Here is a 122,489-nt window from a genome sequence, read left to right on the forward strand (position 1 = left end):
GATATATACAGAGTATATATCTTCTCAATATTTATTCCACTCTGTATGCATCCGAAGAAGTGGGCTGTAGACCACGAAAATCCACATCCCAGATTGCCGTAGCTATGCTGACCTAAGCCCCAGTGTAGATGTAGCTAGGTCGATGGAAGAATGCGTCCATAGTTACCATTGCTGAACGAGGTGATGTTCCTACAGCAATGGAAAACCCCTTCCATCACTGTAGGCTGCATCTACACTATGGGGCTAATTGGCTATGCCGCAATGGTGTAGACATCGCCTCACATACGGCCTCTCCTATCCATCCACATAGCTAAAACTCTGTCAAGACTCTCATCATCTCATGTCTCAATTACTGCAGCGTCCTTCTCTCTGGCCTGGAGAATCTTGCCCTGCTCAGATCCAGGCAGAATGCAGCTGCAAAGATAATTTTCTAGCCTGTCGCTTTGACCATGTCACCTCTCTCTTTGCATTTCTTCACTGGCTCCCATTCTCTGTCACATAGAGTCATAGAATATTAGGGTTGGAAGAGACCTCAGGAGGTCATCTGGTCCAATCCCCTGCTCAAAACAGGACCAACACCAACTAAATTATCCCAGCCGGGGCTTTGTCAAGCCGAGCCTTAAAAACCTCTAAGGATGGAGATTCCACCACCTCCACCTCCCTAGGTAGCCCATTCCAGTGCTTCACCACCCTCCTAGTGAAATAGTGTTTCCTAATATCCAACCTAGACCTCCCGCACTGCAACTTGAGACCATTGCTCCTTGTTCTGTCATCTGCCACCACTGAGAACAGCCAAGTTCCATCCTCTTTGGAACCTCAAACATAAGCTACTTATCTTCACTTCCAAGGCCCTTCACAGCCTATCCCTGTCCATCTCTCATTCAGTAAAGAAAAATCCACTCCCCTCATTGATGGGCACATGATTCTAGCCTCCAGCGCCCACTTGTTACATTTTCAAACAAGCCCCTACGTGCTTTCTCCCATGCTGCCCCTCGTGCCTGAGAGCATCTTCCCATAAATGTCCACCAAAGTATCCTGTTCTCCTCCAAATCCCTCCTTAAAACCCTTCTTTGCCACAATGTCTAAAAGAAACTTGACAATGGGCAGACTGCTGATGTGCTGAGACTGCTACCAGTTACGCTGACACGTACTGTCTCCTTGTTGTCCCCCGTCTGCCTGTACCCGCCACCTAGGATTCTCTTGTCTGTTACACAGACTATACACTCATAGGGTAGAGACAATGTTTGTGTTCTGTGTTTGTGCAGAGCCTGGCACAGTGGTGTCCTGTCTGTGACTGGAGTTCCTATGAGCTATAATAATAATAATAATTAATAATAAATAATGATCTCAGCACAACAAATCTGCACAAACTACAGAATAATAAAACACCTTTTAAAATAAGAGCATCCACCTCTTATTTAGAACAGGAAAGCCATGAATTCTGAGACCCATCTCTTTTGTGCCCTACCTCTTCCCTTCCAGCAATGCCGCCCCACTCCTAGATCTCTGCCCCTCCCTCCCCGCAGGTTGCGAGCCACACTTTATGTGCTCCCCAGCTTTATGCCATGAAGTCCGCTCTTCCAGCTGTGCTGTTGGTCTGAGCTGCATGTGTCTAGAGCAGCTTCCTGCTGGAGTATCGTAACTCCTCACTCCCAGCAGGAAGGGGAGACTGTTATTCCCATTACACAGATGGGGAAACTGAGGCACAGAGCAGGGACGTGTCTTGCCCAAGGTGGCACAGCAAGTTGCTTGCAGAGCTGGGAATAGAAGAGCCAGTAAGAAAGAAGAAGTGGGACCGCTGAAGACTATAACTGAAGTGGAGATTAAGGATAATCTAGGCATGGCACAATATCTAAACGACTATTTTGCATCGGTCTTCAATGAGGCCAATGAAGGGCTTAGGAATATTGGCAGCGTGACAGAGGGGGATACAGGATGGGGGATTACCGTATCCGAGGTAGAAACCAAACTTGAACACCTTAACGGGACTAAGTTGGGCGGACCAGATGATCTTCATCCAAGAATACTGAAGGAACTGGCGCGAGAAATAGCAGGCCCCTTAGCGATAATTTTTAATGAATCTTTAAACTCGGGGGTGGTACTGTTGGACTGGAGAATAGCTAATGTGGTTCCTATTTTCAAGAAAGGGAAAAAAAGTGACCCAAGTAACTACAGGCCTGTCAGTTTAACATCTGTAGTGTGCAAGGTCCTGGAGAAAATTCTGAAGGAGAAAGTAGTTAAGGACCTTGAGGTCAATGGCAATTGTGACAAATTACAACATGGTTTTACCAAAGGCAGATCGTGCCAAACCAATCTGATCTCCGTCTTTGAGAAAGTAACAGACTTATTAGATAAGGGAAATGCGGTGGACCTAATATACCTCAATTTCAGTAAAGCGTTTGATACGGTACTGCACGAGCATTTATTGGTTAAATTGGAAAAGATGGGGATCAATATGAAAATCCAGAGGTGGATAAGGAACTGGTTAATGGGGAGACTGCAGCGGGTCGTACTGAAAGGTGAACTGTCAGGTTGGAGGGAGGTCACCAGTGGAGTTCCTCAAGGTTCGGTTTTGGGTCCGATTTTATTTAATCTATTTATTACTGACCTCGGAACCAATTGTAGGAGTGGGCTGATAAAGTTTGCGGATGACACAAAGCTGGGAGGTATTGCCAATTCAGAGGAGGATCGGGATATTCTTCAGGGAGACTTGAATGACCTTGTAAATTGGAGTAACAGAAATAGGATGAAATTTAATAGTGAAAAGTGTAAGGTGATGCATTTAGGGATGACTAACAAGAATTTTAGTTACAAGCTGGGGACGCATCGGTTGGAAGTAACGGAGGAGGAGAAAGACTTCGGAGTCCTGGTAGACCGCAGGATGACTATGAGTCGACAATGTGACGTGGCGGTGAAAAAAGCCAATGCGGTCTTGGGATGCATTAGGCGAGGTATATCTAGTAGGGATAAGGAGGTGCTGCTTCCGTTGTACAAAGCACTGGTGAGACCTCATTTGGAGTACTGTGTGCAGTTCTGGTCTCCCATGTTTAAAAAAGATGAACTCAAACTGGAACGGGTACAGAGAAGGGCCACTAGGATGATCAGAGGAATGGAAAACCTGTCGTATGACTCGAGGAGCTCGGGTTGTTTAGCCTAACCAAAAGAAGGCTGAGGGGGGATATGATTGCTCTCTTTAACTATATCAGAGGAATAAATACCAGGGAGGGAGAGGAATTATTCCAGCTCAGTACAAATGTGGACACGAGAACGAATGGGTATAAACTGGCCGTGGGGAAGTTTAGGCTTGAAATTAGACGAAGGTTTCTAACCATCAGAGGGGTGAAATATTGGAACAGCCTTCCGAGGGAAACGGTGGGGGCGAAGGACCTGTCTGGTTTTAAGATTAAGCTAGATAAGTTTATGGAGGGAATGGTTTAATGGGATAACATGATTTTAGTCAAATGAACAGCGTGCCATCACTGGTAAACAGTATAATGGCCAATGAGGGTCTGGCTGGAGAATCTTGCCTATGTGCTCGGGGTTCTACTGATCGCCATATTTGGGGTCGGGAAGGAATTTTCCTCCAGGGTAGATTGGCAGAGGCCCTGGAGGTTTTTCGCCTTCCTCCGCAGCATGGGGCGGGGGTCGCTAGCTGGAGGATTCTCTGCTACTTGAAGTCTCTAAACCACAGGATTTGGGGACTTCAACAGCAGAGTCAAGGGAAAGGGGTTGGGACGGCTTTGTGGCCTGCATCATGCGGGAGGTCAGACTAGATGATCATAATGGTCCCTTCTGACCTTAAAGTCTATGAGTCTATGAGTCCAGGAGTCCTGCTTCCCAGTCCTGCCCACAGAGGGAACATTTCCCTTCCAGAAACATGATACAGTAAAGTAGCCCTGCAAAGAGCTACTGTAAACTGTAAAATGTGGAAAGAAAAGGAAGAGGGACCAGACCCTATGATTTATATCTGAGAGCTGAAGATACCAGATCCTGTGGCCTGGTTAGATAGCACAGCTGTTTTTTGTGGGTAGTAAACTGCTGGGTGGAGTTAACAAACAATCTTCTGTTGGCAGGAGAGCTCAGAAGGAGTGAGGGGGTGGGGTGTGTGAAGAGGGCAGGGGACTCTCAGGAAGCACTTTGTCAATGGAAAGTCATGCAGCTCTGACACTTCTAGTCAACAGCAGACGTTTGTGTGTCAGTTGGTACCACTGTGTGTGTGTGTGTGTGAGGGAGAGAGAAAGGAAGGGGGTGGGGCAGACTCTCTACAGCCCCAGTCTCACCGCACAGACCTGTGCAAACTTTTATTCTTTTAAGGATATAGCTCTGGTTTTGCACAAGCAAGAGTCCTTTGGGATGTTACTGATTAAGCCCGTTAACAGTCACAGGGAAGCATCAGGGTCAGGGATGCAAAGGGGGCTCCAGCCTAGGGTGCGGGCTCCAGCCTGGGGGGGGGGTCTGTGTACGAAAGTAGTTTGGTTTCCAATACACATGCGCACACACACAAACATGTACAGACACACACACGTGTGCACACACATAGACCCTGTGTGTGTGTATCTTCAGGGCACAGTTAACTCGAGCACCCTACGCTCCGATGACTCCTCTTAAGTCAGCCCAACTCACATGAGAGCAGCCCCGCTGTGCAGTAACCCTCCAGCTGCTGTGTCCACACTGGCGCTACCCTGGCTCATGTGAGGCGCTGTGGCTCCTGGGGGCAAGTCCCCTGGTTCTTAGCACTGCCATGAGCTGAATGGCTCTGCGGATTCTTTCCCAGTGAACTAGGGGAGAACTTGTCTGTCCTTTCTGGGCCCATGGGGGAATTGTAGGAAGGCGCTGGAGGACTAGTAGCACTCGAGTGGAGCTAGCCTGCGTCCACACTAGAGTGGTTGTGTTAGCTGCTGATGAGTTGTGTCCATGCGAGCTGTCTTCTGTACCCCCGATAGCCCAGCCAGATCGAATTAAAAGCAGCATACTCAAGTGAGGGGTTTGTGTGTGTGGACAAGACTCAGGTTAGGGGGAACACCCACAGGAGAACTCGAGTTAACTCTTCAGTAAAGACAAGTGATTTCAGAGGGACTGCTCACTCACACACACCCAAAGTTAAGCTGAACATGTTTGTAGGATCAGAGCCTAGTCACACACACTTGCTCTGGGTCACAGACCTTTCCTGATCGGCTTGAGAAAAGGAGTGAGTTTTTACCCCACCAGCAGGCAGGATGGCATGAAGTTAGCACTATGCTGCTCCTGGGGGTAAAGGGCCTTTTTCTTCTGTGTTTTTTCCTTGGGAATATGTTTTTAATTTCTCAGTAACGAGTCCCACACAGCTCTGAAACCGACCTCCTGTATCCTCTGCTGAACCTGCCCTCTGAGAAGGGGAGGCAAATGCACAAATTCTTCCAATTTTTACTTTGCACGGAGCTTTGTGCAGTTGCAGGAGATGTGAGGCCAGTGCTGCCCACCTCATGTCAGGTCCATGTTTGCATTTGAGCTAACAGCGGGGAGCATCACAATTACCCTAACCCAGCTTCCTCAAGATCTTTTGAAAATGGCCAGTCAACAGCACACGCACCCCGTGATGTTCCCCTTTGGTGTTATCCGGACTGGTGATCTGCTAGGTCACTCCAATCCTTGACTCTGGGAGCCAGCCTTACCCTGCTCTGCTGTGAGAACCCCCACTTCTGGGCTGTTCACGCACAGCCTCTGGCATGTAACCTGCATCTTGGATTGTGCAACCGAATGACACTAGCCAATATCTCTGGTCCCAGACACAGCCCTAGGAACCTCCGTCTTGCAGTGCCCAGTTATGCCCTCTGGATGCTGCAAACTTATATGAGTTCATCAATTTAACAAAGAAATTGATATGTAGCAGGCTTGTTATCCCAAGAGGAGTCTCTGACACGCTTCAGACCAAATGCAGTGCTCCCGGTAGAGTAAACAAACAAACAAAATTTATTAACTACAAAGATAAATTTTAAGTGATTATAAGTCAAAGAATAACAAGTCAGATTTGGTCAAATGAAATGAATGCAAAACGCATTCTAAGCTGATCTTAACACTTTCAATGCCCTTACAAACTTAGATGCTTCTCACCATAGGCTGACTGGTTGCCCTTCAGCCAGGCTCTCCCCTATGATCAGCGCTTCGATCGCTTGGTGGTGGTGGTGTCTGTAGACGGAGGTGGAAGAGAGAGCATGGCAAACATCTCTCCCTTTTGTCATGTTCTTTCTTCCCTCTTGGCTCTGCCCCCTTCAGAGTCAGGTGAGCATTACCTCATCGCAGTCCCAAACTGACCAAAGGAAGGTGGGGTGACTCATTTGAGAGGCCAACAGATCCTTTTGTTCCTGCCTAGGCCAGCATCCTTTGTTCCTGTGAGGCTGGGCTGGGTTTGGCCCATACATGCCCTGATGAGGTGTGAATTGCCCGTCTGCTCTTGGAGAGTTTTTTCCTGGGCTTATTTTAAGCCATGAGGATACATTTTCAGGCTCATAACTACATACATGAAATTATAACCTATAACATTACTGTAGCAATTAGTAGAACATCACTATAACAATGCTGCTCAGTGCATCATGAGCCGTTCGAAGATACCCAATATGACAAACTTTGCATTGGATACCACACAGTCATTTTATAAGAATGAACATCGGGGTGCAGGGTGTTCCCATGAGGTACAGAGCGTCACATACACTAATGCAACCTCCTCAAAGAAATGGCCAGTCAACAGCACACGCACCCCGGCCCCCCAAATGGTGCTGCTTCACTGTGGGAAGGGGGAAGGGGGAACTCCTGAGCCAATGCTAGCTTCTCACTGGACAAAAGGGGGTGGGAGAAGATAGGACTTGTGGTCCTACATGGGCTTCTAATTGGCCCATGTTTATGGGCTGGGGATGTGACACCTATCAAAAATGGCATGGTGATGAAAGTTACTGCGGTTTCTCAAGTGAAAGATGGTTCATAGGGAGACGGGGGTTGCCAGACTGGCTCAGAGCATTGGTCCATTGAGTTCAGAGGCTTTTCTTGTGGCCACAGTCCCCTGGGCAGTGATGGGGAGTGGGGCAGGGGTGAGGGGCAGAAGCAGTGGCTCCTCCCCTGGGGCTGCCAGGAGGGGTTGGTCCCTGCCCTCCTCTGGAGCTGCAAATGCCAGAGGACCAGACAGCTGGTGTGAATTCCCCACCTTCCCAGGGGTGGTGGGGCTTGGGCTTCTGGCTTCAGTCCTGGGGTAGCAGGCACCAGGCTCTGGCCGCAGGGTTTCAGGCTCCATCCCCCAGCTGGACTCACCCCCTTCCCATCGCCCCTGGCCCCCACTGCCTCCCTACCCACCTCTCCACCCATGGCTTAATTTGTCTCTGGGCTTGCCGGGGCTGTGTAAGTCTGCTATGAAAAGCGATATTTGTATGGTTTTTAATATCACTGTTCACTGCCTCCCTGCTAACTAGCAAGTATTGTTATGAAAAGTGACCTATACAAATATCACTTTTCATAGCAGCAGCCTGACTAGCTAGCAAGTCTAAAAAGAAAAAAGCAGCCAAAAAAGCAAAAGAAACAACAGCAAAAAAGACAAAGCGCAAAGCACCTTATTTTATTTCTATTCTGTTTAGGTCCAGTAAAAATAGAGACAACGGCACGTTATTTGTATCATTGAGTCTGCAAAACAACCCGACATAGATAAATGACAATGATTTGGATGTGGATATGGGTATATTTATTTGTTTTTCCTAAAGTTAATTAAGTATTTTAGGAAAAATTGTCAGAGCGGCCACCAGCAAAAGTTGGTGGCCGTACTCTGAGGCCACCAAAACATTTCTTGTGAGAACCCCTGGTTTAGGATCCGGTCCGTAGACAGCATCAGCTGCTTGAGAGGGAAGTGCAGGAACCCCACAGCAGGCAGTTATTGAGTGAACCACCCAGAGGGCGGATTATCCCAAGTCCAATAGTCCAAGGTTGGCTGAGGGCTGTATCCCAGCAGTGACTATTACTGTTACAACACTGGCTGTCTTGCTACCTAGACAAGTCCACATACAAAAGCTTTGGTTCAGGGGTTCAGGTTGGGTAAGTGTGCTCCCTAAGGGGAGGGATAGCGCAGTGGTTTAAGCATTGGCCTGCTAAACCCAGGGTTGTGAGCTCAATCCTTGAGGGGCCATTTGGGGATTTAGTTGGGGATTGATCCTGCTTTGAGCAGTGGGTTAGACTAGATGATCTCCTGAGGTCCCAAATAATCTATGATTCTTACCCCTCAACATACACCCTAAGGACAAGTGATGGGTCACCTCTTAGCCAAGCCCTAGTGCCCACACAGCACATTTTGATTGACTGCAATGGAAGCCTTCCTTCTGTCTCCTGTAGATAAGGGAACACCCTCCAACCCACAACCAGCTCCCTTGCAATTAGAGCTGGCTGACAGTTTTCAGACAAATAGTTCATTTGCCAAAAAATGCATTCTCAGGGTGACTGAAACTTTGCAGATTTGGGCAAATCATTTTGGGGGGAAATAATAAGTTAATGTAAAAAACGAATTCCCGCCTCAAAAGTCCAAAATTTAGCTTGATTAATTTTTAGAAAAGTGTAAAAATGCACCTGAAAACTAAATGACCCCCTCCCAAAAGTTATTAATTGAACAAAATGTTTTATTCAGCCTGAAACAATTTATTTTTTATATTTTTATTTTTCGTTTTTTTATTTCAGTAAGCAAAACCAAAAGAAACAATGTATTTTATTTTATTTTTCATATCAGCCACCAAACTGAAAAAATCAACTCTTTGCTCAGCGATCCCCGCAGTACAAAACAAAGCAGGAACAACAATCTCAGCAACATGTGCAGATGTTCAGTGTTACTGTCTGTGCAGTGAGTTGGGCGTATGAGGTTGTAATTAAGTCTTTTGGGGAAAAAGCAGCTATTCTGAGTAAGGGAAAATTGTGACTATAATAAGAAAGATGGGGTTGGGGGGAATCATCAATAACTTTGCTTAATTACAACCTAATCTCTCCAATGTACGTTCATGGCTAGTTTGCCATGAGTTATAACTACACCTCTACCCCGATATAACACGAATTCTGATATAACGCAGTAAAGCAGCACTCCGGGAGTGGGGCAGGGCTGCGCACTCGGGCGGATCAAAGCAAGTTCGATATAACGCGGTTTCACCTATAGTGTGGTCAGATGTTTTGGCTCCTGAGGACAGCGTTATATAGGGGTAGAGGTGTACATGAAAGTGTGAAGGACACAGAGCAGCCTTTGGCTAATAAAAGGGGTACAAAAAGGGTGAGCTTCTGCAGACATTTTTTTCTTGAAGATCACGTTTTTCATAAAATTTAGCTCATAAATTGAGTAAGAGATTTTGTTAAAGAGTCCCAGGAAATTCAGTCTTTACCCACAGACTAAGTGCTGTAAGCTTGGGAAAGATACGCTGCCTTCTTCATATGAAGCGAAAAGGATGAATCTCAGCTGTAAGTGAAAAACTGAGGCTGCTGCTGCATTTAAGCTGATGAAGCTAGTCCTTTAGCCATAGAGGCTCATACTGTTAGATCCAGAGGCCGTAAGTTCAGTCCTGGAAGACGACTCATTCAAGGGAGTTGTTATGAAAACATCCAATCCTTTCTTGAATTCTCTGCTAATCTCTTGCCCTCCGTGATAACTTGTGGCAGAGCGTTCCAATGGTTAACTGTGCATTGTGTAGTATTTCCCTTTGTTGGTTTAAAATCTGATATCCCTGAACATCCCCTTGTACTCTGAGACAGGTGCAGCCAAGGTACCTAGATATGAACAGTGCATCCTAGGACCTGAGCTCAGGCCTGACCCCAGGAGGAGAGGGCTACTGGTATCCACTTCCTGCAGCCCCAGCCTTCTGAGATCTGGAGCCGAGAAGGCGCCCATTCCTGTAGCAGGCTAAGGGTTTGAAATGAACCTGTTTATGCTAATTAACCTTTTTACACTAAGCAAGTCTGGCAGGAAGGGCAAGGCCCCAGCGCTGGTTAAACCGCTCTGCAGTACCAATAGTGCCAGCCAGCATCCCCATCAGAGAGCCCCAGTGAGCCAGGAAAAGCAAGGTGAAGGTGAAGCAGAAATCGCCTAGAAAGGTGTCTGCATTTCTCATCCATCCCAGCCAAGTGCTGCTCTGCCCTGCCCTGCCTCACCCTGCTTAAATGGGCCACATGTGACTCCTAGGTTCTGTTCCCAGTACTGGGAGGGGAGGGGGTCTAATGGGGGGGACTTGTAGTCAAGATGCTGCTACTACCTCTGGACAGTGTGGTCTAGCAGGTTAGAGCAGCGGGGACTCCTGGGTTCTAGACTCTGCTTTGCCACTGCCTGGCTTACATGAAGTACTAGAATTATTGCCACTGGCTGTGTTGGTCCTTCTAGCAGGGCGTGCTGCTCCCACTCCCCCGGTCAGTTTGAAAGTGAATTTACAAGGAGTTGCTAATCTGAGCTGTGGCCAAGCAGTTCAGATCTTTATCCATCATGAAGAAGCAAAAAAGGCAGGTCACCTTTAATCCTTTCCTTGCATGGCTTTGTGGCTGTCATGGGCTAGCCGGAGCCAGCTCTGGGCCTGTATCCTGGGGGAAAGAGCTGGGCATGGTGGCACAAAGTGTCACATGTGAAATGCAAAGGGAAGGGGCCACACAGCCTGGCTCTGCAAACCCATTGCCAGCCTCAGGAACTGCTAGTGTGTCAGTGAAAGCAGCTGCCGGGCGCCTTGTGCTGCTGGAGACGGATGCTGTGAGATACTCTCATGGGCAGCCCATGTGCCAAGGGGACTAGTGCCTAGCTCCTCCTGAGAGCAGGGCAGATCCTCCAGACAGGACGAGGGGGAAAGCAGAACCACCTGGGCCCTTCGCTCCTCTGAGCCAGCACCAACCTCTGCTTTGGATTAGCACCTCCCTCTCACCCAAAACCAGTCATGGCCTCCCTTTCTCTCAGGGCCTTTCATTTAGTGATTGGAGCACAGGGCTGAGAGCCAGGACCCCTGGGTTCTATTCCTGGCCATTGTGTGACTTTGGGCAGACCACATACCTCAGTTTCCCCCAGTCCATACTGACCCATGGCCCTTCCGCATGATCTCTAACCAGAGGTTTCCAATCGTTCTGCTAACCCTAGTAAAGCCCCACAGCACCCCATGAGGAAACTGAGGCACATAGGGAGGATGTGACTTACCCAAGCAGATCAATGGCAGTGACAGGAAGAGAACCCCAGAGTTTTGATGCCCAGTCCTCTGCTCTAACCACTAGCCCCCACTCCCTTTCTATGGGGTGCACATGGCGACTGGGACTCATACCTACTGCAGAGAGTGTGGGTGATTGGAAACCTACAGTCCCTGGAACAGAGAAATTCACCCCTCATGAGCCCAACCTTGCTCCTCTGGGCTGGGCACCCAGGGTGTTACCAGATTTGCCTGTTACTTTGGGGTACGCTCCTTTATTAGGGTTATTGCCGGTGGGGGGGGGTGTCTATAATTCTATCCATGTACTGTTTGTGTCACTTGTGTTTTCATACGGAGCTCTACTCCTCCCTTCTACGCCTTCCTCTGCAGCGTGGGGCACGGGTCACTTGCTGGAGGATTCTCTGCACCTTGAAGTCTTTAAACCACAAGTTGAGGACTTCAATAGCTCAGACATACGGCAGGGGTTTGTTACAGGAGTGGGTGGGTGAGATTCTGTGGCCTGCGTTGTGCAGGAGGTCAGACTACAAGATCATAATGGCCCCTTCTGACCTTAAAGTCTATGAGTAAGTCCCCTCCCAATGGAGCTATCCTGCAGGACCTAGGTTCCCCAAGGCTGGGTTCCTCCAGCCCCAGAACCAGATGATCGAACACACACACACACACACACACACACACACACACACACACACACACACTAACAGAGCAAGCCTGAGCAGACCGGTATATCAGCTGACCCCCTATATGTCCCTGGATTCAGTGGACCGGGTCAAGCAGCACTTTCAAGCTGCCCTCCCCCCACCCTTATATGCCTCTGGGCTCAATAGGCTGGGCCAAGCAGCACTTTCAAGCTGCCACCCTTATATGCCCCAGGTTCAGTACATCCCTCTCCCCACTTTCACGTTACAATTGTACTGGTCGTAACCCACTTGATGAGCAAACCCCACAGGATTTTGGGGCGCTACAGGGATCTTTAGCTGAGGTAAGAGAAGCGTTGCTGCAGAGTAAATGGGGAAGATAAAAACACAAAAGATAAAAGTTCAGAGAGAGAGAAGCAACCAGCTTAACCATAAAAGTTATTTATTGAATAATAGTGATCACTACACAAGGAGCCTAAACCAACGTAACAGTTACATTATTAAAGGTTAAAACCTGAGGTAGAAAAGAAAACAGAGAGAGAGAGAGAGGGAAGGAGAGATCTCACCGCTCCATGAGGCTTGAACTGGTCGGGGTTCCCAGGTGATGGTGGTTGTTGCGGATTGTGGGGGAGTTAGGGCCCTGCACCCCTCTTCCCGAGATTCACTGCGACTCTCAGCCAGCCAGTAAAGCAGAAGGTTTATTTAAGGACAGGAACACAGTCTCAAGCAGAGCGTGTAGGTACGACTGGACCCCCTCAATTAGGTCCCTCTGGGAGGTTCAGGGAACTTAGACCCCAGCTTGGGGTTCCCTGCGTTGCACCACCCAGCCCCAACCGAAACTAAACTCCCAGCCCCTCCCGCTGCTCCTCTCCTTTGTTCAGTCTCCCGGGCAGAAGGTGTTAATTCTCCCCACCCCCGTTCCTGGCTCAGGTTACAGCTCAGGTAGCTTCCTTCAAGGGAAGTCCCACATCCCCACTGCAACCCCCCTGCAACATTCCCAGGTCAAATCTGCCCTGCTCCCTGCTCCGTCACATCTCTCCCCCCTTCGAGACTGAACTGAGCGGGGTCACTCTGACCAGTGACCTGGGGAAGTTCAGGGCTCCCTCTCCGGGACAACGCGTCCGCTATCAGGTTGTCACGTCCCTTCACATGGACCACGTCCATGTCATAATCCTGCAGGAGCAGGCTCCATCTCAGGAGCTTGGCGTTGGCTCCTTTCATCTGGTGCAGCCAGGTCAGGGGAGAGTGGTCGGTGTGCACGGTGAAGTGACGCCCAAAGAGATATGGCTCTAGTTTCTTGAGGGCCCACACCATGGCCAGGCATTCCTTCTCGATGGCCGCGTAGTTCTGCTCCCGGGGTAGCAACTTCTTGCTCAGGTACACGATGGGGTGTCTCTCCCCCTTTTCATCCTCCTGCATTAACACCGCCCCCAGTCCTGTGTCTGAGGCGTCGGTGAACACCATAAAGGGCTTGTCAAAGTCTGGGTTTGCCAGAACTGGGCCACTGACCAGAGCCTCCTTCAGCGCCCGGAGAGCCTCCTGGCACTCCTCGGTCCAGACCACTTTGTCTGGCTTCCCCTTCTTGCACAGCTCAGTGATGGGGGCGGCTATGGCGCTAAAGTGGGGCACGAACCTCCGATAGTACCCTGCCATCCCAATAAAGGCTTGGACCTGCTTTTTGGTTTGAGGAGCGGGCCAGTCTCTGATCACCTCCACTTTGGCTGGTTCCGGCTTTAGGCAGCCGCTTCCCACCCGGTGGCCTAGGTAGGATACCTCAGCCATCCCCACCTTGCACTTCTCCGGTTTTACGGTCAGCCCAGCCTTCTGGAGTCGGTCCAGCACTTGTCTAACCTGGGATATGTGGTCCTCACAGGTCTGGCTAAAGACACAGATGTCATCGATATACGCCACGGCAAAACTCTCCATCCCCCTCAGTAGCTGATCCACCAGGCGCTGGAAGGTGGCCGGCACTCCCTTGAGGCCGAAGGGCAGGGTCAGGAACTCATAGAGCCCCAGAGGGGTGACAAAGGCCGATTTCAGCCTGGCATCTGCATCCAGCGGCACTTGCCAATAGCCCTTTGTAAGATCCATGGTGGTAAGGTACCGAGCACCTCCCAGCTTGTCTAGGAGCTCGTCCGGCCTGGGCATGGGGTAGGCATCGGCCACAGTGATGGCATTGAGCTTCCGATAGTCCACACAGAACCGGATCGACCCGTCCTTTTTGGGGACCAGCACCACCGGCGAGGCCCAAGGGCTGGAAGACGGCTGGATCACCCCCAAAGCCAGCATGTCATTGACCTCTCTTTCCAGGTCCTGAGCAGTTTTCCCTGTGGCTCGGAAGGGGGAGCATTTTATAGGCGGGTGCGATCCTGTCTGCACCCGGTGGACAGTCAGATTAGTGCGTTCAGGCTGGTTGGAAAACAGCTGCTGGTACAGATGCAGCACCCCTCCGATCTCAGCTCGCTGGGCAGGGGTTAGCCGATCAGAGAGAGGAATTGCTTCCAGGGGGAAGCCAACTCTTGTCCCAGGGAATAGATCTACTAAAGGGTCATCTCCCTGCCCCTCCCACTGTCCACACACGGCCAACACCATATTCCCCCTGTCATAATATGGCTTCATCATATTCACATGGTACACCCGGTGGTGGTGTGCCCGGTTCGACAGCTCCACCACATAGTTTACCTCGTTTAGTTGCTTGACAACCTTGAAGGGCCCTTCCCAGGCGGCCTGGAGTTTGTTTTTCCTCACGGGGATGAGGACCATCACCTGATCCCCAGTGGCGAAGGCGCGGGCCCGTGCTGTGCGGTCATACCAGACCTTCTGCTTCCTCTGGGCCCTGGCCAGATTCTCCCTGGCCAGGCCCATGAGCTCGGCAAGTCGTTCCCGGAAGGTCAGGACATACTCCACCACCGACTCTCCGTCAGGAGTGGCCTTCCCCTCCCATTCGTCTCTCATCAGGTCCAGGGGCCCCCTTACCCGCCTTCCATATAGCAGTTCGAAAGGCGAAAACCCGGTAGACTCCTGGGGTACCTCCCTGTACGCAAACAGCAGGTGAGGTAAGTACTTGTCCCAGTCCTGCGGGTGCTGATTCATAAATGTTTTCAGCATCATTTTTAGCGTCCCATTGAACCTCTCCACCAGCCCGTTGGATTGGGGGTGATATGCTGAGGCCCAGGTGTGCCGGACCCCACATCTCTCCCACAAGCACCGGAGTAGGGTCGACATGAAGTTGGACCCTTGGTCCGTCAAGACTTCCTTGGGGAACCCCACTCGGCTGAAAATGGTCAGCAGCGCATCCGCCACAGTGTCTGCTTCAATGGACGATAAGGGCACTGCCTCGGGGTAGCGGGTGGCGAAATCGACCACCACCAGGATGTATTTCTTCCCAGACCGGGTCGCCTTGCTGAGAGGTCCCACTATGTCCATGGCCACCTTCTGGAAAGGCTCCTCTATGATGGGCAAAGGTCTCAATGCTGCTTTCCCCTTGTCCCGGGCCTTCCCCACCCTCTGGCAGGGGTCACAGGATCGGCAGTACTGCCGGACGTTGGTGAAGACCCCGGGCCAGTAAAAGTTCTGTAGCAGCCTCTGCCTGGTGCGCCGGATCCCCTGGTGCCCTGCGAGAGGGATGTCATGGGCCAGGTACAGTAGCTTGTGGCGAAACTTCTGGGGAACCACCAGCTGCCTCCTGATCCCCCACGACTCCACTTCCCCCGGGGGAGCCCACTCTCGGTACAGGAACCCCTTCTCCCACAGGAACCTCTCCTTGCATCCTCTCCTCATGGTCTGTACCACACTGAGGTCAGCCAGGCCCCTTAGCTTCCGCAGGGAGGGGTCCTTCTGCAACTCGGCCTGGAACTCGGCGGCTGGGGAAGGGATGGGGACCTGCTCCCTCTCGTCGGCTGGGTCGGAAGCCCCAGCCACCCCGCGGCCTGTCCTTGGGGTTTCCCTTCCCACCCGGGAAGGGTTCGGTGCCTCCGGTGGGACATCCTTCCCAAGGTCAGGGCGTAGTGCCCCTCGCCGGCTCTGGCTACGGGTCACGACTAAGGCGGTCTGGGGGCTGCTTGGCCAGTCCTCTAGGTCCCCCCCCATCAACACCTCAGTGGGCAAATGGTGGTGCACTCCCACGTCCTTGGGGCCCTCCTTGGCCCCCCATTTCAGGTGTACCCTCGCTACGGGAACCTTGAATGGGGTCCCGCCCACCCCGGTCAGGGTCAGGAAGGTGTTGGGCACCACCCGATCTGGGGCCACCACCTCGGGCCGGGCCAGTGTCACCTCTGCGCCCGTGTCCCAGTATCCATAAACTTTCTTCCCATCCACCTCCAGGGGAACAAGGCACTCGCTCCGCAGGGACAGCCCCGCACCAACCCTGTAAACGGAGAACTTTGAATCCGGAGCATCTGGCCCCCCAGAGAAGCTGGCCGGGGGCCCTTCTCTCTCTTGAGCAGTTGATAAGCTGCCAGCCCCTCTTGCGTGGGAAGCCTGCCCCTCGTCCGTCTGGGCCTCTACCAAGTTAACCCGGTGCGGGTTCGGTCTGCTCAGTCTGTCCTTGAGCTTGGGGCACTGGGCCCGAACGTGGCCTCTTCGGCCGCAGTAATAGCAGCTCAGGTCCCGTGGGTCCCCTCGAGCCAGTCGGTTGTCCCTGATGCTGGGCCTTCCCCGTGGGAGGGGATTCCCCATATTCCCCCTTTGGGAGGTCCCAGGGTGACTCTCTCTCTGCATCGCGGCGGGCCTGTTCCTTTGGGCCTCCTCCCTGCCACCCCCTGACCGGCTCTTTACAAACTCATCAGCCAGCTGCCCGGCGTGTCGCGGGTTCTCTGGCTTTCTGTCCACCAACCACAGCCTCAGGTCGGATGGGCACCGCTCATACAGTTGCTCCAGTACCAGCAGTTTAATCAGGTCCTCCTTCGTCTGGGCCCCACCAGCCCACTTGCTGGCATATCTTTCCATGCGGACGGCTAGTTGCAGATATGAGATCTCAGGGGTTTTATCTTGACTCCGGAACCTTTCCCGGTACATCTCAGGAGTCAGCCCAAACTCTCGTAGCAGGGCCCTTTTGAATAGTTCGTAGTCCCCTTTCTCTGCCTCTCCCAGTTGGCGGTACAATGCCACGGATTTGGGGTCCAGTAAGGGGGTAAGGACCCGGAGTCTGTCCGCGGGATCAACCCGGTGCAGCTCGCAGGCCGTCTCAAAGGCCTCCAGGAAGTCATCCATGTCCTCCCCCTCCTTGTATGGGGCCATGATGCACTTATCAAAGCTCCGTGCAGTCCTGGGTCCCCCCTCACTCACCGCAGCCGGGGGTTCGCTGCCCCTCAGTCTCGCCAGTTCCAGTTCACGCTGATGCTGTCTCTCATTCTCCTGTCTCTGTCTCTCTTTCTCCTCCCGTTCATGCTGTCTCTGTCTCTCTTCACGCTGATGCTGTCTCTCTTTCTCCTCCCGTTCATGCTGACGCTGTCTCTCTTCATGCTGTCTCTGTTGTTCACGATCCTCCAGCTCCCTCAGTTTTAGCTCTTTCTCCCATTCCAGCCAATTCCGCTCCCCGGATGCCGAACGTCGCCGGGAGGATCCTCTGCTGGCCGGCGGGCTTCGCCGGGGGGATCCCCTGCTGGCCGGGGGGGTCACGGCGCCCTCGGTATTTGCTGGGCTTCTCCCCACCCTTCCCCTAGGCATAGGAAGGAGGGGTCTCGGGAAGCCCTCAGCAGCCGGCTGACCACTCCCAGCTGGGACAGACACTGGTGCCTGCGCTGCATCTGCCAGGCTGCTTCCCTGAGACACAGGGATCAGTTCATTCGCGCGATCTTCCGCCTCCAGCTGGGCAATGAGCTGTTCTTTGGTGAGCCTCCCAATGCACAGCCGCCTCTGCTTGCACAGCTCCACCAGGTCGCTCTTAAGCCGCTTGGCATACATCTTCCTGCTGGCCACTCACCGGCCTGTGTGCTCACAGCTCCCCACAGTTCCCAGGGGGACCCCTAGTGTGCCAGCCCTTCTCGAGGTCACCACCTCTCTGCCAGGGTCGAGCTGCAGACTCCTCCGCCCCTGGGACCACTCGCTGCGATCCCCCCGGGGGACCCTGTTACTGCAAAAGTCCTTCTCGCTGGTCACACACTCCCAGGGGTAATAACCGTCTCTCTCTCACTCTTCAGCACGCCTGGTCCCCGTCAATCCCCCTTCGTTTTACTGCTCCCCAGTCACTTACTGCAGGAAGCGCCGTCCACGGGGTGCAGTAGATCCCACCGCTGCCACCAGGTGTTGCGGATTGTGGGGGAGTTAGGGCCCTGCACCCCTCTTCCCGAGATTCACTGCGACTCTCAGCCAGCCAGTAAAGCAGAAGGTTTATTTAAGGACAGGAACACAGTCTCAAGCAGAGCGTGTAGGTACGACCGGACCCCCTCAATTAGGTCCCTCTGGGAGGTTCAGGGAGCTTAGACCCCAGCTTGGGGTTCCCTGCGTTGCACCACCCAGCCCCAACCGAAACTAAACTCCCAGCCCCTCCCGCTGCTCCTCTCCTTTGTTCAGTCTCCCGGGCAGAAGGTGTTAATTCTCCCCACCCCCGTTCCTGGCTCAGGTTACAGCTCAGGTAGCTTCCTTCAAGGGAAGTCCCACATCCCCACTGCAACCCCCCTGCAACATTCCCAGGTCAAATCTGCCCTGCTCCCTGCTCCGTCACAGTGGTAGCTCAGGGTCCTGAGTGCTGGAGACAGGCAGAGCCCCCAGCACGATCAGTCAGGAGAAGAGGAAGTCCCAATGGAACTGATGCAGAGTTTGGATCCATGCATCAGAACACTTACTTGAGTGTGGGTAGGGGATTTTGTAGGGAAACAACAATGGTTCAAGGGAGAACACTAGATTTGCTTATGGGTAAACTGATGACTCAAGGGTTTTCTTTAGACAATAGGAGCTGATTACTCTTGGCTATGGGTGGTGTTCCTTCCAGGGAGCTCACAATGCAATTAGGCAGCTTCAGTATTTTGGATATCAATCAAGGATTCATTACTAGAATTGGTCTGATAACTACTGAGCTGGGTGTGGGCAGGCGGGTTCATTAACATCTGGAGCAGAGATCCCCCATGATGTAGTGCTCTCCTGCTTTTCTGGTCCCAGAGTTCAGTGCGGTTCTTGCCTTGGAATCTCTGTTCTCCATTCTGTATGCTAATGGAGATGCCTCCCAGTCCCATCTTTGATGAAGATGAGGCGAGGGAAGTTGCCTTAATTTTGTCACCCTTGTCAGGAGGGGACTAGGTGTGTCTCCCAATCCCGTTCACTGCTCTCTGCAAGTCTTTTCTCTGATCGGTTTTGGTTCAAGCAGAGGCTGGGGAGGGTGTCCTTCGTGAGTCAGAGAGTCTGGCTACTGCGCCCTGGTTCCCCAAGAACACAGAGCTGACTGGTATCAAGGGAGATTCTCTGTGCAGGGAGAGTATGAGCCCTGCCCCTTGGCCAGGCTCCAGGGGCTGGGCACAGAGCACAGTGGGAGTAGCTCCAGGGGGCAGGAGGCTTGGAAAGGGATTCTTCTGCAAGCCCCTCCCTGACACAACCCGCCTCCCCCATTCTGGGCTCAGAGGAGGTCACCCAGCTTAGAGGAACCCAAGCCCACTAGTCACTGGGCTGGAAGCAGGAGTCCCAGGGTGAGGCTCTCTGTCTGGTGCTAGGCCTGAGCTCAGCCAGGATGAACCGAGGAGCCCCTTCTGGCCTTGCACTTGGGGGCCCCCGATTCGCTGCTGCCCTGCCCGCTGTGCCGTTCTGGGTACCACACCAGGGCCCAGTGCGGCAAAGTGCTGCCAGATCAGGATGGCAGCCGTGCTTTGCTGGTGCAAATGACTGCACAAGGCGTGGGAAATTGAGACACCATGAACCCAAGGCACTGGGATCCAGTGTGCCTATTCACACGTGTGCTCCAGTGCTTGGCTGGGTGCCACGGGTAATGGTGGGGCTGGGCATCCCCCCCTCAGGGACTAGGCAGATGTGACCTGGGGACCCACAGCAGGAGTGGATGGGGTGAGAGGGTACTGAGGGGCCGCAGTGGCTCTTGAAGTCTGTCCAGTTCCCCCGCAAACCCCACCGTGGGACCAGCGGGGGCAGGGTGGGCCAACTGACCCCTGCTTGGCATCCTACCCCTCAAACCTGCAAAGAAAAAGCTGCAACTGAGCTTCACCTAATGCTGCTCTCCCCTCCTGTGCATGGGGAGCTCATGGGAGCAGGTCTGAGGTGGGGGAAGAGTCCCTGTGGGTGAAGGGGTCCTTGCCCTGCCCTTCCCATGAGCAATGCAACCCCTGTGCCCCTGTTGAAAATGGAAACTCTGGGAGCATCAGCTGGGGCAGTGTCCTGAGTTCCCTGCACAGGGGGCTGCCCGGCCCCAAGGGAGTAGTTGGAGGCAGCTGTGCAGGGAGTCAGCACTGACAGATTCTCCCCCATCCATCTGCCCTGCCACATCCACAGCTGCCTCTCCCAGCCAGCTGGTCAGGCTCCCCCCTGGGATTGGGAGGAGAAGGCTGGGGTGGGCTCCTTCATGCCCTTGACCGAGCTCTGCTTGGCTGTGCCAGCCTTCCCCTGCCATAATCCAGCCACAAGTGTTGTGTCCCCCAGAGCCTGGCGGAGATCTGAGCTCAGCAGCTTCTGGCTCCAACTTGTCACTGAGTTTGTAACCGATTAACAGTGTGGGTGGCTCAGGAAAGGATCTGTGTCCATATGCCACTCAGGGAGTAGCCAGGGCAACTAACCACATGTGGCCCTTGCTGGTGGTTTGGGTGGCATGTCACCAGTTAGGCACAATGATCATTTGCAGAGTAGCTGGGACCTCGCCACTGGTTCCATGGAACCAGCTTGGACATGCCTCCTCCTCCAGCAACCCATGCAGTGGGGCATCCCCTACTGCACTGCTTGGGTGCCACTCTGTGTGCATGTCCTCTGGCCACCCCTCACCCTGCTAAGGCACTATGGGATAGCTGCCCAGATTTTCCCAGAATGCCCTGGGCTGGCAGCGTGTTTGGGATGGACACACAAACCTAGGTGCCATCCTGTTGTGTTGTGACAAACCTAGATGTGGGGGAGGGAGAGCTCAGTGGTTTGAGCATTGGCCTGCTAAACCCGGGTTGTGAGTTCAGTCCTTGAGGGGGCCACTTAGGGATCTGGGGCAAAATCAGTACTTGGTCCTGCTGGTGAAGGCAGGGGGCTGGACTCTATGACCTTTCAGGGGCCCTTCCAGCTCTATGAGATAGGTATATCTTCATATAGGTGCCAACCTGTTGTGTTGTGACAAACGCTGCGGTAAGGACACAACTTGATGGTGTTATGCGGGTGTTATCCAGACAGGGCTGCACTCTCAGGGTGGGTTAATGATTCTCAGCACAACACACTGGGCACAGGGTCAGTGAGCCGGCCAGGGAAGGGGCAGAGTCCCAGTGGCACATGGGGACAGATCTAGAGGTGCACACAGGTTGGACACTGCACAGGAAAGCCATGGCACATCTGTCTAGTCCCTGAGTGGGGGAGGGCTCAGGGGTCCAAGTCCAGCCCAAGCTGGTAGCAACCCAAAGTTGTGCCACTGGGTGGGTCATTTGGGTGGCAGCGTGAGCTGGGGTATTCGTTGGATTCTAGGGAACAACTGTCCATGTCACAAAACTCCAGTGGTGCTAATGGCCGGTTCCAGGGCCCACGTGAGTCGAAGGCAAAATTCCCAGCATGGTGTCAGACCCTTCCAGGGCAAAGAGGCCAAGGACTGAATTCCCTGCTCATCCCTCCATGGGGTCCCACTTGGGCAGGGCTGAGGCCGTGTGGCATGCTTTTGACTAAGCCAGCCGGGCTCCTCTTGCCTATGGCTGATCTGTGGCAAAGGCCACTCGACCCACGGCGGGGAATGCGGGATAACAAGCCCAGCCTGTTTGTTTGTCTGTTTGTTCCTAGAAATGTCAGTTTTTATTAAGGGTTTAATGGTGTCTTTGTTGCTCGGGGGAATGTACAGAACGTAGAAAATACACCACGCTTCACTGGACACACACAGCTGCAGTTTAGTGGTTTAGAACAGCTCCTCATGGACGGATGTTATCTGCACAGCGCGTGCCCACAGCCTGCCATAGATACTGCTGTATCCACATACACACAGAGCGACCCGCTGGCCTGGTCCCTAGGGCACAGCCAGCCCTGGCTCGTCCTTGGGAGAAGGGCAGCCCAGTTTTGGGGCAGAGAGGAGGCCATGGGAGATGGGGGTCCCAGCAGCAGCCTGGGCAGGGGGTCCTCAATGTAGCACCTCCTGGCCTTGAGGCAGTCTCCCCTCCTCCAGGAGCCTTTGGTGGCTGGCGAGGGGCCCCAGGGGCACAGGGGGGGGTTACCAAGTGCGTCATCACGACAGGGTTAATCTGAAAATGGGCAGGGCAGGAGCGGAGAGACCTGGAGGGAGCGAGGGTGGCGGGGGCACCGTGTGACATCATTTGTGCTCAGTCACAGGAAGAGACGAGAAAATGGCAAGAAGGGACGAAAGAGCAAAAGGGATGAATCCAAGGTAAAAACCCTCCCGGAGGATGAAAACCCCTCCATCACCAAAGGTTTGGAGCCGGGGGGCTGGGGGTGTCCCAGGATGGTGTAACTCCCACATGGTCTGTGGGGCAGGGAGCAGGGGCCACGGGGCAGACATCACAGTGCTGGGGAGTGGGAGGGCAGGTGCTGGCAGGCACCAGGGTGGGACTAGCTGGTGCCCTTAGCTGCCCCTGCTCGAGGGAAGCCTGTGTGGAGTTGGGGGTTAAACCATCCTGCTGAATCCCAGAATCACTGATTGTGTCTTCAAATAAAAAATTACACCTGTGCCCGGGGCGCCGGGCGGGGGAGGTTTTTTTTACAGACGTTCACGCAGTGGAAGGTACCGTACGCAGGGGCTTCATGTCAGGGACGAGGGGCCTTGGCCATCCCATCCTCGTGGCTTCCATGTCTCTCAGGCCAGGGCATTGGGCGGCCATTTCTGTGAGGACCCTGTCCAAGGACCACACCCAAATCCTTGTAGGGTCCCCCAGCCTGAGGGCAGGGGCAGGCCCCGGAGGAGTCAGGACCAGGAGGAGAGATGCCTCGCTGGCAGCACCCTTCTCTCCTGGGGCCGTCGCCTCCGCTCTGTCCCAGGCCTTCGTGTCACCTGGCCGGCTTGGGGCCATATGTGGTGCACGCAGACCCACCAGGGCAACTCCCTCCCTCATCCATACACAGCCCCAGGGCAGGTGCAACCTGGCACCTCTCGCCAACCAGGCGCCTGCTGATGGGGCTGGCATTGCCCTCACACCAGCTATCTTAGAAGGGATGCATGATTCTGCCTAGCAGTGTCTCGCCTGCGGTGCCGGGAGGGGCTAACGCCCCCATCCCAACTTGCCTCTGGTCTCCCCAAAGCTCCTACATGCGGCTGCTCTGCACTGAGGTTCATGGAACCTCTGCAGCTAAGCCTAGAGAGAGGGAGCCCGCGCTGGTGGGCCATGGCCTAGCCCTGCCCCTCAGCCCGATGGACCAGAGAGCAGGCTCTCCACGGAGTCGTGCGGAGAGGTGAAGCCAGGAGGAGGGGACGATGGGGCAGGCATCCTGGCCCCCTCCCTCAGGAAGCCTAGGGGGAGGGGCAGGACACCCCTTTCCTCGGTTTGGGGGCGTTCATCATTTTTCTGAGTCCATCTTGATGATGTTCATCAGGGCGTTTTTGAGGCTGTTCTTGCTGGGGGACTTGACAGCGGGTTTGAGGCCGGTGGCCTCAGCCTCATCCCCCCTCAGTTCCATCTCGATGGTCATGACGACCTTTGAACTGCGGGGGGACTCGGCGCCCGCCTTGGGGGTACCTTCCCTGCCTGCTAACCGCTATTTCTTGTCCTTGCGGGACTCGCCCAAGCCGCCCTTGGATTTCTTCTCACTGGCCGACTTGGTGCTCCGGCTATGGTCCAGCATGGCGTACAGGACAGGGGGCTGTGGGGGGAAGGAGAGCGGTGAGGCTGGCAGCTGCAGTGGGGCAGGGAGGCTGTGGCTGACAGGTAAACTCCACCCCCAAGTGTGTGGGGAGATGCCGGCAGCAAAGGCTGTCAGGGCTGGCTCAGGGCAGCGGGGGGGGGGGGGGGGGGAGGGAGGGAGCTTAGCATGCTGGGCCGTTTCCCAGGTCTGTAACCCTCCTTCCATCCCCGCCGGCACTTGGGCCGTGAGCCCGTGGGGTGCTGTGAGACCTCAACTGCTGCTGGATTCAGGGGAGCTAAGGGCAACCCACAGGATCAGGCCCTAACTCTGGATCTTTCTGTGGGTCCCATTGGAGGTAGCGGGAGATTTACCAATGACTTGAGGGAGAGCAGGTTACTTCCCTTTCTCCTTCCCAGGGGCGTGCTCCCACTGGCAGCCAAGGGCTCAGTTGTTTTCCTTGTGAGGCTGGAGTGTGATGCTGGGAGCTGAGATAGGTGGGTTCTAGTCCCGCCTCCTGCTGCCTCACTGCTCCTCCCTGGGCCTGTGTTTCCCTGTCTGCAAAGGGGAACCCGGGTGCTTTATCCCCTTTGAGATCTGGGGCTGGCAGTAGCTCTGTTAGTGCTGGCTTATGAGTCTTCCCCCTCCCCCGCCCCGGTCATGTTCTCTCCTGCTCACCTGGCGGCCTCGTTTTGATGAATCCTTGGCTGACCGGTGCAGTTTGCCTTTCTCCATAGCACTAAATGAGAACAGAAATAGGTCAGCACTGCCAGTAAGACGCCTGATTCATAGATTCCACGGCCAGAGAGGACCATTGTGACCATCTAATCTGACCTCCTGGATAACACAGATCACAGGATTTGCCTGAATTAATTCCTGTTTGAAGTAGAGCAGAGCTTTTAGGAAAACATCCCATCTCAATTTAAAAATGGCCAGTGATGGAGAATCCCCCATCACCTTTGGTAAGTTCTTCCAATGGTTAATTACCCTCACTGCTAAAAAATTGCACATTGTGTCTAGTCTGAATTTGTCTAGCTTCAACTTCCAGCCATTGGATTGTGTTAGATCTTTGCTAGACTGACGAGCCAGTTATTAAATATTTGCTCCCCATGTAGGTACATAAACATAAGAACATAAGAATGGCCATACTGGGTCAGACCAAAGGTCCATCTAGCCCAGTATCCTGTCTACCGACAGTGGCCAATGCCAGGTGCCTGTGATCAAGTCACCTCTGAACTTTCTCTTTGTTAAGCTAAATACGTTGAGCTCCTTGAATCTATCATTAGGAGGCAGGTTTTCTAAACCATTCATTGTTCTCATGGCTCTTCTCTTCTGACCCCTCTCCAGTTTGTCAACATCTTTCTTGAATTGTGGACACCTGAACTGGATGCAAGGCTCCAGCAGTGGTCACACCTGTGCCAGATACAGAGGTAAAATAACCTCCCTACTCCAACTTGATATTCCCCTGTTGATGTATCCAAGGATTGCAGTGGCCCTTTTGGCCACAGCCTCGCACTGGGAGCCCTGACCCCCAAATCTTTTGCAGAGTCTCCTACCCTGTAAGCATGGCCTGCATTCTTTGCTCCTACGTGTAGACACTGACGTATGGCCATACTCAAATGCAGATTGTTTGCTTGTGTCCAGCTTGCCAAGCGATGCAGAGCAGGGGCAACTGGACTCTGAACTGGCCGGGGGCTTCTGAACGGAGCCACTGGCTTCACACCAGCCTCACTGTAGCTTCCCCGCAGATCGCAGGAGGAGCTAGTGCAGGAGGCAGGATGAGCATGGTCCTGACCCATCCCCTGAGTGAATTAGTCACCTGAGCCTTCCCCCTGCAGATACCCCCTAGGGGATGCCAGCCCAACATGCAGCCCCCTACACAGCACTTCCCCCACCCCAGCCCCAACCCCCCTCCCAGCACAGTGATCTCCCCACCCCACCCCCTGCACTGCGCTCCACCCCGTGCTCCATCTCCCAGCACCCCAGCCCAGCCCACGCCGTGCCCCTCCAGCACATCCCTACCTGAGTTGCCTCTGCAGCGTTGCCTGCCTCCTTAGCCAGCAATACCTGATGAGATAGCCTATCACCACCACGAGGATGACCAACCCCAGCACTCCTCCGATGACGGCCCCCAAGACCACACCGTACCTGATGGGTACTGAGGAGGAGAGGGACCTGTTACCAAGGCACATGCCCTAGGACTCTGCCCCTAGCCCCACTTTGGCTCAACCGCCAGATAGAGGCTGGAGGCCGGAAGCCCTGGGGGAGGGTCTCCGGCCTGGGTTCTGCAGCAGCTCTGACTAGGGTGGGCCCTCTGACCTTAACATCTGTGTAACCCATGGGGGTTCGGCATGGCCCTGAACATGGTTCCTTAGCAGTATTTATTATCTATAGTACTATCGCACTGAATGACCCAACTGAGAACAGACCCTCGTTGTGCCAGGTGCTGCACAGACACACAATGTCTCCAGGGAGCTCACAGTCTGAATATACAATGGGTGGGAGGGGAAACTGAGGCATAGCAAAGGGATGGGGCTTGCCCAAGGTCGGTGGCACAGCTGGGATTAGTGCACACACAGGCACACCTAGAACGCTGCTCATGCTCAGAGCTGGGGAGGTGGGACAGCCCAAGATACATGGCTCCAGTTCAGCCCCCCATGGTACTGCCTGGGGGTGGGTCCCCTGTCATGGCTGTGTCAGATGAGTTATTTGGGGTCTCGGTGCTGCCCCTAATGGCTGGCAGCAGACTAGCACATAGCGGCATCCTCCAGTGACTGCAGGACTCCTTGCCAAGGTGTGTTGAGGCAGCGGGGCCTGTGGTGGAGCGGGGAACGGGGCTGGGGGTGCTGCCAGTCTTGCCACTGGCTTAACAAGAGGATTTGCTCTTCAGAAGTTCCATTCTCCAACCACAACCCACCATTTCCATCTCCCCACATTGGTAGGGGCCTCGGGATCTGCCCCCAAGACTCCAGGAGTTAGAGCTGCAAAAGTCCTGTTAGGTTTCTACAGTCCCTCACCTGGGTGTCAGGGCAGGATTATTCCCTATGGGCTACTCCCCAAGGCCTTGTCCAGTGTTGTGGGCAGCACCTAGCACAAAGGGCCTACACTCCTGGCTGGGACCCTTAGGTGCTGCTGGAACATCAACAGTGATCACTGGAAACACTGTCAGCCCTGCGCTGGATGTTATCTGCTCCAGGGCAGAGTTAAGGATGGAAAGGGCCATGGAAGGGATCTGTGTGCTAAATTTAGAGGGGGCATGAGGGAAGAGAGTACGGGGGTGCAGAGGGTGGAGTTAAGGGGAGGTGGCAGGAGGGTGGGCTCTCTGGCTTATTGAGGGCTCAAAGGGGCGGGGGTGGCTCTGGACCACACCAGGGCGGTGGGGGCAAAGTTAGGATAGCCCCGGGTCCCTTCCCTGGGAATCCCCGACTTAGGTGCGGCGCCTATGTGGTTCTGAGTTTTCTCAGCTCCTGACTCCTGCAGGTGCTGAGGGAGTGCGGCTCCATGCAGGATCGGACCAGTAACTGCCAGCCTGAACCCAGCATGAGCAGAGAAGCTCTCCATATGCTGGGTTTCCTCATCCAGACCCCAGGCTGAGGCAGTTTGGAGTCAGGTGTGGGTCTGAGGGGTGAGATGGGGTCATGTGTGAGTCTTGGGGGTGGGACAGGACCACATGGGTCTCAGGGGCAGGGTGGGGTCATGTGTGGGTCGAAGGGGCAGGACAGGACCATGTATGGGTTGAGGGGCAGGGTGGGACCATATGCGAGTCTGAGGGGTGGGATCAGGTGTGGGGCACCCCAGATAACGAGGGGCAGGCGAGGAGGGTGTTGATGCTGTGACTGGAAGTTAGCAGGCTCCCACATCTCAGGGGGCAGGGCCACGTGCCGAGCGCCTTCCCGCCGTACCTTTCTCGAAGACATAGAGGGTGACCTGAGACGACTTGCCGCCAATGTCGGGTGGGTTCTTGACGTCGCAGGTGAAGGTGCCATTGTCGGTGTAGTCCAGGTTGTGGATGATGATGGAGCCGTCCTTGCGGTGTGGGTCCCCCACCCACTCCATGCGATTCTTGAAGGCGCCCACTTCATTGAGATAGGGCTGCCCCTTCACGAAGTGGAATATCTGGGGGGAGACACAGGAGAGCGATGAGGATGCGAGCTAAGCCGGGGCAGAGCCTAGGGGATAGGAAGGATGGACGCAGGGCCACCAGCCTCTTACTGAGATGGTGTCCTTGCCGCTCTCTGGCTGGAACAACCAGGTGATGGAGACATCTTCAGAGATCCACTCGCTGGACCAAAAGCTGCAGGCGAGGGTGACCTGTGATCCCACCGTGCCATGGACCTCCCGGGGTGTGTAAACGTGGATGGCCAGGGTCGGAGCCAGCACTGCAGGGAGACAAAGCCGGAGAGTCATTCCAGTCCCCCTGCTCAGGAGCAGATCCCAGCCAGCCCCCGCCCACTGCTCTGCAGGTATGCTAGGCCCCTAGGCACCCTGCCCACATCTGCATGCGTGGGCGGGAAAGGGGCAAAATACCCAGCAATGGAGAGTCCCAGCTAGTAAAGGACAATTCTCTCTCTCTCCCAGCTCAGGGAAGCCCTGCCACAGCCCGGGGCTTTGGTGTCTCTGTGTCACACGCGGAGCACAGTGATTTGCCCAAGGTCACGTAGCCAGGTAGTAGCAGAGTCACTACTGTAGCGTAGACAGCCTGGATGCCAGGCCGGTGCTTTACCCACAATGAGATCCTTCCCCCGTACGTGGAGCCAAAGCGTAGCACCGGGTGTCACACAGCGCCTGTCCCGGCAGGCAGAGGCTGTCCAGGCTGTGCAGTGGAAGGAGATGTTAGCAGCTCCTATGGGACTCCCTCTTACGATAGCCCCTGTGCAGTGGTGTAGGGCTATGCCACATGAGGGCGCCATCTCCGTCACCGGTGGCATGCCCGGTGCTGTGCTGGGCATGGAGAGTCTAGAGGGGTTTCCATCCTCGGTGCCGGTGTGTGTGTGTGTGTGTGTTAGCAGAAGCCCCTAGGCAATGCGGTCACTGAATTCTCTAGTTGGTCTCAGCCAGCCCTGACTCCCAGGCCAGCAGGCGCATGGCTCCCTCAGGAGGCTGCGTGCCCACCTTGGCACAGCTCTCGCTGGAAACATGCCGGCTGGGGGGGCAAAGGCCCCTTTGTTCCATTTTGGAGAATACACAAGGGCTGGGCCCTGACACTGGCCCATTGTCCCCGCTGTGTATGGCTTTGTTCTAGTCCCCTCCCCTCCGCCCGGCCCAGCTCTGCTGGAGGAGGCTTTGGCGGGCTCACTGGGCTCTGGGTCGAGGGCCAGAACATTGCTGGGCGTGCTGGAGCCACTTGGGTGATGCTAAGCTGGCAGCTCAAAGGGGGAATTGTGCTCCAGACAGGCACTCGCCCAGGCCTTTGTCCACCCCCGAGCTGACATTCCTGACAGTGGAGGGAGATTTCCCTGCTGTTCCACCCTGGCTACCCAATGTGGGGTCTCACCCTCTCGCTGGCTTGAGGGGCAAGTCCTGGGCCAGACAGAGCAACGGGGCCAGACACCCCTCAGGAATGTCTGTCCAGACTGGACCAGCGCCACTGGCTAGATGGCCATTCACAGCTGCCCTAGGCCGGGGGATGCCCTGACTGACACCTGCGGGGCCACTGCCCTCTGCGACCCATGTCTCTTCCCATTCCCTAGTGCAGCCCTGTGAGGGACGGCGCCTCCTGCCCCCACGTCAACGCTGAGGATGGGGCAGGGATTGTCAGAGGCGCTGCCGTGGCCTGGGCTGGGCCTCATCCTGGCTAGGAGAGGAGCTGAGGTTAGCTGATGAGTGCTAGCTAAGCTCCACTTCTTCCCTACTGCAGGTGCCGGGTGCCCCTTGTCGCTGGTTTTAGCCATGGCTCCTCCTAGGACCTGACTCAACCGCCGCCCCTTAGCAAGACACACCCTAGCGGGGTGGTTTAGAGCCACTGGGCCCCATTCGGTGCCCCTGCATGAGCTGGGCCCAGCCAGCACTCAGCTTTGCTCCTCTCTCCCTGCTATGGGCAGCAGATCCTGCCCGATGGAGCGGTAGGAGCTGGCAGCTGGCCACAGCCAGGCAGGAGCCGTGGCACTCAACAGGCCAAGGATGGGGCAGAAAGAAGACCCACAACCAAAGGACCCACAATTGCTCCCAGGCCACTGCCATGGGCAGCTGGTCCCGGGAGCCAGGCTGGGCCCCTGGGGCCGGTTGTGGGGAGAGTGGTGCTGCTGGAGCTCAGGATGTCTGAGCTGGAAGGCTGTGCTGTGCTCCAGTAATGCAGACATTGCAGTCAGCCGCTGGCCTCACCTCAGTCACCGCAGCTGAAAGGGGTGTGTCCCTGCCCCACCCTGACTAAGGGGGTCAGACCCTGCACACCCCAGCCCCATGTACACTGAGCAGGCAGGCCAGCGCTGTGGGGAAATGTCACTGTGCAGAGGGGCGCACCAGGCCTGTGTCTCCCTTCCCTCCCGGACTGGCTAGAGCGGAAGGATGGGCCCGTGGGAGATAGGGTTTCCATATTTTGAGTGTCCAAAAAGAGGACACTCCACGGGGCCCCGGCCCCGCCCCCGGCCTTGCCCCAACTCCACCCCTTTCCCAAAGTCCCCACCCCAACTCCGCCCCCTCCACTGCTTCCCGTGAACATTTGATTCGCGGGAAGCCTGAAGCAGGCAGCAGGTAAGCTGGGGTGTGGTGGGGGGAGGAGGCACGGCCCAGTCTGGCCCCCCGAACCAAGCGGCTCCCTCCGGCGGCCGGCCCCAACGTCTCCAGCCTGGCTCGGCTCAGGCCCTGGGGTGCCGGCCCCGGGCCAGCCCCCGGCCGAGCACCCCCGGGCCAGCACCGCTGGCCCCCGGCCTGGCCCCAGCCCCCGGCCCAGCACCCCCGGCCCCGGCCCGGGCCCCAGCCCAGCACCCCTGGCCCCTGGCCCCTGCCCCCAGCCTAGTACTGCCGGCCCCGGCCCCTGGCCTAGTACTGCCGGCCCCGGCCCGGCCCCGGCCTCTGGCCCAGCATCCCCGGCCCCAGCCCAGCACTGCTGGTCCCGGCCCCTGGCCCAGCACCCCCGGGCCAGCACCCACGGCCCCCGGGCCAGCACCCCCGGACTCCGGGCCGGCCCTCGGCCGAGCACCCCCAGCACCGGCCCGGTCCCCGGCCCAGCACCCAGCGGTGCCAGCCCCTCCCTATTTTCCTGGACATGTTCGGCTTTTTGGGATTTCCCCCTGGGCGGGGATTTGAGGCCCAAAAAGACGGACATGTCCGGGAAAATCCGGACGTATGGTAACCCTAGTGGGAGACCTGCCTTCGATTCCCTTCCCTGCTGCGGGCTCCCTGCATAACCTTGGGCCAGTCACTCAGCTCACGGGGTTTCACTTCCTCTCCTGCCCTCTCCCGGGCTGTGAGGAGAAATACACTGATGTCTGGGATGTGAAAGGGCCTTGAGAAGCACCAAGCACAGCCAGGAGCAGGGCTGGCTGAGGCTGGCATTCAGGAAAGCGTCTTATCTGGTGCCTCTCCAAGGGTGGCTAGTGGCATTCTACCAAATACAAACTGAGCCATTGGGCCATAGGTCCGGGGGAAGGGCAGGGAATCACCACAGCTGACATGTAGAGGCAGCTTCAGGCAGTAAGAGGAGTAGGGGCATGTCTGCCAGGTGGGCAGTGCCAGCCTCGTGCTGCTCTCTGTACCACCCAGCCCAGCTCTCCTTGAGCTTGTGCTTTAATAGGAGCTTTCTGCAGTAAAACGTCCTTTCCCTGAAGATCGCTGGATCTTCACAGCTGGCAATGGGGGCAGTTAATGACATTCCCCTGTGAACTAAGGGGCAGACGCATGAGGCTGGCTGCGAACTCCCTCCCCAGACAGTGCCACAGAAGGGGAAGCAAACTTTGCAGCATGGCAGGTGTGCTCTATCGTGGTGCACTAGCGCCCCATTCAGCACAGCAGGTGTGCTCTAGCTGGATGCACTAGCGCCCCATTCAGCACGGCAGGTGTACTCTAGCTGGGTGCACTAGTGCCCCGTGCAGCACGGCAGGTGTGCTCTAGCTGGGTGCACTAGTGCCCCGTGCAGCTCGGCAGGTGTGCTCTAGTTGGGTGCACTAGTGCCCCGTGCAGCACGGCAGGTGTGCTCTAGCTGGGTGCACTAGTGCCCCGTGCAGCACGGCAGGTGTGTTTCTCCCAGGCGTACCTGGAGCCCTCTCTGGCAGAGCAGCTGTGCTAAGTGGGCTCCGTGGCAGTTCAGCAGCAGCAGAGTGGTTATGGGAAATGCCAGCACACTGGGGTACCAACCACGTAGTCGGGCCTTTGTGTGCTCAGAGAAATGGCAGCTGCGGATTTAACTCCCCCTTCTGCTTGTGCTCGCTAGCCATGGACGTGAGCGGAGAAAGGTGCCATCAGAGTGCCTCAGCCTGTGCTAGTGTCTGTGCATGGGCCCCTGGGAGGATAGGGGGAGAGGAGAGGGAAGAGCCAAGGGATGAGGTGCTTGAACCCCAGAGTGCAGGGTCCAGGCTGCCCAGCAGGAGAGAACATGCCCGTTCTGCTCCCCAGACCCTGCCCACTGAGAACCTCCAACACTTGCATCCTCCTGGGAGGCGGTCAGGATCATCACTGCACAGATGGGGAAACTGAGTCACAGGGCATGTGTGTGTGTGTGTGTGACTTGCTCCCAAGGCTACAGAGCAGGTTGGTCACCCAGCTTCCTCTGTGATGCTGCAGGTACTGCATTAGGCACAGAGCGGATCACACGGGCTGCCCAGACTGCACTGGCTTCTTGGCTGCTTCCAGTTTGCAGGATGGAAGCTCTGCAAAGCCCAAAGTGAGCCCCCTCCCAGCCCTGCGCCATGGAGGCAGCTCAGACCGCCTGGGATGATGATCTTATGAAGAGGTGAGGCCTGGTCCCTGAGATGCTGAAGAGTCTGGCTCTGCTGGCTCTCCTGACCCCACTACGGTGCGATTCTCCTGCAGGGTTGGAGTCCAGTGTTTATGTGCAGCTAAACCCTGGGTTAGTTGAACCCTGAGGGCCAGGGGTGGTGGTCTCCCTGACCTTTGCCATTCCAGGGCCATGGTTTTCAGTGGGTGGGGGTTTCATAGAATCATACAATATTAGGGTTGGAAGGGACCTCAGGAGGTCATCTAGTCCAATGCCCTGCTCAAAGCAGGACCAATCCCCACCTAAGTCATCCCAGCCAGGGCTTTGTCAAGCCTGACCTTAAAAACCCCTAAGGAGAGAGAGTCCACCACCTCCCTAGGGAACCCATTCCAGTGCTTCACCACCCTCCTAGTGAAAAAGTTTTTCCTAATATCCAACCTAAACCTCCCCCACTGCAACTTGAGACCATTACTCCTTGTTCTGTCATCTGGTACCACTGAGAACAGTCTAGATCCATCCTCTCTGGAACCCCCTTTCAGGTAGCTGAAAGCAGCTATCAAATCCCCTCTCATTCTTCTCTTCTGCAGCCTCTCCTCATAAGTCATGTGCTCCAGCCCCCTAATCATTTTTGTTGCCCTCCGCTGGACTCTTTCCAATTTTTCCACATCCTTCTTGTAGTGTGGGGCCCAAAACTGGACACAGTGCTCCAGATGAGGCCTCACCAATGTCAAATAGAGGGAAATGATCACGTCCCTCGATCTGCTGGCAATGCCCCTACTTATACAGCCCAAAATGCCGTTAGCCCTCTTGGCAACAAGGGCACACTGTTGACTCATATCCAGCTTCTCATCCACTGTAACCCCTAGGTCCTTTTCTGCAGAACTGCTGCCTAGCCACTCGGTCCCTAGTCTGTAGCAGTGCATGGGATTCTTCAATCCTAAGTGCAGGATTCTGCACTTGTCCTTGTTGAACCTCATCAGGTTTCTTTTGGCCCAATCCTCTAATTTGTCTAGGCCCCTCTGTATCCTATCCCTACCCTCCAGCGTATCTACCACTCCTCCCAGTTTAGTGTCCGTGTGGCAGAACTGTTCTCCTGCTCCAAAGACCCCTGTCATCTGGGCCAGGAGGCTGTGATGGGTGCATTTCAAAGTCTACAATAGATCAGTGGCAAAGCCAGGAATAGAACCCAGGAGTTCTGGTGGCAGCTGCCTCCTCTCACCACTAGACGTATTGCCCTGTTCCTTGTGTGGGCATTTTCACCAGTGCACAGTAGCTGTAAATGCTGTCGCACACAAGGGGCAGGACGATGGTAAATTAGCCCTCAAGGCAAGTGTAACTCAGCCTAGTGCCAATGGCAGCCCCTGGAGTGGGGCTGACTCACATCAGTGGGGATCTGGCCCATTCTTCTCAAACCCAGGCAGGGACTGAGCTCAGCTAGACATGGGCGAGTTCTCTTCCGCTCTACACAGCCTGCGCTGAATGGCTGGGAGCTCCTGGTGCCATCGCCAGGCAGGCACTGCTTCGGCGGGACACAGGGCTGTGCCCGCTGTCTCTGAGCCTTCAGGCTGTCAGGACAGGAGGAAAGCAAGGGATGGGAGGAGGGGGATCTTCCCACATGGGTCTCCCCAACCCCTGCTCCATTGGGAGAGCAAGGAGCACAGGTTCGTTCACATGGTAGCCAGGCTGCAGTCTGAGCCAAAGGGCCTCCAGGAAGCCGGCACTGGAGCCTGGGCTGGGGGAAGAACTAAGGGGCAAGAAACCAATGAGGCCAATGCTGTCCTGCCTGGGCTCTGGCCCTGACCACTGGGCTGCAGCCTGATGCTGCCTTGAGAGACACAGAGCCAAATATCCCCGACTGGCCCGAGGAAAAGAGATCCCGAAGGCAAACCCTGCTCTGGGATAAAGGCAGGAGCTGGCAGTGGGCGTCTTCCAAGGAGCTGCCTGTTGCCACTCCAGGGACATGGTAGGCAGTGAGTGGGGGGCTGGCAGGAATGCATTGCGGCTCTGTCCTCTGGGGCGTTCTCTGAGTCAGGGGCCTGCCTCTTCCCTGTCCTCCCCTCGCCCTGTGGGGAGGAAGATGGGAACTGGACAGCTAATCTTGATGAAGGAGATGGGATCATAGGAGAAATTGACCTGTGGAACTCACTGCTGCATGAGCTGGCTAGCAAGACACACCCTGCGGCTAGAACCCCGCCAGGTTCTACACTGACTAGGGCTGACATGGGCCGTTGGGGTAATCAGAGAGAGCAAACTTCATGCTCCAGGGTATGAGCTGATCACGCTGGGGTCAGGAAGGGGTTTTCCCATCACCATGTGCAAGCTTGCCCAAAGGCCCCGGTACCACGGAGGGCAGGACAGGAGTAGATAGCAACCTGGCTCAGTCCAGTAACATTTATAGATTCAGTGATTCCCAGCGGAAGAATGGGTTCTAGCTTCATGTATGATTTGTAATATCAGACAACATAGACCAAGGAGATGCAGGACATAGGGCTCGATACACCAGTGATCTGACTTCATATGGCAGGAGAAGGGATACAAAACCGACCGTCCATTCTGGTGCAGCAGCTCCTATGCTCTGATAGCTACGGGAGAGGTGCCATGAGAGCCATGGGACGCTGCACGTGTCATGTCACTGCTGGGGGGAGGGCCAGATTGTTACAGGGATTTAGAAGCCTTCTGGGATTTTTAAAAACACTTCATTGCCCACTAGGCACCTAAATACCTTTACCAGTCTGGCCCTGAGAGACTGCTACAGTCCGGGATGTGTCAGCCTGTTACACCCTCCCCCGACAGACATGGGATCTGTTACCAGCTTCCAATGAACAGAAACGTGTGCTGATGTGACAATGGCAGCCCCCCCAGGCCCAGCCCAGGGGTCCAAGGAGAGGGAGAGGGAAGCGCCCCTGCAGCGGCCCCCAACAGCCAGCGCTCTGAGACAGCCGGATCCTGTCTCTGCCCCACAGGACGAGAGGGAGGTTGGTGGGAAATGCAGTGACAGGAGCCAGGAACCGTCCCACGTTGGAATGCATGGAATGAAACACGCCAGAGGATTCAGCCCAGTGTGCACCAATACCCCAGCCAGAGTTGGGTTCTTGCCCCAGCCCCCAGCCAGGGATGGGGGAGGCATCTCCCAGGGCCGGTGCAGGATTCTTCCCTCCTATCTGTGCCCAAGGACTGCAGGGCTCTCTGGACAGAAGGGAACCAGACGTGCCAGGAGGTCACTGGCTTAAAGCAACGAGGCAGCTCAAGGATAGAGGTGCAGCTGTAATGCTTCAAACAGTTCCTGGAGCCATCCTGCTCCAGCCTCACCTCTGGCTCCTGTGACTCCAGAGACCCCCATGAAATGCTCTGCCCACCCAGACCTTCCCCACTAATATCCCCAGCTCCCTTGCATGCACCCCTCCTTACAGGGCAGCTGCGTCCCTGGTGGCGCCGAGGAGAGGCCCAGAGCTTCATGCAGCTGGGCTCCGTTCCTGTGGCCTGGGAAAAACTTTGGAATGCTCTGGGAGGAAAGTGCAGGGGAAACGCCGGCTGTATGAGTGGCTTCTGGAGCAGCAGGAACCTTCCTGGAGAGGGTGCAGACACTGCCAGTCTAACAGTCACAAAACTCATCTCCCCGACAACTGATCCCTGGCACTGGGGCTGCTCCTCTCATCCTCTGCCTCCCTCTCCCAGCCTCATGTGGCTTCTGGTTACTGCCGAAACATGCACCTCGCAGGGCAGGGCCCACTCCCACCATGTGCCTCGCCACCCCGCCGGTCTCTCGGGGAAGAGAGAACAGCTCCCCACCCCCCGGGAGAAGCCACTTACCCAGTGCAAAGAACAGGGCAGCGACCAGCACGAGGCTCCCACTCCCCGAAGCGCCCTGGGACCACATGGCTTCCAGTTACTGTATGACTCCTAGCGGCATGGGCGAGCCAGCAGTGGGGCCGAGAGTTCCTCGCTGAAGGATGGCTGGAGAGTGGCCCCTGGGTTTAAAAACAGCCAGGGCTTCAGTGATGCAGGGTCTGCAAAACGCCCGGGCCAATGGGAGCCTGGCATCTGGGGCTGTGGGGGAAAGAGAGAGAGAGAGAGGAACAAAACTAAAAGGGGGATTTTGTTTGTTGTGTGCGAGTGAGTGGTAAACACGCTGCGGGCATACAGCCACCTTTGTCAGGCAGCATTCTCTGCGGCCGCGTAGGGGCCGCTGCAGCCCCCAGGAGGAATGCAGTGTGAGCCAGAGGGCAGGAGCATGGCAAGCACTAGCAGTCAGACAGATCTCAGTCCCTGAAACGGCTGGATCCATCAGCGGCAAAGAGTAAAGCGAGGAGCCCTGGGGTAAATCACCTGCCCAGCTCTATTTTCAGCCCTGAGCACCTCCGCTCCTCATTGCTGCTGTGCCACATGCAGGACTGGCAGGCAGGACGTGGTCCCGGTCCCCCTGCCTCTCCAGGGGGCTTCCCTCTCGTGGGCACGTCACAGCCCCGCCATACAAAGTGCTGAAAAGACAAGCAAGCAGCCACTCTGACCTCCCTGAGCTGGTGAAGGCACTTTACACTGGGCATGAGCCCTGAGCCACCAGCTGGGCCCTCGTTGCACTGCCCGGGAGTTCATGCTCTGCCTTCCCTCCGCCCCGGGAGATCCCGTAGGCCCCTGGTGCTAGGAGGCTCCCCACTGGGATGAGGTTCCTAACGTGAGTGAAGATTCCATGACGAGTCCCATGGATGGTGCAAGGGCCTTGCTATCACCGTCTGCAGGAGGCCTGGCCTAGCACGTCCTCAGGCCAGGCCGGAGGTGCCTGCTGGATCCCTGCAGCAGGGCAGACCCCAGACTCCTAAATCACACGCACGCCAGGGGCTGGGACCCTGCCACCCAGCTACCTGCACGAGGCCAAGCTGAAGGAGACCTCCTCTAGCTGAGCAGCAGGGCCCTGATCCTCTCTGGGGTCAGGGCTGCACACCCCAAAGCTGGTCCCCGACCCCCTCATACCAAACAGAGACCCCACTGCTCACTGTGTGCAGGGGGACAACCGTCCCGTGTGAGGGCACCAGGCTGGCACCCATTGTGCTGAAGGGAGGAGGTGGAGAAACAAGCCATTGCCTCCTGGAGCGGCCCTTAGTGCTTTGGAGTTGGGATGCCCTGGGCGGAGGCAGCAGTCGCCCATCTGTGAGGGAGCTGGGTAGGAGGGACAGGAGCCCAGGCTGGGGCGGGGGCAGTTTGTTACGATGGGTAGCTGAGCTCCCTCCCATTTCACTGTGAGGCTTCTCAGCGGGGTGGGAGCTGGAAGGTGCCTGGCTCAGTCCCAGAGGGAGCCTGGGGGACCAAGTGCTGCTGCTGCGGTTCCCATGATAAATACTGGGTGGGAGCAGAGGTCAGAGTGAGGCATGTGGTGGCAGGGGTGGGATGCTTTGGCCATGTCAGCTGATATGGAGTGTCAGTCTGACACCAGGAGTGATGTGGTAACTAGAATGAGATCCATGAATCCCAAACCCAACCAGCGCCCACAGGGACCAAAGACAAGTGAAGACAAATGTTGCCAAGAAGACTCCCTGGCAGCCAAACTTTTGGTCATTGTTTACATCTCAGTGCCACTGAAAAGCCCCAGCCCAGCTCAGGGCCCCGCTGTGCTAGGCCCTATACAAACACACCTGAGAGGCAGTCCCTGCCCCAGAGAGCTCAGTCCAGATAGCCACAGAGGGGAGGGGAACCGAGGCCCAGAGAGGGGAGGTGACCTGGCCAAGGTCCCACAGCAGGGCAGTGGCAGAGTGGGGCATCTCCGCTAGGCACTCTGCCCCCCGAGTGCTCTGTGGATGCAGCAGGGCCCCGACACAGCATGTGAGAATGGCCCATCCAAGCCCCATTCCACCCAGCCAGGAATCACTCTTCAGCGCAGAAAGGGCTCTGGCTGGCAGGGGCAGACCTGGGGTAATGCCACTCACAGGCACCAGAGCCTGCAAAGCTGCCACAGTCAGGGCAGAGCATGTGATGCCAGAACAGCAATGGGGGTCGGTGGCCCTGTGTTCCTGGGAGTGTGGGCTCTGGTTCCTGTGCCATCACCCGGCTACACTGCCTGGAGAGCTGCCATTTTGTGTTCCATTCAGATGCAGCAGGTCGCAGAGGAGACAGACACATGGGGCTCTCGTGGGGAGACCCTGCTTTGGGACTTTCTCATGTCAGCACTTGTCCTTAGCCGGGAAGAAAGGCCCCTCTGAGGGATGGTTCATTCTGGATGGGAAACAGAAGTGGGAAGCGTTCAGCTCGGACATGGGAGAGGAGGGAAGAAGAGGCAAAACCTGAGGGGATGAGAAGCCAGTACAAACGGATCTGTATTAGACAGGCATGGTCTGAGCGCAGCACCGGAGGCCTGGACTCCTGGGTTCTAGTCTCAGCTGTGACACTGACTTCCCGAGTGACTGTGGGTGAGTGTTTGCCTCAGTTTCCCCATCTGTAAAATGAGGCTAACGGTGTTGACCGATTTCACAGAGTCACTGCAACACGCGCTGATGATGAAGCCCAGACACAGTTTGTTGTGAGCTGCCTTGGATAGAACCCCCTGCCTGATGAGGGCTAGGACAGCCATGTCCTCCAGGGGCTGTTGCCATGGTTCTGAGGCTTGGTGCCGGTGCCTCTCCATTGGTTCATGTGGCCTGTGGAGGGGACGCTGTGGAGCTGCCGTTTGTGAAGCATTTGCTGCCAAAGGCAGATTTTCTGTAGCATTTTGTTGCCAATGCGAAACTGGGGCGAATTCCTGGTGTTTTCGGAAAGTTCCCCTGAGTCCCCAGGCGAGAGACGGAGAAGAGCGAGCAAGTGGGTTCGTTAGGCCAGGATTAAATGTCTGCAGTGATGAGACTTGGGGAGATTGTTTCCCAGCCTGGAGCCTTCTACTGGTCCCTAACACTGCACCTAGTCCCTCCCCAGGCCTGCGCGCTATGCCCACTCCCTTGGAATTTATACCCTTCACACTCACCAGGGAGCACAGCCCCCTTAGACAAGTGGCCAATGCTCCCAGCCAGTGGGAGCTGCAGAGCCGGCGCACAAAGTGTGAGCAGCGCACGGAGCCCTCATGGCCGCCCTTCCACCCAGGAGCTGGAGGGACATGTCGCCGCTTCTGAGAGCTGCGCGGAGCCGGGCAGGGAGCCTGCCAGCCACACTCTGCCACCAACCGGACTTTTAACGGCCTGATCAGTGGTGACTGACTGGAGCCACTCAATGTTCCAGTCGAAAACCAGACACCTGGCAACCCTATCTCCAGCGCTTCTGGCAACCCTACCTCCAGTAATTCCCAGAACTGCTGGGACCTGGTAGAAGACAGTCTGTCTTGTCCCCAGCCTTTGCCAGCCACTGATTGCCCTACAGACTGCCTGGGTGGCCTGGAGATGAGATCAAGGGATGAAATCTCCCACGCCTGATATGGGAAGTTGTTGGGGCACTGGGCTCAAGCACTTGGCTTCTCCTGGCATCGCTGGGTTTGTGACTGTCCCCTAGCCCAGTTCAGGCTCAGCCAGGTACTACCCTTGCCCCCATGTCCCCTAACATTGGCTCCCTCACCCCCAGGGACAGCCCAGGGCTTGCACTGGAGATAGGATCCTCTGGCCCAGAACCAGGCTCTGAGTCAGAGGCCGAGGCCATCACAAGTTCAGCAGCAGCTGCAGCCCCTGTGTCTGCCAGCCATTCGGAAACAGGATGGTGAAGAGCGGGGGTGCCGCGCCTGCCAGCCAGCGCCACCATGCTGCAAGCAGGGCCGGCTCCAGGCACCAGCCCACCAAGCATGTGCTTGGGGCGGTGCCTGGAGGGGGGTGGCGCGGTGGGGTGCTCCGGCTCGAGAGCGGGGCCACGACTGGGCTCGCTGCTGCCGCCGGGGGCTCTCCGCCCTCCCCTCGGCACTCTGGCCGCTGGGGAGAGCGGAGAGCCTCGGCCGGGCTCTCCGCCCTGCTCCCGGCGCTCTGGCCGCCGGGGAGAGCAGAGCCGCGGCGGGCTCGCCGCCCTCCCCCCCGGCGCTCCGACCGGTGGGGGATTGCTTGGCACCCTCCCCTGCCGCGCTGGGGGGGGGGGGGCAGCGGGTGCAGGATTTGGGGTCTACAGGAGCAGCCATAGGACATTGTCGGGAATTGGCTCCACACAGCAGGAGTAGCCAGGTCACCCTTAGCTGAGTACTGATAGTCAATGGGCCCAGGATAAAAGAAAACCTCGGTCCATGGTTAGACCCCTACGCTTGGCCCTGTCCCAGCAAAGCATGGGCTGAGTGTGGAGCACTGGAGCCAAGCCACTGAGTTCAGTGCAGACACTCACACATGTAAAGTTAAGCAGGTCCAATGCTCTGATTTTCCAAGGTGCTGATCTCCCCAGGAGGCTCTTGGGTGCCTGGTTCAGACCCTCTGGCTGCTTGCTCACAGCTGTGCCAGGCTATGGACTCAGGAGTCCACCGCTGGGCTCCCACTTGTGCAAATCATGGTCTTTCCATCTCTGCAACTAAATCCCCTAAATTCAGTGTGAAACCCCAGCCATGCAGCAGGCAACATCTTCAGAGCCACCAGTCCAGCTGCCCGCCTCCCCACAGCCCACCCTCCTGGCCAAGCTCCATTTGGTGCCTCTCCAAAATAAGCCACTGCAGATGTGTTAGGATCTTCTCATTCCAATAGTGCCCCCTTTGTTTGGCCCACTGGGCAGCCACTCTATTGCCTAGCTCTGCAAGTAGCCCTGCAGGCTGCTAATAAACTGACTACATGAGACAAGGCAGGGCAACCAGCCCGACATCGCTAGTAGAGAGAGATGGGTGTGCCTAAGGACAGCTGAATGCAGGGGGAGAGAGAGAGCTGGACAAGAGCAAGGGATAATAATGGAGTCCCTTTTCCATACCCCTGCGTGGATGGTGACTTGTGAGCACCACCTGTAAAGGAGGGTTTCTGCAGCAGTCAGGGGGGCTCCATCTGCCCTGCACTGTGCTGTGGCTGCTCCTGCATGTGGGCACAAATGGAAGCATTCTGCAGACTGAGGGATGTGCAGTTTCGACTGACAAAGAAAACCTTGTCCCCAGCTGGGCTGACCCGCATGAAGTGCACCAGCACAGACGCTATCTAGTGCAAAGCAGGGGGGATGGAGCCCAGCAGCTGCACCAGGGGACATTGGAATGCAGGGGAATTTGCATAGATGCAGAAACAACAAGGAGTCTGGTGGCACCTTAAAGACTAACAGATTTATTTGGGCATAAGCTTTCGTGAGTAAAAACCTCACTTCTTCGGATGCATAGAGTGAAAGTTACAGATGCAGGCATTATATACTGACACATGGAGAGCAGGGAGTTACTTCGCAAGTGGAGAACCAGTGTTGACAGGGCCAATTCAATCAGGGTGGATGTAGTCCACTCCCAATAATAGATGAGGAGGTGTCAATTCCAGGAGAGGAAAAGCTGCTTCTGTAATGAGCCAGCCACTCCCAGTCCCTATTCAAGCCCAGATTAATGGTGTTGGCTCTTTGAGCTCTGGTCAAGTGAAAAATTCTCTAAATTGTATCAGTTCTGCTGTTTCTCTTTGAAGTCTGTTTCTGAAGTTTTTTTGTTCAATGATAGTGACTTTTAAATCTGTAATAGAATGACCAGGGAGATTGAAGTGTTCACTTACTGGCTTATGTATGTTACCGTTCCTGATGTCCGATTTGTGTCCATTTATTCTTTTGCGGAGGGACTATCCGGTTTGGCCAATGTACATGGCAGAGGGGCATTGCTGGCACATGATGGCATATATAACATTAGTGGATGTGCAGGTGAATGAGCCCTTGATACTTGACACCATGCAAAGTGCATAGATGCAGGGGATTTCAATAGGGTGGGAGTTCCCTGTGGCACGGAGCTCTAGGTTAGGTAGGAGGCCTGCAGCCTCTAGGCTTTGGTGGGATATCTACGAATTGCCAGATCAGATCAATGGGCTGTTTGATCTCCTCTCTCCCACAGTACTCAGGGCCAGCTGCTCTATGGCAAGGAGAGGAAACTCTGTAATGGCCCATGATGGAATAGCCTGCCCGACCCCCAGCCAGTGAGAGGTGGCTCCTGGCGTCTCTCGAGTGGATTTCGGGTTGTTTGTATTACAGTAGGGCCCAAGGGGCCCGAACCCTGACCTGTCGGGTGGAACGGTGGATAGTCTCATCGTTCACTTAAATGTCGAAGCGTTTTTTAAACCCTACTAAACTCTTGGCCTCCATGGTATCTAGTGGCAGAGGGTTTCACAGGCTGATTGTGCTTTGTATAAAAAATGACTTCCTTATTACTATTATTTAACCTTTATGTTGCCATGGCACCTACAAGCCAACCAGGCTGGGCCTGCCGGTGCTGGGTTCTGTACAAACATAGAGTAAGTACAATCCCTGCCCGTTACCCGGACTCAGGCCCCCCCCTAAGGTCAAACCTCTGCGGCTCTTCTCCGGAGTGGCATGCATTGCCTTTACACATCTTGCCTGCCTGGTTTTATACTATGAGACAGAGTGACAGGCTCTGCTAAGGAGAACAAGCCAGCCCAGATGCACCTGTGGGTAGCTAACTGCCAAGGGCAGCAGCTAATTAGCTGAGGAACACCTGGGCCTAATAAAGGGTTATGAGACTCAATCAAGAAGCCCAGAACTCAGAGGTTGGTCTTAGGGGAGCTGGTTAGGAAGCTCCCCACACATGCTGCCCCTGAAGGGGAGAGGTCCTGGAAAGGGAAAGCTATCAGTGTGAAGCCCTAGGGAGACCCAACAAAAGGACCTTCCCAGACAATAGTCAGAGAATCACAGAGAGATCCAGGGAAGAGCTGCAGTCGTCTGATCTCAGGGGGGCCCTATGTCCAGAGAGGGAGCCCTGCCCTGCCCTTCCCAGGGATGGCAAACGTTCCAGTTCCAGGTAAGGAGGCAGGATGGAGGAGACAGATAGACCATGATTAACTCCTCCCCCCTGCTGGGGCGAGGGCTTGCTTGCGTACTACATTTTGGCCTTTGGTTAAATCCCTTGAACTCCTGCATGCACACTGTGCACTGTGCACAATCCTCATTGAAAGCATTACCTATCAGCTCAGTGCTCCTGGGGAACCAGGGCGCAGTATCCAGCCTGTCTGACTCATGAAGGACACCCCACCCCCACCCCAGCCTCTGCTTGAACCAAAACCGATCAGAAGAAAGACTTACAAAAAGCAATGAAAAGGCCGTGGGAGACACACCTAAACCCCTCTGGACAAGAGTGACAGGATTAAGGCAACTCCCCTAGCCCCATTTGCATCAAAGAGGGGACAGGGAGGCATCTCCATTAGCATACAGAATAGAGAGCAGAGATTCCAAGGCAAGAACCGCACTGAACTCTGGGACCAGAAAAGCAGGGAAGCACTGCATGATGGGGGATCTCTACTCCAGATGCTAATGAACCTGCCTGCCCACACCCAGCTCAGTTGTTATCAGACCAATTCTAGTAATAAATCCTTTATTGGTATCCAAAATAGTGAAGCTGCCTAACTGCATTGTGAGCTCCCTTCAAGGAACACGGCCCATAGCCAGGAATGAGCAGTTCCTATTGTCTAGCCTGAACAAAACAACTTTGGTATACTCCCCTGAGCCATCAGTTTACCCATAAACAAATCTAGTGTTCTCCCTTGAACCATTGTTGTTTCCCTACAAAAACCCCATCCATGCTCAAGTAAGTGCTCTGATGCCTGGATCCAAACTCTGCATCAGTTCCATTGGGACTTCATCTTCTCCTGACTGATCGTGCTGGGGGCTCTGCCTGTCTCCAGCACTCAGGACCCTGAGCTACCACCATCACCTGGGACCCCCGATCGAGTCAAGCTTCATGGAGTGGTGAGAACCCAGTTCTCTCTCTCTGTGTTCCCCCCCCCCCCCCAGGTATAGCTTTCTAACCCCAAGTTGTGTGATCAGTTATAGTTTTTCTTTATAGTTACAGTCTTTCCTTGGTGTTTTTGGCTTCCCCATTCATTCTGCAGCAACACTCTTACCAAAGCCAAGGTCCGTGCAGCGCCCAAAAATCCTGTGGGGTTTGCTCATCTAGTGGATTATGACCAGAACAATTGTAACGTGAAAGTGGGAATAGGGACGTGCGGTGCCTGTGGCATAGGAGGGCATTGGAAGTGCTGCTCGACCCAGTCTGCTGAGTCCAGGGACATATAAAGGGTCAGCCTGGGAGTGCTGATTGACCTGGTCCTCTCAGAAGCGCTTTGTTAATGTGTGTGTTCTGATTCTGGGGCTCGAAGAACGGTGCCCTGGGGAACCTAGGGCCTGCAGGAGAGCTCCACTGGGAGAGAACTTGCAGCAGGGAGAAGTAGAGCTCCGTATGAGAACACAAGTGACACAAGCAATACATTGATAGAATTACAGAACCCCTCCCCTCAAAATGTGACCCTAATAAATGAGTATACCCCAAAGTAATGGGCAAATCTGGTAACAAAGCCCCCTGGGGAAATTGAGGCAGGGATGCAGTCATTGTTCTGCACCAGGCCACCAAGGAGTGCTCCACCGGTGAGTGCCCACCATAACTCAGACACACCCCAGAAAAAATTTCCATGTTGAAAACCCCGGCCATGCCTGAGGACCATCCAGTCTGCCCCTTCTCCAAACCAGGCCAGAGCCATGGAAGCTCCCTAAAAGTGTGTGTGTGTGAGGGGGGGACCACTGGTGCCTGAACTGTGACTCTGCCCCCTGTGCTGCCCCTTCCCCAGAGGTACTGCCCCTGTGCTGCCTCTTCTCCCCCCCAAGACCCTGCCCCCCCTCGCTCCTCTCTGCCATCCATCGCTTGCCCTTACAGCTGTTTAAGAAGTGATAACCCTCCCACTTTTTAAGTGATGGGACCCTGGTCATCCTGTCCGGTTCTGGTGCCCCTGAACCAGGCCCCTCCGCCACACTCTGGCCAGCCTCCCTCACCCTACAGAGAGGTAACGTGTATCTTCACTATTTATCATCTGGATCAAATGTTTAAATTTGCTTTACCCTCAGCCTCCCTCCACCTGTCCCCCCCAATCCCAGCTCATGTACGAGGGGACAGGGAGAGGGGCTCAGACTCCTGAAGCGGGGCTGGGGCCTCCAGCTCTCCGCACACACACAAAGCTAGGGAGAGGGGGTCTGACCTTTCCTCACCCCCTGATCCTGGTGCGCACACCCACAGGAGGAGATAATGTGAGGCTGCCCCTTTCCTTCCCTAGTCCTCCTGCCACTCAAACCATGTCAAATTACCAGTGTCCCTCAGCTGAGGTCCCAACCCCACACCCCTCCCCATAACCCCCCCTGCCAAATCCCCCAATACCCCTCCCCTCCCAGCAGTTGTTTGCCGCAGCTTCTGGTAACCTCTCTTGTTAAAACCATTCTAAATTTTGCTCCCAAAAAGGAGGAGTGGAGAGGCCATGCACACTCTGGGGGTCACCCTCAAGCCAGCGAGATGGTTATTTTGGGGATGCTGTATCTCGGGAACCCCCTGGTTAAATGGCCCCACATTTGGATCATTGACTGAATCCAGCACCCCCATGAGGCACACCCAGTGCCAAGGCAATCCGAGTAACCATGTGAATTTTAGAGACTTGGAACAGTCTAGCTTTAAACAGAAAACTGGTCTTGACTCTAGCAGAGCTGGTGCTCCACTGTTACAAACAGAACAGAGTCAGTTACTTTGCAGCTCCCCAGCTACATCCCCCCGCCCAGGGACACAGGGCAGCTGCGAGAGAGAAGGGGAATTCTCACTGCATTGCAGAAGGTGGTGGTCACCTTAACTATAGCCCTGACTCAGGGGATCTGGCTCTGACATGGGTATGCTGCGTAGGAAGGATGGGAGGTGAAATAAGGAAGAGGGTGGGGGGTCAGTAGAACCAGTTGGAAAACAATTATTTTTCCTCTGGAAATTTTGATAAATTGTCTTTTTCTCTTTGAAAGTTCCCACCAAAGCGTTGCAGTTTTTAAATAACAAAGCAAATTCAACTAACGGTGTGGTTGGACACCGGCACTTCTGCTGGCTTTTGGCTTCTGCAGAAATTGGAAAACGTGGGCCAAGAAACATATTTCTGCTCAAAGATTCCAAGGCCAGAAGGGACCATTGTGATCATTGAGTCTGATTGTAGATAAATCTCTACATTAAGCATCTTCGCATAACTGTCATATGACTTTGTATTATGCCTCTTCATATAATCTTGTATTGGGTCTATTCATGTGTGACCTCTGTTTTCATGCTACTTTGTCTCAAGTCCGTTGATATGGGAACTTTGTATCAAATCCTTATATAGAAACTTTGTATTGAGCCTTGGTATAATGTTATAGCCCCTAAGGATAATTAAGGTAGAAGAAAAATGTCTTTTTGCTAGGAGTAGAATAAGATCTCCCCCCTTTAATCAATTGCCCTGTTGAATGAATGAGGTGTGAATGAGTAAGGCGTGGAAGGCAAGTGCCTCCAGACAGCTGCAACTGTTGGAGAGGGGATGGAAGCCAGACCCAAGAATAATAAAACTTGTCAGGTGGGCTCGTTAAAGAAGATCAGACATATTGATGGCCTTGGGAGTTAGAAGCCAGCACCTTTTTTTGAAAACACCCTCTTTGAAAATAAATGTGGCAGCGTTAAGACAACACCCAGAAGGAAGCACCACAGATGACCATCTGACACAGAATCTGGTATGGATTTGCATGAGAGGGAAGCTGCGATAAATGTGAGGTGTCTTGCAGAGGACCTTGGGTCTCATCTTGTCAACATCGGAGCATCGATCCGGATTGACAGAAGCCCAGCTCCACCCCTCCCCCATCTAACTCACCTGGCCAGTGAAGTTAAGGGGAGCAACTAGTTGGTAACAAGAAGAAGGAGTGTGTTTGTGTGTGTGTGTGAGTGCATGAGGGTAATATATCTCATATGCATATGATACAGTGTTGATTGATACATGTATTAACAATAAATGTGGCGCTTTGCCGTATCCCTCCTGAAAAGATCCTGTGCAGTACTTTAAGTACAACATGATCTCCTGTATTTCACAGGCCAGAGACCTGCCCCCAGATAATTCCTAGAGCAGAGCTGTTAGCAAAATGTCTAGTTTTGCTGTAAAAATTGTCAGTGGTGGAGAATCCACCACGACCCTGGGTAAATAGTTCCAATATTTAATTACTGTTAAAAATGTGTGCAGACATGCCAACTCTTGCGATAAATTCTAAGTAAAATTTCTAAATAAAATTAAGCCTCACTCAGGATCTTGTGATAGAACTTTCAAATCTCTGGATTGTTTAATACTGACGTAGTTCATGTGCAGCGTCTCGTGCAACTTCCCTGTGTGCTGCAGACACGCTGTGGCGCATGAGAGATGAGGACTCCTCGGAGGTTAGCTGAGCAAGAGGCACATGTGTGGTCAGCTTTTGCATTGGACTCAGCGGGATCCTGACTGTTGGGCTCCCTGTTTGTGTCCCAGTAATTGGGGACGGGGCTGGGCAGGGCACTGTGGCCAGGGGCATGCCGTTCGAGTGCTGCAAGCTGGTGGGCCTGAGCTGCTGGAGTGTGGGTGAGTCCAGGGCTGGAGCCCTGGGCAGGGGGCAAGCGATGCTGGCAGGGAGGCACAGGCAGCAGGGCTCACTCCTGCAGAGCCAGCAGGCCAGCCCCTGGGTCCCCCCTTCCCGTGGGCATGGTCAGGGGCATAGGACCAGGGGAGCCCCTGGGCTCAAAAACTCCTCACTGCACAGCTTGGCCAGCAGCTGCTGCTCTCCCGCAGCTATGGGGTGCTGTGATCAAGAGGAAAGAAGTGGGGTGGGCCTGCGGTGTGAGGCCGCAGAAGGGACCTTGGGGCAATGAGGGGGAACCATGGGTAGACGGTGACCCAGTTGTTGGGAGAGGCTAGCCCCCGGCCCCTCCCCTTCCCCCCATCCCGAAGCAGGATCAATCACAGAGACCCCCTTGGGACTGTCACCTGATGTGCTGAGACTACCCCTGAGCCCGTTTTCTCTGCCACTTTGGGCCTCTAGAACCCTCTCTTGTTGAGCCAGATATGCTAATCTGCTGCAACACAGACCCAAAACTGCAGACTTAACTGAAAACAGCTTAGGAAGTGCTCCTGTCTCTAGCACCCAGACACCCAGCTCCCAATGGGATCCAAACCCCCAAATTAATCCATTTTCCTCTGTATAAAGCCTTTTTTTTTATCCTTTGTACAAGACCTAGAGCAACTATAGGAACTTGGTTGCAACAATTATCTATACAGTCACAGTTCATGTCAATAATGTCACATTCCTGAAAATCAACATTAATGGTCCAGCAATCTCCTCAACCAGCACTTTAAAAACTCTTGGATCCAAGTTGTCTGGACCGGCTGATTTAAAAATGTCTAACTTTAGTAGTGAGACAAGGTGGGTAAGGTAATATGTTTAACTGGACCAATTTCTGTTGGTGAAAGAGACATGCTTTCAAGCTCCACAGAGCTCTCCTTCAGGGCTAGGTCTTTAGTAACTTCTGTTTAACATCCTCCAGAGACACTAGTGGAATGAAGAGAATGTTATCCCCACCCTATGATAAGACAACATCATCTGTTTTTCCCCCAAATACAGAACACAACTATTTATTGAACACTGCTGCCTTTCGGCTCATAATTGTTTTCGGCTTTGTGAAATGGGCCTTTTGACCGCACCAAGTATGTATATGACTGGTCTGAACTTTATTCTGTTGACGTGGGGGCACTATTGCAGGGACCAGGTCTTGGTGAAGGATCCAGGCTATGGAATTGATGTGTCCCAGAGATCAGTTGGAGCCTGACTCTTGGCATTTTGGAGCCAGCTGAAGGCAGCATTCTCATTACCATTGGGCACGGCTGCCCTGGCTGCTTGCAGAATCAGACCCTACTGGCATGGATTGAAAGGGATGGAGAGTGCATCTGTGTCTGCCCATCTTTCCTGGCTCCCGCCACAGTGTTCCTCCCCCATCCCTCCCACCAACTAGAGTTAGTGCCTATGCTCCCACCCTCCGCTGTCTCTCCCAGCTTCCCAATAATTTCTGAAGCTAGTTCAGTATCATGCTTCTTGGGTGAAATCCCGGCCTCATTAAAGTCAATGGGAGTTTAGGAAATATAATTGTGCCATTACATTCCATGTTCCTCATGAAAATATGCTTATGATATGAATATGACATAACTGAGATGTACTTTATGCAAGATGGATCATGTAAGATATAATTGGAAAGGTTATGAGTTACTGAATGTGATTATCCAGTTTGTATGCCTGTATCATTTCTGTATCTGAAGTTAGGAATATTAACTAGGTATCTGTATTTCAAATGTGTTACTTTGGGTGTCACCCCCAACCAGCCCTTCAGGTACAACAATGGAAAAGCCAGACAGGGCTAATGGGCCATTAGCAGAAACAATGGACTGTGAAAGAGCTTAGACTTCCTGTGGACGCTGGAGACAGCCTATGAGCAATGGCTGCCACAGCTCTGCAGAGACATGGGTCTGAGTCACCTGGTGCTGGATGCCCCTCTTCCCCTTTGGAATGCCAGTGGTTTTTCCACTAGACGACGAAGGGTTCCCGCCTTACACAAGAGCTATATAAGGCAGGGGAGTGACATCCTCAAGGTTTCCTCTGCCTCCCCAACCTAAGAGACACGGAAAAAAAACATGGAAGCAAGAACTGAACAGGGGGTTGGGGGAGGAGAAGAATTGAGCCCAAGCTGGGAGGGCGTCTAGCTTGTAAGTAATAATACCTGAGGTCTCAAGAGGGAGGCCAGTGCAGCAGCCTTTCAAGATGTTCAGTAATCTGCCTGCAACAATATTCAGGGTGAGAGATACTATTTGTAACTAATTTCTTTAGTGAAACTAGCTTAGTTTGAGTGATTGGTTTCATTTGCTTGGTAATCTGATTTGTTTGCTACCCCTTTTACCACTTAATCTGCCTTTTGTAGTTAATAAAATTTGTTTTGTTTATAATAACCCAGTTTCTGTAATTTCTAACCCGGGGGGGGGGGGGGGGCGGCGAGAAGTTGTGCATACCTTCCTCCACATTGAGGGAGGAGGTGAATTTCATAATATACCTTTGGATCTGCTCTCCAAGGCAGGTGGACACCTGAGTGCTGAAGCAAGTCCCTTAAGCTGAGTCTTCCCAGAGCTGATCTGCAGCTGGATGTGGCCCTGCCTGTGTGTGTGTTAGAGGAGGCTTTACTATCCTGGCTCAGCAAGACAGATTAAAGGGGGCCCATGCTGGCAGAACAGGTAGACTCAGTGGTATCTCAGCACATCAGGTGGCTTCCTAAGGGGCATAATCCATCACAACAATCATAGAAATACCATCCGTGGACTCCCTTTGATCTCAGGGATCTTCTAGAATCATAGATGTGTAGGACTGGAAGGGACCTCCAGAGGTCATCTAGTCCAGTCCCCTGCACTCATGGAAGGATAAAGTTTTATCTAGACCAGGGGTCTCAAACTCAAATGACCACGAGGCCACATGAGGACTAGTACATTGGCCTGAGGGCCGCATTACTTACACCTCCCCCACGCCACCCTTGGCTCTGCTCCCACTCTACCCCTTCCATGAGGCCCTGCCCCTGCCCTGCCTCTTCCCACCCCCTCCCCGCCCCCATTCCAACCCTTCCCTGAAATCCCCACCCCAACTCTGCACCCTCCCTGCCCCCAGGGGTGCAGGAGAGGTGTGGCGGGAGCTCAGGGCAGGGAGTTGGGGTGTGGGGTACAGGAGGGGCGAGGGGTGTGGCAGGGGGTCAGGGTGCAGGGTGTGGCAGGGGGCTCAGGGCAGGGGGTCAGGGTGCAGGGTGCAGCAGGGGGTTGGGGTGCAGGAGGGGTGAGGGGTGTAGCAGGGGTGCAGGGTGCGGCAGGGGGCTCAGGGCAGGGGGTTGGGGTGAAAGAGGGGGGCAACAGGGGGCTCAGGGCAGGGGGTCAGGGTGCAGGGTGGAGCAGGGGGTTCAGGGTCGGGGTGAAGGAGGGGTGTGAGATGCAGCAGGGGGTTCAGGGCAGGGGGTTGGGGTGCAGGAGGGATGCAGGGTGCGGCAGGGGGTTCAGCTGCAGGAGGGGTTCGGGGGGCGGGCTCTGGTCCAACATGCACTGGGGGGCAGGGCAGACTCCCTGCCTGCCTGCCCTGCCCCCCACCGCTCCGGGAAGCGGCGGGAACCTAGGGAAGGAGGGGCGCAGATGTCTGTGTGTGGCTCTTGCCTCAGGCAGCACCCCCAGCAGCTCCCATTGGCCGCGGTTCCCCATTCCCGGCCAATGGGAGCTGCTGGGGGCGGTACCTGAAGCAACAGCCACACACGGACACCTGCGCTCCTCCTTCCCCACGTTCCAGCCACTTTCCGGAGCGGTGCGTGTTCATTTCACACCATACATGCTATTGTAATAATCTTTGTACAAGATATGCCTCGTGAGGTATCATTTGAAAACTCCTAATTTGCTGGTCAGTATTGTCTTGATAAAATATGTGTGGCAACATTGCATGTACAGTTATAATATTCCCCTGTATGATGTTATTAACACATGTTCCAAATCCCACAGGCCTGGTTAAACGATGTTGGCTAACAGGTCTGTCCCAGACAAAGGAATGTGTGCTTGTCTTAATTTGCATTTAAGCAGTAAGCAGAGTCATCAAGCAGGCAGGGAAAACAAAAGAAGCTCAAACAGGAGGAAAAAAGCCAGCAGGGAACATCCTTCCATATCCACTCTTTGTCTCCCAATACTCATCTGGAAATGTTTTTCAAGGGGGGGACTGACACTATAAAAGTGTTTTGCAGGAGGTCAGATGAGATGATCACAGTGGTCCCTTTTGGCTTTATAATCTATGAACAAGGGTCCCTGTTGGTCACCCAAAGACAGACAGTCACTGGGACAGCCAAGTCCAGGCCTAGCAGAGGCTTTGTAGGGGAGGATCAGGTCCTTTATTTGGACTTTATGCTAGTCAGGTGACCAGAGTAGCATGCTCGTGCGATGTTGCTCTTTTCAATCTGCTGTGCTTAGTGCAAGAGCTGTGGTGTATTCCTCTGACTACAGCTCCCCTGAGCAGCTTTACGGATCAAACGACAGTCACTCCAAGCTGCAGCAGCACAAATCACCAGCTGGTGAGGTTTTCAGGGCAGGCAGGCCCATTATTGGATTTGAAGAAGCTCAGCTCTGAGGAAAGCACCCTGAGAAATGGTTTTCTTTGCTCCTATGACCCTGCCAATGCTCGTTGAGCTGAATTCTGTAAGAATTGGTCAGTTGGAACCTTATTTAATTGCACAGTATCCTTGCCTGAAAACGACTGGGTACACGAAGCCCTATTTATTGTGTCACAGCTGGAGAATTCAAGGCTGTGTTTCTAGATAATGAGTACTATAGTCCTCTGGGCTACGCCAGATGAGCAGCGGATTTGTCCCAATCTGAAAAATGAGGTTGAAACTCCAGGGTGTTCTCTTTCTCTGTGCCTCTTTCAAGCAGTTATTTGTAGATCATTGTTATGACCCTGTGCAGGCAGGGCTTGGGAGCTTTCCCTTAGGGTCTATCTACACTGCAACTGGGAGGCAAGACTGCAGCATGTCCAGGCGTACCCGAGCTAGTTTTGATCAAGTCAGGTTGTTAAAAGTAGTAGTGTAGCCACTGTAGAATATCCAGCATCAAGATCTGGCCACACAGATACTATCCTCCCTGTTACCCCACAGTCTAGGGCACCCCGCCCACACCCTTTTGAGGGCTAAAGGCGTGACCCGGTCAATTTAGGCACTTCCACCCTTTCCCTACCAAGAGCTTGGGTGTAAGGCACCTATCCTTTCTCATGGGGCTCAAGGAGAGACCTGGTCTATTTAAGTACCCATGGGACTTGGGGCTGTACAGGTCTGCGTGACCTTTTCCCAGTGAAAGAACCGTAGACAGCTGTGCTCTAAACATCTATTTATTAGCAACACACACAGAATACATATACCAAGCAAATCTCTTATGCTCACTGCTCCAAGGTACAGACAAATTTCACCTGATGGCCAGTCCGGAGCCACTGGTCTGGGGGTTCCCGGCGATGCCTCTGCACATCATGGTCATGCAGAGGGGTCAGAGTTCCAGCAGCTTGATGTTGAACTACAATCCAGAAATGGTTCCCAAAGAGCATTGCTTTCCATTTACATTCTCTAGGTAAAACTAGCCCCCCCCCCTTTCACTTCACTAAACCCATCACCCCTAAATAACAAACATTTTAACCAATGACACCCTGGCACTCTGTCCTCCTTCCTGCCCAAATTTTTTACATTTTATCTTTCATGCCCAAATTGTAACTTAGTTGTGTCCTTTTCTGTTTGTGCAGTTGGTGAGCATAAAACACTGGTCAGAGCTTATCTTACCATTTGTTGAGTCTCTTTCTGTATCCTTCCTAATTTCCCAGTGCCTGGGTGTCTACTTTATAACCTTGGTGGTTATAAATCTCATTAGGACATTCCTGAGGTGGGGGTGCTTTATCAGCAGTAGAACTTTTCCCCCCCCCAGTTTTAATGGTGAACTCCCAGCGTTTAATCCATGGCTGGTTTAATGGAGGGGAGAGGTGGGGAGGGGTTGATCAAGTCTCAGGCCAACATCCTGTGACCCAAGGTATGTACTTGGGTGGCTACCCTGTGCAGCTAGGGCTATACCACTATTTTTAGCAAGCTAGCTTAATCAATGGTAGCTTGAGTATGCCTCCATGTGCTGTCCCTATTGCAGTGTAGACATACCCTTAGTCTTTTTTATACACTGTACAATTAGTCGGTGGAACTCATTGCTACAAGATATTACTGAGGCCAGGTGCTTAGCAGGATCCAGAGAAAGATCAAATATCGATACAGACCACAGGAATATCTGGATTTGATACTAGCCATGATTAAAGAAAGAACAAAAAAGTTTAGAAGAACTATAAATCCTCCTGCTTCAAGGCACACACCAGCCTCTAACTAATGGGGGTCAGGAAGCAACTTATCCAGTAGGCAGGTCATGTCATACTTTCCCACTTCATGTTTCTATGAAACATCTGGCACTGGCTACAATTAGAGGCAGGATAGCAGATGAGACAGACCCCTAATCTTGCAGTTTCTATGCTCCTTGTCTGAAAATATTTATTTTAAACACAAACATAATTTTGCCAGGAGCTACTTTAGCTCTTTTGGTAGCAGGAATGGGGGAAGGTGTGTGGGGAGAGAAGATTTGTGTGGTGTGCAAAGTATAATAATTTGACTTCTGTGTGACTTTCAACATACATATATAAATTACTGACCACTGTTATTATTTCACTTATTGTAGGGCCTATTTTAAATGGCAGAGGACATTGTATGAGAGGAAGGATACAGTGGGAAACAAGGAGTCAGGATACCTGGGTCTGTACTGAGCTCTGTCCCTCAATTGGATAAGTCACCTCCGCACCTGTGCAATGGAGATATTGTTGATCTGCCTCGTGGAAGGGTTGTGAGAATTCAGTAACGTTTATGAAGCTGTGATGCTGGCAGAGGAGGTACCGGTTCATGCTAAGGCCCCTAGGTCTCAACTGAACACTGAGGGCTTGTCTACACTGGCAATTTACAGCGCTGCAACTTTCTTGCTCAGGGGTGTGAAAAAACACCTCCCTGAGCGCAGCAAGTTTCCGTGCTGTAAAGCACCAGTGTAGACCGTGCACCAGCGCTGGGAGCCGCGCTCCCAGTGCTAGTAGCTATGCCCTTTGTGGAAGTGGTTTTTTCTCCCAGTGCTCTGCCGCGACCACACAAGCCACTTTAAAGTGCTGCCACAGCAGTGCTTTAGCGTTGCCAGTGTCGACTAGCCCTGACAAATAGCTGGAGCCAGTCTGGGCTCACCTGTGTGCTGGAACGGTTAAAACAGGCATTAGAGTTATAAAAACGTGCTTAGTGTTTAGACTTTATGGAATACTTGTAAGTTGCTGCGTGCACTCACCTCACTTATAATACCTGTAGGCCATGTTATAAAGTAAGATTTAAGTGTTTGCTTTGTAACTGTAAATCACCAGAGAGGAGAGAAGCATTACCAAGTGCGAAATATTTGTTTCCAACATGATGTGTTATCTCTTGCCCAACAAAAGACGGCCCATCAACACCAGGGAAATCACTCTTGAACATAACCACTGCTGAAGACAAAAGGCTTTGTGCATTGCTTCTCCCCTCCCACCCCCATGAAGAGGAGATGTGCTACTGAATTCCTCCTGACAGCTGAATTCACAACTCTAATGCTTGAGGAGTTCACACTTGATACTTGGTTGGTGAAATCTAAGGTCTTGTCTACACTGCCACTTACAGGGCTGAAACTGTCTCGTTCAGGGGTGTGAAAAAACACCCCCGAGCAATGAAAGTTTCAGCGCTGCAAAGTGGCAGTGTAGACAGTGCACCAGCGCTGGTAGCTACTCCCCTTGTGGGGGTGGGTTTTTTTACAGCTTTCTCCCAGTGCTGGTGCCGCGACTACACAGCCACGTTGAACTGTTGCTGTGGCAGCGTTTTAACATTGTCAGTGAAGACGTGCCCTGTGTCTAGAACTCACAGCCAATTTGGGGTTTGTGTCCCGCTTCTCCGCAGTCAGCCCCGAAGATCGTACTCATGCTCTTGAACCACTGGAGCACAGCTCGACAGGAGCATTCTGAGATCTGCAGAGTAGATCAAGAAGAGCCAAAGTTACTTAGTCAATTCTTCTTCTTCTATGCCCATAGTTGGTGCTTAGATGGTAAAAGCCCAATAGAAATATCTCTGGGCGATGAACGCTTTGCTCTCAAAACTAAAAAACTTATTTTTAAACTTTCATAATCTAATTTAATAAAACCTCTCTCTGGAGCCTCCCTCTGGGGCTCGAGCCAGGAGTGTCTGGCAAGTTTGTTACATTCATGTTAAGCATTTAGAGGGCACATTACGTCCTCGGAGCACCCGGCTAGGACATGTCTGCTTCCATTGAAAATAAGGGGTGGGGCTGTACCACCACCTTCACTGCCCCCAGCCCACGTGGGGTAGGCAAATAGTGCTAATGCCCCTACGGGGCTGGGGACCCCGAGAGACAGAGAAAGGGGCTGGATCACGTGCCTACTGATGTTAACCAGAGCGGGATCAAACCCAGTAACTTGTCCTGGGTCACAGAGCGAGTCCCTAACAGAACCCAGGCGTCCTGGCTCCCAGCCCCCCACAGCCCAGCTCCAGGGAGATGTACAGCAGTCAACAAAGTGTGTGTGTGGGGGGGGGGGGGGGGGGGACCCCGGGGCTGGGAGGGAATCCCAGCTATGGGTGTCGAGGGGGTCGCTGGGAGAGGAGGCCCCTCCCCTCCGGGAGCGGAAGTAGGGCAGGCGGACGTGCTTTGTACGTCTGAGGTCACTTCCGGACCTCGGAGCGTTTCAAGATGGCGGCTTCATTGTTGAGGTGACGCCTGGGAGCGGGGGGAGCCGAGGGGAGGGGGGTAGGCTGGAGACCTGGCGAGGGGGGGGGGACTGGGGAGCGGGGCGGGCCGGAGGAGGCGGAGGCGGCCTGGGGGGACGAGGGGAGAGACCTGGTAGCGGGGCGGGGAGACCAGGGAGCGGGGCGGGGGGGCACCAGGTGGCCGGGCGGGCCGTGGGGAGGCCCGGCGGGGGGACGGCGGCCGGGCCCTGGAGAACCCCATGGCGGGCGGGCGGGCGGGCCGGTGACTGCCTGTGATGTGGCTGCGCTTTGGACAGGGTGGAAGCGTTGGAGGGCTCGGGGCAGTCCTGGGACCCTGCCCCCGGCTTCTCCCCGTCGCCTACAGCGGTGCTGCTCCCGCCTCCGGGGGTCTCCAGGGGCGCGCAGCTAGGCCAAGGCAACAGCCTGTAGCTCCCGCTGCCGGGGCGAGCCCGTGACAGTCTTGTCTTAAAAACAAGGGCAGGAAATTCTACGGTGTTAATAAGCAAAAGATCCCTAAGGTCCCTAAACAGCATCATCAGTTCCCCTCGCTCTGGTGCGGGGCATGTAGGGAGAGCTAAGCTAGACAGACATTTATGGTCACGTTGCGCTGTCTAATGGCTCTAAGCTGGCAGACGCCTGGATAGACTGACCCTGCATCTTAGAACTGTGAGTACGGGCCTGTGTCGACACAAACATTGTACAGCTTTAACTGTACTAGTTTAGCAATGTGGTGTAAACCATCCCACTGTGGACACATTTATACCTGTGTAACTTATCCCCATACGGGAAGGAGAATAACTTGTCTCTGTATAAGAGAGATGAGGTGGGTGAGATGATATCTTTCCATGGACCAGCTTTGCTGGTGAGAGAGAGAGTACGAAGAGCTCTTTTTCAGACCTCACCCACCTTGGTCCCAGGATATTAGGTAATACATCTATAATAACCCAGTATAAGACCTTTATATGAGTATAACTGCATCCCTACTAGGGATTGGACCAGTATAATTATTTTGGCCCTTTTTATTGGTCATAAATTAGGGGGAAAAAAACAAAACAAATACCCAACAGTCCCTGCAAAAGACAAGCACTTTTCTGCATTCAGATCGTCTTTAAAGGTATCACAACATAGTACTAACCAGCACAGGGTAGGTAGCTGAGCAACAGGTATATCTGTGACTGTGTTCTCATTTATTGCCACTGCTGTAGTCACGGTGTGGCAGAATTATGATGTACCTTTGCCAGTGTCATATGGAATGGGTAAGGCCCTACCAAATTCATGGTCCATTTTGATCAATTTTATGGTCATAGGATTTTAAAAATTGTAAATTTCATGAATCCAGATATTTAAATCTGAAATTTCATGGTGGTGTAACTGTAGGGGTCCTGCCCCAAAAGGGTATTGTGTGTATGTGTCCCCCCAAAAAGTTATTGGGGGGTCGTGGTATTGCCACCCTTACTTTTGCACAGCTACTGGCGGTGGTGCTGCCTTCAGAGCTGGGTGGCTGGAGAGCGGCAGCTGCTGGCTAGGAGCAGAAGTAAGGATGGCATGGTATGGTATATAGCCACTCTTACTTCTGCACTGCTGCCTTTAGAGCTGGGCCCTTGGCCAGCAGCTGCCACTCTCTGGCCACCCAGCTCTGAAGGCAGCAACACAGAAATAAGGGTGGCAATACCACAGCACCCCCCGCAACCCCCTTTTGGATTGGGACCCTCAGTTTAAGAAATGCTGGTCTTTCCCATGAAATCTGTATAGTATAGGGTAAGAGTACACAAAAGACCAGATTTCACAGTCTGTGACACGTTTTTCATGGCCGTGCATTTGGTAGGGCCCTAGGAATGGGTTTTTGATGTTCGTATTGGTTCAGGAGTTCTGGTTTCCTTTAGCAGATGAAGATTGATCTCACTGTAGTCTGTGGTTGTATCTCAATATGTTGCTGGTGAGTAAAGGACTATTGTGTCCAATTTTGGGGTCCCTGCTTTAGAAAGGCTGTTGAATATTTGGAAAAAGTTCAAAGAAGAGCTGCAAGAGTGATCTGAGTGCTGAAAAGCTTGCCTTACGGTGGAAGACTAAAGGATTTGAATCTGTTTAGTTTATTGATGAGAAGGTTGAGCATGGTCTATAACTCTTCTTCTTCGGCTATCCCTCAGTGCGAGGATGATGTCTGCTAAAAGCATTTATTGATGGGTTTTTAAGTGGCTGAGGAGCCCAATTTTTGCCCTGCAGATTTTCCCACGGAAGTGACAGGTGTAAGCTTGGAGGAGACATAGTTGTTGGCTAGTGTTGTGCCCTTTCTTTACTCCTTTGTCGCTTCTGTCTCATGAGCGCGTCTGTTCTCCTCAAAGTGGGCTATGGCTTGATGTATAGCGTGATGCCTCTGTGTTGAAGTCCTCCAGGTTGGTGGATTGATGCCTCCCTTTTTAAGGTGTACTTTCAGTATGTCCTTGAAGTGCTTCCGCTGCCCTCCACGATCCCTTCTTCCCTGGCTTAACTGAGAGAAGAGTACTTGCTTTGGGAGGCAAGTGTCAGACATACGTACACAGTGACCAGCCCAGCAGAGTTGATGTTTCATGACCTGCGCTTTTACACTGCTGATGTTGGCTGCAGAGAGAACGCTGATGTTAGTGCATCAGTCTTTCCACCTGATCCTGAGAATCCTCCTGAAGTAGTACGGCTGGAACCACTCCAGCTGCTTGAGATGTTGTTTGTAGGTTACCCTTAGAGAAGGGTGGGGATGACAACTGCCTTGTAAACCAAGATCTTGGTACCTGTTTGTAGATCCCTATCACTGAAGACTTGTTTGAGTAGTCTTCCAAAGAATATGCTAGCCCAGCGGATCCTGTATTCGATTTCTGTGTCAGTGCTATTTGTTTGGGAGAGGTGGCTGCAAAGGTATGGAAAATGGTCCACATTTTCCAGGGTTTCTCTGCTGATGGTGATTTGTGAAGTATGAAGAGTAGTTTATGCAGGCGAGGGCTGGTAGAATACCTTGGTATTGATAGAATATCCTAATATTGAGAGAGACCCCCCTCCAAGCTGTGATAGGATCTGCAAAAAGATTTAGGGTGCTTGCAAGTCGGCCTCTGTGTGTGCAAAGATGACACAATCATCTGCATACTGAATCTGTGATGCCAATTCTCGTGATCTTAAATTTTGTTTGGAGACGTGGGAGATTGTGAAGTTGGCCATCCATATGATACTCAATCCCGATTCTGTCAGGAAGGCTGTCGCAGATGAGAATCAGGATCACGGCAAGGTAAATGGAGAACAGTGTTGGAGCAGTGACACAGCCCTGCTTGACACCAGTATGATGAATGGTTCGATCTCTGAGCCGTTGCATCCCATCATAGAGTAGTTTGATGATGGAAATAAATTTCTTTGGACAACCAAACCTACACAGCACTATCCCTAGGGCATCACGATTGATAGAGTCAAAGGCCTTGGTTAGGTCGATGAATGCCATGAGCAGTTCCTGGTGTTGCTCTCTGCACTTCTCCTGAATCTGTCATGCCACGAAGATCATGTCAATTGTGCCTCAGGGTGTCCTGAAGCCACACTGATTCGAGGAAGAGTTCCTCGGCAAGAGGGAGGAGGTGGTTTAAAAGGATCCGGGCAAGGATCTGCCCTATGATGGAGAGGAGGGCAATACCTCTGTAGTTCCCAAACAAAGATTTGTCCCCTATCTTGAATATTGTAACAAGGTTGGCCTTCTTAAAGTCAGGTGGAATTTCTTCACAGGTCCAGATTTTGTCAAGGAATTGGCAAAGTTTGTGCTGGGGCATTGTTCCACTAGCTTTAAAAACCTCAGCTGGGATGCCGTCTGGGCCTGGTGATTATTTTTATCTGGATGATGGCACATTATACTTCCTTGGAAGATGGGAAACTCTCTGACTTGCCTGACATCATTGACATTCAAAAGCACTGGAATCAACTTAAAAATACTATTCACAGTGCATGTGCTGAAACCATAGGATATTCCACTCATCAGCACCGAGACTGGTTTGATAAAAACAACGAAGAAATCCTAGCATTAGTTCAACAGAAAATAAATTATTCTGTAACTGACAAAATGATTTCTCTAACCAACGAAAACATGAGGTCTATCATCTGCTCAAAGCTGAAGTCCAAAGGAGGCTACATGGCATCAAAAACAAGTGGTGGCAAGAGAAGGTTCTCTGAGATCCAGGTTTTCGTAGACCAGGATGACATGAGAAGCTTCTTTCAAACCACAAAAGCTCTATATGGGCCAAGCTCCAATGGCCCAACCCCCTTATGTTCCCAGAGTGGCTCCACTCTCCTCAAGGACAATGTAGCCATTAAACAACGCTGGAAGGAGCACTTTGAGAGCCTACTAAACTGTGACTCCACAGTCTCTGAAGACACCATTGAGTTCATTCCACAACACACAGCAATGGAATACCTTGCTGATTCCCCGTCTTCCGAAGTCTATAACTACCAGCGCAGGGAGAAGATGTTCTATTAGAGGGCTCTTTATTCTAGCGGACACACGGGCCCAGTCAGACATACAAGAGCCAGTGGCTGGAAGTTGCAAGTAGAAAAATTCAAATGGGAAATAAGGTTCATTTTTTAAAGTGAGGATAATTAGCCATTGGCACAGCTTCATAAGGGGTGTGGTAGATTCTCTATCGCTTGGTATATTTAAATCAGAATGAGAGACTGATCCTCTGGTCTACCAAGGCCACTTTGCTCCATATAAACACTTCAGAGTGCTCCCACGCTATCAGGAGACAACCAGTGGGGAATTCCCTCTGTGCTGGCTCTCTTTCCTCCACACCAGTGTGAGGTAGAGGAGGGGACTAGGGAAAGATAGAAGGTGTGGCTCTGTTACCACCAGTCCTCCATTAGAGTAAGGTTCCTGCGTGGAGAATTGAGGCCTGGATGCTTTACTAAGAGCTGTTGGATTTGATGCAGGAATTGCTGGATGATGTTCTCTGGCCTGTTATGCAAGAGCTCAGACTACATGACCGTAAAGGTCTCTTCTGGCCTTGGAATCTGTGAATATGTCAGTTATGGCTTCAGTACAGAAAGTCTGGTGGCTTGTATTGTCGGTGTCAGAACTGTTTGCGGTTCAGGCATAAGACTGTTCCCTGATCTTCTGCATGGTGGATGGGCAATGATATGGGAGGAGAGTTACCATTGGTTGTGTAATAACAGTGCCTCTTCCAATTTGAGCTTTATTTTCAATTTTCCCAGCTTCCCAATAGTTTGACTATAATGAAGTCTTAATGTCCCTGTCCCCCTACACTCCGTCTTGAGTTACTTATACACCTTTTCTCATTGGAATCAAGGTTAACAAAGGTGGTGTTTTTTTCTAGATATTTTCATACCTTTTTTGTTTTAAAAGACAGTTTTAGGCTTGGTGTGGTGTGGATGGAAAGAAACATCTTGGCTTGGGTGGAAAGCTTTCTGAGGTGTGCATAGACTCAGTTCCTGTCACAGAATCCATGGGCAGCTCTAAGTGAGCAGCAAGGGTCTGATTCGTCATTTCCTTGCACTTTGCACAGTAGATAATGTTTTCACTTCTTTTAGCCAACACTCCTATCAGTTTGATTTTTTTGGTGGCATTCTAAACTCACTGTGCAGGACTTTGAAACAACTCCACAAAATGTAGGACAATGGTAAATTGGGCCCTGGACGTGCATAGACTAAGCCCAGACATTAAAATAGAAGCAACTTGCCCATGCATGTAGTGTGACATTTGCGTTGGGTTACATGGGTGCATTTTAATGTGCTCGCCGATCACAATCTCTGCACATATGCTAATGCAAACATTAATACCCTCTTCCCCTGCTGATAAATAAATTTCTAACTAGCTTTCTGTCTGCATCCCACAAAGCTGCCAAATGCACTCCTAATTTTTTTTTCCATGGTACATATATGACCCCAATTACTGTAATATCTGAGCACTTCACAATCTTTTAATGTGTTTATCCTCACAACCCCCTGTGAGGCAGGGTAGGGTTATTATCCCCTTTATTCAGATGGGACCCGAGGCACTGAGACTGCGTGACTTGCCCAAGATCATACAAGGAGTCTGTGGCAGAGCAGGGAATCCTGAATCCCTTCTTGTTTCCTAGCCTCTGGATCCTCCTTCTTCCCCTCAGAATGCCAGATTTGTTTAGCTGTGTTCCTTGTTCAGTTTGCCTCCAGCTTCCAGAAAAATCTTCTACTGACAGAAGTTGGAGAGAGATGAGGGGAGGAATCTGGCCACCTTGGAAGCCCTCATCCTAAACGTGTGTTGTTATAGTAATTACCATAACTCCATAATGAAAGACACTGCAGAGAACTGCACTGGGAACCGAGCATGGAGCAACCCAGACAGTGCTTATCTTAATAGGGGGTGGTGAATTGATCTTGGGAGACAGGAGGTTCTGAATTGCTAATGCTGGCTCTGCCAGCTAACTCACAGTGTCACCTTGGTCAAGTCATTGAATGTGTGTTCTTTCCCTTCTTTTTTGTTTTATTTTGAATTGCAGTAGAGTCTAGGGGCCCCAGGCGTGGAGCAGGGCCCTGTTGTACAGCATCTGGCACAAACAATAAAAAGAAGGTCCCTGCATTAAAGACTAAGTAAATTGTAAAACAAGGCTGATCCTCAGAGTGCGGAGCCGTCAGCCCTGTCATTATGTGTACGCTGTCATTTTTTTGGAAAATCTCTTGTCTTCTGCCATCTGTGTAGATGGTGTCCAGGAGCCAGAGCTTCGATTGTATGTAAATGTTTATAGCTTAGTTGAGGTCAATGGAGCTATGACGCCCTGTTGAGGGTCTGGTCCCCAGGTGTTTTTGCCGCTGTATCCTCCAGATCTGCTGGGGGATGGTTAAAAATGCCAGCACTGTGTTTACGGACTGGTGTTAATGAAACAGTGGGAGATTTCCTGAGATGCTGGAGCAGACGCAGTCTGCATGCATCTGAGGGTTAATTAATGTTTGTCAGTGTGCTGTAGATGACAGTGTGGAGTGTTATACACTTAATTCTAATCATGCCACCAGGAAATGAAGTGCTGTCTTTTGTGCCTTGTCCTTGACAGTAACTTGGGAGAGAGAGCGGATGCTGTAGATTCCAACCCACATCTGCAAACTCTTGAGCTGTGGCTGGATTGGAGGCCTGGCTCTGCCCCTCTTGCTGGAGAAATGCCCTTGAATGTCAGAGTCACAATTACTGCAATTGATCTGTAGAGAATGGCTCCCACTGCTTTGGGGACCATAAAAACCTTATTTATCTCCCACCTCCAATGTTGATGTGCCTGAAATACTGTGTGCATTGGGCCATGGCATTGACCTGCCTTCTCGCTAACACTCAGAGAATAATGAATGGGCAAGGGTGAAACAATATAATGAAAAAGAGCTTTTAGGAGGAAAGCTGGTGATCTCTTTATTTCAGAGGCTTGAAGAGCTGTAGTCTGAACCAGCTCTTTTCATACTGTTTGGCAGGCACGCCTTTCTGGGACATTTACCACCCAGTCCTGATAATTGCTTCTCCTGAGAGTGAAGAATGGCCTGCATTAGCCTTGCTGTTAGTGCAGAGTACTGTTTATGCCTGTCTTATTAGCAAGGTATTACAGCTCAGTATGGTAATTACAGGGTATCATAAAGAGAGAATTCTTGGGCAGAGTCTGGAGAGTCTAACAGCTAGGCTCAGCGTTACAAGTGGTGTTTAAAATAATTCCTCATCCCCCAGATTCACTCTTAAAACATCAGGCATTACACTGTGGTCTCCTCTGCTCCTGGTTATAAAAATGCCCCTGTATTGTGTGCATTTACCCCTTTCAGTGCCTAGCTGATATTCACAGAGCTCTTTCTGTCTTCTTTTTTGCAGACATGTGGGTCAGCGCTGCCTGTGGACTCGGCTCGGCCCCAGCCTTTCTGTGCGACAGTGAGTTTTTGAGGCTTTATTGAGAGTAAAGGGATTAATTCCTTTCTCCCTAAGGGATCCCTTCTAAGACTTCACTGCCTGTGAATGTTCTACCTGCTTATTAATTCTAACCATTCAGATATCTGGCGGGTGCCATGTGTTGGCAGGGTATTTACTATGTCATTACATGATAAATATGTGGCTAGTTAAATAACCTGCAGGTGTTTCTTTTGTGAGGTAATAATTGTGTCCTGGGATAAAATAAACTCCTGGCTGGAGGCTGGGGTGTGTGTTAGTCTTGGGCCTGGCTGTCATTGAATGTGTCAATGATGAATATGTACAAACACAGTTGGATTAGAATCGTGTAACCGGAATAAAAGCAGGCTCACTTTAGAAGGCGCTTTGGGATAGCCTCTTATGGGGTCAGCATTGATCGGGATTTGCATGCAGTACAGGTGCATCAGTGACTATGTTGCATCCCTGTGCTTTGCCCGTCACTGCTGTCATTCTGTGTAAGTTGCAGTGCAGTGTACACAGTAACTTTATACCTAACAAAGGTATGATCAACAGAAACCCTCCCAGCTCCCATGCTCCATGCAAGCTGTGCAGCTGGGCTCAGTGAGGGGTGGGGGAAGCTTTTGCTTTTTGTTTTTTGTTTTTTTTTTTTTGCTAAATCGGGCTGTAAGAGTAATTGCTTAGTTATCTCAGGAACATGAAATTACAAGGTCTTTCTTTGGTACAATGTGCAATTACCGTGGCAGTAAAGAGCAGGTTGCATGGTATCAGCCTTGTATAACATGTTATCAGACAGCTAATAGTCCGACTCGGCTGTGGATGGTGCTTTTCAGGTTGGGAGAGCTAGGGAAATCAGCACTGTCTCACCATCCTAAGTTTTATTATGAAATGCTGAGAGCTGCCACTGACTATCACCTCCTGTTTTTCGAGAGATCAGTGCTGCATTACTGCAGTTGAGACCAGCAGAGGTGCTTGAGCTGGCAGCTTTTGTTAGTTTGGAACTCTCCCTCCACCCACAAGTCCACCAGGGCCCAGTTTTGTTACCCTTCCAAACACATTGCGAAGCCTATCTTTCTCCTTTTGGTTAAGGATGTTGAGGAGGGTGGGTTGACGTGGATATATTTATGGGCAGTACTTGTTAAAGTTGTAATTTTGAAGTTGTGGGCTTGGTGCCCAGACCACTGGATGGCACCTATAGATGGATTTAATAATGATTTTAATAAATAAATACTCCTCGATGAGCTGGGAATGGAGGAGATGAATTCATGTCAGAAGCCTGCTTCCCTGACATCTCCATTCTCACTCATGGCCTCACTGCATCTTCCTTGGGCTTCATGCAGACCTGATGTCATGTTTATTCTGCCCTTTAGTTCTTTTTCTAAGTGCTGATTTGCAGGGCAGCTATGAGCTGGCCCCATTTTCAGAACTGTGCCCAAGGTTCAGGTAGTTTTCCTGTTTCAGAATAAAACTGCAAAGAGCAAAAAACTGCTGAGTGGGAGGGGCATTGTGTGTGGACTGTTTGAGATGGGTGAGGTGTCTCCCTTGGGATGTACAGCTCTGCAAGGTGAAATGCCCCTCTGGTGTTGCCCTGTGGACCTGGAACAGCCCTGCTCAGACAGTGATGTTCCGTGGGCACAGGGTAAATCTGAGTCACTTAATTCTGTTGCTCTTCCTTTTACTCCTCTGACTTCCTGCCTCTCCTTTTGTTCCAGCGTGGTCCCCATGGGAACAACAGCAAAGGAGGAGATGGCTCAATTTTGGGATAAAAACACCCAGTCGAAGCGTCCCATGTCCCCTCATATCACCATCTACAAGTAAGAACTCCAGAGGCGTCTGCATCTCTGTGGGGTTACATCCCAGAGTCTGGCAAAGGACTTAACCCTCTGCATCCTCCCCTTCATGTGGAAAGAACTCTGTATGTTCCCTTTAGTTGTCCAGGAGCACCTGCTTTGTGGTTAAGGCAGAGAAGTGGGAGACCTGGGTTGTATTTCTAGCTCTGTCATAGACATTCTGAGACCTTGAGCGACAGAGTGTTACTTTCCCACCTGTGACAGTTTCTTCATCTCTGCAATGGCAGTAATGAAACTGACCCACCTCAAGGGGTTGTGAGCCCTAGTTAATGTCTTCAGAGCCCTCTAACATCCTTGATAGAGCGGTTCAAAGGATTATTTCCCCCAAAAACCTGAGTCCAAAGGGTGTTAGGGTGACCTGAGGCACAGGAAGGGGATCATGTGAGGCCACCAGAGCACACCACCTCAGTGTCTCTGCATTGGGCTGTTCCCATGATCTGATTCTCTTGTGGTGAATTTCCTGTTGTGTTGGGATTTTTCTCATTTCTGTGAATGTGTCTGGGAGCCTGAATCCTGTCCTTCCCCTCTGAATTGGCAGCAGCATTGCACTCTCCCCCCATCCTCCCTCCCTTTAAGCCCTCCCAGCAAACATGGGCTTTCTCCCTCCCAGGATTCCTGCCAGTGGGGTTTGTCATTCCTGAGCCACCCCTGCAAATTCCCCGCCTATTTTCCTTTTGGCTAGATTCCTTGAATAATTCTGAGTGCAGAAATACACAGCCAGAAGCACAGAGCGGTCTGGGAATAGATTGGTCATGCCTCTGCCTCTGCGCCCCTTCTCAACAAGTTTATGTGAGTTCCCAGTTTGTCTGGAAGGCTTCCAGCCTGTCCTTCACCCTCACATTACCTCAGGCTTCTCTCTAGAGTATCTCACCTCTAGCATGCTTCAGACACCCCAGATGTGCTGTTTGCATATCACCCACACTCCATGAGTGGCTCCTCTTTCTGACAAGATCTGTTGTTTTGCAGGTGGTCTCTGCCCATGATGATGTCCATCGGCCACCGTGGCACTGGTGTTGCAATGAGTGCAGGTGTGTGATTCTTTGCCTCGGGTACCTTCGGGAGTAGACGGGCCTTGGTCAGCATCAGTATAGAGAGCTTCCATTTGCAATCACTAATCCTGAGACAACTTCACTTTAATTCTGTTGATTACCTCGTCTCTCCTTGCCCTCAAGGCAAGGAGTTGGAGTGTCTCTGCTGTAGTTGCCACAGCTGGGCTCTGTAATGGGCTGTACTGACTGCACAAATAAATAGCTATTGCTCCTAATCTCATTCTTTTCCTTCTGCAAGCTGTGTCTTGCCACATACACTAGTAGAGCCCTGCGTGGATACACAATTTATATCCATGGTTACAAAGTGGATATCCGTGGAGCTGCAGGGCTCTAGTGACAATGAGCGAGACCAGCAGGGCCATAGCCAGTGAGTGGGCCAGGAACTGCAGTAGCGAAAGCAGCAGCATGTTGGGCCACTGCTCCCAGGAGCCAGTACCCAGCCAGGGCAGCTCCTCTGGTGTGGCTGTACCGCCTCCATCCCTGATCATTGGGGTGGGCACCAGGCTCACTGGCAGCTGTCCCTGGTCATGATAGGGGCTTGCACGCTCCTGTCCCGTCCATGCAGCAGTGTGTGTCTCCTGTCTGGGAGCGTGCTAGCCATTTGCACACACTAGTGGGACGAGGGATAGCTGCTGGTGAGCAGTGGGCAGGGCTGGGTGGTACAGTCTCCTCCTCGGAGCTGCCCAGGCTGGGCGCTGGCTCCTGCAAGTGGTGGCCCGACATGCTGCTGCTTTCGCCACTGTGGTTCAGGGCCTGGTCACTGGCCCTGAAGCACCTCTGATATCCACTTTATATCCTCAGATATAAATTGTGTATCCGTGCAGGGCTCTATATATTAGTATCCAGACTCCTGTACCTTGTCAGACCTGGTGCCCTGCACATGTGTGCCATATGTAAGTGGTACCCTTCCTGGGAAAGTCAAGGAGGCAGCATTTTCTATTGGTTAGAGCATGGGAGACTTGGAGTCAGAAAACCTGCATTCTGGTCTGAAATCTGCCACTGCCTTGCTTGAGCAAGTCATTTACCCTCCCAGGGCCTCATTTTTGTCTGCCGGGGACTGGCTCTCACATGGGGTGCATTAGTATAAATGCAAAGTGGGGTTCGCTTTTGCTTTGCCTTGGCTTCCCGTTAAAGGGCTACTGCCCAAAGCAAGAACCCCAGTGTGGGGAAGCCACTCATCAGGTATGAATTGAAAGAGCAAGTTCAGATTCAATTGGGTTTTCTAAGCTTTCTGCAGGTATTTATTATTTGTATTACTGTAGTGCTTAGGAGCCTTCGTCATGGATCAAGATCCCATTGGTGTAGGTCTTATACAGACACAACTGCTGCCTTCCCAATTAGGGCCCCCTACAGAGACACTGATAGTGCACCCTAGGTGGGGGAGTAGGTGGCACCAGAATTGGGGCCGCTAAACCATGTCCAAACAGATAATTTGATCTTGTACCATTTAACCAAAACACTAATGTTGAAACCTTAGTCTTTCTGACCCTCATTCTCCTGTGGCCCTTCCTTTTTCCCTGGCTGTGTAAAGCATCTGGCTCTTTAAAGTGTTTGTGCTACTGCTCAGCCTGCAGGGAAGAGGTGGAGCTGTGTTTGTAGGGGGAGGGCTGCAAGGGTGTCTGAGCAAAAGGAGCTTCACCCTTAGAGTTCTTTCTCCCGGGACCCGAGAGCGAGGCAGCAATACAGGTGGGAACAGGCGCTGAGGCCAAGGCCTATGTTTTCCGAACTGGACGTTCCCTTTAGATGCCTGATTTCCAACACCTGGAAAGCTGTGAGGACCTGCAACCACAGTTGAAGTCAATGGGAGCTGTGGGTGCTCAGCACCTCTAAGGATTTGGCCCCAGGGGTTGGAAGTTGAGCGCCCAAAGGGAGAGGCCACTTGAAAATGTAGCCATAGGCACGCTCGTAAATGTGGGCCCAAGTGACAAGAGCCAGTGCAGAGCTATGGCTGGAACTCTGCTCTCCTGTGCTCCAGCTGCAGGGGGTTTGTCTACACGGCCCACGGCAGCGAGTCTCGGAGCTCAGGTCAACAGACTTAGGTTTGTGGGGCTTGGACTACCGTGCTAAAAAGAGCTATGTAGACGCTGCAGCTCAGACTCTGAAGCCTAGGGAGGGGGGTGGGTTTTAGAGCCTGTGCTGCAAGGTCTACACAGCTTTTTTTAGTGCGATAGCCCAAGTCTGTCGACCTGGACTCTGAGACTTGCTGTTGCTCTCTGTGTAGACGTACTCTAACGGTCAAGGTGTTTGGGGGCAGTGCTGACTTGCAGGGTATTTTCAGAGCAGGAACACAACTTCTGCATAAGAAGCAGGATACATAACGGCCATACTGGGTCAGACCAAAGGTCCATCAAGCCCAGTATCCTGTCTTCCGACAGTGGCCAATGCCAGGTGCCGCCGAGAGAATGAACAGACAGGTAATCATCAGGTGTTCCATCCCGTCGCCCATTCCCTGCTTCTGGCAAACAGAGGCTAGGGACACTATCCCTGCCCATCCTCCAGGAACTTGTCTAGTTCTTTTTTGAACCCTGTTACAACAGTGGATTGTAGGGAAACCCATGGCTAAGAGGTTTGCATGAGCCCCTGCAGCCCCCCACTTGTGACTTCGTACCAAATTTAACTCAGGTCTTTGTGGTGTGCTGCTGTTGGAGCAAAATGATCAGGAAGGAAAGGGAGAGAGTGAGGGGCTGCTAAGAATAACTTCACCAGCCCTCCCCCTCCATCAACTCCTAAAGCTGGCCCTGGATTGTGGGGAATGTCTTTGGGGAGAGATGACCCCCCCCCCAGCACTCCTCCGCCCCCCCCCCCCCCCAAAAAAACAAAAACAAACACACACTTACTTGCTTTCCACAAGATGGGTGGAATCTGAAATGAAATCCACAGCAAAGCTTGTGTCTCAGGACCAGAAAACTTCTGTTTCTGCCGGTGGGGGAATTTAACTAAAGATTGGATAAAAATGGCACTAGAAACCTTGGTGCTGTTTCCAGATGGACTCATTACACAGAGGTGCTTGTTGAAGGGGGTCTAGTGTAGGTTGGGCCTCAAGGCTTGAACTGACCATGTGATCCCTGCCTCCCTCTTGGCTTTCACTCAGTTAATTGCTAATTTCACCCAGAATTGCTAATCTGTGCAGCTAGGCATTGTCACAAAAAGCTGAAGGTCCAGCCAGGTGCCAAACGTCAGCAGCATGAGCCGCAGAGTCTGAATTCGGTTACAGAAATGAACTCCAGTGAGCCCAGCAGTGTTTAACCCGACGTGAGTGCTTGCTGCAGATCACTCTGTTACGTCAGCACAATTTATCTCCTTGCTGGATCTTGTGAGCCCAGCGGGTTTATTCCCTAATGCCCCTTGAGTTAGCCCATGTGCCCTTCTCCGTAATAGCATACCAGGAGGAGTGACACCCATTGTGCCAGGCAGAGAGGTAGTTTGTCAACATGGTCCAAGCCTTGCGGTCCTGTTGGTCATTCTCCTCAGCCCAAAGCTACTCCTTCCCCAGAGGGCTGGGAAATGCCTGCCCTTCTGTGTGGGGCGCTTGGCCAGTAGCTAGTGTGCTTTCGAACCCGCTAGTTGTTGTTCAAGCTCACAAAGTTGCCATTGCCTGTAAAAGAGGATTTATTACTCACTTACAAAATGAGCCCTTTGTTGACCTCTGCCATGGGAACAGCAAGAGGCCTCCTCCCCAGGCCTTTAGAATCCAAAGGGTAACCCCACACTGGCTGCACTGTCTCACCAGACAGCTGTGCAGCCAACAAAATGGAACAGAGCAGGGAGCTCTGCTTTCACCGGCCAGGCCAGCAATTACATGAGCACTTGATTCCTGCACTTTCTCAAGGCAAACACAGATGCCATTGAAACCACGAGTGGCTGAGCTGGGAAGCAGCTAGTTGGCGTGGAGGCGCTGGCACCACTGCAGATAGAGCTGCTTACGCCCGCGTACCAGAGGAGAGCAATCGGGCTCCACTGAACGCAGGGTTAATCACGGCTTGGCTAGCTCTTCTTTCTTTGATCACTCCCATTCTTTTGGCAGCACCATCTGTAAAAAGCCTCTTGGCCTAGAAATGACAGAGAAGCTGCCACCACTTCTCCAGCTAGCGTGCTCACTTATGTCAAGCCGTCTCTTTGTGTGCCAGCCTCTTCACATGCCATTGGGCTGCTGGGCTTGGCTCCTGCCAAACTGTCTGTTTGGGTAGTGATTGGCGAGGATATTTTTGTCCTGCTATTCTGGACTCTCGAGGACTTTCTGGTGGAGCTCCTCTCTTACATTTCAGACATTGAGGGGATCCTCTGAAACTTGCATTCCCAGGTAGTTCGGCTTATGCACTAAGGCCCTGATTCTGCAAATGCTTGAGCGTGTGTCACTGTACTCTCAGGAATAGTCACTGGGGGCTACTCGCATGAGTCTAGTTACTCCCATACTTCAGTGTTGGCTGGACTGGGGCCAACAGTAAGGTACTTAATAGCCTTATTGACTTCAGGGGGTAACACTGTGGTAACAAAGTGACCTCACACCTTCTATTCTGTTGCTATTTGTTTATTTAGCCAAGCTGAGACTGGAATTGTTCTTAAAGGCATAAGTGTGTCAGAGCAAAAAGTGACCTCTCCTGCACTAATCACCTAAAAGTAACTCTCCTTTTAGCTCCTCACTATGACATGCAGAATTGAAGGCCGCTCCCTGTGGGAGCTGTGCTGTACTGATACAGAGGAACCAGGAGAGTGGGAGAAGAAGTTGGCTCATTTTGTTTGCATTGGCTTTTCAGGACCCGGGAGTAGGAACCCCTGGCTCCCAGCTGGGGAGTACTGATTATCTTGCAGGGCTCTCTCTTTCCTGGTGAGTAAGCTGCTGGCTAACATTGGAAGCTGGTTTGACTTGTGGGTTCTTTCTTTTCCAGGGGTGTCTCTCTTTGGTCTGGCTGCCTTGATTCTCCCAGAACAGTTCCCCTATTACCTGGCATTTGTGAAGTCGCTCAGTCTGGGGCCTGCTCTTATCTACTCTGCTAAGTTTGCTTTGGCTTTCCCCCTCACCTACCACACCTGGAACGGAATCCGACACCTTGTGAGTAGCCTTGATGGAGCTGCATGTATGTGTCTGTCTAAGGTGCAGGGAGTTGGGTGGGCATCTGGAGTAATACTTTCAGAAGTTCCTAAGTCCCATTTTCCAACATGACTTGTCACTTTGGCACTTCTGAAAGTGTAACCTCTTGTTTAATATCCCCAGCTTGTAATGTCATCGTCCTGTGACGATGTGAGACCTTCCAAAATGACTGTTTTTCAGTGTTAATATCCGCTCACAATAGCCATGTTATGTTATATATTAATATTATATTACATCTGTCTGTGATCTACTATAGTCCCTTTATAGAAACCAGCCCTTAATATTTGCCCTGGGCTGAAACTTGGGAGACAGCATCTCAGTGTAGGATTTAAAAACAGCTGAAGAGAATATTGGCTCCCCAATGTGGGAACAAGATGTGCTGCTTTTGCTGCAGATAACAATTGTCTTCTGTTTCTGTAACTTCAAATACATTTAGTGTTACAAAATCTAAATTGCAGAGGCAGCTGGCTCAGTGTGTGACCTGATCCCATCTGCTTTAGGGGAGGTGTGGCTCAGGGGTGCTGCACTTCAGACATGGGTTTGTGCTGCACACGTTGGGTGCCCACTGTGTTCTCGTCTCGGTGGCATAAGCATTGCTTCTCTAATAACGTATCGATCCCCGGAGTTTGTATCTTGCTTCTGGTATTACCAGATGCTTATGATGAAAGAAACCCATCATGCACCTGGCAGAGCTGTCCCTGAGGAGTTAGGTGAGGGGACTTTGTAAATCCCTCAGCTGGGGAGACTGGTTGACCCTGGTATGGCTGGCACTGCTGCAAACATTGTTCATTTTGCAGCCCGCCAAGAATTCCAGATCAGATCTGCAAACATGAGGCCTGGCCCAGGGCTCCAGCATTGATCCAGCTGGCTGAGCCCCATTTGCTCACGGAGTTGCTGTCAAGCAAATAGAAAAAGTCTTAACAGTCCTCTCATTAGGGCCTTGTGAGTCAAATGCGGGTTGAAAGACTGTAACTGCGTATTTACATTAAAAAGGCAACGAAACTGCCTCCAAATCTACGTTAAAATAACCAGCAGTGCTGACAGCTGGCCAGGCGGATGGCTGCATCGCAGAAATGTGGGGCAGGGAACGGTTAATGATTACATTGTTAGGTGTTTCATTTCCTTGAATAAACTGCAGTGCTGTGGTGATGGTGGGGTGTGTGTGCGTGTGCATGCACTCCGGTCGCTCCACTGCTGGAGAGCTGGTTACTGTTGTGTCTAGACCTAAATTTAGTTAGGTCTCCAAAATCAGACCTATTATCACATCACTAGCCACGTAAACCAAAGGCACTGCCAGCTTAGGCTGAAATTCCCAGCTCTTTCCTCCCTTAACTTAGACTTTTAGTGCACTGGTACATCTTCTGATCACCTGATAGCACCTGTATGTGACACGGAGCAGTCCTACGTTGGCCAGGGCTAGCAGCAGACTGAATGACCAACTAGGTCCATGTCTGACACCGTGGTGATTGACTCACACTCCATATACAGAGACAGTCGGAGAGAAATTCAGACAGTGAGGAAAATGACTCCTGAATGCTGCGTTCCCTGTCTTTGAGGGGACGGGGCTGGGTTAGGAGCACTGGTAAGATTCCCCACTGGAGAAGGGGAGATGCCTCCTGTGACTGATGTTTGGCTCTCCTGTGGAGCTCCTTGGCGTAATACTGAGTGGGATCTGTAAGTTCCCATGTACAGAGGGAGAGCTGAGGCACAGAGCGACTGTTACATCCAGTGTTATCTGGAGTGTGGACTTACTATGGGTGCCCACTCTGAGACATCTGGGGCCTGATTTTTCCAGTGGTGTCTCCATTAGATTTGTGAGGCAGCCTCTGCTCTAAACAAACTTTTGAAAACCAGGACATTGTCTCAGGTTGCTCACCCAGCACCAGTGGATGCTTAGAAAGTTTAGGCCTAAGTAACTGGCACAAAGTCATACAGGTAGTCAGTGGCAGAACTGGGAACAGACAAGACTGTCTGCCTTGTCTGTTGCTGCCTGCCACCTCAGTGCATTACTGATGGCTAAGGCTAAGTTTTAGTCAGGGGTATTTTAAAGTCATGGACAGGTCATGGGCAGTAAACAAAAATTCACAGCCCGTGATCTGTCCATGACTTTTACTAAAAATACCCATGACTAAAACTTGGATGGGGAGGGGGCTGCCTGGGGGCCCAGCAGGTGCTGGGGGAGTGCGGGTGGCACTGCGTGGCCCAGGACACCTGCTGGTGGAGGGGGGAAGGAGAATTGGTGGGGCTGGCAGGCTCCCTACCTGGTTCTGTGCCCCCCGCTCCCCCCAAGCTCAGCTGCTAAGCGGAGGCATGGCCAGGCAGCCTGTGTGCTACCTCTGCCGCCCCCGCAGCTCCCATTGGCCATGGTTCCCAGCCAATGGGAACGGCAAAACCAGTGCTCTGGGTGGAGGCTGCGTGCAGAGCTGCCTGGCCACACCTTCGCCTAGCAGCTGAGCAAGGGGGATGTCGCTGCTTCTGGGGAGCTCCCCAGGTAAGTGCCACCAGAGCCTGTCCCGTACCTCAACCCCCTGCCCTGTCCCACACCCAAACTCTTCTGCTGCTGCAGGGGGGCGGTGGCCCGAGACTGCCCCAGCAGCAGCTGGTGTGACTGGCACAGGGGCTGCCTGAGCTGCCCCATAGCCAGGTGAACTGGCCGCTGCAGAAGTCACGAAGGTCATGGAAAGTCACGGAATCCGTGACCTCTGTGACAAACTCGCAGCCTTACTGATAGTCAGAAACCAGATGGAACCAGCTTCGCTGGGACAGGGTTTGTCGTTCGTGTGATGAACGGGAGTCACGGTAGCTAATTCCACAGGGCATTATCAAAGATTGTTCATTTCTATTGGGTCATCTAGGCCATTCCCAGGATGATCCCTGGCATCAGCATCTCTAGTGCTCTGTCCAATCTAAGTGCTGGGGCTCACACTGCCCCTGCACGCAGCCTGCACCCCTCACCCTAGAGACTCCTACAGAACTTGTGATAGGTCCCCTGGCCCCTTCCTCACTTGGGCAGTTCTCGGCACTCCCTCCCATTTGCAGTCAGGTGCTCAGAACACACTACTCCAAGAGGGATCTCAACAGCTCCATAGCCAGAGGGGCTGTTCCCTTCTCTGGCTTGTTCTTTGCCTATTTTCTGCAAAGCACTGATGGCTCTGGAGGCCTGGCGTGCCTGGGGTTCAGTTGCAGACTGTGCGAGTGCTCCAGTGGGACGCCCTGATTCCTTACTGAGTGTGTCTCTGTTCTCTTTGTCTCTAGATGTGGGACATGGGAAAAGGATTTAAGATTCCCCAAGTCTACCAGTCTGGAGTCCTGGTCCTGGTCTTGACCCTACTTTCCTCCGCTGGACTCGCAGCCATGTGAAGGCACCTCCCTTCTCCTACAAGGATTTGATTCATCTGGTGATCTGGTCCAGACAGAGCTCTGTGTGTGTGTGTGTGTGTGTGTGGTGGGGGGGGAGGGCAGGAGGGACTAGACTCCTAGATAACTAAATTGTTAGGGCAAGATGGTGCTTTCCGCTCTTTGTAAAGCATGTGACTGATCAGAGTTTGCTTATTACTAGCCCTGAGTGATGTGCTGTCTCCAGCTATCCTAGCCCAGCGAGATCCCAGAACATCCTTCCAGAATGCCACGGGCAGGAGTCCCAGTCCAGGATGTTCAAGACTCTAGGTAGTCACAAGCAGCTGGTAACTGACAGCTGATTAGCAGTTGATTCTTATCCACCTAGAGCATGCTCAGAGGAGCTGCCTTCCTTAATTCATTGCTGTTCTTTCAAATTAACTCTGGTTCACTTGCTTTCTGCTCTGCCCTGAAGCTTGAGACAATACTGGCACTGTGTGCCCCCTCACTGGGCCTGAGCGGGGTTGGGGGAGGAGAGGCGAGTGCCTCTAGCCTAGCGTCTGTGTGTAGGCTCATGTAAAAGACAACTGTCCCCATTGATGCTGGCGCTGGTTCTAGGGCAAGCACAGACTGAGCCGCCGACGCCAGTAAGGGGAATATGGAATTTGGTGCTGTCCTGGGTAAAATGCCTAACTGCTGGAATCTGGCTTTCTGCTGCAGTCAGCATCCTGTGGGCTTTACAGTGGGGAGAGGGGCAGCCTGTAGCGGGCCCAGTGCTTGGGGGCTGGGCATATTGAGTTCAAAGCACTCTGTGCAGCAGCTCACAACTCTTCCAGCAGATCAAGGATAAGCACCCGTATATTTTTGGAGTCTTCAATCAAATCTGTATTTTTTTTTTTCCTTCTGAAAATAAATCTGTTCTTTGAACCTTTTGGATGACTGCCAATGCCACGGTCTCCCCCTCACTGTGCACTGTCACTCCGTCCCGTGTGTTTGTAACAGACCCACCCTCCCCAGTAAAGCGGACTTTGCTCTTTCACACCGCACGCTGGCAGCTGAGTTATTGTTACAGATTTTCAAATGAGCTGCCACTTTGGCTTTTCGATACTCTAATGAAACATCCGAAATCTGAACAGAGACACATGGAGAATTTACCCTGAGTGGATGGAGAATGTCGTGTTCTCTTCAGGGAAGCAGCGCAGAGGTGTGTGGTGTGACATGGGAGTCGGGGTCCTCTGATCTCATGTTATGGAGCCCATAGTGACTGGCTACCCTTTGGGTATGCAGTTGAGAAGCCTGACTCTGGGCCTGCACCCCATGGTCATTTACACAGATGTGAAATGCTCCCGGCTCAGTGTGGTGGCATTTCAAACCCAGCCCGTGCTCGCTTTGTGCTAGTGCCCCAGGTGCAGGCTGCTGGAGAGTGCTGCTAAAACCCAATGTGCTCCAGTAGTTGCGTTTACACTTGGAGCCTCTGTTCTGTTCTGCTCTGCCAAGTGACTGTAAAAATGGCTCCTTCCTATTCAGGGGCTCTGCCTCCTCTATGGAGCTGTTGACTCTGTCTGCAGGAGGGGTTTTCCTCCCCCTCCTGTTGATGCTGTGGAGCCAGCATGGACTGCCCTGAAACATGAATTCCGCTGTCTCCAAAATGGCTCCAGGGCCAGCAATAGCAGCACAAGGTTCCTCCCACACAATGCTTCAGCTCTGGGTGCTTTGGTGTCCAATGCCTAGTGAGGGTTTGGCCTCAGAGTAACAGTGAGGTTATAACTCCCCTGACAGCTCTAGGCCCTTGTGTGCACTACCTGCGGATGCATTTACCACTGGGTTGTCATGGGGTTAAGATGCATGAGGCTATAACCACTCTAGCCAGTGCTGGTGGCAGAGCAGTGTGGGGGAAGTGCCCTATAACTGTCAGTGAAGGTGCAGACCCAGAGAGGCAGTGGTGCATGGGCGCCTCTCCCAGAGGAGGCAGAGAGATAATCCTCCTTCCCTTCCAATGTCATGGAGCCAGCTAACAGCGCTGCCTTTTGGTGGCTACCAGCTTTAGTCTTTCACTGGTCCCCCAAGTGGGCCAGGTGGGTAGTGACTGAACAGAAGCATGGGCTGATCTGGAGGCCCCAGTGGTAAGGTCAGGGCCTGGTGCAAGTGGTGACCATGGACAGAGGAGAGTGTGCTTAAAGTGCCCTGAAAAGCATTTGTACAAGATGGGGTGTAGGCACCGTGTCTGTGCTGGATCGGGGGCCTGGCAGGGGCTGAAAGGGTTTTTTGCTTTTAGAAATATTAGCAGCGTCCAGTTTGCTTGTCCTGGTTTTGGTGGGGGATGTCTGTCCGGGGGTCTCAGGATATCTATGAAGGGAGCACTAGTTAAAAGGGAAGGGGTAGAGTCTTTGGCAAAGACTTCCTTTATCCAAAAGGTTAGTCACTGACATTAGATTCATAAATTCCAAGACCAGAAGGGACCACTGCAATCATCTTGTCTGACCCCTTGGATAAAGGGGAGGAATGCCTCAAAATAATGAATAGAGCAGAGCTTTTAGAAAATTGGCCACGGGGGAGAATCCACTCTGACCCTTGGTAAATTGTTCCAATGGTTAATTACTCTCACAGTTAAAAATTTACACTTTATTTTCAGTCTGAATTTTTCTAGCTTCAACTTCCATCCACTGGATTGTGTTATACTTTTCTCTGCTAAACTGAAGAGCTCATTATTAAATATTTGTTCCCCATGTAAATACTTACAGACTTTGATCAAATCACCCCTTAACCAGCTTTTTGTTACGCTAAGTAGATAGACTCAAGGTGGTCAATCACTGTAAGGTCTGTTTTCTAATCCTTTAATCGTTCTCATGGCTTTCTAAACCCTCCCCAATTTATCAATATTCTTCTTGAATTCTGGACTTCAGAACTGGACATGGTATTCCAGCAGTGCCAAGTACAGAAGTAAAATAACCCCTCTGCTTCTACTCGAGATTCCGGTTTATGCATCCAGAGATTCAGCTGATTATCCACCATGATCCTCCAATCTTTTTCACAGTCAGTGCTTCTCAGGAAAAGAGTCCCCCGTTGTGCATGTATGACTGACATTCATTATTCTTAGATGTATACGTTTACATTTAGCCATGTTCAAATGCATATTGTTTGCTTCCGCCTGATTTACCAAGTATCCAGATTGCTGTGTCAGTGACCTGTCATCTTCATTACTTACCACTCCCCCGATTTTTGTATCATCTGCAAACTTTATCAGTGATGATTTGATGTTTTCTTCAAGGTTATTGAAACAAATGTTAAATAGCATAGGGCAGAGAACCGGTCCCTGCGGGATCCCACTGGAAACACCTGCTTGATGATTCCTAGTTTACAATTACAAAATTGCAAAACACAAAACAGCAAAAGCAAACACAGGAGTGTAACAGTCTGAATAAACCCTTCCCCCTGCCAGGTGTTCAGCTTTCACTTCTGCGATGTTGTCATCCTCACTGGTTCTTCAGTCACCACAGAGGTCTCCAAGCCCAGAGAAGACCTGAATCTCCAAATTCAAAAATCAAGCAGGGACAAACCTCCAGCCTTCCCCTCCCCATCAGAAAGTGTGTGTGTTGGGGGGATGGGGACACAGACTTAATCCCACCCCCTTCGTAGATCACTATTCTGCAGCCATCCACTGATGGCAGCTCATCAGGAGTTACCTTCTCCCAAAGAGTGAAAATTGTTGTATTTCAGCTTTAAAACCAATTATATTCTGCAGTTGCCAAAATGACTTTCAATTGGAGTCCTCTTGATTTCTAATCAGTTGTTGTTTGGCACATGCCAACTGTTAAGTTTGGACTTTGCCATGCCTAATTACCCTCTCACAAATGCTCCCGGCACCGAGTTGGCTTCAATACAGACAGGGCGATGGGAGGCCATGCTCTGAGTTCTGGGGAATCAGGGCAGCCCAGGACCTGGTAACTCTGGGGGAGAAGCAGCAGAGGCAGGCACTGGTTTTACAGTCGCAGAAAGCGGAGCAGCCATGTTTCCATCATGCCCTTTCTGGTGTTTTGCCTACAATTTTTCTGTCCATTTGAAACCTGCCTTGTAAAATCGAACCTAGGCTTGCATCTCATCTTAAGAGAGTCGGGTGGATGTCACTGGCCAACTGGTTAAGTTCCTGCAGGTTATTCTGGGCTCGCTAGGAGGCACTGGGTGTGGCTTCTATTTGATGGAAGGCATACCAGGGTGGGATTGGGAGGATCCAGTCCTGTGTGCCCTTGTGCACCCATGCTCCTCAGCTGCTGCTGATCAAACTTCTTCAGGTTGGGACCAGCAAAGGGAGGTGAGTCAGAGTGGGAGGGCAGGATGAGCATGGAGGAGCCTAATGCTGGGCCCCTGTGGTGGCATTGTCTAGCTGGGAGCGTGTGCCATAGCCTCGCTGTAGGTGGGGCCAGACAGGATCAGGTGCGCTAAGGGCTTTGGCCAGGTGATGCATGTTACAGCCGAGGCCTGTTGCCCTCCAGCCTGACTCTTATAAGTTATTTTTCTGTAATGCAAATTGATGCTAATAAAGGTGCTGCCTCACCTGCTTCCCTTGGCCCACAGGCCTTGCTCTGGAGAGCTCCACCCAGCCTCCATCTCCATTCAAGCTGGGGCCTCTCTGGGGCTGCTGTTAGAGAGCTCGATGATGCCTGTTAGGAATTGCAGAATGCCCCCTGCTCCCACAATCTGATCGCTGTTCTGTGCACTGCATCTGGCTCACTCCGATCCTGGGCTGGGTTCAAACCAGCTGCTGAGAGGTGTTGGGTTCCCTAGCCCCTGCCAGCCCCCTCCCCCTGCTCATCACTGCATTTTAGACAAGCACAGGGGACCTACAGTGCAGTGAAAGCATCCCCCATGCGTCGCAAAGATGATTCTTCTGCCAGCGCTGAGTGCGGTAGGCCTGGCTCCCCCTCCCCCATGCTGGGCAGACAAGAGCCAGCCTGAAAACGTGATGCTACAGATGGTGCAATACTGAGGCATTGCAGCCTGCATCCCCTTGGGACGGAGTCAGAACTGCACAGAGCCCCCCTGGCGACTGGCTTTGTGTTTGCTCCATGACTCTAGACTGCTCCCCATTGGCTGTTGTTACTGGGGTGAATGAAGCTCTTAGCTGTGCTAGAAGAAGAGCCAACCCTGCAGGAAAGCACTCAACATATCAAACTCGGTGAGTCCACGAGTGGCTGCAAAGGCATCTCACCCGGAGCCCCAGGGCTGCAGCTAATCAGCCTGAAATGGAGAAGATTGTAGCCCCCCTGCAATTAGAACATAGACGTGACCCATGGAGAGCAAGAGGCCCAGCATACTGTGTTCTAGCATGATCTGATGCTGCAGCACCAAGCATGCTGTCAGGAGCCATGGTGGATGGAGGGTGAGTGCCGGCCCATGGCCCTCGGTGCTAACGCTTGTGGGAGTGGACGGTGAGTGTCAGCCCATGGCCCGCCACTGGTGCTAATGATGGTAAATGAAAACAGGTGGGAGATTTTTTTTGTTGTGTTTTTTTTTTTTTTTAGTTTTATTTTTGTGTTGATTACCATGAACACACACGCTGGCCACATGGTACTGTCGAATCATCAGCATCACTTGGGCTCCTTCAGAACCAACCACCCTCTTGCCAACCTGGGCATCAGCCCTGGCTGGTTTTGTTCCTATGCTCAGGTTGAAAAGCAATTTGTGCATATGGGTGAATGTCCCTGTGAGGCAGCGTCTTGGTCTGAGAGCCCCGACCTTGGGGCTCAACAGGCTGGGAAGTCGATTGTGTCACTGCTGGGTCGGTTGGGCTCACTCTTATCCGGGGCGGGGGGAAGTTCCTACTCGCAAAGAATCTAGCTCACAAACAGGATTAAAAGTTGAGATTTACAACTAGATGGAGGGAAAGGAAACACCTCCAGCCTGGGGATGAAGGTGACTAGAACTGAAGAAAGTATAGGGCCAGAAAGCTTGAAATGCTGAGCAAGATGTTTGTCCTTGATCTCATTAGCGTTCGTGTCTCGGGCATAGAATTTGCTTTGACCTTCAGTTGAATGTTTGCTCAAATCTTTCTTCAGGGCAGGACTGGGATCTTGCTGACCCTTCCATCTTGGGTGACATGCTCCCGTTCCCCTCTGCTGCCCTCCTTGACATCCTCTTCTGGGTCTCAGCTGCTTCGCTAGCCTTTGAACCAGGGCGGCCTGATGCCAAGGCCTCAAGTGAGATGGCTCCCCTGGGACTGGCCTCCATTGACCCAGGACAACCTGAAACCACGAGCTCAGGTGAGCTGACTCCTTTGGCTTTAGCCTCCATTGACCCAGGTCGACTTGCAGCTGGGACTTCGGCAGAGATGGCTCGCCTGGGATTAGCTTCCCTTGAAGGAGGTCGGTTGGAAGCTGGGACTTTGGGTGAGGAGATCTCTTTGATTCGAACATCCATGCAGCCGGGTTGGCGTGACAATGGGACCTCAGATGATATGCTTCCTCTGTGCCAAGCCTCCTTTGATCCTGGCTTGCGCGAACCTGAGATCTCTTGGGAGGTAGCTCCTTTGATTCGAACATCCATGCAGCCAGGCTGGCGTGATAGTGGGACCTTGGAGGGGGTGGATCCTTTGTGATAAGCCTCTTCTTCAGGGGGCATTTTGGCTGAGGACCTGGGGCCCTGGGAGCCTCTGCTAGATGCTCGGCTGTTCTTACTGGAAAGCTCCTTTGTGGGCTGCGTGTGTGATTCAGGCTCTCGAGGCTGTTTAGGGAGGAAGAAGCGCAATGGTGGTTTGAACCCTGCCCTTGGTGCTTTGAACCCTGCTGGGGTGCTGCACAGAGGCCATCAGTGCCATGGAGGAGCACTGCGAAGCCAGAGGGGGAGAGGAATGTGAAGGGCAGAGCTGGCACTATAGGCAAGCTCTTTACTGCCAGTTGGACTCTGCACCTGGGCCCCCATGCAGAGAGGGTTTGCTGCAGTTCTTCCTCTGCCTGGGTCTCTGCATTCCTAGTAGGTGATAGCCCGTTCCAGCAGCACTGCAGAAGGGAAGGAGTTATTTCCACTGACATCTGAGGATGAACTGGTGCTGCTCAAGCACCACCCAGGGCCGGGGCCCGTCTGCTCCCATCATTGACCCCAGCGGCATTGGAGACCTTCCTGTCAGTGCTGCAAAATCAATCCTTTAGAAACGGGCTGGCCAGTGTCCTGTGAGTTCAAGAAGGGATTCTGGCCACTGGGAAAACTTGTCAGGCTTGACCTGCCTACCTATTACCAGGTGCCCCTTCTTCCTGCCCTGGGTAGTGTACCCAACATGACCTACATCCACCATAGGTCTATGGGTTCCCAGCTCCTCCCTTGGGAGGGCAATGTGGGCAGAGGTCAAAGGTCCCTACCTGCTTGGGGCATGGGCTTCTGTGCAAGAGCGAGTTTGTCAGGTAAGAAAAGAGATGCCACTCAGCACTACCAGGAGCAGCTGGGGCAGGGGCATTTCTGCATTCTGGGCAGCTCCCACTTAGTACCTGGAGACTGGCAATAGTGAGAGCTGTGGTTTGTGAGCTCCCCCTGCTGGCACAGCTGCAGCACTGCATGGGCACATGCCCCAAGCTGCCACAGCAGAGTGCACAACCAATGCTATACTGAACCTAACAGCCCCATCACACTGGCCGATGCAGCCCTGCAAGCCAGCAGAGAAAACCCCCCAGCACCTCCCCAAATACCAGGGGCTGTCAGTTTCCAGAGCACATTACTATGTGAGATGAGAACGAACCCTCAGCATTAGCCTCTGCTATGCTGAGTACAGAGATTAGGGTTTTGTGTGTGGGTTGCTGATGGGTGTGTGGCAGCCCATTGAGGTGCCTTTGCCATGCAGCTGAGTCAGCCCCTCCCCAGCACAGCACAGGCTGCCATGTTCAGGAGATTAAATACACTCTGAAAGGATGGACAAGAGGCTAGGAGAGTGTCCTTGAAATCTGCCTTTGGGACACCCCCAGCTGGCTTTATAAACCCTGGCTTTGGTATTTTGGGGCACAGCCTCTCTCTGCTCACTTGCCCAGCTCAGAGACCCAGACACCCTCGTGTCAGTCAGGCCAGGCACAGGTTATTGCCAACAGTTATATACACTTGCCATTTCCTAGTGCCCATTGAGGAGGCCCACAGGCTGGGCCCCCCCACTTTGTTCTGCAAGGGTTCAAGCCAAGCCTCAGCAAACAGGGGCTGTCTGCTCCCTGTAGGAAGGTGTGGCCCCTGCACACAGGGCTCCCTACCTTGCCAGTGATCTGCGGGCGGAGGCCGTTGCAGGCGCTGGTCAGTGCAGTGGACTTGTGGATCCAGTCCGTGAGGTGCGAGGCTGCGGCAGCCGAGCGGGAGGTCAGGTTCAGTTTGGCTGGGGGAATCTTCAGTGGCATCTCCCAGGTTCCCATAAATGTGCCCCAGGGGGAAGCCTGCAGGGCAGGGGGAGATGGCTTTGGTCTTGGGCGGCAGAGCCCTGAGAACTCTCCGAGACAGAGCAGCCCTGTCTGCACTGGCATCAAAGGCCTGCTACAGCCATGTTTGAAGGGGGCTGAACCCTGCCAGCTGGCAGTGAGACCCCCACTACCCAAAGCTTCCTGCCCCGCAGGGAAACCCAGCCAGCAACAACCAGGTTCACACACAATTTTAGCTTCCCTAGCTCTAGTTCTGAGGGAGGCAGGAACAACCCAGGAATCCAGCTGCTGCCCCTGGCTCCTCTGCATCAACTTCCTGGGCTAACTAAATGCTGGCCCTGGCTAGCTGCACCCTCTCTAAGGGAGGCACAGCCTGGGCTTTCACCTCACCAGGCAGAGCTAGTGTTACCAGGAGAGGGCTCTGCACAGTGGGTTGGGTGCCTGGGGAAAGATGGGCCCTGCATAAACCAGCTGGTTTCCTAGCTCATGGTTAGAAAATAACTTCCCCACGCAGAACTCCCTCAAACCCAGGCCAGGAAGGGCAAAATGCAGCACCCTCTCTGGTGGGGGCTCATGGGCACATCCCCTCCTGTTCGTGATCACACCCCTCCCTGGGGCCAGCACCAGCACTGAGTGCTAATGGGCAGGGGCCTTCAGGGTTAACTTCTCAATGTGATTCAACAAGGGGACATGAGGAAGAGGAGTTGTCGCCATCTGATCACCCAGGGCATGGACACTGCTGCTCAGTTTAGTTCCCTATAGCCTTCACAGTGCAGGTTTGATGTACCTGGCAGGGCTTAGATACCATGGTGACGGGCACCAGAGACAAGGCAGATAGTTACTTGCCCACTTACTGGGCTCCCGACTCCAAACCCTGAAAACTGCTTAGCAGACAGGAGCCAAAGCAGCCCACTCACCTTTGAACGTGGCACTGTGGGGAGCAGGTGTCCTCGGTCATTGGCTATAAATTGGGTGTAGCCTTCCCGGGCAGAGGGGTGCTGAGGGCAGAAGGAAAAAAACAGGGGTTAAACTGCCGACGTGGAGGCAGAACAGAAATGGACGGAAACAGCCACTGTGGGGCTGGGCTATGAGGGAGTGCCTGGGAGGGCAGCGGGAGTCCATCACCCTGGCTCTCAGCATTGGGGCCTGGGCAAACAGGGTTTCCCAGCTGCATGTGATCCAAACTTGTAGATCCCCAAACTGGCTGCCTGGCCCACCCTGGTGTGATCCCAGCACAGAGGCAAGTGGGAGGCAGGGTCTGTCTCCAGATTACTCTAGCTCTATTGACACTATCTTATCGCCACACCCTTCCATTGGATTCCAACTCATGTTAGAGGCTAACAACTCCTGACTGGCAGCAGCCAGGAAGAACAGCAGAGGAGGCCGTTGGGCTAAGAGGCTCCTGGGTGCGCGCTGTGTTGTGAGACGGTGCAGCCACCCTTCCTGCACAGGTGAGGTACAGCTGCAGCACAGTGAGGCCTGCAGAGAGCTCTGAGACGCGTCCCCGTGAAAGGGGAGCGCAGGCAATGCAGGGTGAGGGCAGAGGCGTCCTACCTCCTTGTAGAGCTTGGGCAGGGTCCAGTTTTGCAAATTCTGTGCAATGAAGGCATCCTCATACTGCAAAAGAGAGAGGGGGCAGACCATTAAACAGAGGCAGCAGAGCCAGAGAGTTCCACCGCCCTCTTAGGGTGACCAGATAGCAAGTATGAAAAATCAGGATGGGGGTGTGGGGTAATAGGAGCCCAGATAAAAGAAAGCCCCAAATATCAGGACTGTCCCTATAAAATCAGGACATCTGGTCACCCTACGCCCACAGCAGATACTCAGGGTATGCTTAAATAGTCTGGGATGGCCCATTTCCCAAACCTACCACCTCCCCTGTCAGAGATCTCTCCAGCCCATCCAGTTGCACTGACACCCTTGTGCCCTTAACAGCAGGGGGCCAGTGGTGAGGAGGGCTCACAAAAACATATTCCTGCTTGGAATGCATGCAAGCTACCCCTGGAGCCTGTGAAACAACCCAGAAACACCAAGATCATGAGCTTCCAGCATGGCCCAATGGGCAGGCAGCCTGGCCTGGGGGAAGGAGCTCGGGCTGGGAGCGGGCCATGGGTTAGCTTGGAGCCAGGGACCCTAGATACACCTGCACTGCGACCTTGGACAAGTTGCCTCCCACTGGGCCTCAGTTTCCTCTGCTGTAAAGGGGGTGGGCATGATTCCGAATTCCCGGCCATGCATGGGTGGGAAGCCCTGGCCAAGAGCCCCCCACAGCTGTGGTGGCAGGGCCCAGGCTGGACCTGCCATCGAAAAGGGGCAGCCTGAGGGGGCAAAAGCTGAAGGTGTTGGGTGGGGCTGTGTGGGAGGCAGTCTCAGGGGAGGAGATTGTTTCTCTGGGGGGTTCTGTGTAGGGATCTGTCTCATTGGGGGAGAGGTTGGAATGGGGGGGTGTTAGTGGGGGACCTAAGGGAGTGTCAGGCCTGAGGGGAGTGTTGGGGGACCTAGATGGCTTGGACTAGGGCAGTGTTGGGGGGGGCATGGGGACAGGTTAGGGGCCCCAGGTTGGTGCCTGTGGGGGGTGGTTTGGGAGAGGTAGGGCTGAGGGGCAGACCCGTGGGGAGGTCTGGGGGTGTTGGGAGGTTGGGGGGGGAGTTCTCTGGGGGGCCCGTGGGAGGTGGGCAGTACCATGGGGGGTAGGGCCTGGGTTGGTGGGACCCATGGAGGATGTAAGAGGGGTCGGGCAGGGTAGGACTGGGGTCAGTGGGGTCCGCGGGGGGGACAGGGGTCAGCGAGGCGGGTGGGGGTGGGGTCGGTGGGGTCTCGTGGGGGGGTAGGGCCGGGGTCATTAGGGTACCGGGGGGTCCCCGCCCCCCAGCTCTCACCTGCCCCGCTTTGTAGTTCGTTGCCATGCCGCCTCCGGCAGCTTTCCGCTCTGTTTACACTTGTCTCCTAGCAACCATGCGGGGCAGACAGCAACCAATGGGGAAACAGCGCCCTGGTTCCGTCCCCGAATCTCACAAAGTCTCGCGTAACTGTCCGAGAGCTGAGCCCTCCCTGTGGCCCCGCGGCATCCGCCCCCGTCTGACGCGCTGACTCCGCCTCCCGGCGCTGCCCGACCCAGGGAACGTCGCGCGCAGACAGGGGCTGCGCTGGCCCGGCCCGGGCTCCCTGCTCCTGTCCCCGTGGGAGTGTGCGGGGGGGGGCATTACAGCCGCTGGTGACTAGCCGGGCCCTGTGTTTAGCTCCTGGTTGCTACTGGCAGAGCCTGCCCCGCCCAGACAGGGTGACCAAGTGTCCCCTTTTTATAGGGACAGTCCCGAGAATTGGGGCTTTGTCTTATATAGGTGCCTATTCCCCCCCCCCCGGTTTTCACACTAGCTATCTAGTCACCCTAAGTCTGGGCCGCAAACAGCAGCTGGCCCAGGCCTGAGTCTGCCCCGGCTCGGGCCATGCCGGCTGCTGAGCCCTGCAGCCACCCCACTGCACAGGCCGGGTTAACAGTGATGGTCCGTCTGTTCCTCGGAAACATGAAATTGTGGCCCGTAGGGAGGCAAAAGCACAGGCTTAGGCCAGTGAACCTGCTGGGCTGCTACCAGAGGCGCCCAGCACCTGCCCTGTGCTCATTGCACCAAGCTGCCACCTTGTGTGGCTGGTGTCATGGCCAGCTGGCAGTCCCCATCAGAGAAGGGCTGGAATGAAACCCAAACAGCAGCAGGAGCGGGGCAAGGGGCAGGACATACATACAGGAGACAGACAGTCACTGCAGGAGAGCAGCATTTTCGGATGCAGAGCAAAAGTGACACCTTGTGGCTAATTTGGGCTAACCACAGCTGCTGGATTTCTGCCTCCCCAGTCCCAGCTGTGCGGGACTGCAGGGCATGTTCCAGAGGGGCAGGACTGGCTCCCAGCAAGTTCTGATGTCTGAAGCTGAACTTCCTAGATTATCACTTGGCTCAGTGCAGCCCATGTCATTGCAGCTGTGTTATTACAGTTGCAACGTTGACAGACCCCAGTCATTGGCAGGCAGGATCGAACCTGGGACCTCTGGAGCTTAGTGCATGAGCTAAAAGCCACCTCGTTGTTAGGTAAGGCTGTAGAGCAGACTCATTTAACTCTCTCTCTAAGTGGTCTCAGTGCCACTAGCTGGGACAGAACACCACACCCAGAAGGTGTGTGGTTTACACAGGCACTTCAGTTGTATGTATACGTTGGTTGCTCCATATGCCCTTGTAATGGTGCAAATCGCTGCAGATCGTTTAGCAGGGAAACACCTACGCTGTATCCCTGCACAGCGCTCCTTTCATCCGCTGTTGGATCATTGCATTGTGGGTGTCAGCACAGCTTCCCAGAGCACGGACTCAAACACCTGATGAACAGTTGGCAGATTCCTAAAGGGTCAACACTCCTGCTATGAAAGCTCCCAACACACCTTTCTGGGTCCTCCGGGAAGTGCTCCAGCAAAACCAGGGAAGCTCAGATTTGATATTTTGGGCATTCCATGGTAAACACCAGACAGAGCTGCCCCCTTCACCCCTACAGGCCTTCTCCAGGCACCAGAAAGAAGCAAAAAAGGGCACAAACCTGCTTTTTTTTTTCTTAATTCAATAAATAAAACAAACCCCAAACAGAGGAGATTTGTGAGGAAATAGTGCAAATGCTGGTGGCATATAACCTTTGCTATGGCCAAAGTGCTGACAGGAGGAGCTGGGCACCTGCCCCATAATCGATTGAGGTATCCAGGGAAGTCCTCTGGGAATACGCAAAGGGATGGGATTTCAAAAAGTGCTCAGTATTGGCTTGACTCTGCTCCAGTTGAAGTCAATGAAAGTTTTACTATTTCCCTGAGAGCAGAGTTAGGTCAACCCTGAGGCCCGGGTCGATGAAGGTATTTAGATTCCTAACTCCCAGAGAAATCAATGGGCGTTAGGTGCCTTTGTGGAGCTGGAGTTGAATGCTTTTGCAGATCTCATGCGAGGTGCCTACATGTATCTGGGAGGCAGGGATGTATGAACCCCTGGGTAGGTGCTGAGCCCTGCTCAGGGATAGAGGAGGGATGGCTTGTGTCTCCTGGTGCTGCCAGGAGCCCATTTGGCCCCCGGCACAGAATAGAGCAGCACTACCAGCTTTCCTAGCTTGTGACCTGGCTGCAAGAGCCCCCCGAGGATACCCTGACCACCACCTTCCTGCCCCCACCCTGGGGACACCGGCAGGGTGGGAGGGCTGCAGCGTTGCTAAGTCAATTGCTCTGGCTGAGGAAGCCTGTAGGTTTTCTGTAGGTTTTCTTTGCAGTTCCATCCATGCCAGCAGAAAGTGACCACAGTGCACCGAGGAATCCCTTGTCAGCTTCCATCTGGCTGCTGCCTCCTCTCCTTGCTGCTAGCACCAGGGACATGGCGGTCCTGGGCTGTTGGATACATGCAGCCTCTGACACCTGTTCTCCTTCTCTTAGGGATGCCCGCATGATGGGTCTCTGAGACGTCCTGAGTGCAATGAGTTTGTGGTTCTCAGTCCAGTTCCTAGTGGGCCCACTTGACCCAAACCATCCTGCGACTGGCAGCAGTTGGCCCCCTTGGCTGGCAGCGTTAGCAGCCTGAAAGTATCAAAGAGGATGACCCCTCTCGGGGCAGAGTGCGTGCGGTGGGGCAACTTGCCCTGTCGGTGCCCCTGCTGTACCTGTTCTGCGGTGAGACGGCCAGGCTGCAGTGTCCAGGCGGCATCACTGTCCCCTCTATCCCACCATGGTCACAATGGGATCTTTCCAGTCCTAGTGGGTTGGCTTTGTCCTTTCACCCTAAAGACGTGACTGAGTCCAGTCTCCTCCAGCCTGGCTGGCAGCCGCCCCCTCGCTTTAGGAGCCCTGTTTGACTCCACATGACTCAAAAATCGTGCAGTGTACGTGTACATAGAGGCGGGGCTTTCCTACTCCAGGCCTTCCTTCCTGCTGGGGACAGGAGTCCGGCAACCCAGACGGTGCAGGGCCGGGGATATCTGCTACAGACGGTGCCGCCTCCCTGGAGCCTGCAAAGTAAGTGACAGGATTTCCTGGGGCTCTTCCCACCTCCTTGCCCAAGTGGGAGTGCTGGGATCAGAGGAGAGGAGCAGAATCTCCCCAAACTGCAGCTTTCTGGGTGTGAGGCAGAATGAAAATGAAAGTGAGGTGCCGGGCGGGAGGTGGCTCTGCAGAAGGGAGCTCTGTGGGTGTGTGTGTCTTTGGCTTTTCCATTTCACGAGGGGCCTGAGATCTTGGCAAGAGCTCAGCCAAAGAGCCTGCTCTCCAGGACGCGCCTGAGGGTTCTCCACAGGGGCCCAGACCTATATCCAGCCCCGTTGTAAACGGCTGGAGCACGCTGGAGTCGCCTGCTTGTACCAGGGCTGACTTTGGCCTCGTAACAGGAAGGTTGCAGTTTCTGCACAGCTGATCCAATGACCCCTGTGAGTGATCAGCTCAGTTTTCACTGCCGGAGGCTGTGGCCCGTTGAGCTGGTTCACGTGCCCATGCATGAAGCTGCTTTCTCGAAAGATAAGCCCTGCAGTTTTGGGGGCTGATGCAGGCAGGGTCTCCTGTCTGCACACTGACTAAATCTCCCACCCGCTGTGCTCAGTCTCAGGGTTTGGCTGTGATGCGGAGTTAACTCGAGCTATAACTCAAGTGCTGCCCCTAATCTGAGTCCAGTCCACACACACTGTCAAGGCTGCTTCCCCACTCTGAACTTTAGGGTACAAATGTGGGGGCCTGCATGAAAACTTCTAAGCTTAACTACTAGCTTAGATCTGGTCCACTGCCACCACTCCCAATGTGCTAATTCCCTTCCCTGGGTAGCCTTGAGAAACTCTTCACCAATTCCCTGGTTAATACAGATCCAAACCCCTTGGATCTTAAAACAAGGAGAAATTAACCATCCCCCCTCCTTCCTCCCACCAACTCCTGGTGGATCAAGATCCAACCCCCTTGGATCTAAAAACAAGGAAAAATCAATCAGGTTCTTAAAAAGAAGGCTTTTAATTAAAGAAAAAGGTAAAAATCATCTCTGTAAAATCAGGATGGAAAGTAACTTTACAGGGTAATCAAACTTAAAGAGCTCAGAGGACCCTCCTCTAGCCTTAGGTTCAAAGTACAGCAAACAGAGATAAACACTCTAGTAAAAGGTACATTTACAAGTTGAGAAAACAAAGATAAAAACTAACACGCCTTGCCTGGCTGTTCACTTACAAGTTTGAAATATGAGAGACTTGTTCAGAAAGATTTGGAGAACCTGGATTGATGTCTGGTCCCTCTCAATCCCAAGAGCGAACAACTTCCCAAACTAAGAGCACAAACAAAAGCCTTCCTCCCACCAAGATTTGAAAGTATCTTGTCCCCTTATTGGTCCTTTGGGTCAGATGCCAGCCAGGTTACCTGAGCTTCTTAACCCTTTACAGGGAAAAGGATTTTGGAGTCTCTGGCCAGGAGGGATTTTATAGTACTGTACACAGGACAGCTGTTACCCTTCCCTTTATAGTTATGACACACACAAACCCTTAATTTGAGTGCAATGGTGCTTTTAACTGGAGCTGGCTGGCCCGTCAGGTCATGGGCGGCCTGTGACCCGCCTGTTGGGGGAGGCTAGCCCCTGGCCCCTCCCCTTCTGCCCAAGGCCCCCTCCCCTCTCCTCTCCCTCCCCTTCTGCCCCCCCTACCCCGCAGGAGCCTAGAGCATCCCCACTACTGGCCCCAGCACCAGGTGGCCAGGTGGTGTGGCAGCAGTGCCCCCACCCTGGTGCACCAGGCAGCCAGCCCTGGAGCGCTGGGTGGCCGGGCGGCATGGTCTGAGCATTGGGTGGGCAGCGCAGCCCCGTAGTGTTTCCAATTTAGCTATTTTTGTCACTAGATTTAGTGACTTTTTGGTTTTCCTAGCGAGAAAATAAGTGTCAAAGTGACCAGTGACAAATCTAGCGACTTTCACTGCCAACTACAGTGACATTCAGAGAAAGAAATCACCAATATGTATAGTCACAAAATCATTCACAAGCAGATCAATAGTGTTAACAAAATCCATTCCGTGCTCTTCTTACTACATTCTACCGCACACCAAGTCAATGTCATTATGTCTCGATTGAGCATGTCCTCGGAAGGAATCGCATTCCAGGGCTTCTTGGGATGAGATCACTGGACTCTGCAGGCGAGGAAAATAAGTTTGTGGAGGCTAATTAAATACTAAAGCCAGGTGCACTTCAGAAAGAGCTGCACGTTAGCCAGGGCTTGTTTTTACCCAAATGTTTTTTCTCTCTGCTCCGTAGTAGGTAGTACACCCTGTCAGGCAGGGAAAGCCAGCTAATGAAGCGGGCTGGGTGGGAGACAGGTTAGCCAGTGAGGAGAGCCGCACAGATGGAAGATGGGGTGGGATGAGACAGGGTCATGTGCCCAGTGGGGCAAGGGACACTGTGTGTCCAGGAACGAAGCCCTTACTACAGAATCAAAGGTGGAGCTAGCGTGATTTCAGTTCCCCTTTACTCCTTCCCCTGGCTTGGCCTGGGGTTAGCTGCCCAGCTGTTTTCAGAAATGAAACCCTGGAAGCGGGCGGAAGGGGTCTGGGTAGTGGATTTTTGTTTTTAAATCTACTTTCTTTGCTCCCTGCAGTGCTGAGCTCAGGCCAGGCGAATGCCCTCCTCCCCCTGGCTCTGGGCTCTCCCTTTCACTAAGCTGTTGGCTCAAATCCAGGCTGGCAAGAGTCGGCCGAAATTAACCAACCCCAGCCGGCCTGGGTTGCAGAGCACAGAGCATCCTTCCCAATAAGCAGAGGACTGCAGTTTCCTTCCCAATAAGCAGAGGGCGCCCTCCTGATGTAGTTGCTGCCGGTGTGCAACAGAATGTAGTCAGAAGACCATGGAATGAATTTTATTAACATTATCGAGCTGCTTGTCAATGATTTTAGAACATTGCAAGCTCTCCCGGGTGCTGGGACTCCAGCCCCGTCAGGCCATGCAGACTGCTAGTTTCGGCAATATAAGAGATCTCGGGTTGCCGTGTCGAGCTTTTGTTGGTAGTCCTCCAGTTTGTCATGCACCTTCTGGTACAGCACAAAGCTGTGATGGTTTCAGAGTAGCAGCCGTGTTAGTCTGTATCCGCAAAAAAACCAGGAGTACTTGTGGCACCTTAGAGACTAACAAATTTATTAGAGCATAAGCTTTCGTGGACTACAGCCCACTTCTTCGGATGCTGTGATGGTTTGTCGTGTTCTCTCCCAAGCCTGAAGCAGCTGGTCAGTACCTGAGTACACAAGAAGGGAGGAATACTTTAGAAGAGCATGGAATGGATTTTATTAACACTATTGAGATGCTTATGAATGATTTTGTGACTATACTCGCCTGGGTATGTGTGTGCGTAGTGTGTGTGTGTGTGTGTGTGTGTGTGTGTGTGTGTGTATAACTCTCTGTTGCATTCTCTGGATATAATTCTCTGTAAACTTTGTTCAGTGACATTTTTGACTCCTTTTGAGTGCTTAAACAGCTACATCTAAGGACTTTTCAGGGTTTGTCTGGTGACTTCCTGCTATGTGGAGTTGGCAACACTGACTTCCCTCCTTACCAAAATAACACATTCCCCCAGTACGTTACAAACACACTCCATCTAAATTCACATATATCAGAGAGGGTTCCCCACAGTTCTGAATGCCAGTCTCACAATTCTGACTGTCACCAGCCCAGTCTGGGGAACCCCCTCTTCCTCTCAGCGTTGGCGAGGGCTCTGCGCTCAGAGTCTCTGTTTCTCCCTCACGCTCACTGAGCATCAGGATCAGGAGGCCTTTTGTCTCCTGGGTGGCCAGCTGCTATTTCTCCTGCAGCCAGTTGCTATTTCTCTTGGCAAGCCATCTGTAGCTCGCTTTCTGTGGCCTCCAGCCCCTCTGGGAGATCTCCAGTCCTTGGGATGGGAGCCATAAAGTAGGCGTTTATCCTAGTAGTCACTAGAAGGGAAAGCGACTCACAGTTTGCCAGAGGGTTACACAACAGCCGTAAAACTCTGGGACTCAGTCATAGATTCCAAGGCCAGAGGGCACCATTGTCATCTAGTCTGACCTCCTGGATGACATAGGCCAGAGACCTGCCCCAAAATAATTCCTAGAGCTTTGAGAAAAACATCCAATCTTGATTTAAAAATGGCCAGTGATGGAGAATCCACCATGACCTTGGGTAAATCGTTCCAGGGGTTAATTACCCTCACTGTTAAAAATGTACACCTTATATCCAGTCTGAATTTGTCTAGCTTCAACTTCCAGCCATCAGATTGTGTTAGCCAGTGGGTCTCAAACTGTGGGTTGGGACCCCAAAGTGGGTCACGACTCCGTTTTAATGGGGTCACCAGGGCTAGTGTTAGACTTGCTGGGACCTGCTGCCCAGGCCGAAGCCCGAGCCCTGCCACCTGGCACTGAGGCCTGAGACTGGTTCAGGTTACAGGCCCCCTGCCTGGGGCTGAAGCCCTTGGTCTTCGACTTTGGCCCCTCTGCTCAGGGTAGTGGGCTCAGGCTTTGGCTTTGGCCCACCCGCCCAGTGCAGCATGGCTCAGGCGGGCTCAGACTTGGGTCTCCCATCCTGGGGTCATGTAGTAATTTTTGTTGTCAAAAGGGCGTTGCAGTGTAATGAAGTTTGAGAACCCTTGAGTACAGAACAGAAATATTTATTGAACACGTCTGCCTTTTCTGCATTATTATTGTTAATTCTACCTTTTTCATCCAGTAATGGACAATACCATTGTCAGGATTCTTTTTGTTCCTAATATATTAAAAAAAATCTTTCTTATTGTCCTTAATTCTGCTGGCCAGAGATTTTTCTTTGAGTCCCTTTGCTTCCCTTATCACTTTCCTACAATTCCTAACTTCTGATTAATATTCATTAGTGTCAACTTCCCCTTTTTTCCACTTGTTATATATTATTTTTGTATTTTTATAGTTGCCTTCACTTCCCCTCTAAACCAGATCTTTGTTTAATCAGCCCAGCCTTCTTCCTCAGTTATGGGATTGTGGCTTTTGGGGCAACTAGTAAGGTGTTCTTAAATAATTCCCAATGATCATTCACATTTTTCTGGTTAAATTCTTCCTCCCAGCTGATTTGTCTCATAATTGTTTTCAGCTTTGTAAAACTGGCTCCATTAAAGCATCAAGTATATATATATATACCTCTACCTCAATATAACGCTGTCCTCGGGAGCCAAAAAATCTTACTGCGTTATAGGTGAAACTGCGTTATATCGAACTTGCTTTGATCCACCGGAGTGCGCAGCCCCGCCCCCACGGAGCGCTGCTTTACTGCATTCTATCCGAATTTGTGTTATATCAGGTCGTGTTATATCAGGGTAGAGGTGTATTACTGGTCTGGACTTCAGGACTTCATTCTGCTTGCATAGTACAAATGTGATCAAGTCATGATCACTTGTACTTAAGATACCATTAGTTTTAATTCTGAGATGGGAGTGTGATTTAGTGGTTAAAGCAGGCAAAACTGGGGGTCAAGAATCATAGGTTCTACTCCTTGCTCTGAGAGGGGAATATGGCCCAACAATTAGAACAGCTGTGATAAACAGCATAGATCTAACAGATTTGTGCTAAGTGGATGAGGTTGGAATCTACCATCTCAGAGACCAAGGTTCTATTCCCTGCTGTGCTAGAAATGACCTTGTCCAACCCCATATTTTACCCCATTTGTAAAATGGAGTGGCTGATGCTTTTCTGCCTCTGCACCACTGTGATGAATATGGCGATGCTTGTTCTTGTTTGGGAGGGGTCAGGCAGGAAGGAGAAGATGGTCATCTGTGGTCTTCCACTTAGAGCTGTCAGGGAACAAGGGCAGAACTATTAGTTCTGACGATGCTGGCTCGATCCCTCGCTGAGCCTACAGAACTGGCTTGGCTTGTGCCAAACTAGCCAATACTGCAGAAGCCTGGGGGAGCCAGGTTGCGAATTCATTTAGACGTGGAAACTGTGGGGTGTCTGCAGAACACTGTTGGCCAAGTCACCGTGACGGCGTGGTAGTACTTTGGGTAAGGTAGACATGCCTTCAGGTTGTCTGTTTTAACATCCTTTTCTCTAATGTTTTGTCCCCAATGCTCAATACAAATACTTTGGCTGCTGGTCATTATCACTGGTCTCAGGCTCCTGAAGGGAAGAACCACAGGTGCCCAGAGTCCAATTTTACCTGACGGGTGATAATGACTGGCTACCTGGGGTAGCCTGACCTAGTCCTGGCCTAAGAGTGGAAGCCTCCCACAATTCCAACCTGTGATAGGCAAGTGGCCCCAGGCCTGAGGTGAGCACTCCCAGAGACAGCAGCAAGGGGACAGAGGTTGAGCTAGCCTTGTAACCATGAGAACCACTATTATGGTACAGGACTATAGGGTATGTACCATTTAGGTGTCTTAATTTTTTCATTTCCTTGTTTTTGTGTCGGGACAGCCTGCGTAGATTAAACAGAACCAACAGAGTTTTCCCCAGGTGGTTGGACTAAGAAAAGCTCTCCAGCACATCAACGGCTACTTCCAGGAAAAAGCAGATCTCTGTGAAAGCGCCAAGATGGCACAAGAGCTCCACATTCATCAGGGGCATTTCATGAAGATCTTATTCTTGTGGAAGTAGCCGCTGTTCCCTCTAGGTCCTTCCTCTGCAATGCAACACAAATGTTAGTGGGCTAGAAAAATCCACTCCCGTGTTGGATGGAGGGCACACTATCAAAGTTGGCTGTACCCATTTCTGACTTTCTGCAGTCTGTAGCATTTAAGCTAGAGGTAAGAGATAATCAGGAGCTCAAAGGGTTTGTCTACATGGGGAAATTTACTTGCATAATTTCACCACTGTCATTATTCTGGTATAACTCCCTTGTGGACACTCTTAGTCCGCGACAACTATAGAGGCCCTACTGCCTCTTTACAGCCCTCGGGCAGCAAACTGTAACGTGTGCCAGAGTGATGTGCAGGGGCCTTATCTGTTTTTAAAAACCGAATAGAACTCAGAAACTAATTAACAGATTTATTTGAAAGTCCTCAGACAATCCAAGCTTTATTCTGAGCCTAGGGACTGAAAAGCTGAAGTAGATAGACATTTTCATACAAAACACAGAGGCTAAATTCCAGATTTAAGTGCAAAACCACCCAGTTGTAGATATGGCTGCTCCTCCCTCATGCTGAGCTGTTAACCTGGAGATGGAAGTGACGTTCCTTGCCTCTGTGTGACGTACGTTTCCCTCTCCTTAGACTTCTCAGCGACGCAAGAGCAGAGTGAATAAAATGGCTTCCAACCAACGGGCTGCGGTGAGCGAAGGTGAGTGTGATCGACGGGCTCCTCTCGTCATGAGCAAAGCAGCACTGCTCCTGCAGTAAAGCTCAGTGCCGCAGCTAGAGCCTGCCCCATTCCTGACTGCGCCTCCTGGGAGAGGCTGGGACTAGAGCAGTGCTGACATTGTAACAGCCCTGCTCCTGCACCATTCCCTGTAGCGCCTCCTGCAGGGAGAGGCGGGCACTGCAATTGCTGTGAACTCCCTCACGGCCTGTGCTCCTATACGATTCCTTAAAATGCAACCTTCTGGTACAAGCTGCATCTGAAGTAGCTGTGATGTCTCAGATAAGGGTGCTAGTTATCAGTGAGTGGATATGAGCCCACCCCAAGCTATAAGTGCCAGACTGTCTAAGTGTTGGTCTTCTCCACAGATAATATTGTAGCCTTCAGAAAACACTTGGATAATTATACATCTGGGGAGCTGAAGAGGCTGAGTGAGCACTTCCGCCCCGACTTGGTCTACGTCATTGAGAACGACATTCTCACTGTGCTGCAGGAACTCACCAGCAGATGTGTCATCACTGCTCAGCAGGCCCAGGTATGGTGCCGCTCATTGACCTGCAGGAAGCCAGGCTAATGCTGCCGGAGCTGAATTCTAAAGGCCCCAGCCATTCTAGGACCTTAGCGCTCTCCCCATGGAGACCTGGTCCCTTGTTGGTGACAGGAGAGAGGCTAATGCTGGTCATGAGGTCCAGGGAGATATAACAACAGATCCCAGAAACTGTAAACCAGGAACGGTAAATACAGTGTGGAAGTGAGCACCCAAGCTGAGTGACAGAGATCTGCCCCTTAGTTCATCATTATTGTAATTCATGGTTAATTGTAATCACACACATACACACACACCCCCATGCAAACACTTCACATTGCCTGTTTTGAGATCTCTTGTTCTGGACTGTTCCCTGGCTGCTGGGACACTGTGTTGTGCAGCACTTTCCAGCTTTCAAATACCTCCAAGAGTGAGCAGGTGCCAATGTTCCCCACTGAGATTTTGGACTCTGGAGGGCTCTCAGCCTGTCCCTCCGTTCTAGGCCCCTCGGCCTCCACCCGTCAGACATCTCTAGATCCAGGTGTGCAGGGAACAAAGATAACTCTTAATTACACTTCGAGCTGGCAAGGAGAAGGCATCGTAAGAACAATATTTGCCCCTGACCTCTTCTGGGCATGAAAATGCTGCACAGCCCCCAATCTGCATTGATCTGGGGACTAAACGCAACGGGGAGTCAGACATGAACCCAGATCTCTGCCACAGCAACAAAACGCCACCACTTTTACTTCCCCACCAACCCACTGTGCCCGGCAGAGCCTTTCACTTCCCTTCTACCCAGGGGCCAGGTTCTGTGTTGGTCACTTTTAAGAAATGGCCCTTGGCCGTGCAGCATTATGTCCCTCTTCTGATTCCATTCTAGCAGCTACATTCCACTCTGACTCTTCCTCCTCTGCTGTCCCTCTGTGGTTTAGGATTACCATGACTGGGAGAGGAACCACGACTCAGCCAGCACTGCAGAGAAGCTGGCCGATGACATTTTGGCTATGAACCAGGCCACAGGGCTGGGTCTCTGGACATGTCTGTTTGCTCTGCAGAGCAGGTGGGCTCACCCCAATCTCCATGGGATGCTGGACGAAATCATTCAGAATGGTAACGTACCCATCGCACAGAATCGGGGGCATAGGCGGTGGGTATAATAGGCTTAGCCTTCCCTGGTGCAGCTGCTACCGCGGGATGCCGGGTTGCAGGTTTTTGCTTATTTTCATGCACCATGCAGGCTCTGAGGTGGCTGAGGAGGCGGTATCTGCTATTCAGCTTCCTGGGTTCATCAGTCAGCTCCTTGGACTCCAGAGAGATTACTGATGTATCCTCAGCGGCCCCGGAACCTGCATGGCGCATATAAAAAGCTCAGCATTCTTCCGCTGGGTGGCTGGGGGTCTCGGGACAGGAGGCATGTTGCATTTCTCATTCTCTGTCCGGCACAGCTGGGGTGGTTGGGGATGGCCCAGGCCAGCTCAGGGCTGTTCAGGCCGGCTCGGGGCTGGGGCAGTTGGCCAGCACGACTTGGGCTGCCCCGGGCTGGCTCGGGATGGCTGGGGTTGGCTGGCCCAGTGCTCGGGTCAGCTGGCCAGCATGGCTTGGGTTGCTCGGACTGGACCATCTGAGGCCGTCCCAGGGCTAGGGTAGCTGAGGCCAGGGCTGGGGTGGCTGGGGCCAGCCCAGGGCTGGCTGGGGCTGCTCGTGCTGGACTGGCTGGGGCTGGCCAGGGTCTCGGGCAGCTGTCTGGCGCGGCTGGGGCTGGCCTGGGGCTTGGGTTGGCTGGCTGGGGTGGGAGGGTGGGAGGCTTGGGGTTCCAGCCACCGGGGGGGACCCTCGTGCGGAAGGGGTGGGGCTGGGAGCTAGCCTCCCTGAAGGCTATGTGGGGGGGAATCCACAGGAATCGTATGAACAAGTGACCAGAGAGCTGGGGAAAAGCGAGTGTGACCAGAGCTGGGCACAAGCAGAGAAAAAGAAGGATCTGTGCAGAAGAGGGAACCCCTTTTGGATGGATAAGGAGCCTGTAGAGAGATTGCTCGGCAGAGAGCAGCACCTACAGTGCAGTGATGAGCATGAAAAGAGAACAGGAAATAGGTGGTCAGGAGACAGAGGACTGTGTCCTGATCTCAGACACGGCTTCATGTCTGCACAAGGGTGGGAGCTGGTTTTACCAGCCATGTGGAGATGAGCCCAGCGTACCTGCAGGCTCTCTCATAGTAGAGAGGAAACAAGATTCAGTTGTAATAAATATAAAAGGGAAACTCAGTGTGGCATTGCTGATGTTAAATAAAGAGGTAAAACTAAGAGCCCAGAACAGTGAAATGTGGTGAAATGTAAGGCCATATTTGTAACCAGAACCCATGTTACGTAACAGCATAGTCTGTGCCTTCTCTCTGTCTCTCTCTAGGTCAAAACCTGTTAAAGGAAAATCTCCTGAATGAAAATGGACATACTCTTGATGCCGAACTGAAAGGTACCGTGATGGAATTTCATCCCTGTTCGTGCCAATAAAGGGCTCAGTCATGCCTTATGGGCACTGAGCTGTCCTGGGGCTGGGACAGAACCGCTCGACTCAGGGTCAACTTCAGTGGGGCACAGCTCCCCAGTAGTCCGAGGAAATACCCCTGTAGAGCGTGCAGCTTACCCCCACTGTGAGCCCAGCCATCTCTGCTAGCCAGGGCACCCAGAACAGGGCCATGGCCCTGCCTCCTCCTGAGCCCCTATAGGGGTCTCATGTGTCCCAGAAGGTGCAGGCAGCAGGAGGAGGAAGCAGGAGAATTGTGCCATTACAATTGTGTCCAGCTGGTGTAGGGGTAGGAAGGCTTCTGACACCCTTTCCCCTTGTGTAAGCGCAGAACAGCTGGGCTCAAATTGGCTTGGCATGTATTGAACTGCAGGGGCATCCATTGGGCAGCTCAGCATGAGTGCCAGGGCTTCTCTGCTCTCCTTCAGCTACACCGCAGCTGCACTTCCAGGATCCTTATTTTATAGGCACACGGAACCAGCTATGGTCAAAATTAGACCTAGCAGAGTTGCTGGGTTTGCTGGCATTGAATCACACAAGCTGGAACAGGAAACCTGATGCCATCCTGTTGGATCTCAGTGCAAGTTCCAGGGTAAACCAGAAAGTATTCACGATCTGACTCAGCAGAGGAAAGGGCAGAGGGAAGACAAAGATGTGAGATCAGAGCAGTTACTTATCTGTCCAGGCCTCAGCTTGGTATCTGGCTAGAATATAAATGAGAAGAAAAGTGTCTCTATCAGGCTTCTGCTTGGAATCTCTCCAGGTGCACATGGTCATGGGCAGTAAGGGGGGAGGTCTGAAATGGGAACGACAGAGAGAAATATGACTGGGGGGGGGTGTGTAAGAGACAGGGCTGTCTGGGTTCATGCCATGTCTGTCTCAACACATTTCTTCATTCCAGTTTGCCAAAAAAAGCACAAAGATAATCTCTGTGACCTGACATGGATGATGAAGGAAAACAGGAGCTCAGGAAAGTCACAGGGACTTCAGCCTCCCTCCATCTCTAGCCACTATGTGGAGCTGAAGGTGGTCTCAGACTGTCACTTCAAGAAGCAGACACACCAGGAGCATGAGGCTCTGGCCGCGGCTGGGGAGCTGAATGAATATCGCCTCCAGAGGAGAATGAAGAGTGAGCTGGAGCACATCGCCCCTGACCGGCTCTTCCGCTGGTGCTTTCGATCCCGCCGTGTCCCCCTATCTGTGATGGTGAGCGGAGTAGCCGGCGTGGGCAAGACAACCCTGGTGCAGAAATTCATCTTTGACTGGGCAACAGGGAAGCACTACCAGAAATTTGCCTTTGTTTTATTCTTCAAGTTCCGGGACCTGAACACTATTACTGAGAAGAGGAGCCTAGAATCTCTGATCTGTCAAACATATCCACACCTCCGGGACAAGCTCTCTAGAGTCCTGGAAGACCCTGAGAAGTTGCTCTTCATCTTTGATGGCTTGGATGAGAGCAAGACTGATTTGAAATTAAGCAGAAGTGGATCCCATGAGCTGTGTATGAATCCAGGGGATGTGAAGCCAGTTACTGTGATTGTTGCCAGCCTGCTGAAACAGACTCTGCTGAAGGGATGTTCTGTGCTGCTGACCAGCCGCCCCTGCAAGTTGACCAGTTTGGAGGCTGGAGTCTTCCATAGAGTGGCCAGTATTGTGGGCTTCCTCTCCAAGGAAAGGGAAAGATACTTTTCCGTGTTCTTTGGAGATGAGCGAGTCTCCAGAGAGGCCTTTGCGTATGTGAGGGACAGTCAGGTTCTGTACACGCTGTGCTACAACCCGTCTTACTGCTGGATCACATGCACGGCCCTGAAACCCTGCTTCACACCCAAGGCAGGGAAACCACAGCCTGCACCCAAAACAGTGACCCAGCTCTTTGTGAGCTACGTCACCCATATTATGGCCAATCACACCCAGGAGCGGCCTGAGCCTCAGAAGATGCGAGATACATTGATAAGGGTCGGATGGTTGGCTGAATACAGCATCACAAACCACATTCTAGTCTTTGATCTGAAGTATTTACAGGATTTCAATGTTGAGTTTTCTCCATTCCTCACTGGCTTCTTGGTGGAGAACCCTCAAACTGATGACTCTTCCCAGGTGACCTACTCCTTCCTTCACCTCACCATCCAGGAGTTCTTCGCTGCCCTCGTGCATTACCTAGATTACAAGGAGGACAAGTTCAGAGACACAATGGCTAAAGCCAGGTCCTGTAAGGAAGGTGACTATGAGATCTTCTCTCGCTTCCTGGCTGGGCTCTCCCATCCTGTAACCAGGATGCCCCTGGAGAAATATGTGGGGAAGTTCTCTGCAGAGGCAACTCGTAAGGTTATTGGATGGCTCAGTGAGATGAACTATGAGGACCTGCAAAGCCCAGAAGAGCCTGAGGGGAAGAGGAGGCTGATGAACGTATTCAATTTGTTTTTTGAATCTCAGAACAGCCAACTTGTGCAGGATGTGGTGGGTAAAGCTGCCCATATGGACTTCTCTGACTTATACCTCATGCCGGTGGATTGCACAGTCCTTGCTTATGTGTTGAGTTGCTGTGAAGAAATACAGCGCCTAACCCTAGATTCCTGCTTCATCCAGAATGAGGGCCTGGAGCGACTCAGACCTGAGCTGCACAAAGTCAGAGAACTGAGGTAGGAAAAGAGGTCATGTGTAAAGTTTAAAATATCAGGGACTTGACGTGTCAGTGGCCTCAGCCATGCTGTCAGGTAGATGGTGATTCCCAAGAGTGTTACAGATATGGACATTACACCATTCTGTAACATACAAGATCCAAGCCCATGCTATAGTCATCCTCTATTTCACTTTTGGCCCATTTTGCAAGAGAAAAGTCATTTCATGGACCAAACATCTCACCTCCCTAAGGCTTGCTTCCCAAATATTTAATTCTGCAGACCTCCAAGGAAGGGCTCCATGGATCACTAGTGATCCACAGACCCACAAGTAGAATCGTCTATCTGGTTTTTAGGGTTTTATACTGGCACCCATCATCACAGTATGTGAACACCTTCAGCGTGCAATCTATAGCAATAGTGAAGTCCTTAGTCTGAACGTCATGAAGCTCCAGCACTTCTCTATTTTCAGAGTCAAAACTCTGCTTGGAGAAGGGTTTTTGTTTTTAGATTTTTTTAAGCTTTTATTAAGTTTCTCTCTTGGGGGGTTGGTAGAAGGCGTGCCCATGCCATGGCATCCTTAGGGCAGAAAAGCTACTGTGTTATTATCACGTAGTGGGAATGAGAGCTTCCTGAAAAAGACATGTTTGGAAGAGTTCTTTGCCCTGACAGGGATCTCCATCCAACATGTCAGAGTTCAGTGTAGGTGTTTCTCTGATACTTACCCTCCGGAGCAGTGGTGTGGCAGGAATTCCTCCTCACTCTTGGGAATTCCTTCCTCTTCCCAGAACTTCATCCCTGGGATAAAATTGCTCCACCACCAGGAGAGCCAAATGTGAATCAGGTTGGAGTCCAGCTCAATGGAGGAAGCATTCACGTCTCCCCACAGCTCTCCTCCCTCAGGCTCCTGCTGTGCACAAAACAAACTACCTCCTGTACCTGCAAAGTAGCAGGACGCCCTGGTGTCCTTCCCGCTGCGATCTCTGTGATCGTTGGGGTTTTTGGTGGCAGCTGCAGCTTTTTGTAAAAATTCGAAAGGAAATGGAATTAAAACGCCCTCCCCGAGATGTTACCAGAGAGTAACTTTAAAACTGGCAAAGTACAGGGAGGTTCTATAGGACAGTGGCCTGCAGCTCTGGTTAGTGCTGCTCTTGGGGGAGCTCAGCTTTTACAGCTGAGGAATTGGGGCGACAAAGTGAACAATAAGGTCTGAATTACTTGGGGCATCATAGATTCAAATCCCTGGGGGATCCGCTTAGCTGTCCTTCCATTCCAAAGAGATACATTGAGTTCCAGAGTGTTACTGTATGTGTGTGCTTGGAATCAAGGTCCATCAATAGCTATTAGCCAGGATGGGCAGGGATGCAAAACCATGGTCTGAGTATCCCTAGCCTCCGTTTGCCAGAAGCTGGGAATGGGCGACAGGGGATGGATCACTGGATGATTCCCTGTTCTGTTCATTCCCTCTGAAGCACCTGGCATTGGCCACTGTCGGAAGACAGGATACTGGGCTAGATGGACCTTTGTTCTGACCCAGTCTGGGGACAGTAAAGGCCCTTAGGCACTCTGGTTAAGAACAGGGTGTGATGGGATGCACTCCCCGGGGTGCAGGCTGGAACTGTGAGACTGCTGTGCCCCCTAACTCACCAGCCTGAGCTGTTTCTCACAATGCTTTGCTAGCAACAAGCAGCAAACCCCTCCAGGTGCTGTTATCTCTCAGAACAACCCCATGTGGAGCCCCACACCCAGCTAGATTGCATGAATGCTCCCAGAGCCATACATGAATCACGCAGAGAAAGGCACCAGCCAATCTCCCCAGCTCCCAGCCTTGTACCTCAGGAATATACCGTCTTGCAGTGCTGAAGACGAGCAGTGCAAACTTATTAATTGGTTCACCACTTCATCAATGGACTGTGGATATACACCAGCCTTTACAACCCTATTAGACTGGGCAACATCTAGATTAAGCAGTTTTTCTCACCCCACTGGGTATTGTAGTCCTTAGTATACAGGTTTGTCCCTTAAATCTGGGCCAGTCTCTTCTGTTGGAGTCTTCAGTCTTCTGAGTGTCCTTGTTGCTTTTGCCCTGGTGTCCTGAGACAGACAAATTCCTCTTCCTCACCGAGTTGTAGTGCGCTGTAGCTCCTGCCCATCTCGGCAGAGCAGGTTGCATGTCAGTTCTAGTCTGCGTCCATGGGACCCTGTTCTGCTTGTCTTGTGCACCCAGCGCTCCCACTGAATTCACAGGAGCTTTGGGTGGGCAGGAAGGGCAGGATCAGACCTTGCACTTTGGGAGCCTGCAGGATGAAAAGTCCCCTCCCGCTAGCTGTGGTGCAAGCGAAGGTGAAGGTGCAGCTCCCCCTCTGCTGTGCTCTTGCAAGGAAGGATGGGTTTGTAGTTAAAGCGCTAATTTCTGCCTGGCTCTGCCGCTGACTCACTGTGTGATCCTAGGCAAGTCGTTTCCTCTCTCTGAGCCTCAGTTTCCCCTTCTCACAATAGCAACACTGCGGTAGCACGTGGTGGGAGGATTGGTGGCTGGGAGGTTTCACTGATCAGTGTCCTCAGGTGCAGGAGCTGGTGAAATGCACAATGCCGTTCGGCTGGACCTGGTTTCATTCTCTCCTAGCTGTCTCAGGATCTCTGGGCTGCGGATGGTCTGTAGAAGGCTGAAGCAAAGCCTTCCAAAGCAAAGCAAGTCCTGGCAGAACCCAGGAGTCGCGAGTGCCTGTCTGTATCATGCTGCCCCCTGGGAATGAACAGAGAGCTCAGCCCAGGGACGCAGCACTGATCGCAGCCCCGCACCAACTGGCCTGGAGGCTCCCAGGAGCCTTGGTCCTGAGCAGCCGCTTCATTCTCCCAATTAGGCACGTCACAGAGCGGTGGGGAGGCACTCTAGGCTGTGTCTCTATGGTTAGATCCCACCATGGGAGGACTCTAATCAGAGACCCTGCACAGAGCACAGCCCCCACCTTGCCTGCAGCCACAGAGCTATGGCTAGAGCGACACTGTGCCGTGTGTTGTAGGGTGTTGCTGTGGGCGTGTTGGGGGCCCTGCTTTAGGCAGGGGTAGCTCAGGGAGGGGGACACTGGGTGTGGATGGGGGGGAACTTGAGGAGGCGCTAGGCGCGGTGGGAGTCAGCGCAGGTTTCGGAGCACGCCGAGGGTCTGTCTACACTGTGCTGAGAGGTGTGACTGCAGCCCGTGTCAACGTGCCCGAGCTAGCTTTGATCTAGCTCAAGTGACAACAGTGGTGAAGCCACAGCAGCGTGGGCTACATGTGCACAGTCCATGCTGCTGCTGTTATCTGAGCTAGCTGGATCACGTCAGCACATGCTGCAGTCACCCCTCTGAGCGCAGTGCAGTGTGAGTGGGGGCAGCGCAGCCAGCGAGAGAAGAGTGGGGAGCCACCTGGGGCGAATAGGGGAAATGCCATTGGGGTGCCAGAGAGAGCCATGAGACAGGGAGGAAGCTCAAAGAGGGGATTGTGAAGCGCAGGGAGGATTTATGGATTGGAGAGGGAGGAGGAGCGAGCAGTGGAAGGATTTGATGGGTCTGGAATTGATGTAAATGAGGTAATGCATATTGAACAAACATGCAAATCCTCCATTGCGTAATTTGCATAGCACATCCAGCTTTCCAAACCCGCAGCCTTTGCAGATTTGTCTCCGTATCCAGCCTGAAATGGTTTGTTCTTTAATTTCCCACCAGTCTCCTGGATAATGATCTGAAGGATCCTACAATGAAGGATATTTGCAAGGCCCTAAAGCACCAGAACTGTAGGCTAGAGGCTCTGAGGTAACTGCGTGGTCCGTGTCTCATGAGTAATTCAGTATCGCTCATTTTCAAATGTATTTCATGTTCTGAAGTGTCATGGGGCCTGCAGCCTGTGTCCATGGGGATGGGAGATAAAGCATAACGATAAGCTTGGGGCTCTGCCATTTTTTCCTGGGCCATTGTCTGTTTTGTTTTGTTTTGTTTGATAATTGGATGGGGGGTGGGGGATGGCCAGGGAAAATCCAGGATGTGCAGGAAGTTGTGGTGACGATTTGGAACACGGCTCTTTTCCCTTGGAGTTACATGGAACCAATGTCCCAGCAGCGGCCAGGCCAGGGACCTGTGAACTCCAGCTCCTCCTGAGCGCTTGTGGTCACTAATGGGCCGCTCACTCTGCCAGCTGTAACCCATCCCCCTTGAGATCCTTCTGGCTCAGAGGCCTGTCTGGGTCTCCTCCCTGCCAGGCTGGCTCCTCAGGTCGGTAGTGTGGTTTGTGCTTTATCCCTCTCCACCTCCTGGGGCCAGCTGTGCTGCTCCCACAGGGCTCTCCCTGCAGGGCCAGGGAGTGACAGGGTGAGTTTGAGAACTAAACCTGGGTTTTCTACTTGGCTGCATGCAGCTCAGACCCTAGTTCACCAGGCCTGTCCCCCACTCCTCCTCCCTCACTGCGGAGTTGACTCTGTAGTGTGTTATAGTGCCATGTTACACTCTCCTGGGGCTGCGCGTGATTGCATTTCAGTAGGTCACTCTGCTAGAGTCCCAAAGACAGAATCACATCCCAGCATGCAAACGCTTTGGCTTCCAGTAGCAGTCTGTTAGTGCTGCAGTGCAGAGCCCGTGTTAAGCGAAAAGCTAACGTAACCATCTCCTAATTCAGCCTCATTCTTCCCTGGGCTCCTGCCCTCTCTGCGCATGTGGCCTCTGTGTCCTATCCCCATCTGTGTGCCATTGGTTCTGATGGGTCTCCTCCCCCCTGCCTGGCTGATTGCTCTCTGGGCCTCTCTCCCATTGTGTCTCTCTCTCATTTCCTTCCTACCTCTGTTCTGATTTGTCAGCTCCTTGTCCCTTTGTTCTGTTCTCCTGTTTATTCTCACTCCTCCTCCTCCTGACTTTGACAATTTCTCTCTCTCTCCTCTTTACCTTTTCTTGGTTTTCTCTCTCATTCATTTGGCTCCTTCTCTCCCTGCCTGCTCTCTAGCCTAGGGAAGAACGCGTTCACTGAACAGTGCTGTGAAGAACTGGCATCTGCCCTCGCGGAAAACCGGACCCTCCTGCGTCTTGAACTCAAGAAGAATAAACTGCGGACAATGGGCCTTTCTTACCTATCCAGGGTGTTTGAGTCCCCAGAGTGCAAGATTCGGAAATTAGGGTAAGTATCAGTCTGACAGTGACGCTTCTGCTGTAGGGCACTAAAGGTTTCCAGGGTGTTTGCTCTTCCCCTTTAGACACCTGTGTTTGTCTGTCAAAGCCCTTCACCCATTTCCTGGCATAAGCATCATTTCAGATCATGTCAGAGAGGGTGAGACAGAAACAAGGATTCACAAGGGTACAAAAAAATCTTGTCAGGTTCACAAGGAGGGGAGGGATAGCTCGGTGGTTTGAGCATTAGCCTGTTAAACTCAGGGTTGTGAGTTCAATCCTTGAGGGGGGCATTTAGGGATCTGGGGCAAAAATCTGTCTGGGGATTGGTCCTGCTTTGAGCAGGGGGTTGGACTAGATGACCTCCTGAGGTCCCTTCCAACCCTGATATTCTAGGATTCTATATGCTGGTCCCATCTCCTGAGGAGGAAACCGCCCAGGGGAAGGGAAGGTGAAACATTCCTCCTGTCCTTGGCAGGAATGGCCAGCCCTGCCTTGATCAGCCAGTTGCTGCCACAGGAGAGAGATCCATTAAATTTGCACCACTCTGAAATCCCAGCCCAGAGGAGCTCAAAATCCTGATCATGCCTGGGCTCCAGAAGCAAAATGCTTTTCAGAAAAGAGCGGTGGGGGCTGTTATGATCTTGTGCTGGTGTGAGCACAGCAGGGAGTGGAAATGGAGGGGTTTCTACATACTCAGATCACTGGTCAGCTATAGCACGAGGAGGAATTGTTTCTGGGAAGTTCTATGGGCTATGTCAGTGTTTTGCAAGGCACTGGGTCGCTCTGGTCAGCACCACTGACCGAGACGTTAAAAGTCCCGTCGGTGGTGCTGCCCAGCTAAGGCAGGCTAGCGCCTACCTGTTCTGACACTGCTGCACCCTGGAAGTGGCCAGCAGCGGGTCTGGCTTCTAGGTGTGGGGCCACAGGGCTCCGCATGCTGCCCCTGCCCTGAGCACCGGCTCCGCACGGCCAATGGGAGCTGGGTGGGGTCAGTGCCTGCGGGCGAGAGCCGCACGGAGCTGCTTGCGCGCTTCCGCCTAGGAGCCAGACCTGCTTGGTCCGCGTGGCCAGGACAGGCGGGAAGCCTGCCTTAGCCCCCCGGCCGTGCCGCTGACCGGGAGCTGCCTGAGGTAAGTCCCTGCCCCAGCCCTGAGCCCCCCCCAAAACCCAGAACCCCTCCTGCACCCCAAACCCCTCATCCCTGGCCCCACCCCAGAGCCTGCACCCCCAGCCCAGAGCCCTGACCTCCAACATTCTGCCCCAGCCCTGAGCCCCTCCCACACTCCAAACCCCTCATTCCCAGCTCCGTTGGGTTGCAGGTGTTAGGTAAAAAGCAAGTCCTCACTCACCTCTCCAGCACCCGAGTTCGTGCGGAGTTGGTATGGGGCTCACAATCTGTCAGAGACCAGACACCAATTCGTTGATCAACGGGCTCACACTATCCTTAGCTTGAAAAGCTTCAGAGTAAGTGTGGCAAGTTTATTAGGGGTGAGCATCAATATTTATACACAGAAGTAAACAAAGTGATTAACAGATCATAATGGTCATGTATAATCAATCAAGATTCTACAGGATAAAACAGGTTAAAATGTAAATTCAGAAAGAGAAAAGGGGAGATGACTACTTAAGGGGAGGGGGGTGTCATGAGTAGTTCGCAGGTCAGAGCTTTGATTAAAAGTTCAGACAAAGACATCAAGTCTGGGTTAAGTTTAAGCTCATCAAAAGTTCAGACTCAACATTCCTCCATTTGTAGCTTTGGGATAACTATTTACCAAAAGCTACACCCCATTTTAAGGAGCCAAGGGCCGCTTGGCAATTTCAGCCTGGGCCAACTCGAAGAGAGTAAGGCCCTTGGCTGAAGTAGGAAAAGAATAAACTGACCCACATGAGTCTATGAGGGAGGGGACACACTGAATACAGCAACACAGTATTATAAGGATTACTATGGCCCCAACAATACCCACCAAGAGTTTTTTTAACCCACCCAAATCCAGGCAGCCAATTTCATAAGGCTCCCCACCAATTATAAGGTGGCTGGCCAGAGGAGTAGTTCTTAGCCATTTCCCTTAGATGTTTGGTACATTGAAAAGTGTCAGAGTAGGTGTCATTTACAAAAACACAGCATTCTTCATTTATGAGGGCACAAGTTCCTCCCTGGGCTGCTAACATTATGTCTAAAGCCATGTGGTTTTGCAAAGCTAACTGGCGCAGCTGGGACATTTCCCCGGCCTGATTCTCAAATAGGGTCGCAGTTTCATTGGTTAAAGATTCTAGTAGTCCCTGTTCTGCATTTACTGGAAATTGAGTACATACCCAGCAATTACTTCTATTTCCTAAAATACGAGTTTTAACCTCATGGGAATATCTAATAAAAGCATTATCTTCATAAGTAGAAAATAAACTAAAAAGGCATAATAAAAAACATACAGTTGTCAGAATAAAAGGTCCTCTCATTTTTGCCGAGTCAATTTAAGTCTGATGTCTGAAAGAGGTAAGCTGGTCCACTGGTTGGAGGCAGTGTCCTCAGTGGTGGCAAGAGCTGCTGGTCCGTCACTGTGGTCCACTACGGCTGGCTTGACGTGGGAGTGGTGGATCCAGGATTTGCGTCCTTCCAGGAACACTGCAGTCTGGGTTGTTAAAAGAACCTGGTGGGGTCCAGTAAACCTCGGCTGGAGGGTGTCGCCACGAACGAACTTTTTGGCCCAGACGAAGTCCCCTGGTTGGAACGGGTGGATCTGTTCTTCCAGCGGCACGGTCTGGGAAAACTGCGAGGCTTTCCAAAGGGTACGGAGGCGAGCCTGTAGGGAGAGAAACTGGCACGCGGTCATATGATCCCCTCCCAATAGTGAAACATCAGCACGTGGTAGCGCCCTGCCTTTGAAAGAGGGGTGTCCATAGAGCAGTTCAAAGGGGGATAATCCCAATACACGGGTTGGGCGAGTACGAAGGTGAAACAGGACCAAGGGAAGTACCTGAGGCCACTTTAACCCTGTTTCCTGACAGTATTTAGCCAATGTAAACTTAAGCTCCCTATTCATACGCTCAACTTTCCCGCCAGACTGGGGGTGGTAGGGTGTATGAAAGAAGTGTGAAATGCCCAGTCCTTGTTCTAAACGGCCAAGGACATGACCAGTAAAGTGAGGTCCGCGATCTGAGTCAAGCACGAGAGGGATGCCAAAACGGGGTACAATGTCTCTAAGGAGAATCTTCGCCACTGTGGCAGCAGTACAATTAGCAGTAGGAAAAGCTTCGACCCAGGAATTCAGAGGGCAAACCAAAACAAGGAGGTGCTTTTTCCCAAAAGCCTTTGGCATATCTGCAAAGTCAATTTGAAGATGTTGAAATGGAGCAGCAGGCGGAGGTCTTCCACCCTTAATTTTGTTAAGAGGCGGAGCAGGTCCATTACGCTGACATGTGCTGCATGCTTTCACTATTGACAGGCAGTAGGGTTGAATGCCTGGAGCATACCAAAAGCGAGCGATGGTGTCCACAAGGGTGTGCGTGCCGTAGTGACCCCCCTTATCATGGTGCCAGTGAACTGCCACGGGGTATGTGGAGCGAGGGAGGCAGGCTCAGTCATCCGGCATAAGCCAGGTCCCTTATTTGTAAGATGCTATAAACTACTTCCAAACAGTCGTGCTGATCCTGGAGGACTGGCAGGTCAGGAAGCAAGGTAGCTGGATTAAGGGGCCCACACCTTTCAAAAATTAGGTTAGTGTCTTTTAAGAGTTCGGCCTCTAGCTGTTGCTGACGATGGGCCGAAAAGACTTGGGTTGTGCCCCTACGCAGAAGGGCTGACAAGGCATGAGAGGTCCAAACCGTGGTAAAATGACCCAGGGTCAGGCTCTTTGCCTTTGTGATCAGCAGGGCAGCTGCTGCCAGAGTCCGGGTGCAGGATGGGGTTCCCTGAGCGACAGGGTCGATCTGCTGAGAGTAAAAAGCAAGCGGGAAATGGTGGGGCCCGCTCAGCTGGGTAAGGACGCCACTAGCAATTCCGCCCCTCTCGTGGACAAAAAGGTGAAAGGGTTGCTGTAATTGGGGGGGGGCGGAGAGACATGGAGGAGGCCACACTGTCCTTGAGTAACTGAAAGGCTTGGATTGTGTCCGGGGACCACTGCAAAGGGTCAGGAGCAAGGTTAGCAGTGAGTCGGTGGAGCGGTTTGCTTAACTCCCCGCAGGACGGCAACCAGGGGTGACAGAAGCCAATTAATTCTAAGAAACCTTGAAGTTGTTTCTTGGTGTTTGGCAGAGGGCAGTTTTGGATAGTCTTTATGCAGACTGGGTCCATTTGTCTCCCCTCTGGGGTTAACAGGAAGCCCAGATATCGGACCTTCTGTGAGACCCACTGAATCTTGTTAGGGTCTATCTTGTGGCCTCTGGTGTGTAGGTATAATAAAAGTGCCTTACCATCGATGCGGAGGGCAGCTTCTTCGCGGTTACCTAATAGGATGTCATCTACGTATAGGACTAACGTGGATCCCTGCGGACTGGTGAAGCCTTCCAAGTAGTGGCGGAGGCATTGGCTGAAAATCATGGGGCTGTCTCTGTAGCCTTGAGGAAGTCGTTGCCAGACATAACTTTGTCCCTCCCAGGTGAAACCAAAGAGATACTGAGAGTTTGGGTGCACAGGAATGCTGAAAAAGGCTGATTTTAAGTCAATAACAGTGAACCACTTAGCATCCCAGGGGATTTGGCTGATGATAGTAGCTGGATCAGGAACTACTGCATGAAGAGGGACCACCTACTGATTAACAACCCGTAGATCCTGTACAAAGCGCCAACGAATAGGGTCTCCGTCCTTTTTAGGAGGCTTTTTGACAGGCAGTATAGGGGTGTTACAGGGAGTGTGCTGAGGGCGGACTAGCTTTTGTGCAATGAATCCCTCGATAATGGGGCGGATGCCCTCCCGGGCTTCCAGCGACAGGGGGTATTGAGGGACTGACGGGGGGGTTAAGGAGGGCTTCACTTGAATCCTTACTGGCTCTGCCGAAAGGAGCAGGCCAACATCAGTGTCAGAAATTCCCCAGAGGGTTAAAGGCAAGTCAGTGAGGTCAGGGGAGAGAGGGAGGGGGGTTCCCAATTACCCTGAGTTGGGGCCGAATCTCCTAACACTGTCATCAATAATCCTACCCCTTCAGGAGTGCAGGTTAAAGTAGCCTCAAGCTTACAGAGTAAATCCCGGCCCATCAAAGGGATCAGACAAGCTGGGGAAAAAAGAAAATGGTGAGAAAAACATTTATCAGCATAAATAACATTTAGAGGCAAAGTGAGTCCCAGAGACTGTGGTTGCCCTCCACCCCAGTTGCAGTTTTAACCTCAGAGGATAGCCAGGGAGAGGGGGCATGATTTAAAAGAGAGAAAGTAGCTCCAGTATCATTGAGGAAGGAGACAGGCAGTCCCTGGACTGAAAGGGTTAGACGAGGCTCTTTGCTGGGAGGGGAGAAAGTGAGGAAGGAGCCGGCTAAAGACATTAAGGAAATAAGACCATCACATTGTTTGCCTTCGCCCCCGGGGTACCGTCATTGAGGAGGCTGAGTTTGCTGCAGCTGCTGCTGTTGCCCGTAGTTGATCCAGGCCTGGGGAACGGGCTGAGCTGGTGGTGCAGGGGTGTATTCGTCCCTGCTGTAAGTATCTGCGGATGCGACCGGACCCTCTGGGCGTCCCCAGGGGAGGGGTATGCAACCTGCTGCATCTGCTTGATCTTTTGCCTAGTAATTACTCCTCCCGAGGTGTGCCCTTCCATTTCCCCCTTATCCCTCTGCAGAGATTCCGATCTGGAGTCCTGCAGATTCCCCTCTGCGCCCTGGAGAGAGTCCCCCTGCGGAGGAATAGGGGCAGGTGCAGTGGGGACCAACTGACGAGTCAAAGCACGCCGTGGTTTACACCCTTCATCGAAATAACATGGAGGGGGGTTCACTCTCGGGAGAATACCTGACTGCCATAATTTTTAAAGATTTCCACAGCTCTGCTGCTGTGTCCCAACAAAACCAGTAACATAACTGTCCCGGATGGTCTTTTTCGATCTGGCTCCTTACTCCTCTTAAGGCAGCCTGTTCGAAAGAGCCATACGAAGGCCACCTCATCTCCGGGTCGGCCAATACCGCGGTATACCCAGTCCAATTCCTTACACACAGTGTGTACAACTTCCTCCTAGACATTCCTGTCTGTACTGGGAGTTTTCCTTCGTTCCATAACTTATTTACAATCCCCAACGGACTCTCAAGAGGCACGCTAGTCCCTTGACCCATGGTGTCTGACAGGAGCCCTCCAACTGGCGTTTACCCTGCTGTCCAGTACACGACCCCTCAATAGTGAATTGGCTGGGAGAAATCTCCCGTGGCGCCTGCCAATTCGTATATGAGTGGTCTGACCACTGGACAGAGGCACCGCACCAGAAGGAAATCCCGGACGAGCCCCCAAATTGTTAGGTAAAAAGCAAGTCCTCACTCACCTCTCCAGCACCCGAGTTCGTGCGGAGTTGGTATGGGGCTCACAATCTGTCAGAGACCAGACACCAATTCGTTGATCAACGGGCTCACACTATCCTTAGCTTGAAAAGCTTCAGAGTAAGTGTGGCAAGTTTATTAGGGGTGAGCATCAATATTTATACACAGAAGTAAACAAAGTGATTAACAGATCATAATGGTCATGTATAATCAATCAAGATTCTACAGGATAAAACAGGTTAAAATGTAAATTCAGAAAGAGAAAAGGGGAGATGACTACTTAAGGGGAGGGGGGTGTCATGAGTAGTTCGCAGGTCAGAGCTTTGATTAAAAGTTCAGACAAAGACATCAAGTCTGGGTTAAGTTTAAGCTCATCAAAAGTTCAGACTCAACATAGGCATCAACAATTTTCTTCAACTGGGTCCCCAGAAAAAAAGTTTGAAAACCACTGGGCTATGTTGTGCAGGAGGTCAAACCAGATGATCCTAATGGTCCCTTCTGGTCTGAGAATCTATGCATCTAGTGGATTGCGGATTAGGAATTAGCATGGTGAAGAGTCCCTGCTAATATGGATACAGCCCCTGTGCCAGCTTTAGGTTTGTTAAACCTGTGTGATTCTGCATACGTTGTGAGATTAGCAGAAAGAGGAAGCGAGGCTGAGGGAGGCAAAGTGAGGATGGTGGGGAGATGGACATAGACACAGAGATAGACATAGGCAGCCAGACAATGCAGGAAGTCCTGTCAATGCTGTGCTGCAGCCTTTCTCTAAGGTATGTGTCCGATGTTCTGCTGCAGCCTCCAGGGAACTGGTTTGTCAGATGAATCCTGCAGGAGCCTCTGCTCTGCTCTCTCCAAAAACTCCAGCCTCCGGCATCTGAACCTGAGTGCGAATATGTTCACCGATCGGTGCGCTGAAGAAGTGCATCTTCTTATCCTGACGTGCCCCAGCCTCACTGAGATCAGGTAAGGTGGCGACCCCGGCTCGTCCTGCAGGGCAGACACAGCAAATTTGTTTTCTTTTCTCCTCTTGTTATGCCCTTTGCCTGTGCAAACCTGGTGTGTAATTTCTTTATTCTTGGTTATGGAGAGGTTGATTGGGGAGAGATGCCTCAGGGGACTGGGAATGGATCCAATCCTGGTTGGTGGGACCAAAGGTCACTGCTGTCCCATGGCTGCTTGGTGATCCGTGTCACAAACTTTCGTGCTTTTAACCACTCCCTAGTGGACAAGTATCACATCACAACAGTCAGTACCCAAACTGGCATCACTCACCCCGGTCTGCTGGCAATCTCAGCAGAGAAACCAAGGAAGACATGGGCTGCCAAGCCCGGCCAGTTCTCTCAGCACTCGAAGGTCCTGCCGGGTAAGGGGTGAGGCACTGGCTGGTGCCAGTGCGCATGGCATGAGGGCTTCCTGTGCTTTGCTTGTTCTGGGAGTCTGCCGAGGAATCAGACTCCAGTGATGTTCGTTCAGCACTTGTCACCACCCAGCTGAGTTGGCGTTGCACATCCGTGGATAGAGGGAGATGGGAGTCTGTTGGTCAGGGTTTAGAGAGTTTTTAGGCTGTCTTGGTGGTCCTTGCCAGAGACCAGTGACTCAGTGGCCAAACACCTGTGAAAGCCTTGTGGGGGGAGTTTGGCAGCTTTACAGGGCTGTGTGGACATCGCATTGAAGGGACCTTTTCTGTCTCTACAAAGATTGATCACAGGGACTTGAGCTGGCGTACTCCTGACTATTTCACCCTCCTGTTTTCTGCCCTCCCAGCTTTCTGGATTTTTATACCACCCCTGTGGTGCCTTCCCAGTCCTGCCCCTCCCCGGTCTATTCAGAATGCAGCCAAAGTCACCTGGCTGGCCTGCCAGTTCGACTCCATCACTCCTCTCCCGTTTAACCCAATCACCTCTCAGAGTCTCACTTCACATCTCTCCCCAGTGCTGCTCCGGCCTAAAGCTCTGCTCTTGGCAGCGTGGTTCCCAAACTTTGACATGCCCCGACCCACTTTGCACTCACATCTGTTAACGCGACCCCAGGGGCCTGAGAGGTGGGGGCCCAGGCTAAGGTGGGATTGGTCCTTCCCCCAAGAGGTGGGAGTCCCAGGTGGGTTTTAGGTGCTGCTTCCGGGGGAGGGGGAAAAGGAGGCCCTAGAGGGTATCAGGTGCTGTCTTCTGGGGATGGGAGGCCTGGGATGGGATTTGCAGTGTGAGCCCAGCCTGCATTCACCCCCGCACCAGTAGCTCCTGCAGCTGTTGTCCCAAAAGACTGGCTGGGCTTGGCTCCCCACTCTGCATCCTGGCCCCTGGCGCACGGGGTTGCAATGCCACTCAGGTTTAGCCAGGTCCCCCAATGTGGGGGCAGCCAGGCTAAATTTGAGTGAGTGGCATTGTGACCCTGTGCACCAGCAGCCAGGTCGCAACACCCAGAGTGGGGAGCTGAGCCCAGTCGGCACCAGGGGACAGGAGATGCAGGAGTCTTGCGACCCCCCTGGTATCCTTTTGCAAACCCCCTGGGCATGACCCACAGTTTGGGAAATGCTGATGTAGCACATCCACCTCACCACCTTCGTTCTGCCAGGGTGCGCTCTTTGTTTCTGTCTCCCACTCTTTGTCTTTGCGACTTCTTCAGTGCAGCCTGAAACGACTTCATTGTCCCAGTATGCCGGGCTTGCTGCACTCTGCAGTTAAATTCCTCCTGGAAACCCTCTTCATCTGCAGTTGTGGCTCCTTTTGTAGTTTTCATGTTCTTCAGGGGAAAGACTGGGTGTGACATTCCCCAGAGTACAATCTGGACTGTTGAACAGCTGTATCCCCTTCGTCTCCAACCTGGGATGCCTTTGACACTGGTTTGCTGTGAAAGCAACCACTTTGGGTCCTGCTCACACACAGCCTTTAGCATGCAAAATGACTCCCAGCTATGTTTCATGAATGCTATGCCAGCCACTCATGAATTGTATTGCAGAGCGACACCAGCAAATTCCCAGTCCCAGCCTTGTCCCCCAGAAATGTGCATCTTGTTCTGCCCAACAAGCTCATAGAACGTCTGCCATTGCATCAAAGGGAAATGATATGCACAGGCCCTATTATCTCAAGTGAAGATTCCCAAACAGACACCCACTGGTATAGATAAAGCAATAAAACAAGCTTATTAACTACAAAAAGACAGATTTTAAGTGATTACAAGAAATGAGGCATAAAAGTCAGAATTGGTTGCAAAGAAAATAAAAAGATTAAACCGCAAGCTAATACCTAACTTAACAAGCTAAGTGAACTTAAAAAAGCAAAATGGTTCTTTTTCTCACCAAAAGCTTACAGCAGTCTGTACTGGCTGAAAAGCCTCCTGCCAGGACCCCTCTCCCAGTTCAATGATGCTCCTTTTGTCTTTGAAGCACTATAGCTGCCGTGAGTAGCGATAGGAGGAGAGAGGTGAATTGTGTTGTGTGTCTCCTGTATTTTTATAGCACTCCACTCTTTGAGGATTATCTCCAGCTGGGGTCCTGGCAACAGCCAGTCTTTTTACACATGATCGCCAGCTGTTTCATTGTCAATATATAAAGTTCTTGCTCACTCCCTTCTTCCTGCCAAAGAATAGCTGCTTAACTAGATGATGGGGGGCATAGATCAGCATTTGTGTCACATTCCCCATCAGTACCTGGCCCGGGCCAGGGAAGCTAATGATCCAACCAGCGGACCAAATTTGGTGATGAATCCTGGTCACGTGCCACCTGAGGCATGTTGTGCATATATTAAGAAGACTAGGTGATAGCCCACAGTAGGCCATCTGATTATGCTGATACCTGGCTGGGACATCAGTGTGTCTTTTGTCTCTAAAAAACTTGTTTGGGCCTGCTTTTCTAACTCTGGAGCATGTTACAGAAATGCTATGCAGTAGAATCTTATAACTTTACATACAATGTTGAAACACATATTTACCAGGATAATAATGTTCAGCAGGTTATGTGTTTTGAAAGGATACAAGGCATTCTTTGTACAAAATTTATCATAGTGTTGTAAAAATTGTGAACAGAATGGTATAAACTGGCACACTGGGTTTCTGTTTGTGTTTTTTATAATGCCAAGCACGCTGTCAGTGCTTAGCAAATAACAATAATACACAATGATTCCTGCAGTGAAAACAGCTGTTCTCTTAGAGTAGCAACAATATGGGACACAGAAAAGAACTGCTACACCTTGGAAAGACAGAAATCGTAGAGTTCTGTACATAGAGACTAATCATGGAAGAAAGATATTCCATGTCTCTGTGGCCCTCATAACCAGTAATATTCCTATAGCAACATGGTAGTGCTGCAGACCAGGGTTGCTGGGTAACAAGTGGAAAGATTATGCAGTGGTTAGGATGCTGGCTTGAGAGACCAGTATTCATTTCCTTGCTCTGGCACAGACTTTCTGTGGGCAAGTCATTTAGGATAAACTCTTCAAAAGCCCCTAAAGTTCCATTTCCAAAACTGACTTTAAACGATACTAAGGTTTTGTTGACTTCCATGTAGACTTAGGCACCTGAGCCATGTTTAAAAATGGGATTTGGGATCCTAAGTCACTTGAATGCTTTTGCAAATTTTACCCATAGGGCTTGTCTAGAAGAACAGTGAATGCGCGGCATGCTGGGGTATATACCTACAGCGCACCAGTGTGCCACACACTAAGTGTCTGTGCGGACCCTACTATTGCATGCTAAGAGTTCCTTAGTGCACATTGACCTGCTCTGCTTTGAAATGGGTGTAGGTCAAAGTGCACTAGGGAGCTTTCATCATGCAGTAGCAAGGTTCACACGGCTAGTCAGTGCACAGCGGGCTAATGCGCTGTAGATTACACCCCCTCCTAGGGGTGCTGCACGGATAAATATGCTAAGACCGAGAATAGAGTCATATAAATACCTAACAGAGAGCAATAGCAGAGTCCTGTTCATTTGTGATATGAGTTACCGGCGGGTAACCCTGGATATTTTCTGTTTGTCTTCTAGGCTAGGTTTGAACGACTTCTCTCCAGAGGTGGAAAAGCAGCTGAAGAACGTGCAGAGAAAAGGGCTGGACATTCATTTTTAAAGAACAGAGCTGTGCTGTTCCATGCTGTGAAAGCAGCACTGGACGCTAGTGATGCACTGCCTGGTGCAGCATCCACTGCCTGTGATTCAGTGCGAGGGGTGACAGCTGGAGATTAAAGCACACTGCATAAGACATATAGGGGCACATTGCAATGAAACTCGGGCCAAACTCCTATGATGGGTCTGCTGAACTGGGGACTACAACTCCCATCAGTCCCCTCTGCACATCCCCTTCCTCCTGGCCAGGTAAGGAAGCGGCAGTCACATGGCAAGTAAGTGGCTGCAGGGAAACTGAAACAGCAGCCGCTTGGCAAGCAGGGAGTTGGAGAGAAGCTGAATTCAGAGTGGAGTTCCCAGGAACCATATGTGTGGAACAGAGCCATGTGGGACTTATGGGGGAGCAGCAGTGGCTGGGCAGGAACCCACCACAGAGGGGCCCCAATGACAGACACTAACTGAGCCTGGCCTGAAAACCTACAAGTTCCTATTTGCTTGGAATAGAGACTGGACTGGACAGGGCACCCCAAGGACAAGGCGGGACAAGCCCTGACTCTCGACTGGACTGTCCCAGGGGCCCAAACTTTTACTGCTATCGCTCTGTTTGAACTGTAATTGTTTAAGCCTCTGTACCTAAGGTATCTACAACCTTTCCTTTTCTGCTGGCATTTGTAAAGCATTTCTGTTCTCGGTAGGAAAATTATTGTCCCCTCTTTCTACTAACAAACCTGTTCAGCTGCGGAAGGACCCCTCACTTCCTGGCTACAAATCCAGCATTTTAAAACGTCTCCCAGGCCTCTTGGCTTTCCCCCAGAGTCAAGGCAAGTTCTGATTTGAACATCCATTTTTCTTGGATTTCAGTGGTAGATTACATGTTAGGTCGTGTTAGAGAGGATAATAAGGTGATAAGTAACAGTCAACTTGGATTTGTTAAGAACAAATCATGTCAAATCCGTCTACTATCCTTCTTTGACAGGGTAACAAGCCTTATGGCAGGGGTTCTCAAACTGGGGGTCGGGGCCCCTCAGGGGGTGACGAGGCTATTAAATGGGGGGTTGCGAGCTCTCAGCCTCCACCCCAAACCCCACTTTGCCTTCAGCATTTGTAATGGTGTTAAATATATTAAAAAGTGTTTTTAATGTATAAGGGGGTTACACTCAGAGGCTTGCAATGTGAAAGGGGTCACCAGTACAAAAGTCTGAGAACCCCTGCCTTATGGATTGGGAGGGGAAGCTACAGATGTAATATATCTTGACTTTAGTAAGGTTTTTGATACTGTCTCACATGATCTTTTCATAAACAAAGTAGGGAAATATAGCCTGGGGAATCTGCTATCGGGTAGGTGCACAACTGGTTGGAAAACCATACTCAGAGAGTAGTTATCAATGGTTCACAGTCAAGCTGGAAGGGCATATCAAGTGGGGTCCTGCAGGGATCTGTCTTGGGTATGTTTCTATTCACTATCTTCATAAATTATTTGGATAATGGCATAGAGAGTTGACTTATAAAGTCTGTGGACAGGGCCGGCTTTAGCAAGAGCGGGGCCCGATTCCTGGGGGTGGGGCTTGCTGCAAGCCCTGCCCCCAGGAATTGAACCGCGCTCCGGCCGGGGTTGCCGGGCTTGGGTCCGACCTGGAGCCGCGCCGCGGGAGCCGCGCCGGGGCCGGACCCGAGCTGTGGGTGCCGCGCCGCGGGGGGGCTGGACCCGAGCAGCGCCGCGGGGGCTGGAGCCACGCCGCGGGGGCCGGGCTGGGGCCGAGCCGGAGCCGCGCCGCGGGGACTGGGCCGGGCTGGAACCGCGCCAACCGGGTCGGAGCCGCGCTGCGCCGACCGGGCCGGAGCCGCGCCGCGCCGACCGGGCCGGAGCCGGGCTGGACCCGAGCAGCGCCGCGGGGGCCGGGCCGGGGCTGGGCTGGACCCGAGCAGCGCCACGGGGGCCGGGCCGAGCCGGAGCAGGGCCGCGCCACGGGGGCCGGGCCAGAGCCGCGCCGCAGGGACCGGGCTGGGCTGGAGCCGCGCCGCGGGGGCCGGGCCGGGCCAGAGCCGCTGGGGCCTGCGTGCTCGGCGGGAACGGGCGGCGCCTCCCTGGAGCCCTTCTTGCGCCCCCACCACCCCAGCTTACCTGGTGCTGCCGGCCCGCCCCTACTTCTTTTCAGACTTCAGAAGCAGGGGAGGGGGTGGAGCATTCAGGGGAGGAGGGGGAAGTGAGCTGGGGGCGGGGTGGAGAGCTGCAGCGCCGGGCCCTCTTGGCGCGGGGCCCAATTCAGCCGAATCGGTTGAATCGGCCTAAAGCCGGCCCTGTCTGTGGACAATACCAAGCTGAGAGGGGTTGCAAGTGCTGTGGAGGACAGGAACAGAGTTCAAAATGATCTTGGCAAACTGGAGAAATGGTCTGAAATAAATAGGATGAAATTCAATAAAGACAAATGCAAAGTACTACCCTTAGGAAGGAGTAATCAGTTGCACAAATACAAAATG

At 52.5% G+C, this 122,489-nt stretch overlaps 4 protein-coding genes across 7 annotated transcripts; 2 read left to right on the top strand and 2 right to left on the bottom strand.

Moving 5' to 3' along the window:
- Nucleotides 1-21,679: 21,679 nt before the first annotated feature.
- Nucleotides 21,680-36,518, bottom strand: MPZ (myelin protein zero). Its single transcript, XM_054010834.1, is given in 6 exon segments — nt 21,680-23,707; nt 24,365-24,425; nt 25,709-25,844; nt 27,589-27,802; nt 27,899-28,065; nt 36,369-36,518. Coding segments are annotated over 6 exon segments (948 nt in total). The 5' UTR covers nt 36,436-36,518; the 3' UTR covers nt 21,680-23,404.
- A 20,263-nt stretch (nt 36,519-56,781) lies between these two features.
- Nucleotides 56,782-76,970, top strand: SDHC (succinate dehydrogenase complex subunit C). Its single transcript, XM_054010543.1, has 6 exons — nt 56,782-56,835; nt 64,664-64,720; nt 66,427-66,528; nt 67,531-67,592; nt 72,500-72,663; nt 75,958-76,970. The coding sequence occupies exons 1-6, from the start codon at nt 56,816-56,818 to the stop codon at nt 76,060-76,062; spliced, it is 510 nt and encodes a 169-aa protein (XP_053866518.1). The 5' UTR covers nt 56,782-56,815; the 3' UTR covers nt 76,063-76,970.
- A 2,627-nt stretch (nt 76,971-79,597) lies between these two features.
- Nucleotides 79,598-87,348, bottom strand: CFAP126 (cilia and flagella associated protein 126). 4 transcript variants are annotated; one of them, XM_054010538.1, is made up of 5 exons: nt 87,296-87,348; nt 85,971-86,033; nt 85,334-85,414; nt 84,258-84,434; nt 79,598-83,030 (listed from the first exon to the last, which is right to left on the bottom strand). In XM_054010538.1, the coding sequence occupies exons 1-5, from the start codon at nt 87,320-87,322 to the stop codon at nt 81,870-81,872; spliced, it is 1,509 nt and encodes a 502-aa protein (XP_053866513.1). In that variant the 5' UTR covers nt 87,323-87,348; the 3' UTR covers nt 79,598-81,869. The 4 variants fall into 4 exon arrangements, with proteins under 4 accessions (XP_053866513.1, XP_053866514.1, XP_053866516.1 ...); XM_054010539.1 differs by having other exon boundaries at nt 81,967-82,755; XM_054010541.1 differs by having other exon boundaries at nt 82,937-83,160.
- Nucleotides 87,321-121,680, top strand: LOC128827322 (NACHT, LRR and PYD domains-containing protein 3-like). Its single transcript, XM_054011180.1, has 11 exons — nt 87,321-87,441; nt 90,305-90,438; nt 97,629-97,695; nt 98,082-98,248; nt 99,172-99,349; nt 100,644-100,709; nt 101,662-103,399; nt 107,086-107,172; nt 108,350-108,520; nt 115,755-115,922; nt 119,934-121,680. The coding sequence occupies exons 1-11, from the start codon at nt 87,321-87,323 to the stop codon at nt 120,013-120,015; spliced, it is 2,979 nt and encodes a 992-aa protein (XP_053867155.1). The 3' UTR covers nt 120,016-121,680.
- The last annotated feature ends 809 nt before the right edge of the window (nt 121,681-122,489 follow it).

This window comes from Malaclemys terrapin, chromosome 21 (assembly GCF_027887155.1).
Source record: "Malaclemys terrapin pileata isolate rMalTer1 chromosome 21, rMalTer1.hap1, whole genome shotgun sequence".
NCBI classification, from domain to species: Eukaryota; Metazoa; Chordata; order Testudines; family Emydidae; genus Malaclemys; species Malaclemys terrapin.

Bases quoted from the DNA above. Each gene is read 5' to 3' on its own strand.
- LOC128827322 (XM_054011180.1), top strand. From the start codon at position 87,321: ATGCCGCCTCCGGCAGCTTTCCGCTCTGTTTACACTTGTCTCCTAGCA. The intron at 103,400-107,085 runs GTAGGAAAAGAG...ATTTCCCACCAG, and splicing joins CACAAAGTCAGAGAACTGAG to TCTCCTGGATAATGATCTGA. The intron at 107,173-108,349 runs GTAACTGCGTGG...CCTGCTCTCTAG, and splicing joins TGTAGGCTAGAGGCTCTGAG to CCTAGGGAAGAACGCGTTCA.
- CFAP126 (XM_054010538.1), bottom strand. From the start codon at position 87,322: ATGGCAACGAACTACAAAGCGGGGCAG. The intron at 86,034-87,295 runs GTGAGAGCTGGG...TCTCTTTTGCAG, and splicing joins CGAACTACAAAGCGGGGCAG to TATGAGGATGCCTTCATTGC. The intron at 84,435-85,333 runs GTGAGTGGGCTG...CCTGCCCTGCAG, and splicing joins CCACAGTGCCACGTTCAAAG to GCTTCCCCCTGGGGCACATT.
- SDHC (XM_054010543.1), top strand. From the start codon at position 56,816: ATGGCGGCTTCATTGTTGAG. The intron at 66,529-67,530 runs GTAAGAACTCCA...GTTGTTTTGCAG, and splicing joins CCTCATATCACCATCTACAA to GTGGTCTCTGCCCATGATGA. The intron at 67,593-72,499 runs GTGTGTGATTCT...TTTCTTTTCCAG, and splicing joins TGGTGTTGCAATGAGTGCAG to GGGTGTCTCTCTTTGGTCTG.